This window comes from Primulina tabacum, chromosome 17 (assembly GCF_025594145.1).
Source record: "Primulina tabacum isolate GXHZ01 chromosome 17, ASM2559414v2, whole genome shotgun sequence".
In the NCBI taxonomy this organism is placed as follows: domain Eukaryota; kingdom Viridiplantae; phylum Streptophyta; class Magnoliopsida; order Lamiales; family Gesneriaceae; genus Primulina; species Primulina tabacum.
This window is the reverse complement of record NC_134566.1, coordinates 13,498,919-13,643,097: the sequence shown is the minus strand read 5'-3', so window position 1 is coordinate 13,643,097 and position 144,179 is coordinate 13,498,919. Positions and strand designations below refer to the sequence as shown.

At 36.3% G+C, this 144,179-nt stretch overlaps 10 protein-coding genes and 1 long non-coding RNA gene across 14 annotated transcripts; 7 read left to right on the top strand and 4 right to left on the bottom strand.

Annotated features, from left to right (window-relative positions):
- Window positions 1-9,885: 9,885 nt before the first annotated feature.
- LOC142531656 (uncharacterized) lies at window positions 9,886-11,363 on the top strand. The gene is made up of 2 exons (XM_075637874.1): window positions 9,886-10,272; window positions 10,339-11,363. Exons 1-2 carry the CDS (start codon window positions 10,267-10,269, stop codon window positions 10,840-10,842), a joined length of 510 nt encoding a protein of 169 aa, XP_075493989.1. The 5' UTR covers window positions 9,886-10,266; the 3' UTR covers window positions 10,843-11,363.
- Window positions 11,364-40,304: 28,941 nt separating this feature from the next.
- Window positions 40,305-42,695, top strand: LOC142530365 (F-box/kelch-repeat protein At1g51550-like). The gene is made up of 2 exons (XM_075636168.1): window positions 40,305-40,766; window positions 41,297-42,695. The coding sequence occupies exons 1-2, from the start codon at window positions 40,346-40,348 to the stop codon at window positions 42,253-42,255; spliced, it is 1,380 nt and encodes a 459-aa protein (XP_075492283.1). The 5' UTR covers window positions 40,305-40,345; the 3' UTR covers window positions 42,256-42,695.
- On the bottom strand, window positions 42,567-47,385 carry LOC142530366 (kelch repeat-containing protein At3g27220). Its single transcript, XM_075636169.1, has 7 exons — window positions 46,872-47,385; window positions 46,574-46,762; window positions 45,966-46,195; window positions 45,331-45,501; window positions 43,869-43,974; window positions 43,139-43,345; window positions 42,567-42,926 (listed from the first exon to the last, which is right to left on the bottom strand). The coding sequence occupies exons 1-7, from the start codon at window positions 47,076-47,078 to the stop codon at window positions 42,762-42,764; spliced, it is 1,275 nt and encodes a 424-aa protein (XP_075492284.1). The 5' UTR covers window positions 47,079-47,385; the 3' UTR covers window positions 42,567-42,761.
- Window positions 47,386-48,245: 860 nt separating this feature from the next.
- LOC142530846 (uncharacterized) lies at window positions 48,246-55,628 on the bottom strand. The gene is made up of 2 exons (XM_075636710.1): window positions 55,246-55,628; window positions 48,246-48,430 (listed from the first exon to the last, which is right to left on the bottom strand). The coding sequence occupies exon 1, from the start codon at window positions 55,524-55,526 to the stop codon at window positions 55,266-55,268; it is 261 nt and encodes an 86-aa protein (XP_075492825.1). The 5' UTR covers window positions 55,527-55,628; the 3' UTR covers window positions 48,246-48,430; window positions 55,246-55,265.
- Window positions 55,629-64,276: 8,648 nt separating this feature from the next.
- Window positions 64,277-65,133, bottom strand: LOC142530513 (uncharacterized). Its single transcript, XM_075636347.1, has 2 exons — window positions 64,579-65,133; window positions 64,277-64,507 (listed from the first exon to the last, which is right to left on the bottom strand). The coding sequence occupies exons 1-2, from the start codon at window positions 64,834-64,836 to the stop codon at window positions 64,277-64,279; spliced, it is 489 nt and encodes a 162-aa protein (XP_075492462.1). The 5' UTR covers window positions 64,837-65,133.
- Window positions 65,134-74,846: 9,713 nt separating this feature from the next.
- LOC142530854 (uncharacterized) lies at window positions 74,847-84,113 on the bottom strand. Its single transcript, XM_075636726.1, is given in 7 exon segments — window positions 74,847-75,035; window positions 75,381-75,407; window positions 75,409-75,494; window positions 76,621-76,723; window positions 77,510-77,656; window positions 83,144-83,229; window positions 83,426-84,113. Coding segments are annotated over 7 exon segments (768 nt in total). The 5' UTR covers window positions 83,652-84,113; the 3' UTR covers window positions 74,847-74,942.
- A 12,994-nt stretch (window positions 84,114-97,107) lies between these two features.
- LOC142530923 (mediator of RNA polymerase II transcription subunit 8) lies at window positions 97,108-103,358 on the top strand. 3 transcript variants are annotated; one of them, XM_075636852.1, is made up of 12 exons: window positions 97,108-97,441; window positions 97,530-97,654; window positions 97,978-98,102; window positions 98,184-98,364; window positions 99,298-99,405; window positions 99,507-99,577; window positions 100,012-100,326; window positions 100,609-100,665; window positions 100,957-101,160; window positions 102,390-102,443; window positions 102,850-102,904; window positions 102,979-103,358. In XM_075636852.1, the coding sequence occupies exons 1-12, from the start codon at window positions 97,242-97,244 to the stop codon at window positions 103,128-103,130; spliced, it is 1,647 nt and encodes a 548-aa protein (XP_075492967.1). In that variant the 5' UTR covers window positions 97,108-97,241; the 3' UTR covers window positions 103,131-103,358. The 3 variants fall into 3 exon arrangements, with proteins under 3 accessions (XP_075492967.1, XP_075492969.1, XP_075492968.1); XM_075636854.1 differs by lacking the exon at window positions 100,609-100,665; XM_075636853.1 differs by lacking the exon at window positions 102,390-102,443.
- A 6,545-nt stretch (window positions 103,359-109,903) lies between these two features.
- On the top strand, window positions 109,904-116,726 carry LOC142530512 (uncharacterized). The gene is made up of 6 exons (XM_075636346.1): window positions 109,904-110,207; window positions 110,804-110,852; window positions 112,217-114,180; window positions 115,102-115,427; window positions 115,602-116,090; window positions 116,202-116,726. Exons 3-6 carry the CDS (start codon window positions 112,356-112,358, stop codon window positions 116,724-116,726), a joined length of 3,165 nt encoding a protein of 1,054 aa, XP_075492461.1. The 5' UTR covers window positions 109,904-110,207; window positions 110,804-110,852; window positions 112,217-112,355.
- A 268-nt stretch (window positions 116,727-116,994) lies between these two features.
- On the top strand, window positions 116,995-118,958 carry LOC142531204 (uncharacterized). The gene is made up of 3 exons (XR_012816233.1): window positions 116,995-117,364; window positions 117,963-118,011; window positions 118,724-118,958. It is a non-coding gene; the product is annotated as an uncharacterized LOC142531204 (long non-coding RNA).
- A 7,257-nt stretch (window positions 118,959-126,215) lies between these two features.
- On the top strand, window positions 126,216-130,555 carry LOC142531433 (7-dehydrocholesterol reductase). Its single transcript, XM_075637547.1, has 13 exons — window positions 126,216-126,414; window positions 126,771-126,993; window positions 127,179-127,234; window positions 127,748-127,850; window positions 127,941-128,006; window positions 128,124-128,237; window positions 128,569-128,695; window positions 128,801-128,901; window positions 129,455-129,580; window positions 129,696-129,760; window positions 130,022-130,103; window positions 130,192-130,274; window positions 130,369-130,555. Exons 1-13 carry the CDS (start codon window positions 126,320-126,322, stop codon window positions 130,433-130,435), a joined length of 1,308 nt encoding a protein of 435 aa, XP_075493662.1. The 5' UTR covers window positions 126,216-126,319; the 3' UTR covers window positions 130,436-130,555.
- Window positions 130,556-139,642: 9,087 nt separating this feature from the next.
- Window positions 139,643-142,314, top strand: LOC142530904 (reticulon-like protein B22). Of its 2 annotated transcripts, XM_075636817.1 has the most exons (4): window positions 139,643-140,019; window positions 140,189-140,258; window positions 140,906-141,063; window positions 141,105-142,314. In XM_075636817.1, the coding sequence occupies exons 1-3, from the start codon at window positions 139,723-139,725 to the stop codon at window positions 141,019-141,021; spliced, it is 483 nt and encodes a 160-aa protein (XP_075492932.1). In that variant the 5' UTR covers window positions 139,643-139,722; the 3' UTR covers window positions 141,022-141,063; window positions 141,105-142,314. The 2 variants fall into 2 exon arrangements, with proteins under 2 accessions (XP_075492932.1, XP_075492931.1); XM_075636816.1 differs by having other exon boundaries at window positions 140,906-142,314.
- The last annotated feature ends 1,865 nt before the right edge of the window (window positions 142,315-144,179 follow it).

Here is a 144,179-nt window from a genome sequence, read left to right as displayed (position 1 = left end):
GTTAAGCTAAGGGTTTGGACAAACTTATTATGCAATAAGTGACCTTTGAGATAACCAATGAAGGAGCTAAAGGAAGAGCTAAGGGTTTGGACAAACTTAGTATGCAAGAAATGACCATTGAAAAAGCTAAGGGACTAGGACACATTTATGGTGCAGGAAATGACCCTTGGTGCTTGAGATGGCTTTGACCAACATTGATGGCCATTCTTGGCCACCAAGATTTCGGCCATGAGGACTTCAAGGGGCAAATATTCATCTATAAATATGGCATCATGGCTGATGGAAAAGCATACCAAAAAGAACACCAAAAATTCGGTTCTCTCCCACCACAAAAGTTCTCGGCCGATCCAAGAAGGAGGAAGTCTTGTTCGTGCAGTCAAGTGCTAAAACTCTGTGTCGAAGTGCTGCTCGATTGAAGATCGCTTTCGTTAAAGTCAAGTCGAAGTTCTGCCAAAATTTCAGAAGGAACCGTCGTGCCAAGATCTGCAACGTTCGAACCTATCATCAAAATACGGTAAGTGGGTTTTTGTTACGTAATCTTTTGTATTTTAAACTTTGATATACATAATATGACATGCTTATATGAATGTTCATATTTTCGAAAATTGCTATCTGTCGTGTTTAAAATTTCGATCGATTACGTGTTTCTTCTATGCTTCGAAATTCGTTGATTCCGCTGAATTCGTTTGAAACTCTGATATCTGAAAGTTCTGATACGTTCTGTCTGAAATACTCTGAATTCTGTGTTGCACTGTTACGATTCGAATTTGAAATGGGACGAGAATTGTAATTCTGTCTGACCCCCATTGGTGGGTATAAAACCATGTTCTGTCTGGCCCCCATCGGTGGGTATAAAACCGTGTTCTGGCCTCACCCCTTAGAGGACTAACATATTGGGGACAATTTGACCATGGAAATGAGATGAGTAACAGTCTTCTGTTTGTTCCGATTTGTTCTGTTCCGAATTGTTCTAATCTGTTTCTGAACTGCTCTGAATCGTCTGATAACCTCTGTCTCATATTTGTTTCGTTTCTGTTATGATGAGTTAAAAGTAATAAGATTTGAAAGTTTGTTAAAGAAATGTTTTAAAGATTAAGTTCTATATGTATCATTGGAAATCGATCGACCCCCACTTGCTGAATGTTTCCCAAAACACTCGCCCCTTACAAATTTCAGATAAAAACGAGGAGTAACTGAATGAGGAAGAGCAAGATGCTTTTTGGGGATGGTGAATCAAGGATCGAGATCAAGATTCAAGAATTTTATTTTCCTTTGTTTAGTTCCGCATTTGCAACTCTGATGTATTTTTATTTCTATTGTCAATGTAAAGACAATGTTTAATTTATGGAAAAGACTGGTTTTTGGTATTTCGATACGCGGCTTAATTGTTTTCAAGTAATTGTTAAACAATGCTGGATGTCACCGACGCTTCGGACACGGGGCGTGACACCCTTTGTTCCAAACCCGTAAAGCTTGTTGATTACCTTGTTAAAACATCTGAAAAAAATTGAAAAGTGGGTAGCGTAACTTCCTTCTACTGATAAAAATACGTTAGATGTATAATATTTTTGAATCAATATTTTCAACAAAGGTGTCATCATTGAAAAAAAAGGAATTTTCATCCAATAGCCGTAACAATTACTGTTCAAAATACATACTTTTACAAGAAAGCATGGAAGCCGGACAACCACAAACAACATTAAAGAGTTCTCGAAACATAGGTTGATTCTACATGTAGTTGTATACAAATTGTAGCTCTTGAAATCTCCACCAACGAGAGCATATTTCAGCAGGCCAGTCTTATTGTGGGTACCGTCTTTTGAGATACACGGCAAAATCTTGGGATTGAGCTTTTTTGATCTGGACTCTTCGTTTTCTTTTCTGTTAGACCCTCCTTTACTTCTTACTAACAAAAGAAAAGCACTAACATGAAATATGTTCTTTAAGTTTGATGATTAATCTGGAATTGTTGGAGCTTGGTCAATTTATTCAATAGGATACCATGGAGTGTGGAAACCCCCACGTCATTGCTAGTAAATGAAAGGCCTCAAGATACAATCCTTTTACACTTATTTATGATTTGTTACGGCTGAATTATGGAAGTTGAAACCCTTCATGTGGATGACAATTTGGCTTTTATGGTAGAGGATTAGTCATAGGGTTCAAGACTTGTGTCTTCCACTATATTGAAGTTTTGTCTCACCTTTTGTCGTAACTTCATACGCTTCGAATTCCTCTCATGAGGAGTAGTAGCTCTCTCTTATCTTTCTTATACCATTTATGATCTCATTACTCCTTTTCTTCACTTGATGATAATTTAGTTCCCCTTGCTGTTGGGAAGAACAAAAGTCTAGATTTTAATTTTTCAAATGCTCTAGTAACTCCATTAATTTGGAAAATAAAATGATTAATTCCCTACTTTAAGTTCTTCTTAACCTCTCACGAGACTGGGAATGGGAAAGATTCAATCCTTATACCAACATTGCTCCACCTTCAATTCGCCTCAATAGTTCACTTGTGAAGCAATACAGACTGTTTTTCTTATTACCTTCCAATAACAATATACAATCCAAATATATACAGTTGATGTGATCCCAAATATAAATTATCCGTAGTCCGCGGAGCCGTAGTTTCACCCGTGAGATGTCCATCTTTCCCTCTACCGCAAATATACATGAACACAGATTGTGACCATTGAAGATAATTCTGGCCATGGAGTTTGTGGTTTGTAACAATATTAGAGGAGAAGTCAGGGATGGAGGAGGTAGAGGAATTGACTTCGGAGGAAGTGACTTCCGAGGAAGATGTATTTGATGTCATGCCGTAGTTAGTGCCGTATTTAGTCATGCGTATGGCTGAACGACTAAGGACGAAGAAGGGATGAGGGTTGCCGTACTAATAAGAATGAAAAGAGGCGGCTATGGACGGCTTCTGCTGGACGAATAAGAAAGAAAAGAGGCAGCTAGGGTACCCAGATCGGCTCTGATACCACGAAGCAATACAGACTGTTTTTCTTATTACCTTCCAATAACAATATACAATCCAAATATATATAGTTGATGTGATCCCATCAACTAAGGAAACATAATAACAAACTAAAGAAACATAATAACCTAAATCTAATCAAATCCAAATAACTAAGGAAACATAATAACAAACTAAGGAAACAGAATAACCTAAATCTCATCAAATCTAAAAAATAAATAAAATTATTCTTCTACAACTTGAATACTTGTGGCTTATGATTATGATAATGACAGTGATACATTTGTTTTTTTTAGTAAAAATGAAGGCATTACGAGGAGAATGGAGTGAAAAAGACATGAACGAATACATAACGATAGTGAAATATTAACTAACTTTATTGGAAGCTTCAAATGAAAATATCTAAATGTAACTGCAGGCTCAACCTTCAACTTTAGTAATTTGAAAATGCTGAATAAGTAAGATTAAGTTCTAAAGAAATAGTGGGAGTAAATGATTGGGGGTGTATATCCCACTTTCCCGAAGCTCGGAACTGTTTGGAAGATAGATATCTAATTTTTCTCATGTTGGAGTTTGGAAGAATGCTTATTCTTGGCTCCTGCAGACAATTTAGTGTCATTGTACTTGATGAGTCACGATAGGATTAGTTAGTTGTTAATGTATGTAGCACGTATTTGGATATTTCAAATCTCTTTTTCAGCTTTATTGTGATGTCATCTCTCATATCCTGAAGGGAAATTCAGATCTTAGACAAAGTAACCAAAAGGATATGGATTCGGTTTTAAATTTGACGACAACACCTCTTGTGATCTCATGTGGAATCTCAACTGGTGGAGGGACAAGAGCTGGGCTTTTTAGAACGCCGATATCTGGTGGAGTGCAAAGTGCAACATCTGCTCATGGCGTACCTAGACTGGCCTTAGCATTTCGAAATTTAATGGAACACGTAAAACTTTTAATTTGCTGATATATTTTGTGCAGTCATGGTGATATACTTACGCTGGTCCAATCTATACAAAAACTGCCTCTAATGAGTTGTTCCTCTATTATACTGCTTCGTTCAAATAAGAGAAGGCTAGGTTTGCTCATCTGTGTACTGTTATGTCTCGGATGCACCACTGTCGGGAAGGCTATCCATTTGGTTCCCTTGTAGATTTTGCAGCAGACCCTATTGGGTGTGAGGATCATAAAGTTTTTATTCTTATGTCCACCTCCGGATCGCCTTGTTTGTTTTTTTGTCGTGTCATGTTTATCTTTAGTTTCAATGCATTTTGTATCCATTTTTATTTATTGCGATATTTCTTGGAATCTGGAAAGTTATTATTCGTTAACATGTGTAAATTGGCCTCAAAATGTTCTCTTTGACAAAGTAAACATTTAGACTTGTTATTTGAATGACAGTAGAGATGCATTTGGTTCATGAACTGAATGTAAGGATTCAGAAAAACACAATTGAGAGAGCAGAAAAACACAATTGATGTACCAGATGCACTTTTGGTACTAGTAATTTGGCATCTTTTTTTAGTGCAGAAGCCACTCCTGATTCTTCGTTTCAGGGGTCATTAAGATCTCCCTATCAAGCTCTTAAAAATAATAGCCTGATTGAGTAATTGAGAATGCCTCATTTCTTTAGTATGACATGCTATGAAGGCTGCCTTGAGGAAACAAAGACATGATTTTGCCAGGCATTGAATGATCTAAAGTCTGAAAACTACTTGTTATTTACCTCTTATTTACTGGACACCTTCTACCTGATAGGCTTAAAATAATACCAAGAATTCATTTTGAGATTGGAATGGTTGTTTGACTTAGCTTTCGCAGATCCAATCTTTTCATTTTCACCTTTGCCATCCATACGAGGAATTTGTTAGCTGATCCAAGGTGCACACTTGTGGTACATGTAACTGGTTCGTTTTGCGATTTTTTTAGCTGTCATCACCAAAAACATTGCCATGTAGTTTGTATGTGGGTTTGACAAAGATGAAAATTCACTAGATTCCTGGGTGGAGTGGCTTGTCAAATGCATGTGTAACAATCTTTGGTGATGTATACCCACTCCCGAAAGACCAGCAGGTGATTTTCTTCTTCATCTGATTTCATGACATTAGTAAATGTTTCACTTGATATAAATGACATGCTTTGGAATTCTCACGTGTTTTTCTAGTAATAAGAATAACGTGTGCCTGTGTCACTACTGTTTAGAGTTATTGGTCATCTTGCCACATATGGAAGAAAATCTCATCTGAATTTTAGGCCTTCTTTAATGATTGGTACAGTACTTGTTGGCGTTCATTTAGAAACTTTATATGTAAATATTAGTATTAATGCTGATTCCTGAGTGTTCCATACATATTAATCGAGTTACTGTATACAGCTTCATGTTTCTCAATTGACTGGCATTTTACCACCAATTGATTACAGTTTCATGCTTTATTTCTTGCTGGTGATAATATGTCTCATTGCATTACAGGAATGGGCTCATAAACAATATATGTCAAAACATCAACAAGAACCTTCTCAACAGTGGGGAAATTTCTTCTATTTTCGGATGCAGAACATAAGGTTTGTGAATTCTTTGACATAGTGTTCACGATGATTAGTTTTAGAAATGATTGGTTTATTTTTTATGTATATTTACGACATTGTATCTCAATATTAGTCGATTTTGATCACTTGTATGAGTTGTTGACACCGTATAGAACTGCATGGAATCTTCCTCTATCCTAGCATGACCTCCTGCATCTGTTTCTCTGTAGTGCACTGGTGCTAGTTTCATTGAATAATCTTCACTAGTCATCACTAAAAAAGAAAAATATGCTTCCATTTTCTTCCTATTTTTGAATGAACAATTGTTAAATGGTGATATATCTTCCAAATTAATTCATGGGTCGGATTAACCAAATCCTCTCTTTGGCTCTTTGCTACGTGAAGTGCTGCTTCAACCAAACAAGTGATTTGAATAATTGTGATAGTTGCATAACTCGGATTACTGCCTTTATATGTGTGTATCATGGGCATGACACTTGTTTGACTGTGTTGAGGTATTTTGGTGTATTGTTTGTATTTTGGCTCGGAATAGTGATGTTGGCTTGGTCACCTTCGATCACAATTCCTTGATCAGACTTTCTATCCACCTCTGTATTTTGGATTCAGTGGCCCTATTTGCTACATTTACTTGTAACATTCAAGCTCGATGCTCCTCTTTATGTATTTTTTTTATGTTTATTTGTGAACAAGCCGGAATCTTTTGGATTCAGGTTTCTTTTGGCCAACCATGAAAAAAGGTGCGCTAATGGTAGTGAGGTCCTGTATAATTTTCAGAAACATGCTAATCTACAATGGAAACTCGCCGAACTTATGAGGTCAGTCGTTTCCCCTTGCCCTTTTGATCAATGGGACATAGATATTGTGTGACCATTTCTCATAAGCACATGTCAAAGGAAATTCTTATTGGTAGCAGTAGACTATTTCTCTAAGTGGGTGAAAGCTGAATCGTTGGCCAAAATCATTGAAGGAGAGGTTTGAAATTTTTTATGGAAGAACCTGGTGTGTCGGTTTGGGATACCAAGGAGGCTTATATCTGACAATGGGAGACAGTTTTGCGGCTCTAAAATTTGAGAATGGTGTAAGGAGATGAAGATAGAACATATATTTACATCTGTCGCGCCGAGAGGTTAGCACGCCCAAGAGACTTGCACCACTTAGGGTTGAGGTCGTGGCATTGGATACAAAGGCATCCAACTCCAATTGATGATACCGAATTTTCCCTGGGTCCGGTTTGGTGAGCATAGTCTTCGGATCGGCAATGTTAGAACCGGAGCAGACAAAACGTTGTCACGCTGCACATATGACCAATAGTTGGAGGGTGCCAGGAATTTTTACGTCGTGACCCCTCCGACTTTCTGGTCGGATCTTAGTTTTTAGAGAAAAGGGAGGATGTAATATGTAGAGGGGTGCTCCCGAAAACTAATGTCTGAATGCCCCTGACAATGAAATATATTTGGGTATTTATAGTGGTTGAGAGGACTAATTACCCTACTATGCCGAAGTCTAACTTAGGTAAGTTTCCCTATAAAATTAAACTCTTCTCCAATCCCTGCAAATCCGGGCCGGGTTTTCTGGCACATATAATCATACGGCAAGATTCTATCGTATTTAAAGATCAATCACGCCTTTGACATTTAACAAGGTTCTTAAGATAGAACTCGGACACTCATGTCGGTATTGGATTTCAACTTGTACTATTGAGATTTATGTTATACTCCCTCATATCCAAAACCCGAGATAGTGGATCTTCGTACGCAAACATTAGACTACTCAGACCCCGTACCAAATACACAACCGGGTCCTGAATGAGCAGGGCTCGACCGAGCACCTTTGCTTGACAGAGCCCTGCTCCGGGCGTCGGTTGGGCTCGGAGCTCGGACAAGCTCCATGGCTTGGCCAAGCTCTGCCCAAGGGGCCGAGCTCAAGAGGCCCAGCCGAGCTCGTCTAGAGATGATACCAAATGCAAGGATTCGGACGAGACGTGCTCGACGGGTTGCGTCTAAGGTCCTCGAGACGAAGTAGGACTCATACACGGTTAAATATTGGGGGCATCAGTAGTACCCTCCTCTGTGGTCTAAAAGAAGTATTGAATTTTAGACTAGTGGGTCCGGTCTGATTGAGCCTTAAGTCCTCGGGTTCAACATTGGTTGCGAGAAGATCACCGATCAAGTTGTTGATAAGATTTTGGTCGGCTAAGCTCAAACGGTGGTACGGATCCCGAGGCATTTAACAGGCATGATCCCAGACATTCATTCTTGACTGCTCTGACAGTTCTCCTCTTCCAGGCCCTTCTATAAATATGGCATTCCATCCATTCTCAAACATCACAGTTCTCTCCATTTCTCTCCCAAGGTACGAAACGTCTCCCGCCCTTTCGACGTCCTCGGCTTGTTCAACCGTCCTGAGTTCGATAACCTCTCGTTCCCAACTTGGTCCTTCTTGATCGTGAGCAATATAGAGAGCACCAAGAGCAGGCTAAGTAGCCAGCAGCTGCACAACACGTTCGATTCTTCTTCTTCTTCAATCGAGATCTGTGAAGTAGTGAACTCTTGAAGGCCGAAGCAACACGGGCTCTTCTTCTCCAATCTAGACTTGTGTTGTTGTTGGTTGATTGAAAAGAGAAGGTGTGATGCAGGCACAACAAAGGCTCGAAGCAATGCCTTTTTTCTCTATCTTGATTTGTGTGGCTAATATTCTGAATCTTCAAAGTCATCTCAAAACCCTAAATAAATTAATTTATTATTTATTCACTTAATTTTAAGTTTTATTTTTAATTTTTAGGTTAGGGCATGTTTGGGGTACAATAGAATAAAAAAAAAACAAAGAATTCTCATATATTTCGATTTTTCGGTTATTTTGGATTTTTTTTAAAAAATCAAAAACCGAACTGGAAAACCGAAATTATGATAATACGAAATCGAAACCGATCAAATAATTGAAAAAGCCGAATCGAAAAAACCGAAATTTACGGTTCGATCGGTTTTTTCGATTTTATTTGAAATTTGAACACCCCTATGTCTAAGGTCCTCGAGAAGAAAAAGGACTCAGACACGTTAAATATTGGGGGCATCAGTAGTACCCCCCTCTGTGGTCTAAAAGAAATATTGAATTTTAGACTAATGAGTCGGTCTGATTGAGCCTTAAGCCCCCGGGTTCAACATTGGTTGCGAGAAAATCTAGACCGATCAAGTTGTTGATAAGATTTTGGTCGGCTAGGCTCAAACAGTGGTATGCATCCCGAGGTATTTAACAGGCATGATCCCAGTCGTCCATTCTTGACTGATCTGACGGTTTTCCTCTGCCAGGCCCTTCTATAAATATGGTCTTCCATCCATTCTCAAATCTCACAATTCTCTCCCAAGGTACGAAGCGTCTCCCGCCCTCTCGACGTCCTCGACTTAGCCAACCATCCTGAGTTCGGTAACCTCTCGTTCCCAACTCTGTCATTCTTGACCGTTTTGTCAAGTTCTTCTTCCTGTGCTAGTTGCAGTAATTTGGTTAAAGAATGGTTGAAGCTATAGGCACTTCTCCCCCCTCCCCTTCGAAGACTTCGGCGGGGATTCCATAGTATGAAGTTAAGGCTTCGGTCATAGGGTATGACGATGTCTCTAAGATTAGAGAGTTATTGGGATTGTCTTCGGAAATTGATATTCGGATCCCTGATAATACAGATAGGGCTCATCTCCCACCCGATGGATATTGCACCTTTTACTTGGACCAACTAGAGATGGGTCTTCAGTTTTCCATCCCCAAAATAGTTCAGTGCCTTTACGAGCACTATCTTATATGCCCTAGCCAGCTAGCTCCTAATCTCTTTAGCACGCTTCTGGCCTTAGGGGTCTTCCTCAGTTATTTCGATATACCCTTCTCAGTAGCCCTCTTAGATCGTTTTGTGCAAATCAAAAGAAAAGAAATAGGTTGATTTTACTTATCACATCGGCCTGAGTGTGACTTTCTGGGCGGGAACCCTTCCTCTCACAAGGGTTGGATGAACCGATATTTTTATGTAGAGTCCGAGCTGCTTCCTTGGCACTACGACATGACTTGGGCCGACCAGTTAACCCATAGAATTCCACCCGCACCTAGGCGTGTTATCGATCTGACCGCTTCTTTGCCAGTACCTTGGAAAAGTATTTTGACGTCAAGAGCTTGATCAGGATGATCTTCTCTGTAAATTTAGGTTCTACAAGAAAGATGTCGAAAAAGAGGGGGATATAAGTATATTTTTCCCCAGCCTTTCCACTTCCATACTGAAAATCAATATTATGCTGACTGTATGTTTCTTTTGCTTATTCTGTCTTCCCTTCCCTTATCTTTCTCTTTTTTTTCAAACGAAAGAATTATGAAGTCTGAGATGCTCCAGAACATGAAGAGCAGGAAAAGTGAGATCGGAGCCTCTTCGAAATCATCTACTGTCGAGGCCAAAGGGAAGCAGAAGAAAGTGCCCATGGAGTCTGATGGGTAGCCTATGAAGAAAACTCTTAAGGTTACTGCTTTGTTCCCGACCCCCTCAGGGCTTTGGGAAGGAGACTCATAGTTCTTCCACCGTTCCTGATGATCGCAATTTAGAATGGGTCGAGCCGGAGGTACCCCTCGACCATGGGACCTGTTTCATAGCCCATCCCTCCGGACCGGAAGCTCTAAATTTGCTCCGCACTTAGTATCCTCTGAGGATCTTGTCATCGTAAAGGCCGCCACCGACCTTCAGGCCATAGAGGCTATGTCCCTTAATTTATGCAGGTAACTAGTTTTGTCTTTTTTGCATCAACAGTTCTTCTTTATTGAACATATGCATTCGCTTCGCAGGCTCTTGTTTGGGGAGGAGAGGTCACTGATCGGATATGCGGAGCCCGAGAAATGGCTAGTTCTTCCCAAAAATCCATGAATGACATTCTCAGCCGACATGGGGAACTTATGAAGCGAATGGAGGATATCCATACTAAAAGTGAGGCAGAGAAGGTGGCTTTCCTAGCTGAACTCGAAGTCGCCCGAGCTCAAGCACAAGTCTTCGAGGACAAGGCCGCTTGGGCTGAGCAGAGGGCACTTCAGCTTGAGGAACAACTGGGTAAGAAGGACCATGAAGCCGAGGTCATGTGGCTTCAGAAGAAAGAGGAGTTCATCCACTCTTCGGAATTTGATTCGCTGTGCTCAGACAAAGCCACTTCTTACTTCGAGCATGTGTTTAATGGGTGTATTGTTCAAGTATGGGCCAATGAGTATTCCGAAGCCAAACACTTTTTTTCCTTCCTCGATGTGGTTAAGGCCCTAGAAGACATGCCGAAGGATGAAGAGATGGGTGACAGAGACTGAAGGCCCGGACACCCGGGAGAAAGTGAAGGGGCTAGCTGGGCAGGCTCCTCGCCTTTTATTTCTTAAGCGCTTTTTGCTCAATGCACTTGTACTCCTCATGTTTAACTTCTTGGTGTCCTTTTCGCCATGTTTCTCTTTCCTTTATCATTGGCTATTGTTTCGAAACTATGTCTTTAATTTTTATCTAAATTATTGAAATGTGACTATGCAAGTGCTTCGCTCGAAAGAGAGAATGTTTGACCTTTGAAAGGGGAAATAGAATTAGTGCTTTTTCCGAATTATAAACTCAGTTCCACTAGAAGGTTGATATAAAACATCATGTTCAGCGCGAATCTGATCCCTTATACTGGGAGATCAGACCTTTTATTCTTATTGGTTTCTTTTATATTTCATTGTCGAGTGCGATGCCGGATTTTTCTTTTGTTTTCGAGTACGGAGTCTGCCTTTAAATAATTCCGAGTGCGAGATCGGACTTTGCTTTTATTGTCGAGCGCGAGGTCCAACTTTGTTTTTTATTTCCGAGCGCGGGTCAGCTGAGGATGTCATTCATGGATTTTTGGGAAAAACTAGCCATTTCTCGGGCTCCGCATATCTGATCAGTGATCTCTCCTCCCCAAACAAGAGCCTGCGAAGCGAATGCATATGTTCATTAAACAAGAAATGTTGATGCAAAAAAAATAAAACTAGTTACCTGCATAAAATTAAGAGACATAGCCTCTATGGCCTGAAGGTCGGTGACGGCCTTCACGATGGCAAGATCCTCAGAGGATACCAAGTGCCGAACAAAATTTAGAGCTTTCGGTCCGGATGGATGGGCTATGAAAGAGGTCCCATAGTCGAGGGGTGCCTCCGGCTCAACCCCTTCGAAATTGCGTTGTCAGGAACGGTGGAAGAACTATGAGTCCCCTTCCCGGAGCCCTGGGGGTCGGGAACGAAGCAGTAACCTTAAGAGTTTTCTTCATAGGCTGCCCATCATACTCCATAAGCACTTTTTTCTGCTTCCATTTGGCCTCAGCAGTAGAGGATTTCGAAGAGGCTCCGATCTCACCTTTTCTCCTCTTCATGTTCTGAAGCATTTCAAACTTCATAATTCTTTCTTTTGAAAAAAGAGAGAGAGAGAGAGAAGGGAAGGGAAGACATAAGAAGCAAAAGAAACATACAGTCAGCATAATATTGATTTTCAGTATGGAAGTGGAAAGGTTAGGGAAAAATATACCTATGTCCCCCTCCACTTCGACCCCTTTCTTGCAGAACTTAAATTTACAGAGAAGATTATCTTGGATCAAGCTCTTGACGTCAAAACATTTTTCCGAGGTACTAGCGAAGAAGTGGGTCAGATCGATAACACGCCTAGGTGCGGGTGGATTTCTAAGGGTTAACTGGTCGGCCCAAGTCATGTCGCAGTGCAAGGAAACGGCTCGGACTCTACATAAAAATATCGGTTCATCCAACCTTTGTGAGAGGAAGGGTTTCCGTCCAGAAAGTCACACTCAGGCCGATGTGATAATTAAAATCGACCTATTTTTTTTTTTTTGATTTGCACAAAACGATCTAAGAGGGCTACTGAGAGGGGTATATCGAAATATCTGAGTAAGACCACCAAGGCCAGAAGCGTGCTAAAGGAATTAGGAGATAGTTGGCTGGGGCATATAAGATAGTGCTCGTAAAGGCACTGAACTATTTTGGGGATGGGAAACCGAAGACCCATCTCTAGTTGGTCCAAGTAAAAGCTACAATATCCATCGGGTGGGAGATGAGCCCTATCCGTAATCTCAGGGATCCGAATATCAATTTCCGAAGACAATCCCGATAACTCTCTAATCTTAGAGACATCGTCATACCCTATGACCGAAACCTTAACTTCATACTATGGAATCCCCGCCGAAGTCTTCGAAGGGGAGGGGGAAGAAGTGCCTATAGCTTCATCCATTCTTTAACCAAATTACTGCAACTAGCACAGGAAGAAGAACTTGCCAAAACGGTCAAGAAGGACAGAGTTGGGAACGAGAGGTTACCAAAATCAGGACGGTTGGCCGAGTTGAGGACGTCGAGAGGGCGGGAGACGCTTCGTACCTTGGGAGAGAACTTGAGAGAATTGTGAGATTTGAGAATGGATGGAAGACCATATTTATAGAAGGGTCTGTCAGAAGAGAACCGTCAGATCAGTCAAGAATGGACGACTAGGATCATGTCTGTTAAATATCTCGGGATGCGTACCACCGTTTGAGCCTAGCCAACCAAAATCTTATCAACAACTTGATCGGTCTAGATCTTCTCGCAACCAATGTTGAACCCGAGGGCTTAAGGCTCAATCAGACCGGCTCACTGGTCTAAAATTCAATACTACTTTTAGACTACAAAGGGGGGGGGGGGGGGTACTATTGATGCCCCCAATATTTAACCGTGTCTGAGTCCTACTTCTTCTCGAGGACCTTGGACGTAGAGGTGTTGAAATTTCAGATAAAACCGAAAAACCGATCGAATCGTAAAATTCAGTTTTTTCGGTTCGGTTTTTCAGTTATTTGACCGGTTTCGGTTTCGTGTTTATATAATTTCGATTTTCCAGTTCAGTTTTCGATTTTTTTAAAAAAATCCGAAAAATCGAAATATATGAGAGTTCTTTGTTTTTTTTATTATATTGTACCCCAAACATGTCTTAACATAAAAATTAAAAATAAAACTTAAAATTAAGTGAATAAATAATAAATTAATTTATTTTGGGTTTTGAGATGACTTTGAAGATTCAGAATATCAGTCGCACAAATCAAGATGGAGAAAAAAGACATTTGCTTCGAGCCTTTGTTGTGCCTGCTTCACACATTTTCTTTCAATCAACCAACAACAACACAAGTCTAGATTGGAGAAGAAGAGCTCGTGTTGCTTCGGCCTTCAAGAGTTCACTACTTCACAGATCTCGATTGAAGAAGAAGAATCGAACGTGTTGTGCAGTTGCTGGCTACTTAGTCTGCTCTTGGTGCTCACTATATTGCTCATGGTATTTGTTTATGATAAATTTGTTTTCTTAATTTCTTTTACCGTGGATTAAATGATTGAAAAATTAATTGATGATGGATTGATGATAACTTCTTGATTAAATATGTTTATATCAGTTTTATTTTTGTCATTGTTTGTTTATTTTATCTCATATTCTCATTATCATATTACATATATGGAATTCTATTTTTTATAGTTCATTGTATCTCTTTCAATATTCTAATAGATGACTTAAAATAATGTTGTAATTGATGAAAGTGGAGGTTCAAAATGAAATGGAAACGTGCCTATTGCTTCGTCTACAAATTCGATTCCAGTCAGTAAAAAAGAAAATCATGAAATCTAGATCTGTTGTTTGGGAACACTTTGAGAAATATACTGATTCTTGTGGGGCTTTTAGAGCAAAGTGTAATTATTGTGGTTTGAATTATGCAGCTGATTCAAAATCTAATGGTACATCGTCTTTGGATACTCATTTGAAAAAATGTAAGAAAAATCCCCACAACATGACTTAAGAATCTTTTCAAAGATATAAATCAAAGAGTTTGTCTTACGACCGATTCATGGACTTCAATACATAAAATTAATTATATTTGCATCACTGCTCACTTTATTGACCAAGAGGAACTTTCATAAGAAGATATTAAATTTTTGTCCTGTATTCAGTCATAAAGTTGATGATATGGCAGTTGCGATCACAAAATGTTTGCTTGATTGGGTTTGAATAAAGTTTTCACTGTCACGGTTGATAATACTAGTTCAAATGATGTTACTGTGAAAGAAATGTCAAAACAACTCAGTTAATGGGGATTTAATTTGATGAACGATCAACATCTTCACATGAGATGTGTGGCTCATATTATTAATCTCATTGTTCAAGATGGTTTGAAAGAAATTGGTGATTCTGTGAGACGTATTAGACAAGCTGTAAAATATATTAGGCAATCTTCTATGAGGATTCAAAATTTTAAGGATTGTTGTGAAATTGAAAATATAACAAGTAAAGAGAGTTTGTGTTTAGATGTTGTTACTCGATGGAATTCTACATATCTAATGTTGAAAGCGGCAAAAGAATTTGAGAATGCTTTTGTTACCTATGCTAACCATGACTCAGGATTGTTGGATTATCTTCTTGGTTATGTTTGTGAAGATGGAAAGGTTGCAGGGGCATTGACAAGTGATGATTGGGCAAATATCAGAAACATGGAGAAATTTCTTGAATCATTTTTCAACCTTACTTTGAGGGTATCAGGGTCATTGTATGTCACTTCAAATGTTCAATTTCATGAAATTGGTGAGCTTTTTCTTGTGTTTTGAAAATGTTAACAGAAAGTGATGATCTTAATTTGAGAATGATGGCAAAGAAGATGAAAGCTAAATTTGACAAGTATTGGGGTGCTCTAGAAAAGATGAATAAGATGATTTTTATTGCGTGTGTGTTTGATACTCGTTCAAATTTGATTATGTTGCTTTTTGTATTTTTGAAGATGTATGGGGAAGAAAAAGAAGAGAATGAGATCAAGTAAAGTCAGACATGATTACTTTATTTGATGAATATCGAAAGATATCTTCAAAAATATCTAAGCTAGCATCTAGTTCATCTACTTCATCTATTGACACATTGGAAGCATTGAGTAAAAATTCTGGAAGCACCCATAAAGGAACTCTAATACAACAAGAATACTTGATACATAAGGCCAAGATTGGGAGAATAGATGCCAAAACTGAGTTAGATAAGTATCTTGGTGAAGAAATTGAGGTTGCAAATGAAAGTCTTGATATTTTACTTTGGTGGAAAGTTAACTCACCCAGATTTCCTATTCTTGCTGAGATGGCTCGTGATATGTTAGCAATTCCTATTTCTACTATGGCATCAGAAAGTGTATTTAGTATAGGAGGACGTGTTCTTGATTAATTTAGAACTTCATTAACTCCTAAGTTAGTGCAAACTCTTGTTTGTCTTCAAGATTGGCTTAGAAAAGAATCTTCACCAGTTAAAATAGAGGAGGACCTGAATAATCTTGAGCGACTTGAATCTGGTAAGATTTGGAGTATATTTATTTTATTATAATTATTTTGTTCTCTATTGATTGATGATCAATATTTTACTTTATATAGATTTTCGGACTAACAGCGAAAAAGATTCTTGTGTAACCAATGTATAGGTTCAATTCCAATAGACGTGGTAACTGGTAAGTTAAACATATTTTAAATTGTCGTTTTCTTCTTCTTTTTCAATTTTGTTATTTTTCTAATAAAAGTTGTTTTCCAAGATTTGAAAGATCTGGTGAGTGACAAAGAAGCAAAGCTGCCAAAACATGACAACATATCTTTCATTTTCTTCTAGTTGTTTTATCAATTAAATCTGTTGCTTTTTATTTTCTAAAGCATAACTCTGTTGCCTTTTATTTTGTTACTGTTGATAGGAAATGATGAAACTTTTGGTGTTGATTTTAACATTTTGTTCTATTTTTGTCTTGAATTGCTAGTTTTATAAACGTGTTTTTTATCATTTAAATTGAGCGCTTCTTCAAAAATTATAAATTTTATTCTTATAAAATTAAATCCTTGAACCGAAAACACCGAACCGATTGCGGGAACACCGAACCGAATCGAAATAAAATAGTTCGGATATCGGATTAGGCATACGTAAAACCGAAAGCCGAAAAACATAGAAAACCCGAACAGAACCGACCCGACCGATGAACACTCCTACTTAGACGCAACCTGTCGAGCACATCTCATCTAAATCCCTGCATTCGGTATCATCTCTAGACGAGCTCGGCTGGGCCTCTTGAGCTCGGTGGGGAGCTCGGCCGTGCCCCTTGGGCAGAGCTTGTCCGAGCCCTGGAGCTTGTCCGAGCTCCGAGCCCAACCGATGCCCGGAGCAGGGCTCTGACAAGCAAAGGTGCTTGGTCGAGCCCTACTCATCGGGACCCGGTTGTGTATTTGGTACGGGGTCTGAGTAGTCTAATGTTTGCGTACGAAGATCCACTATCTCGGGTTTTATATATTAGAGAGTAATCTCGGTAGTACAAGTTGAAATCCAATCCCGACCTGAGTGTTCGGGTTCTATCTTAAGAACCTTGTTAAATGTCAAGGGCGTGAGTGATCTTTAAATACGATAGAATCTCGCCGTATGATTAGATGTGCCAGAAAATCTGGCTCGAATTTGCAGGGATTGGAGAAGAGTTTAATTTTATAGGAAAACTTACCTAAGTTAGACTTCAGCACAGTAGGGTAAGTGGTCATCTCAACCGTTATAAATACCCATGTATATTTCATTGTTAGGGACATTCAGACATTAGTTTTCGGGAGCACCCCTCTACATATTATATCTTGCCTTTTCTCTAAAAACTAAGATCCGACCAGAAAGTCGGAGGGGTCACGTCGGAAAAATTCCTGGAACCCTCCAACTATTGATCATTTGTGCAGAGAGGCAGCGTTCCGTCTGCTCCGGTCCAAATCGGACCCAGAGAAAATTCGGTATCATCAGAATTAATTACACCTTCTCATTTATTAATAATGTTAATTTTTATTCTATCAATGTCTATTATTATTGATTTAGTATGACTGGTTTTATAAAGCTATTTTGGTCACTGAATCTGGTTGGCCTAATATGTTTTTTCTAACATTATATTTTGTTATTTTCCTAAATAAATATTTATATTTCTTTTTTCCAAATACATCAAACTCTTACAAAATGAAGTTAATATGGATTTTTCTCCTATTGAACTTATATCATAAAAAATTATATAAAAACAAAATTTTAATATAGATAATTATTGATTATTTAAGGATGTCAATTTAGGTTTGTTAGGTTGGATTGAGCAATAGTACTATTTAAAAATTGCTCAACCCGAACCCGAACTTGAGCTGAAACGACCCTCACTTTTTACTTTTAAATTCCACTAAAACTATTTTTTTCTTTTTCTCCATTAATTCGAAAACCAACAATTAAAATAACTTAACGTTTTCCATAACTCAAAATAGTTTAACAATTTAAATCTCAAGTGCATAAAATCCCTAAACATCATCAATTAACAAAATTCAACTTCTGCCATGGACATGATCAAAACTAACTTCGAAATAAAGCATAAAATCTCTAATAAAATCTGTAGCAAAAATCCTTCAAAACTTTTAACTAACAAGCTAATACGGAAAATAAAGTACCTCGGGAGTGTACTGTCATACTCAATCCACTCAAGCGTCTGCGCCTCCCTCAATATCATCATCACATGAAGTATTCAAACCTAATTAGCACGTCCTAAACATGAGTAACAAGTAATACATATACATGCATTAAAATCATACTTTTATTTAAAATAATTTTAAGCATAAATAAATCATATATCGTAAAATCATGAAATCGTAAAGCTTTGCATCATTTATCATTTTGGATGAAGTTTGATCCTTGAAATTGACTAGCCTTTTATCCTCTGATCGACTGATCAGTCTTAGCTCACTATTGAGCATGGGGACGAGCACTAGGCACCGACGTAAAAATTGAAAATACAATCGTCGGGCTCCCTCTGGTGCCTTGTCCCGTAAACAGACTCCCTCTGGGGACTTTTCCCTCACGATATTCCAATAAAATTGTAAGTTCACCATTCCTTCTTAAAACGGATCTCCCACATATCCTCTATCTTCTTTGTCACGGTCAATTCACATGCTTCAAAAAAATTTCCCTTTTTCTTTTATTTCATAAAATATCATGACTTTCCAAAAATAGCATTTTTACTATCAAAATTTTACAGCTTTACAAAATATTACATTTTTATAAAAATCATCATAATATATCATTTAACATGCGTTACGACCCTTCGAAACGCTGTCAACCCTTTTTGTACTACCCAGTGTAAAGTGACCGTGTTGCTCTTAGACGCAAAATTTCATGATTTTCACTTTTTCTTACTTTTATTGACTCTAGACCTCCCCAAATAATTATTTAAGCTTAGATTTAATTTTTAATATTTTTATTTAGCGTAAATTCGAGAATTTCGATTTAATTTCCTTTTTATTAGTTTTAATCCCGAATTAATTCAAACTTGAATATTTTAATCCCTAACTACATAGACTTTTTATACCTAAAATACGCTCGTGAACCATGAACCGACTCCCGTGGATCATGGCTCGACCCTTTTTCTCTTTTCCCTAACCTAACTCGATCCTAAGCCACTTCCCTCGAGCCCTTTTGCGTTTTTCTCGAGCCATGCCCGAGCCACCTCGAACCATCACGTGACCAGCCCAACTAGGGACCCTACTGACCAACCCTGACCTATCTAACCAGTCCCTAAACTTCGCACGAGCCCTACCCGCAAGATCACGAGCCGCGCAAGTCTCTTAGTTTCTTTAGGACTTTACTTAGCCATCGATGAAACCTGACCCTATCTGAACCTGGACCAGTCTAAGCCCCAACCGAGCCAGCTCTGAGCCCCCTGGTCCACGCTGCAGCCTCCTGTACCAGCAACATCCGCGCGAGTCCCTCTCTTATGCGCCTAGGATCCCTTACTCGGCTAGGAATCTTCACTCGAGCCACCACCGAGCCCAAGCCCTCTGGACCATCCCTGGACCACCCTCAGACCCCTCCTGGACCATGCTTGGCCAGCCTCACTAGAGCCGCACGCCTCCACAAAGAACCGCCAGCCGCGCGCAGCACCCTTAGCCGAGAACCCTAGTGCCCTCACGTTTCCTTGTGCAGCCTAGAGTCTAGCCCTACTAGGACTCTTCCTAGCCACGTCTCTGATCTACGCACACCGCCCTGGTGCGTCCTCTTCATGGTCGAACCCCTACAAGCCACACATCCCATGAAAACCCTAGGATTCTACCCTCCAACATGCACAGCCCCTTCCAACTCATGTCCAGCCCTCATTTCACTCCTCACACGACACTTTCCTAGCCCTTTTGTAACGTCCCGAAAATCTGAAGGTCCATGTGAACCACATGCATGCAAGTTATTAAATTTATTTGGTATTTTATTAAATTGTTTTAAAACATTTAAATGCATATTTATTTTATTAATTAGGTGTTTAATTATTTTTATGCATAATTCATGCATGGTAGTAATTATTTCATGAAATTTTAAAAGTTCGTGCATTAGGATTTTTAGATTCATTTCACGCCCGAACGAGGAACGGAGACCGGAGAATTTTCAGTAGAATTATTTTAATACATGATTAATTTTTATAAGTTAATATATGGTGCTTTAAGTGGATTTTTCAAATAATGGGATTTTACTGGGTATTTTTACCCACAGGACTTTATTTTTAACGGTACGCAAATTTTATCGATTCGGGGGACTTTTTAAGGGTTCGGCTAATATTTTCAAGAACTTTTCAACATGAAATATTTTTCGGGAGTGTGTTTGGATTTAATGGGCCTACTTTTAATCTTATTGGGCTTAAAACATTTTAAAAACTTTTAAATTACAATTGTGGCCAATTAACTAAGTATTATCTATATATTTAAGCACCTATGTGTCATTTAACCTAAACCTAAACACCCTAATCAGCCGACACCCCCATTCTGAATTCAGTGCCCTCGGTTTCAGAGAAGAACACCAGCTGAAGGCACGGTCGTGGCTTGTTCTTGCAAAGAAACTCCCTCCGGCTTCCACCTCGAGTCCCTAGTGTTTGTGCATCGTTTCAGGCATGCTTTGTATTCCATTTGCTGCATCATTCACGTATATATATACCTGATGTGTGTAACTATTCGATCAATCCATGAGCAGGAAGGATTCTCTTCGGTTTTCATCTTTACCATGCATTTCTTTAAATTGCTACTCACGATTTCTGAGGTGTAATGCAAGGGGCTGTTGTGCTAGGTCGGCAAGGGTTTGTGCAGATCGATAGAGTGAGGTGTATGCGCAGGAGTGTGAAGTGATTGGGTTTTGGGTTGAAACCGTGAGGGCTTGCAGATCGGGCCATTGTGTAAGGGGTTCGGTCCTTGGCTTCTTGCACACCAGCCGGGCGAAGGACTTCTCCAGCCCTGGACCAGACCCTGGTGGGTCTGAGTCAGGGTCTGGAATGGCTCGAGCCATGCTGGAAACAAGAGAATGGGTGATCGAACGAGAGAAGGGAGAGTGGTCTCGGTAAGGAGTTTGATGCAGACTTGGGTTCTTAGCGGTTAGGGGCGTGCTTGGGGCGGGTGGTTTGATCCAGGGGTGTTCCTTGGTGGCTGGTCTAGGTCTACAGTAAGTGGGTTCATGGCTGGAACGACATGTATGGCTTGAGGCGTGGGTTTTGAGGAGAATGGGTGCATGAGGTGGTGGGTTATGAGAGGACCGAGAGTTTGTCATGTTTTAGAATTTTAGCCGTGGATTTGGGAAGCCTAATGACAGTGTTTTAGGACCTATTAAGTGTCTTTAAGATATGGTGAAAAGTTGAGAAAAATTCGGGTAAGTTTCGAGTCGATTCGGGGTAAAACCGGGACACCGGTCCAAGTTTTAAAACGAATAGGTTAAGACGTTTAAGAATGCTTTTAAATATGTTTTGGGATGTTTTAAGGAATTTGGTATGCTTTGGGTCAATTTTAGAGGTCCAGGGGTGAAATGATAATTTTTGGGTTTCCAGGGGCAAAATGGTCATTTTGCACCAGGGGTGAGATTTTGGTCCTGGCAGCGTCCTGAGCACAAATTATAATATTTTAAATGATTATGCATCATGTTTACGATTTTTATGCTATTATGATAATTATGATGCATGCTTGGTTTAAAGGAAAAATTATGTATATGCATGATTTTATTAAGTGATGAATATGATGACACATTTTGAAGGAAGTGATTTAGTTGTGACTGACACGATGACACGATGATATGATTGGAGATATCGTGAGGGAAAAGGCCCCAGAGAGAGCCCGTTTACGGGAGAAGGCCCCAGAGGGAGCCCGACGGTCGTATTTCCATTGACATGATAGGCTCGGGCTCAGTTGACGGGTGAGAGTTTCGCTGATGTCCCCCGCCGCCGGGTACCGCGGTTACACGTAGATGGATCCATCGACTGACATGATGACATGATGATACGAAAGTCACAGCTAATGAACGGAATTCAAATTAAGATTTTAACACGTATATGTTAATACGATGGTACATGCTATTACCATGTTTTGACAGATCACGGTTACGCATACGATATGATAACATGATGAGACATGTTTTGACAGGTTACGATTTTACACGACACGCTTATGTTCATGTTTTTAAGCTCATGAAACGTATTTTGATTATGCTATTTTTCACTGCTGTGTGCTACGTATATGTACTTGTTATTACTGGTACAGGTGTGTTGAGTCTTTAAACTCACTAGGCGTGTGTGATGCAGGTGAGCATTTTGATCAGGGGACCTGAGGTGCCGAAGACTGAGTAGGCAGGCGGGATGCGCGGTGACACGACCCGAGGACCATTATTTTTCCGCATATTGATTCACGTATTTTGAGAGGAGTTGCACATTTTTATATGTTGATGATATTACGATTTTTACACGTTACGCTTTCGTTTGATTTTGGAGTAGTTTAGAAATTTTAAAACTGCGTTATTTTTATTGTCAAATATTTAAGATCATTTTTAAATGTTATTTCGAGATTGCGAAGCTTTTATTCAATTAAAAAAAATGTCTAGTAGAATTTTGAAAATGAGCGAGACGTTTCACCTTTAACGTTCTAAATTGGCAGCACGTCCCTTAGAAATCGTAACGCTAAAAAACAAGTGTAAAATCGTCAAACGTTTGAAAATAATCATTGTTTCATTAAATCATCGAACATAAATATTTTTCATGCAAACATTATTAAAACATGCATATTATGGTTTGAATGATGCGTCAAAGGGTTTGGAAAACGTGCCTTTACATTTTAAAACCCTCGAACATACGATCGTCGGCGAAGGGCACCGTCGCCCTAGCTTTCTTCCCTATGCACTTTTGGAAATTAGTGTGTGTTGGTGCGTGTGTGGGGCAGCTTATGTGAGTCTCAAAACACCTAGGTTTGTATTTTTTATAAATTTAATTTAATTTGCATGATAATGAGCTTGTGTTTTGGTCTTTCAAGTATAGAAGCAATTGGGCCTACTAAAAATAGTTAAATTGAGCCCCATAACACATATTTAATTGAAAAATAAAAGTTTATAAAAATTAGTTCTCAAAAATAATGCATTTGATATTTAAAATGTCCCTCGTTTTCCCAAAATCGGCTTCCCGGATAAAATCAAGCTCGTCTCGTAAAATAATTTGAACTCTATCATTTTTTTAAAAAAATAATCATAATAATAAGCCTCAAAATATTTATTGAAAATTATTTATTTTGTCTTGGTCGTCTCCGGTCTCTTTTTCCCAATATATTATCGAATATTAGGATAAATCCTTCAATTTCATGAAATCATGCACTTTAAACATTTAAGCATGTAAAATATATCAATTAAGTATTTCAAATCAATTAAGTAAAATAAATATGCAATTTAAATCATTTGCATGCATGCGGTTTACGTGGGTTGACTTTTGGACGTTACAAATCCTCTCCCCCTTAAATAAAATTTCATTTTCGAAATTAAGATGTACTAATAATTGGGATATCGACTCCGCATCTCTGAATCCGTCTCCCAAGTGGCTTCTTCCTCCGAGCGATTTAGCCATTTGACTTTGACCATCTTTATCACCTTGTTGCATAACCTTCTTTCTTGTCTACCCAAGATTTGAGTAGGCTTTTCCTCGTATGACAAGTTTGGTGTCAGTTGTAGTGGTTCAAAGTTCAGTACATGTGAATGGTTTGACATGTACTTGCAGATCATTGATATGTGGAAGATATTGTGAACTCCTGCGAGATTAGGTGGTAACGCCACTCGATATGCTAATGCTCTAACTCTTTTCGAGTATCTCAAATGGTCCAATGAATATTGGACTAAGCTTTCCTTTCTTGTCAAATCTCATAACACCCTTCATAGGTGCTATCTTCACAAATACATGATCACCAACTGCAAACTCGAGATCTCGTCTTCTTTGGTCCGCATAGTTCTTTTGTCGACTCTGAGTAGTTTTCATTCTTTCTCGTATCTTGGCTATCATTTCTGCGGTGTGCTAAACTATCTCGGGTCCTAATGTAGCTCTCTCTCCTACCTTGTCCCAATGGATAGGCGATCTACATTTCCGTCCGTAGAGTGCCTTGTATGGAGCCATTCCTATAGATGACTGATAATTATTATTGTAATTGAACTCCACTAGAGGTAACTTTGGTTCCCAACTCCCTTGAAAATCGATCACGCATGCTTGGAGTAGATCCTCTAATATCTGTATGACTCTCTCGGACTGATCGTCGGTCTGAGGATGAAATGCGGTACTGAATAGTAGCTTAGTATCCAATGCTGCATGCAAACTCTTCCAAAATGAGTAAGTGAAACGCGTGTCTCGATCAGACACTATAAACATTGGAATACTATGCAGTCTAACTATCTCTCGAATGTATAGCTCTGCATACTGCGTCATGGAAAAAGTCATCTTCACTGGTAGGAAATGTGTTGATTTAGTAAGACGGTCCACTATCATCCAAATGGCATTGAGTCCTTTCACCGTCTTTGGCAATCCTACCACGAAATCCATAGTAATATTCTCTCACTTCCACTCGGAAATGGGGATGGTCGAAGCATTCCCGCTGGTCTTTGATGCTCTGCCTTCACTTGTTGACATTCAAGCATTCAGATACAAGGCGCATAATGTCTCGTTTCATTCCCGGCCACCAATATAAAAGTTGCAAATTCTTGTACATCTTGGTACTTCCGAAATAAACAAAATAAGGAGTACTGTGAGCTTCAGTCATAATGTCAACTCTAAGTGAATCTCCACTAGGAACCCATAGTCGATCTCGATACTTAACAATGCCATCCTCGACTAAATATAACATGCTGCCCTTCGATTCATCTCGCTGTCTCCATTTATGTAGTTGCTCACCACTAGACTGTCCGGCTCGAATTCTATCTCGTTGAGTGGAATGCACTGTGAATGTAGCGAGATTAGGGGCCTCTCCCCTAGCATAAAATTTAAGATCAAATTGCTGAATTTCCACTTGTAGAGGCCTTTGTACTGATAAATGTGCTAAGACTTTCCATTTTTTTACTCAAAGCATCCGTAACTACATTAGTTTCGCCAGGATGGTAGCTAATGTCACAGTCAAAGTCTTTTACAAGCTATAGCCACCATTTTTGTCTCTTATTCAAATCTTTTTGGGTGAAGAAATATCTAATGCTTTTATTGTCCGTAAATATCTTGCATTTCTCATCATACAAGTAGTGTCTCCAAATTTTCAATGCAAATACGACTGCTGCAAGCTCTAGATCATACGTCGGATAATTCTTTTCATGTACTTTCAATTTTCTAGATGCATATGCTATGAATCTATCATTATGCATGAGAACGAGGCCCAATCCAAGTTTCGAACCATCAGTAAATACTGCATATTCCCCTTGCTTTGTCGGCATAGTTAAAACTGGCGCTGTAGTGAGTGCTTGCTTTAATTGATCAAAACTCTTTTGACATTCTAGCCCACAAACAAATTTCACATTTTTATTCGTCAATGTCGTCAAGGGTACTGCAATGGATGAAAAACCCTTGATGAACTTGCGATAATAGCTAGCTAAACCCAAGAAACTACTTATTGCTGTCACACTTTTAGGCACTGGCCACTGCTTGACTAACTCGACCTTAGATGGGTCGACCTCTACTCCTTCTTTTGACACAATGTGGCCTAAGAATGCCACCCTTTCTAAACTTGTGAATTTTGCATACAATTTTCGTTCTTATAATATTTGCAAGGTCGTCCTCAAATGTTGTTCATGCTCCTCATGGCTCTTGGAATAGATCAAAGTGTCATCGATAAAAACAATAATGAACTGATCGAGATACAGCTGAAATACGCGATTTATGAGATCCATGGAAGATCGCTGGAGCATTAGTCAATCCGAAAGGCATCACTAAAAACTCATAATGCCCATAACGTGTTCTGAAAGTCGTCTTGTGTACATCCGATTCCTTTACCTTCAATTGGTGATATCTAGACCTAAGATCTATCTTTGAAAATACCGAAGCTCCTTGCAATTAATCAAATAAATCCTCAATTCGGGGCAATGGATATTTATCATTCACTGTCACTCTATTTAGCTCCCAATAGTCGATGCATAACCTCATAGTTCCATCTTTCTTTTTCACAAATAACACTGGCACGTCCCATGGAGAAAAACTAGGGCAAATAAATATTTTGTCTAACAGCTCTTGAATTTGGTCCTTTAGTTCCTTCATTTCAGCGGGTGCTAATCGTTATGGTGTCTTAGAGATCGGCACTGTACCAGACATCAATAGCGAATTCCACCTCTCTCTTGGGTGGGATACCAGAAACATCATTAGGGAACACGTCCGAAAAGTCCTTGACAACCTCCACATCCTCGATAGATCGACTGTCGGTGTCGGGTGCAGATACAATACTACCAAGGAAAATTTGGCAACCCTTTTGAATAAGCTTCTTTACATGCAGATATGAAATAATATACGACATTTGATTGTTTTGCGCCTCGTCAAAGACAAATGCTTTCCCTTTTGGTGGTCTAATAGATACTGTCCTCCGCCGAAAATCAATAGTGGCCCCATTCAGTGTAAGCCAATCCATGCCCAAAATAATATCGAACTCGGGCATAGGTAGTACTATAAGGTCCGCTCGTATAATATCTTTTGGAATTTAAGTTCCAAGTCCTTAACTACGCTACTAGAAACCATATGTTCGCTACAAGGTACTGTAACTCTTAATCCTGACTCCACATCTACTGGTAAGATTCTCAATTTCTTCATGAAGGATTCAGATATGAAAGAATGTGTAGCTCCGGAGTCTAATAAAGCGCTATAAATATTCATCATGTAATAAGCGTAGTATCTGGCTCTGCTTGCTAAGCATGCATCACATATGTCCTTCCAGTCGTGGGTTGCTTGAGCTTCGGGCATCCCCAGGCTTGTGTCTCATCTCTCCACACTTGAAGCACTTGTAGGTGCCCCACATGCACTTGCCATAATGGTGACGATTGCACTCTTTGCACTGTGGATTCTCCGCTGTCTTCGGGACATTTTCTTTAGGTAGTTGTCCTTGTGGTTTCGGTAGTCCCGGTCACTTAGGTGGTCCCGTATAAGGCTTCTTATTATGCTGGATAGCTTTTTTGGCAAGATTCCTCATGTGCTGCATCTCCCAATGAATGTCCTTCAGTGATTGCTCGGCTCAAAAGGCTTTAGCAACGGCAGTAGTATAATCAGTAGGATCAGTGTGCATCATATCGCGACGGATCGTGGGCCTTAATCCATCAAGGAAGTGTCGTAGCTTCTCTGCAGCATGATTAGCAATCAATGGCACAAAGAGACAGCCCCTATCAAATTTCTGCATAAACTCGGCAACAAATGAATCCCCCTGGCGGAGAGTCATGAACTCCCTCTTGAGCCTAGAACGAACGTCAGAAGTGAAATATTTATCCTAGAATACCCTCTTGAAGTCCTCCCAAGTCAAGGTCGCCAAATTCACCCCTCGCCTCACTCCCTCCCACCATAAGGAAGCGTCACCCTTCAACAGATAGATGGTGCAACGAACTCAGTCGGCGTCCGCCATATCCATGTAACGAAAAATATCCTCCAAAGATCGTATCCATCCCTCAGCAACGAATGGATCCGCAGTGCCATGAAAATCCTCGGGGTTCATCCTTCTAAATCACTCATAAACTGCCTCCGATCAAACCTTAGCAGCATTCCCAACATGTTGCTCTAGTAACTATGCCATGCCCGCTAATACACGAGCGCTAGCGTCCTGATTAGGAGGAGGCTGTGAAATCTCCTTCTCATGTCTACCCTCACTATTACTGCAAAGAACTCGTCTAGGAGGCATCTCTGTACAATTCGTCCATACCACGTAAGCAATATGCACTTAATTTTTAAAATATCATGCACCTAACCTCTATATCATGCATCATGAAAACATTAAAGAACTTTAGCATATAAAATGTAAAGTAGTAAAAACTCATACACTTGAGGCGTGACTTCTTGAACTTCTCGGAATGACAGTACACAACCCTTTGAGGAAAACCTTCGCTCTGATATCAACTGAAACGACCCTCACTTTTTACTTTAAAATTCCACTAAAATTATTTTTTTTTCTTTTTCTCCATTAATTCGAAAACCAACAATTAAAATAACTTAACATTTTTCATAACTCAAAATAGTTTAACAATTTAAATCTCAAGTGAATTAAATCCCTAAACATCGTCAATAACCAAAATTCAACTTCTACCTTGGACATGATCTAAATTAACTTCGAAATAAAGCATAAAATCTCTAATAAAATCCATAACAAAATTCCTTTAGAACTTTTAACTAACAAGCTAATGCGGAAAATAAAGTCCATCGGGAGTGTACTGCCGTACTCAATCCACTTAAACGTCAGCGCCTCCCTTAATATCATCATCACTTGCAGCATTCAAATCTAGTGAGTCTAATGACTCAGCACGTCCTAAAATGAGTAACAAGTAATACATATACATGCACATGCATTAAAATCATAATTTTATTTAAAATAATTCATAATTTTATTTAAAATAATTTTAAGCATAAATAAATCATATATCGTAAAATCATGAAATCTTAAAGTTTTGCATCATTTATCATTTAGGATGAAGTTTGATCCTTGAAAATGACTAGTCTTTTATCCTCTGGTCGATTGATCAGTCTTAGCTCACCATTGATCATGGGGACTTGCACTAGACGCCGACGTAAAAATATGAAAATACGATCGTCGGGCTCTCTCTGGGACATTGTCCCGTAAACGGGCTCTCTCTGGGTCTTTTTTCTCACGATATTCCCATAAAATTGTAAGTTCATCGTTCCTTCTTAAAACAGATCCCCCACATATCCTCCATCCTCTTTGTCACAGTCAATTCACATCCTTTAAAATATTTTTCCTTTTCCTTTTATTTCATAAAATATCATGACTTTCAAAAAATAGCATTTTTACTGTCAAAATTTAACAGCTTTACCCTAAATCATAAAATATCATATTTTCATCAAAATCATCATAATATATAATTTAACATGTGTTATGACCCTTCGGGACGCTGTCAACCCTTTTCGTACTACCCGGGTGTAAAATGACTATTTTGCCCCTAAGCATAAAATTTCTTGATTTTGATTTTTTCTTTCTTTTATTGACTCTAGACCTCCCCAAATAATTATTTAAGCTTATATTGAATTTTTAATATTTTTATTTAGCATAAGTTCGAGGATTTTGATTTAATTTCTTTTTTATTAATTCGTGAAGCGTTTTAATATCGAATTAATTAAAACTTGAAGGTTTTAATCCCACACTTTATACATAGACTTTTTATACCTAAAATACCCTCGTGAACCATGAACCGACTCCCGTGGACCATGGCTCGACCCTTTTTCTCTTCTCCCTAACTTGATCCTAAGCCACTTCCCTGGAGCCCTCTTGCGTTTTTCTCGAGCCATGCCCGAGCCACCTCGAACCATCACGTGACCAGCCCACCTAGAGACTCTACTGATCAACCCTGACCTATCTAACCAGTACCTTAACTTCGCACAAGCCCTACCCGCAAGATCACGAGCCGCGCAAGTCTCTTAGTTTCCCTAGGACTCCTTCTCGAACTAGGATCCTTATTACTACTTAGCCATCGATGACACTTGACCCTAGCTGACCCTGAACCAGTCTCAGCCCCAACCGAGTCCCTCCTTTATGCGCCTAGGATCCCTTACTTGGCTAGGACTCTTCACTCGAGCCACCACCGAGCCCAAGCCCTCTGGACCTGTTAGAGTAGATGCCCTGTAAGCCAACTGTTGGCCAGGAATTTTATTGACTCAATTGTAATAAACAATCTTTATTTTAATATAATTAATTATTTCATTGTTTGTTATTTCTTTATCTGTATATTCATGTTATCAAACATATATCAAGACCTTGATTATACTTTAATACAAATGAATCGTAATTCTATGTTGAAACTCATTTGTTACACTGTATGGTCTAAATTTGTTCCTAGTCGATTCAGCCGCCTAAAACATTTATAAAGGTCGCTTGACCTCGAGACTAGCATCTGTGATGTTGTGTACTGCGTTTCTTAGTAAGGGAATAGAGATGTCCAAACATGCAGATGGGTAGTCATATGATGATTATACCGAACAACCCTCTCTCGAACTTTCCAAGTGGTTATCATTCATCGAGATGATAAGTTTGTGGTTATGATTGTACACCATTAGTCCTTATGACTCGGGACAACACTGAGGCTCTATATGCTAGGGCTGTGCTTTGACTCGTTTACCGGCTCCACGAGAGTAATCAGATGACGAGATTGGGTACAATTGCGACACATGTAGGAGTCAGTGCATAGTAGTCGGGAATTCACTACACACTTACGGGTGTAGATATCCTATGTGATCTGATGAAAATAATAGTGCGTGGAATCTCTGACCAGAGTATGAGATGTACATTGGAGAAGGAGTTCTCTAATGGTACATACGATGCCACTATTTATATGTATCACATAGTTATCGAATTATTATGCAACCCTCGATGGACCAATGGTTGCAGATTCGATCGGGATATATGAGATGAAGGGACCGTACTGTACGCTAATCATAATCGACTGGTTCTTGCAGGCACTATCAGTGATACCTATGGAATCATGGGGCGATGCTACTAGACGCTCTTATCATGGTTCGATGGGTTTAATTAGAAATATGATTTCTGACATTCTCATGATCAATTGTTGATACATAGAATGAGGCAAATAAGGGTAAGCTCGAATAAAAGATTATGTCCTAAATTACAAGGAGTTGTGAACCCACGACTAGCTGTATCCCTGAACTATTGAGGGTCACACAAGCACTGGATCGTTTGTTTCCGTTGAGATAATAAATTCAAGGAGTTGAATTTATATTATGATATAGTAAATTCAAGGAGTTGAGTTTATGATAATTAAATTTTGAGAAAAATAAATTCAAGGAGTTGAATTTATGAGATAGTAAATTCAAGAAGTTGAATTTATGAATTTATAAAATTTGGGAGAATAAATTCAACGAGTTGAATTTATAAACTTCTGATAATTTAATTTATTAAACTCAAAAGTTGAGTTTATTAAATATTAAATTAAAATTAGTGAGAAGTATGTTTAATGGGCTTGTAGGAGTACAAGTCCAACATACTAAATAATTAAAGTTCTTAATGGACTTTGATTAATTAATTAAACTAGTTGGACTAGCTCAATTAATTAATCAAGCTCATTAATGTTAATTATGTGTATTAGGTCTTGGCTTAATTATAAATAGAAGTGAGCAAGACATAACCCTATCCTCCATGACCTTGGAATTTTCTAAATTCCTTTCTCCCATAACACTCAATATTTCGGCCACTTCTCTTTGGGGAAAAGTTTGAGCCGTCTCTTAAACTTTGATCTCCAACGTAAAATCTCTACTAATTTTTCTAGTGCAAATTAGAAGTGGAAAAAATCATCTAGTCGTGGACCTGATTAGAAAAATAAAGAAAGGAGTTTCTGAAGAACGTTTGTAGAGAATTCATCAAGAGATATATCCGCTAATCTGGAATAGTTGGAGCCAAGTGAATTAATTTATCAAAGGTATACATTCTAATGCTCTATGAATGTTTGATTAAAAAAACCATACGAGTGCCCAAAACAAATATATTTTGAATGTCAAAATAATATAAAAAATTTAAAAACTTCCGCTGCATTTGAGGACAAGAAAACCGAGATCCTACAGTGGTATCATAGCCAAGGTTTTTCTAAATCGTATGTTTTGATATTGTATAATTTTTTCTAACCACATAAGAAAATTTTTTCAGAAAATTGTAGCACCATAAAAATTATTTTTTTCAGAAATAAAAAAAATAAATTTCGGATATGCCCAGAACCGTTCCGGATAGACTGCGCGTAGCGCGGCGCAACGTTCAGAGCGTCTGCGCGGCGCACTGCGCAGTGTGGGGAGCGTCCGCACGCTGCACGCGGCGCCGCGCGCATTCAGGCAGCGGGCGGGCGGGCAGCGCGGGCGGGTGCCCCGGAGTGTCTCGGGAACCGTGCTGGATAATGGGCTTGAATTGTTTGGGCCTATGATGCAATTTTCTTATTTTTTTCAAATTTTTAGGCAAATTTGTTATTTTTGAAAATTGGTTCAATTTTTCTTTTGGAAAATTAATTTTTGTGAAATTAATAATTTTTTTGTAAAATAAATAATTAGAATATGATTTTAATTATTTATGGTAAAATGAGTTTTACAAGAAATCAATTATTATTGATATAATTGAAAATTAAATAAAGGTGTTTATTTAATTTATTAAATTCTTTAATAATTGTGGTGATTAGTAATAAAATTATTAGATATATGATTTATTGATTAATTAAATTTGTTTAATTAAACTGATGTTAATTTTTTGATATTAAATGCATGAAGGATGATCGAGAACCTTGACCAATGTGTTAGGTGTATGTTATGATATTTTACTGTTTTATTCATTTTGTTAATATTTGATATTATTAAAGTGGGCCTGATTATGGGTCGTTCTCATCCCATAAGATGTATTCCTTATGTGCCATGGCTATTTAAATCTAATAATTAAAATAGTGGAAGATCAAGATTGGAAGATGGTGGACCCGATGCACAAGATGAAGACATGTAAAATATTGGAAGCTCATGTAATAGTTGCATTTGCATCCATGCATTCACCTAGGTTTTGGACCTCGATCCATGTTTGGCTCACATGGATCTAAGAGTGTTGGCGATTGATCATCCTCATTTATTGTTGAATGTCATATTATGATATATGCGATGTATAGTAATATACATGTATGTGTATTATTAAATAATATGGTTGCATGAATCCGGCAAAAATATAAACACGTCACGCGATTTTTAAATTAAAATGATGAGACAATTTTAAAATTAAAATCCCTCATTTTGAATATGATTCAAAATTTATATCAAACCGGAAAAGTAAAAATTAAAACAGTTTAATTTTTCCTTTCCTTCCGTCATCCGTGGTTGCATGTTGATCGCTACCCGCGGACAATGTCTGGCTTATATTATTGGGGAGGCCTGGACGTCGGAAAGCTGTGAATTCCACCGGACATATGATGTGAATTGAGTGGAACTCCCATGACTTCAGATTATATTATTGGGGGAACTCATGGCAACCGTCCACTATAGTTCGATATTGATGGGTTGGTTTGACACGTGAAAACAAACGGCGTCATATTATTGGGTCTTTATTAAACGTGAGGCAAAACACGCGGATGTTGCAATCTACCTTTTAGAAATTATAATTGGCTGATATTATTCGGGATTATAATTGGCTAATTAGACTCTACGTGCCCACTAAGGAAATACGATTTCTCTCTTTCATCAGAGGGTGGTGGAAATGTCAAAATAGTGGGAGGGAAATTTATAAAATGAAATCTATATTTTTTATCTTAGAATTATTTTAAAATTATCAGTAACCATTATCTGTTTTCATTTTCAGTATATTTACGATGTCTACTCGTAACCCGCTTTCAATCATTCTCGATCAAAACAAATTGACTGGCCCTAACTATCATGACTGGTTTCGAAATTTAAAAATTGTTATAAACTCCGAAAGGATTGCGTGTGTGCTTGATAAGAAGCCACCAAAGGAGGCAGCTCCCGATATCAGTAGGACTGAGTTAGCTAAGCTTGAGAAATGGTGGGACCATGATCTTCAAGCTAAGAGCTACATGTTGGCTTCTATGTCGAATGAACTTTAGAGGAGATTTGAGGAGGCGGTGAATACTGCTAACATTCACCTTCATCTGAAAGAATTGTATTCCGTACAAACTCGTTCAGAGAGACATGCTACTGTGAAAGACCTCATGACTACACGCTTGCGAGATGGGACTTCGGTTCATGAGCATGGTGTTAGGATGATTGGGCTCATCGAGAAGTTGGTGGGACTCGACGTGGTTATTCCTAGTGAACTCTCGATTGATATTCTCTTGCTGTCTTTGCCTGCCTCGTTCGATGGATTGTGGTTAATTTTAATATGAACAAGCTTGAGGCCACCCTTGAAGAGTTGGTCAATATGCTTACTAATTATGAGACCACAATAAAAAAGAAAAAGTATGTTCTTCTAGTGGGTTCTTCGTCCGGTACGAAAATGAGAGCCCAAATAAAGGCAAGAAGCGTTCTGCCCCTCTGAAGAATAACAAGCCCAACAAAAAGCCATACAATAAACCAAATCCGGGGCCCACAAAGCCTGACAAGTCAGAACAAGTCTGTTTCCACTGCGACAAGCCTGGACATTGGAGGCATAATTGCGAGGAGTATCTTGCCCAGAAGCGTTCTGGCCATGGTATGTTTTATATTGAAGTTAATGTTTCTATTGATTCCTCTTCTTGGGTATTGGATACCGGATGTGGTTCTCATCTATGCAATGATTTGCAGGTGATGGGAAGAAGAAAGAGGCTTAGAGATGGTGGACGTTTCTAAGGCTAGGAAATGGAGCAAGAGTTGCTGCCACTGCCATTGGAGACGTTACTTTAATTTTGGACAATAATTTTAAGTTTTTTTAGAGACGTTTTATTTGTTCTTGAATTGGTTAAAAACATTATTTCTATTTCTATGCTTGATAAGGATGGTTATTTTTGTGTTTTTGCTAAAGGTGTTTGCAATTTATACAAGAATGAATGTTTGATTGGAACTGAAGAATTAACAAACGATCTCTATAACTTAAAATTAAATAATATTCCGTTAAACAATGTCCAAGCGCATATGAAAACAACAAAAAACAAAAGAAAAATAAAAAATCCAAATCCCGCACAAATATGGCACGCTAGGCTAGGTCATATTTCCCAAAGAAGGATTCACAAGTTAGTGGGAGAAGGCATGTTTGACTTGTTAGACATAAATTCTCTACCTACTTATGAGTCCTGTCTAAAAGGAAAGATAACTAAGACTCCATTCAATGGAAACGTGGAACGTGCACATGGTCTACTAGGTTTGATCAACACGGACGTTTGTGGCTCGCTAAGTGTTAGCACAAAATTTGGGCATTCCTACTTTATTACATTTAATGATGACCATTCGAGGTATGGGTACGTTTATTTGATGAAACACAAATCTGAAGCATTTGAAAAGTTCAAATAATTCAGATCTGAAGTAGAAAACCAGCTAGAAAGAAGTATTAAGACACTTCGATCTGATCGAGGTGGAGAATACTTAAGTGCTGAATTTTTGGGTTATCTAAAAGAGAATTAGATTCTCTCACAGTGGACTCCACCAGCAACACCACAATTGAATGGTGTTTCTGAACGTCAAAATCGAACCTTGATGGACATGGTTCGATCTATGATGGGATTCACTGAATTGCCTACGTCATTTTGAGGCTTTGCGCTTGAAACTGCGGCAATGTTGTTGAATAATGTCCATACTAAAGCAGTGGATAAAACATAATATGAGATATGGATGGGAAAAACTCTCAAATATTCTTACATGAGAATATGGGGATGTCCTGCTACGTGAAGCAGACAGTAGGAGACAAATTGGATAGTAGATCCACTTTGTGCTACTTTGTAGGATATCCAAAGAATTCTGTTGGATATTATTTATATCATCCTAATGAAGCAAAAGTGTTTGTTTCAAGAAATGCCACTTTTTTGAAAAAGAAATTTCTATTAGATAGAAAATGCAAGATGATATAACTTGAATAAATTCAAAATATTCCCTCAACTATGGAAGTTGAACCAATTTCCCAACAACCAGTAGTTGAAGTACAAGCTCCTAGAAGGTCTGAAAGGGTTACTAGACCACATGCAAGATATACGCTTCTTCATGAACAAAGTCGCGATGAGCATTGTGTTGGATGTGATCCAATGAATTTCGAAGAAGCAATATCTGATACTTATTCAACCAAATGGCTTGAAGCCATGCAGTCTGAAATGAACTCTATGTATTCAAACCAAGTCTGGACATTGGTGGATCTACCTGAGGGAATTGTTCCCATAGAAAGCAAATGGATTTATAAAAGAAAGCTTGGGGCGGATGGGATGGTAGTGACCTTCAAAGCAAGGCTGGTTGCAAAAGTTATACTCAAAGGCAAGTAATTGACTATGAGGAAACTTTTTCACCAGTTGCTATGTTTAAGTCCATTAGAATACTACTAGCCATAGCAGCATGGTATGATTATGAGATATGACAAATGGATGTAAAGACTGCATTCCTCAATGGAGACATCAAAGAAGAAATTTATATGTCTCAACCTGAGGGATACACGTCAGTAGGAAGTGAGCATAATGTATGCAAACTTCAGAGATCGATATATGGTCTCAAGCAGGCGTTAAGGAGTTGGAACCTCAGATTTTATAGCACTATCAAAGAGTTTGATTTTGCTAAGAATCCTGAGGAACCATGCGTGTACAAGAAAGTTAGTGGGAGTGCAGTGACATTCCTAGTACTTTATGTTGATGACATCCTACTCATTGGGAATGATGTAGGATTACTGCAATCAAATAAAGTATGGTTAGCAAGTAAATTTTCCATGAAAGACATGAGTGAAGCAACCTATGTATTGGGAATACAAATTTATAGAGATAGATAAAAAAGGATGCTAGGACTCACCCAAGTCACTTATATCGATACCATTTTGAAGCGATTCTCTATGGAAGAGTCCAAGAGAGGATACTTACCATGTCATGGTGTTACTCTATCTAAAACTATGTGTCCCAAAACTGATGATGACATGTATTCCATATGCGTCAGCCATTGGTAGTATCATGTATGGTATGATATCGACACGCCCCGATGTTGCTTACGCTCTGAGTGTTACAAGCGGATATCAGGCGAACCCTGGTCCAATGCATTGGAAGACCGTGAAGGATATTCTTAAGTACTTGAGAAGGACTAAGAACTTGTTCATAGTCTATAGGGGTGGAAAATTGAAATTGGAAGGCTACACTGATTCTAGCTTCCAATGTGACGTAGATGATTCGAAATCGATCTCTGTTTTTGTATTCATGCTTAATGGTGCGGCTGTCTCTTGTAAAAGTTCCAAGCAAGACACTGTTGCGGATTCCACCACTGAAGCTGAATACATTGCTGCATCTGCTGCAGCCAACGAGGCAGTTTGGATGAGGAATTTTGTCCAACCGAGGAAGTTCCACATCATCCGGGAGATTGTGGGAATATGAGATATATCAGTCGAAAGAGTCTCCTCTGCAGATAATGTTGCTGATCCACTTACAAAGCCCTTGCCAGGACCATTGTTTGAAAATCATAGCGAAGCAATGTGATTAAAGTTTATGGGTAGTTGGCTCTAGGGCAAGTGAGAGATTGTTAGAGTAGATGCCCTGCAAGCCAACTGTTGGCCAGAGATTTTATTGACTCAGTTGTAATAAACAATCTTTATTTTAATATAATTCATTATTTCATGGTTTGTTATTTTTTTATCTGTATACTCATGTTATCAAACATATATCAAGACCTTGATTATACTTTAATACAAATGAATCGTAATTCGATGTTGAAACTCATTTGTTAACATTATATGGTCTAAATTTGTTCCTAGTCGATTCAGCCGCCTAAAACATTGATAAAGGTCGCTTGACCTCGAGACTAGCATCTGTGATCTTGGTAAGGGCATAGAGATGTCTAAACATGCAGATAGGTAGTCATATGATGATTATACCGAACAACCCTCTCTCGAACTTTTCAAGTGGTTATCATTCATTGAGAGGATAAGTCAGTGGTTATGATTGTACACCATTAGTCCTTACGACCCGGGACAACACTGAGGCTCTATATGCTAGGGCTGTGCTTTGACTCGTTTACGGGCTCCAGGAGATTCATCAGGTGGCGAGATAGGGTACAGTTGCGTCACATGTAGGAGCCAGTGCATTGTAGTTGGGAATTCACCGCTCACCTACGGGTGTGGATATCTTATGTGATCTGATGAAAATAATAGTGTGTAGAATCTCTGGCCAGAGTATGAGATGTACATTGGAGAAGGAGTTATCCAATGGTACATCCGATGCCACTATTTATATGTATCACATAGTTATCGAATTATTATGCAACCCTCGATGAACCAATGGTTGCATATTCGATCGAGATATATGAGATCAAGGGACCGTACTGTACGCTAATCATAATCGACTGGTTCTTGCAGGCACTATCAGTGATACCTACGGAATCATGGTTATGTGTATTAGGTCTTGGCTTAATTATAAATAGAAGTGAGCAAACCACAACCCTAGCCTCCATGACCTTGGAATTTTCGAAATTCCCTTCTCCCATAGCACTCAATATTTCGGCCACTTCTCTTTGGGGAAAATTATTAGCCATCTCTCAAACTTTGATCTTCAACGTAAAATCTCTTCTAATTTTTCTAGTGCAAATTAGAAGTTGAACAAATCATCTAGTCGTGGACCTGATTAGAAGAATAAAGAAAGGAGTTTCTGAAGAACGTTCGTAGGGAATTCATCAAGAGATATATCCGCTAATCCCGGAATAGTTGGAGTCAAGTGAATTAATTAATCAAAGGTATAAGTTCTAACGCCCTATGAATGTTTGATTAAATAAACCATACGAGTTCCCAAAACAAATATATTTTGAATGTCAAAATAAAATAAAAATTTTCAAAACTTCCGCTGCATTTGGACACAAGAAAATCGAGATCCAACAGGACCACCCTCATACCCTTCCTGGACCATGCTTGGACAGCCTCACTAGAGCCGCACGCCTCCACGAAGAACCACCAGCCGCGCGCAGCCCCTTAAGCCGAGAACCCTAGTGCCCTCACGTTTTCTTGTGCAGCCTAGAGTCCAGCCCTACTAGGACTCTTCCTAGCCACGTCTCTGATCCGCGCACACCGCCCTGGTGCGTCCTTTTCATGGTTGAACCCCTACAAGCCACACATCCCATGAAAACCCTAGGATTCTACCCTCCAACATGCACAGCCCCTTCCAACTCATGTCCAGCCGTCGTTTCACTCCTAACACGACACTTTCCTAGCCCTTTAACGTTATAAATTGGCAGCACGTCCCTTAGAAATCGTAACGCTAATAAACAAGCGTAAAATCGTCAAACGTTTGAAAATAATCGTTGATTCGTTAAATCATCGAACAAAAATATTTTTCATGCAAACAAAATTAAAACATGCATAATATGGTTTGAATGATGCGTTAAAGGTTTAGAAAACGTGCATTTGCGTTTTAAAACGCTCGAATATACGATCGTCGGCGAGAGGCACCGTCGCCCTAGCTTTCTTCCCTATGCACTTCTCGAAATTTAGTGTGTGTTGGTATGTGTGGGGCGGCTGATGTGAGTCTCAAAAGACCTAGGTTTGTATTTTTTTAATTTGCATGATAATGGGCTTGTGTTTTGGGCTTTCAAGTAAAGAAGCAATTGGGCTTACTCAAAATAGTTAAATTGGGCCCCATAACAACTATTTAATTGAAAAATAAAAGTTTATAAAAATTAGTTTTCAAAAACAATGCATTTCGTATTTAAAAAGTCTCACGTTTGTTCAAAACCGGCTTCCCAGATAAAATCGAGCTAGAAAAATTTAATCATATTTAATCATATTAATAATCTTCGAAAATATTTATTGAAAAATATTTATTTTGTCTTGGTCATCCCCGGTCTCTTTTCCCCAGCCTATTATCGAATATTCGGATAAAATCTTTCAATTTCATGAAATCATGCACTTTAAATATTTAAGCATGTAAAATATATCAATTAAGTATTTAAAATCAATTAAGTAAAATAAATATGCAATTTAAATCATTTGCATGCATGTGATTTATGTAGGTTGAATTTTGGACGTTACACGAGCCAACCCGAAAACTGTCAACCCGAACCCGAATCAACTCGATTAACCCGATTTGAATTTTTTTTAAAATTTTTTAAAACTAAAATTAAATAAAATTCAAAATAATAATATTTTAATTTAAATACATAATAACAAAATCTCCCTCAAGTTTAATTGTTAAAAATAAAATATATTTACTAAATCAAATAAATAATTATTTAAAAAATAAAAAATATTCAAAATAAATATTAAATAATGAAAATTTATAATATAAATATATAATAAATAATTTTTCAAATATACAATATATAAAATGTAGGCAATATTTATTATTTATATATTTTTTAAAAAAATTAAAATTTTCGGGTCAATTCGGATCTCCCCGAACCTTACCCAACCCGATCATTTTTTTCGGGTAAGCTATCGGGTCCAACCCGATCTGACCCGAACCCAAAAATCTCAAACTCAAATCTGATTTTGTTCGGGTTAAACCATATCGAGTTGGTGAGTCGTGTCTGATTTTGACATCAATATGGTTATTAAATATTATCATGAGCTAAAGCATACACATACATTCCATGGCATATTAGTAAATTAGCACAATAAGATACGGAAAGAGTGAATAAATTAGGAACAGAATTTCACACCCTTTTCTTGTACGAACAGAAGAATGAAAAAGAAGCGAAAGGAAGAAGTATTATTAAATCATCATCAACAGATGGCGGATGCATTGGTATCTTCATCTTCAATAGCAAGATTATCCCAAGACCAACTGTTTTCGATCTTGCTCCTCTTACCCATACAATCAATTCTCTGCTTCGCCACCACATGCAAAAGGTTGAATCTTTTGGCATACTCAGATGCTCTGTGGGAGTCTGTATACAGGAGGGACTGGGGACATCCACCAGCGGATGCGTCCCAGCTTCCATGGAAGAATATGTACCGGCAGGTTTACCAGTTGGACACTGTGAATTGCCACAGTCTCTTGTTGGGCAACGATGATGAGTGGCCGTGCCCAAGACCCAGAGCTTCCCATTCTCTGAATTTGGTGTCCGGATGCTTGGTTCTGTTCGGTGGGGGATGTGAAGGAGGTTAAACCTGACCAAATCACTCTTTCTACTCGCTTTCTCCCTTGAGGGTTCTTGATCAATTTCTTCAATTAAGTCATCCTAGTAACGTGGTGTGCATATGTATTGGAGATTGAATTGATATTCCCCACCCTTAATACTTGTATATCATGGTCAGCAGAAAGAAAAAGCAACACTTTCATTCATCTTGATAACTTGAATTTGTTACTCTGCTGAGTGTGACATACCAAGAGGAGCTTCTAGTTTTGAAATGTATTATTGAGCTATCATTCAACATTTGACCCAAGAACAAATATCCCATAGTTGTAGAAAAACATCATCGTAATCTATACTAGCTGTATTTTCGTTTCTCAAGGCCTTTATCTTTATGAAATAAAGATAAAGATGGAGTCCATTGGATAATTTGATTCTATTAAGTATTATTGTTGCAGATGCTGGGAAACTGACCAAATACTTGTTATTTCAATCAATTTGATTACTGAATTTCTGTCATTTCTTGTTTGTCATTGCTGATCTCAGTTTTGATGGTTCAGGAAGGCACCTCGAAGACACATGGACGGCTTATGCAGGAGTCGATGAGTTGAAGAGGAGAAGAATAAAATGGCAAAAGACAAGTTCGGGCATTCCTAAGGGGAGGTTTGGTCACTCGTGTGTTGTAGTTGGCAATTATCTTGTCTTGTTTGGAGGGATCAATCAACATGGTGTCCGCCAAAATGACACATGGGTTGGCCAGGTCACAGTTGAAGAAAGACTTGGTGATGTTAAATTATCTTGGCGGCTTCTTGATGTGAGTTGTTCGGGTACATCGCCACCATCACCGAGGGGTGCTCATGCTGGTTGCTGTATTGATAATAAAACAATGCTTATCCATGGAGGCATCGGGCCATACGGTGTGAGATTATGTGACACATGGGTTCTGGATCTTGCGGAAGATGTCTGTTTTGGGACGTGGAGAGAAATTTTGACTCACCCATGTCCTCCATCTCGGTCGGGACACACATTAACTCATATTGATGAAGCAAAGAATATATTATTTGGAGGGAGGGGATCGGGTTATGAAGTGCTTAATGATGTATGGCTCTTTGATTCAGCCGACGGTAGATGGATTCAATTAGCATTTGATTTATGCAACAGCGTGCCTATGCCAATGCCCCGAGTGGGTCACTCTGCCAACCTTATAATAGGACATAGACTTCTTATTTACGGAGGTGAAGATTCAAATAGGCATAGGAAAGATGACTTTTGGGTTTTAGACATTGAGTCGATGACAACAAAGCAGCAGCATAGAAAAACATGGAGAAGGCTTGAATTCAAGGGGGGCCACAAACCCAAGTGTAGGTCATTTCATAGTGCTTGTGTTGATAATTCAGGGTGTTATTTGTATGTGCATGGTGGAATGGTTGATGGGTTAGTTGAGCCTGCTAGTTCATCAGGCTTAAGGTTCGATGGAGAATTTTTCTTGGTCGACCTTATATTACACTGGTCTCTGTGATTTCGCATGTATAGAAGAAATAGGCTGGTGAGGTAACGGTATTGCTTTCCATGTAAGGAATCAGCTGTTTAAAACGCAAAACTACTCAGAAGAAAACTAATCGACGGGGAATGTTATGTAAATATTGAGGTGCATGCATGTGCCAGTGTGTACTTGCGCAATTAAAGTTTTTGGAATTGCAAAATAGGAGTAATATGGTATGCCATTTAAACTTCTTTGTGATCGTATATGGAGATGCATTCATATGCCGAATTTAGTTGTCGGTCTTCTTTTATCCTTTTGAGAATGTTTGTAGAGACCCGGATGGAATATGGTACGAGCAAGATGTATAAAATTGTATGTAAAATAGCAAGCATTGATACTCTTGCCTCAAATCGTTATTCGACAGGGTCTGGACTTGTCCTTCCATTCCGTAGGACTTCTAAAACAATAAATAAAATTAGTACCTATCATTACTCATACAACTAATGATATTGTGGCACCCATTGCAACCACGGAAAAAAATCTCACAATATCAGCTTCGTTCTCCACATCTCACCTATTACCTTTCGTGGCGCTGGATCCTCAGGTCCTCTGTCTCGTTGCCCAGATGTGAAATACAGCATTCCATTCCAAAATCCTACTAGAGTGGTTTTGACTCGGAAAGGGAGCTTTCCAATCACCGACCATTTCTGTTATGATGATTCAAAATAAATGAACCTGATACAAATATATGAAAACTAGTTCCGAGTACAAGGCTAGAAACATTACTTGTTGCATCATGCTAGATATGCTCATCAATCAAGAATAATTTGCATCTATGCTAGATATACCCATCAATCAAGAATAAACAAGAACGAGGAATCAGTGATGACAAAGTGGTTAAAAGGTATGGAGAAGATACCAGCGTATCAAACTGAAACTGAAATATTTCGCCAACCAGCGTCATCTTTTTGGTGACAGGATGCTTTTCCGTGGTACCTCCAACAATAACAATCGAATTATTAACAATCGCCCAAGCAAATTCAATATGAGAATCAGGTTTCGGCATAGGAGGTAGCACTTTCCACTTCATATCATCATCTATCATGTAGACATCAGCATACACAACCTACATAAATAAAACCTACAGAGTCATAATGATTTACAGCACAAGAAAGGCAAAAGGCATTTTCATAATATTTCAGCGTTTCCCTTGCATTATAACATTTTCAATCCTGTTTTCTTCTCTTTTGTTTTTTTCCCTTGGGGAGTTCATAAATTCAGGTGGAACGGGTGGACTGGACTTTCTCACTGGGGACAACACATTATAAAGAATTTTTCACTACTAAATGAAACATAATGTCGTCAAAATATTTTGCTATTATTTCAACCAGTTGCCACATCTTTCAAATTATAATCCAAAAATGGCCATTTTGTGAAGAGTTTGCAAACCCTAGAGAAGAGACACCAAGAAGAAAACGAAGGACATTAAAATTCTAGCGCTTTTTAACACCATATGTTTTGAGAAATTGGCCTGCATCTAGTAGGGCAGATTTTTAAAAAAAATCATATATTGAAATAAGAAATTGTATCAGATCTATCCCCGTTCATGCAACCAGCTGCTTATTCATAAAAACATGAAGTTAGATTACCTCATTACGGCGGGAGCATTTAAAAATTGGAGATCCAGGTTTAGCCATGAAATCACCTTCTTGACCACCCATAACATACAGACGATCATTGAACACCACACATGTCCTACACAGATAGTCAAGTAATAGACCATGATCAAGATAATTAAACTGAGATGAGAAAATATTATCCAAACGGTGAATAGAATAAGAAAATTTCGTTATGCTGAAAATTATTGGGGAATGTAAATGACACCTTCAAACTAAATAATTCATATGTGTCGACAGCTTTTGAATAGAAAAAATTGGTGAAGAAACTCATTACAATAATGACGTTGACTAATTATAGGAAAATTGGTTAACATCACAATTAATCAAGGTTGTAGTTGCAGCTGATAAAATCAAAATCCTTAACTGCTACACCAACGCAACAAACATGTCAATACGCAAATTACAGATTTTGTCTTTATCAAGCGTAATTTGGTAGAAGTATCCCTTCTAATTTCCCACAATCAGAAAACCTTGCAAACGTTTAAAAATGCATACCACATGAGCAATTACTAAATCATTTTAATTTATAATCAATAATCAGATATCAATAAATTCTTACAAACACCACTAAATAATCTACAAACTTCTTCCATAACATCATCCCCATCACTGAACATGCCATAAAATGAAGCAAGAATATGAAATATCAGGTGTTTTAGTCACATTGAGGATTTGATGGAATGAGACATTCTTACGAAATTGCTAAAAAATTAGTCAAAAGATATAGTTTGCTTAAATGTCACCCAGTATCTAACGTCTTGATAACATAGAAACATCAACTGACTATGAAGCTAATGTCACAAATTGTTTTATCATGTTTCATGTGAGTCAAAATGATAAAGATCATGAAATAAATCTATTTGTGGCATTGCAACTATTAAATCCTTACACATCATAACATTACTGAGTAGAGAAATTGTTTGTTTAGAATGTTCACAAAGAGAATTCCAACAGAATACAGAAAATCTACAAGCTTTCGCCATAGTCCAAAATTGGCCCAGGAACTTCCTTCTATAGCTACCATGCGGCCAGTTTAAACATGTCAGAAACCTAAAACCATTTTCTGCGAATCGATCTAACTAATTCTTTGAGAACTTCTAGGATTTCATTAATTCTAGTAATACCAAACCCAAAGCATATACGCACAAGAATAAAAGTCGAGGCTCAAACAATTAGCTAAAAAATTGAAATCATAGCCAGGAAAACATGTAACCTGGTAGGCTGTGTTCATAAATAAGCAACATATATGCACATAATTACAACTATTAAGAAAATAGTAGAACCAAATCCCATATATGAAGTTTTCAATCTACCACGGTCAAAAAACAAACAGATGCCTATGGAGAAAAGAGCCAAAAATTTCATATTGAGGTAAGACGTAAAATCTGGAACTAGTAATATATTTAATTTCTATAAGGACAACCAGGAAAACCTGTGAGGTCCACCACGAGGGATAGGGATTTCAGTTCTCCATTCCTCTTCTAAGGCTTTGCCATCTTTTACAGCAATACTCCAATGTTCTACAGCAGGTGTATGTCGGTTCTCTTTGCTGCCCCCCATCACATGGAGTCGGCCCCTCCAAAGCTGTGTTGCAGGAGCATACCTGGAAGAACACTCAAGACACTGGTAACCATAATCCAAGAAAATTTTATTTATAATTTATCTTATAGGCATTGATTATACTATAGTTAGTCGAATTTTAATAAAAAGTTTGAACTAGTGAATAAGACTGGTTGTTATGAAATGTTTGCAGACAGACAATAACAATATCAACAAAAACATCACGAGACTAAAAAGGGAGGCACAGCTTGTCATCAAGTCCTTAAGGCAATCCAGGACCGTATGTACAACAAGGGTTTGTAAAAAAGTGGGTGACACATTACACGGTTGTCCAGAATTTTTGAAAAATAATGGAAATGAGTGCAGATAACAGGCAAAAGAAAAAATCATGCCACAAAAACTGGCAAGATGTCCAGCATGGCCTCAAAGAATAAAAAAAGAATTCTTCCATGAAAGTTGAAACTGCAAAAGGGTAACATCACTTACAACCACATTACTAGGGCATACCTGGGTACGGGTAATGGTGGCATGCTACGCCATTGCTTTGTCTCTGTGTCCAGTACAAATGTTTGTGCTGTAGGTCCCCGACATTGAGGACCATATTGTCCAGTAACTACATAAATGTACCTTCCATCTGTTACCATGCCTAAATGTGAATGCGCCATTTCTTTTGGCATATCAAACCTTCCTCCCCAAGTGTTATCAGTGAAATTGTAAATGTCGACGTGAGAATGCACCTGAGGAAAAAGAAAAAGAAACCATCAAATCCCATAGTTTTATGTTTCCACATAAGCACTGAGAAAAACACAAGGAAGGAACTGCAAGATATATGCGAACATAGAATTCGTTTTAGAATAGTACGCTGGTTCACTTTTCTAACTCTGCCATGGCTGGTTCAAGCCAGGGTAAAGGAGGAGGGTTGCATTAGGTTGCTAACCAGCAAAAAATATAGGCAAAAGTTTTAATGCATGGATCCATCAGACTATTGTGCTAATGCTAGACTACTTCACTTTTCTTGATATTACATCATTATATAAACCCTTAAACTGATGCAACAGAAGTTTACATATGCATCAAATAGTATCATGGTGTGAGAAAGCAGATCAGATCCTCACGTAATCAATGGTTCCATATCCAGCAAATACAAAAAGAAGATTCTTGATTTGTATTGCCGCACCATCAAGACGAGGCACTGGCGCTGTTGCCATCTTATCCCATTTTAACTCGGGAGCTGGTAAATCGGCAAACGTTGCTGACAAGACCCTTCCAGGTACAACTTCCTTGTTATTCTGGTCAGGCGCTTCCTGCCGGATAGAGAATTGATACATTCAATACTCATGTAAGTAAGCAAAAAGCAATCACCCGTACATATTAAAATGTGATCAATCAATCAATACACACACACACACAAACCTTAATTGGAGAGGTACGATTAGTTTGAATGAGATGTGGAAGGAGAAAAGTAGCGGAATCTCGTAGAGGCAAATTGACGGAAGTAGAAGACGATGAGGATGCCCAAAGTAGATCTGCAAGAAGAAATGCTCCCAACAGTCCTACCAATAACAACGCGTATTTGGTTGTAGTTCTATGCTTAGCCGCAGCTAACTTCTTCATCACCATGACTCCAGATGAAACCAAAAAGATTCAAAATTCATTCCACCTCCTACTCAGATTGAACCCCAATCCGCAATTCATTCCGCCTTATTGAACCCCAATCCGCAATTTCAATCTAGATGGAAGAAGATCACATCAAATCAAGCGTCGCATCTCAATACAATTCTACACAATCTCAGGATGGTTGCTCGATTCGTCTACGAGAATGATTTGAAGACCAATTGGAAATCACCGGTTGTAAATCAACTGCGGCGTGGGAGGTTGGTTATATTGAATCTAAAGATTAATTGTGTTGTATCTCAATATTGTTGTTCAAGACATTACGTACGTATTGTATTTTGTTCGTACATGTTCAATTTTTTCACAACAAAGTTTATTACCTATGAATTGTAAAAACCTTGTAAAAACCTAATCAAAGAAGAGTAGATATTTTGTTACATGGTATTACGAATTTTATCTGTGAAATGATCAATCCTATCGTTATTCACAATAAAAAGTAATATTTTTAGAATAAAAAATAATATTTTTTCATGGATGACCCAAATAAAATATGGAGATTTGTCTCACAAAATACGATCGTGAGACCGTCTTACACAAATTTTTGTCATTATCAAATATGAAAGCCTTCATCTCTCGGAAAAACAGACAAAGAACTGTAACATGAACTTATAAATTCTTGATTATTTTTGTGAAATATCCATTTTTATTAGAATTATATTATATTATAAATACTTAAAAGAAAAGAAAAATACCAAAATAATGACTCTTTTTTATTTGATATAGAAGTATCTTTATATTAATACCAAAGTAACGACTCTCCATTGGTTGAGTCTCGATTAACTTTACAAACATTTAATCAAATACTTCAACCATAATTACCATCAAATGATTATTAATTATGATTTTTTTTGTTTTAATTAATAGTAATCCTATTTAGATGCCATCCTTTGAAAATAATTTAAGACCATTATGCATATGCATGGAGGTGACAGAGGCTGCGGAGCTTGGACAGAAGCAAAGGTGGATTTAGCTACTCCTTGAAGAAGTTGAGGAGAATCTTCGTTGCAAGGGAAAGGTACAAACATGTCTGAAATTTTATTTTCCTCCCAGAAAATGACAAACTCAAAGGCAAAAATCAAAATACATAGAGTTTCAACAAAATAACAAATGCCGGAATCCAAGGTCTGAAGATCACTTACAAAACAAATATCACAATAGTTTTACATAGATTTAGTAGCATCAATTTGCAAATGTATTTGCATCATCTGCTTTTTTATTCTCTTCGATGCATAAAAACAAAAAAACTATCGATGCTCCCCACATTGGCATCAATGGTCGCCCAGGAATTTTGGCTGAAGCTGCAAATAAAATGTATTAAACATGTTATGGAATTCAGTGGGGGCATAATAGAGCATTGCCTGAAATAAGCAGCAGTGCAAACTGACCACACAATCAATTCCTTCCATTCTGTCCTACGAAACAATGATATATACGTCTACTCATTCGCAAAGCATTTGACATAGAATCTATGCAGCATACATCATCGGATGTGTAAAAGGACAACGTGATTGTTTCTGAGAGCAATGATCTAGTCTATCAACAGTCTCATGCAAAATAATGATAAAGAGGAAATCCAAATAACATGTTGAAAATGCATCATGTTAAGCATTTCAAAGTATCATTATCGGCATTCCAAGCAATACACCAGAAATCCTAAATGACAAGATGAAAGTTGAGAACACCAGCAATTAGCGCAAAATGTAAGGTATGCCTGAGTACAACTTTGCATGACAGTGTCAAGGATTAGGGACTCTTCCAACAGAAATTATTTGCAGGATCGGTACCGAGCTCATTTTTTTTCACAGGAAACAAAGTTCAGTAATAAATTTAAAAGTACAGCAAAAAGATAACATCCTTCCAAAAGCAATTTTATGTGTAATTTTTTGGATTTTTTAACCATTCCAAGCAAATAATAGGTTACCCATTAGTCATAACCATGTCACATTTTTCCGGCCATACCCATTAAAAATTGAGTTCCTTTAAGATCTTATACAAAATAGATGCAGCGAAAGTACAGGATAAGAAAGAGTGGAATGCCAAGCTAAAACAAAAGCAAAGATTGCAATGATGGTTGTGGGATTGTCCAATTTCAAAATGATAGCAGGGGAAGATAATCAACAATCATTAGGGGTGATCCGAGAGAACAGGTATAATCATTTCGATTTCGTTATCGGTAAGGGTAGCGTATATAATGGCATTAACTCCTCTCTAGATGATAAACTTGGTTTTGCCATCATCCTTACTAGCACAGCTTGTGTTTTACCTTGGCCATGAATTCACTGTTACACCAACTAATAGCCCACAAGATCGCTTGCCGAAGACGGTGTTGTGTGAATTGCCACCATACTGCATTTATGATGGTTTGTGGTGGCATCATGATTTGTAAAAAATGACAGGCTGCACATTCAATTGTTTATGAGAATTTGCATCTATAAAGAGATGTGTCCTCCGACCATTTCAGATCATCCCTACAAAGCTTTTCAGCATTGTAAAATAGAGAGCAAAGAAAAAATAGTGTTTTTTTGAGTGTAGAGGTTTTTTTGTGTGAGAAAATATATTTTCAGTTATCCTCTTGGTTGAAATTGTGAGATATTGAGTTTTTTGTACACTTGTAATATTTCTTCCAATAAAGATTTGCATAGCTCCGTGGACGTAATCTATATTGGATGAACCACGTAAATCTTTGCACGTTTTAATTCCACATTTTTTGGGTACTATATTATCATCATGATCGCTATCGTTTCGTCGTACTCCCCAACAACTGGTATTAGAGCTTTGTTGTAAAATTTCTTACAATTTTGAGTATGATCTATGATTGTAGATTTATCCGATCTTCCCCATCAAAACAGATTTTTTAGATTTTTTGCTAAGGCTAGATAAACGATGGCCGGAGATGATGATCAAAAAGTTTGACAGTACATATTTCACGTCCTGGTGGTTACAGATAGGAGATTATTGTATAGCAAGAAGTTGTATCAAACTCTATCCGGAAAAAAACCGGAAAAGATGGATGATGATGACTGGGAACTCCTTGACCAACAGGTGTTAGGTATAACACGATTGATCCTAACGAAAGACGTGACACATAACGTGGCGGGGGCACAAACCACATAATAGATGATGTTCATTTTATCAAACATGTACGATAAGAGATCAGCAAACAATAAAGTAAATCTCATGAAAAAATTATTCAACTTGGAAATGAGAGAAAGTGCTTCGGTAGCTAAACACATCAATGAGTTCAACACAATTGTTTATCAGCTAACATCGGTTGAAATTAATTTTGATGATGAGATTCGTGCATTTATTCTTTTGGAGTCTTTACCAAACGTTTGGAAATCAAAGCGACAACGGTTAGCAACTCTGTTGGAAAAAGAAAACTACAATTCAATGATGCCAGAGATCAAATTCTTGATGAAGAAGTTCGCATTAAGGATTCGCCTGAAGGAACATCATCAAGATCTGCTATAAATCTCGAAAACAGACGAAGTGACGAAAAAGTTCTAACCGAGATCCAAGTCAAGAAATGGAAAAGAAAAAAGCAACTTTGAAAAGAATTTGAAGTGCTGGAGCTCTGGTGAGATTGGTCACTTAAAAAAAACTGAAAATCAACAAAAAATAATGCAAATGTTGTTACTAAGGAGGTACATGATACTCTATTATTATCCATGGAAAGCTCGATTGATTCTTGGGTTATTGACTCGGGAGCTTCGTTTCATACAAATGGTAATCGCGATATATTCGATAAATACATCACTGACGATTACGGAAAAGCTTTCCTGGCAGATGGAAAAGCTTTGAAAATAGTTGGCATGAGTGAAGTTTGGTAAATATGTCAAATGGATCTGACTGGAAAATTAACGAAGTTAGCATGTACCGAAATCGACACGCGAAGTAGGACAGTTCAACGACGAAGGCCATAATGTGACCTTTGCTGATGGTTCCTGAAAAGTGAACAAAAGAACCATGATTGTTACTCGAGGAAAGAAAAGTGAAACACTTTATATGACTTCAAGTTACAGAGATACATTAGCAGCCGTGAATGCTGGAGCTAATTCAAGTCTATGGCATTATAGGTCTGGGCATATGAGTGAGAAGGGAACGAAGATGCTTGCATCAAACGGGAAACTACTGAAATTAAATACCATTGAACACGAGCTATGTAAAAGCTATATCTTTGGAAAGCAGAAAATTGTGAGCTTTTCAAAAGGCGGTAGAGAACCGAAAGAAGTAAAGTTGAAGCTGGTTCATACTGATGTATTGGGACCATGTGACATCCCTTGGAGGCTCAAGATATTATGTCAAACTTATCGACGATTCAAGCATGAAAGTCTGGGTTTATTTTCAGAAAAATAAATCTGGTGTTTACGAGACCTTTAAAAGATAGAAAGTCGTGGTTGGGAATGAGACCAACTTGAAGGTGAAGTGCTCTATCGGTGGTGAATACGAAGATGATGAGTTCAAGAAATATTGTGCATAGAACGGGATCAAGATGGAGAAAACCATTCCTGGTACACCTCAACAAAATGATGTAGCTGAAAGGATGAACAGAACCCTGAATGAACGTACTAAGAGCATGAGATTACACTCTCGATTAACAAAATCATTCTTGGCTGATGCTGTCAATACTCCAGCATATATGATCAACAAAGAACATTCAATACCGCTTGACTGCAGAATACCCGAAAAGGTATGGAATGACAAAGAAGAAAATCTTTCTTTCATATTGATTCAGCTAGCAGAACAAAACTTGATCCGAAATCAAAGAGTGTTTCCATATTGGTTATGGAGATAATGAGTTTGGTTATCGTTTTTGGAATAACCAAAATCAAAAGAATATTTTGAGCAGAGATGTAATCTTCAATGAGCAAGTATTGGACAAGGACAACTCAACCATTGGAGTTGGAGATGAATATTCTGAAGTCAAGAAGACTGATGAGTGCCCTTGATAGATATTCCTGTTAATGAATCGAAAAGCAGTAAACAAGAAGATGAAGAAGGAACTACGCAAGATGATGACCCACAAACTCCGGTGATTGAACTCATGAGATCTTTGAGAACAATTAGACCACCTAATAGATATTCCCCTGCACTTCACTATATTTTGATGACAGACAAGGGTGAACCGAAGACCTTTGAAGAAACAATAAAAAATGATGATTCAAATAGTTCATCCTACCACAGTACATCAGAAAAATGTATGTTATTATCGAGTAACATACATAGATACCCATAAAATTAGATATTTGATGAACGTGATTTATGTGACATTTATTGTCTCTGTGAATTATTTGTGGCATTGCATAAACATCGATGGGTGAAAATAAAAGATATTTTATACACACATTTTTTGTCTGCATATAATATCAATGCATGACACGAAATTGCACTACATTTTGAGCCTCAATCCTATTGAATAACATTTTGATATTGTTTGTAAGATCGAGTTGATTGTCGGGATGGTACGAAACTAAGTGACAGATAGCCGGGGAAGATGAGATGATCATAGTTGTCAAGGGCGCAAGACACACCGAGGCACACAAGGGTTCTGGAGCCTGAGGCGCAAGGCGAGGCGCGCGCCTTACCGAAGCAAGACGCACATTTTTTATGTTTTTAAAAAATATATTTATCTTAGAATAATATATTAAAATATGAAATAATTAAGTCACAATGTCACACAGAACAACAAATAATTAATAAGTTCATAATAATAAATAACACGCTGTCACGTTTTTGGCTTCTGTAATTATGTTGCAGTCTGCACAGCTCTTGTCACTTTCTGTTATTTAATTTGTTAACTCGCCTTTGTAAATTGTTGCGCCTGGGATTGCCCCAGGCGCAACGCCCGCGCCTGGTGGCGCCTCTCTGGGCTCACCTTTGTAAATTGTTGCGCCTGGGGCTGGTCGCCTTTGACAACTATGGAGATGATTCACTTTCATCCAATCAAACATGGGAGTTGAGTAGTTGACGGAACTTCCGCAAGGCAAAAAGGAATTACATAACAAGTGGGTGTACCGGTTAAAAGAAGAACATGATGGTAAAGCGCTACAAGGTAAAACTTGTCATAAAAGGTTTTCAACAAAAGAAAGACATTGATTACACTGAGATTTTCTCTCAAGTAGTTAAGTTGACCACTATCAAGATTTTACTCGAACTAGAAGCAAAAGAAAATTTACATCTAGAACAGTTAGATGTAAAGACGGCGTTTCTTCATGGTGACCTAGACGAAGAAATTTATATAAATCAGTCACATGGATTTGAAGTATGAGCAAAATAGAAAATGGTGTGCAAACTTCAGAAGAGCTTGTACGGTCTCAAACAAGCTCCAAGACAGTGGTACAATAAGTTTGATATATTCATGAGTAAAAATGATTTCCAGAGGTGTCAGGCTGATCACTGTTGTTATGTGAAGAAGCTTGACTACTATATGTAGATATGTTGATAACATGAGTTTTAAATAAAGAAAGATTTATCACAAGAATTTACTATGAAGGATTTGACCGTTGCAAAGCAAATCCTTAGAATGACGATCTTAAGAGATCGGGTGAGTACTCATTTGGCTAGTCATTTTAAACTAACCAAAGCACAATTTCCATCAACGGAGCAAGAGCAGGAGCAGACTTATATGAACAAGGTTCCTCATGCTTCTGCAGTCGGAAGCCTCATGTATGCAATGGTATTCAGTAGATCAGACATAGCACGTGCAGTAGGGAGTTGTGAACAGGTTTATGAGCAATCCAGGAAAACAACATTCGGAAGAAGTTAAATGGATTATGAATTACTTGAAAGGTACTGCTAGTTTATCGTTGTGCTTCAAAAAGTCAAATTTGGGATTACAAGGTTTTGTTGATGCTGACATAGGTAAGTACCACTTGGATATGTGTTCACATTAGGTGGTACGACAGTAAGTTGGGTATCTAAATTGAAAAAAATAGTTGCATTTTCGATTACTGAAGCTGAGTACGTTGCACTTACAGAAGCTAGCAAGAAGATGGTATGGTTGAGATCCTTTCTGGAGGAAATGGGTCAGAAGCTTGAGGGGAGCACATTACACTGTGATAGTCAAGTGCTATTCATTTAGCAAAAAATCCTGTTTATCAAGCTAAGACAAAGCATATACAAGTTCAGTATCATTTCACCAAATCAGTTCTGGAATATGAAGTCTTGATGCTTGAAAAGATTCCTGGAAGTAAAAATCTAGCCGACATGCTCACAAAAGTTGCTGACCATTGACAAACTGAAGTTCCTTTCAACTTCAGTTGAACTCCACACATAAATGAGTAGATATGAGTTGTTGCATTAATGGTGTGAAATCATTATTGGAATCAAGTCTTCAAGTAGGAGAAATGTTAGGTTAGCTGCCACCATCTTGTATTTATGAATGTTGGTAGTGGCAGCATGATTTGTCAAAAATAACAGGTTGTGCATTCAATTGTTTCTAAGAATTTGCATTTATAGATGTGTCCTTCGACCATTTCAGATCATCCAATAAAGCTTTTCAGCATTGTAAATAGAGAGCAAAGAAAAAAGAGTGTTTTTTCTTGTGTGTAGAGGTTCTCTTGTGTGAGATAGAGAAAATATATTATTGGGATTGTGAGATATTGAGCGATTTGTATACATTTGTATTGTTTCTTCCAATAAAAATTTGTAGTAGCTCTGTAGACGTAATCTATATTAGGTGAACCACGTGTATTTTTGTATTCTTGTTGATTGTTTTAATTCTGCATTTTTTTGTACTATATTATCATTATGATTGTCATCACTTCGGCGTAATCCCCAACAGACAAGATTTATAGTCAATTCAAAGGTGACGGCTTAACTCAAATGGTTGATTAAAATCTAAAGCTATTGGAACCTTCTCAGTAGACAATTGTTTTACAAGTAGTGACAAAGTGAAATAAGCATGAGTCCATAGGCCAGGACGTCCGTCCGAGTAAGGCCACTAAATGAGAATTCAGATTTCAAAAAAGCTACGTTCTGAAATTAAGCACTGGAGCAATTCCCTTGTATAAATATTTTCCCAATTTAAAAGTGAATGACCAGCAATACAGCATCGCATTCCATGACAATTATATGGCTAACGAGAACATTAATAAAAAGTGGATGATCGGACCTGAGCGGCGGGCCGTCAAATCAATGGCCACCGTGTTGCTTGTGCTCGAGGTGACGGCGCTCCTCTGGCAGGGCAAGGAGGTAGGACAAGGCCATTCCTCCGAAACACACGTGATAGAGAGGATCGATGGAACTGGTCTCGATATACTTGGCGTGGTAATTGTCGAGTCCACGCTTCACAGAGTTACTGACAAAACTGAAGGTGAAAATGGGCTTCAAACGAGCAGGCAACTCCTTCACCTTCAGCCCCTTGATCTCGTTGTAGAAACTCCTCAACGCCATTTTCGTTCGCCGAGTACCTGAATTGATGAGGAACGAACCCTAATTGCGTTCGTAAGGAGATCCTTTGAAATATTTTGCCTTGGAATCGATTGTTTAAAAATAAAAATAAACAATTGAAAGATAAATGGTATAAAAATATCTATTTTAGCATAAAATTTATTTTCGTAATCATAAAATCATATCATAACATCGCTCTTTATATAATTATTTACATAACAACTATTTTGTTGAATCTTTCATTTAGCAAGATGGTTGCTTGAAAACTTCGTAAAGAGTCAGGTGCTGCCTCATTAAAACCTTGATAATAAAACTCAGTGAGAAAATTTTGAACGAAAGAAAAAGAGTACAACAATATATATTTCTCTTTGTATGTTATCTTGACGATCAACGCATCTCGTTAAAATCTTACTATGAAAAACCCAATGGGACAAAAACTCAGTGAAAGAAAAAGAATATGAAATATCTTGCTTCTGTCTAACCGCCTCATTAAAATCTTGTTATGAAAATTCGCTTGAGAAAATTCATAAATAATTCATAAATGTATAGTCTGAATTACTCCTCATGTTGCAAGCATCGCTCGAAATTTGATATCGGTAATGCTCTTATTAAAATATCAGTCACATTGTCTTCAATTGATGTTTATATATGATACTTCTGTACTAAAGATCTTTTGAGCATTAATAATGTAAGGACCTCGCATCGTATTATCGTAAATCGTATTTTGATTCTCGATAATTCATAAAATTGTCATATTATTAAGTGTGTGAAGTACATAATTGACAATGAAAGTGAGAATATATGCTGTGATAATGAAATATTGTATTAGTAATTGATTTGTATTTGGAAAGTATGTTGAACCGCAATAGAGAAGTGACACATCTTATGGTTTCTAGCATAATTTTCTGATTATTATTTCAAATGAGATGAAACCAAGTTCATTAAAGGCTAATACATAACACTAAATCTTTTATGTTTTGATCTTTGTCCAAATCCATTTGGAAATAGGGGCAAAATCACCTCAAATGTGTCATGTGCATTGAAGTTCCTGCACTGACACATTTTAGAAGAATGCGCATAATTTTCATGTCCCATTCCACATTTAGTGAGGACATTGGCAAATGAAGTTAAGACATAGATCTACAATTTTCATGTTGACAACTTTTGCTAATTCGAAACCTAAAATAGTGTTTCGGATAGAACAAAGCGTGCACCCGTGCAGGAAGTGGCGCACCGCGCACGAGGCAATCTCAAACCAATTTTGGACAGAACTAGGTGCGCATCCGCGTGAGATCTCACGCACCTGCACGCACCGCCTCAGCTGCACACAATTTAAAGTTTATAAGAATGATTTTTTCTCTGAATTCTTCCTATTTCCGCTGAAGCTTCGAGAGATAAACATCGGAATCAAGTTCTATCGTGCGAATCTACCTCGAAATGTTGTCGAAATTCAAAACAAATTATATATTCGGAATCTTCGTGTTGAGAGCGTTCTTTGAGGTAATTTTCTTCTCGATTCAGAACTTCTACTTATTGAATTGATGGAGTAGCATGTATTTGAATTCGAAATCAATATATGCGATAGAATAGTCGACGAAAAACTAACTTTCAAAGTCGGAATTGAATTATGTTATTATTTCAATTTTATATGAATATTTTCAAAGTTTCAAAACAATTTTGAAACTTGAAATTTTGATTGTAAATAATTAGATGTATAATAATGATTATATAACAATGAGTTATTAGGATTTATGATGCGATATAATTATCCTAATAATGTAAATGTTAAACTGAATATTGTAGAATGAATTGATACATTTAAATACGTAATTAGTGTTGCATTTGAATAAATTTATTAATTGAAATAAATATTTTGATTATATAGATAGATTTTCTGTACTGAAATCCTAAAGCTACACTGAATTGGAAACGAAGAATTGAGGTATAGTTGTGACCGAGTAACATACGACAGGTATCCGTGTCATATGATATATTATTGATTGATTTGATTAAAAAAATGTGTCTATATGCCTTATTTGTTGAGTTGATGTGGCATAAAATACATTCATGATTGGTAGATCGATATATAAAATAAATATGTTGTTAACACACATCATTTTATTCATACATCGATACATGACATGTATGTTGAGCTATGATCCTTAACTTTATATCATTGGATTTTGATCCTGGGATTTTGAGCACGATACTATGTTTGGCAGTTATGTGGTCCATAAAAACAAAGTCATTTGTGGCCCCTATGATTGATTGGTTGAGATTTGGGATTTGATGGCGCTTTGCTGACGCTATCATACAGATCATCCCTTATACTTGACTGAGGCCGGTGCGCCAGCTCGAGCATTGATTTGATAGCAATTCGATTGATCCGATACATGCTCAGTGGATGAGCATTTGACCTGATATCTCCACGACGTGCATGCATTGCATATCATATATCTTTGTGTAGATAAATGTTGTATATATTATGGTTGTTCCATACGGAGCGTTTGCTCACCCTCAAGGGGGCTGTTGTTGTCTTTGTGTGTGGACAATGACATGTACTCAAGGTTATTAGGAGACCGGATATGGTACTTCTGGAGAGAGTCACATTTGAGTTGGGGTTGAGTGATCTATCCCAGTGTATATATGTATCTATATACTGCATGTCCCGGAGATATAGGTTTTTTGTATGTAGTTGATTTCGGTCATGTATGGGCTTATTTTATGATATGTTGTGTTTAGACGAGATTTTATTATATACTATTTTTAGTATTATAATTATAGTTGACACATTTTGGGCTCGTTGTAAAAATTTGTTTTACTCGTTTTCTGCTGTAATTAATTAACTCTAATCAAATTGCATTGTAATAACGATTAAAAGTTAAGGGCCACACAAATTAACAACCATTAATGGATGTAACATATCCATATAAATTTTTTTTCTGTATTGTGACCAAATAACATATATTCCTTTTGGGAAATATCGAATGCATAACTCGAAAAAAAATTCATATTTTCCAAGTTTTTCGTCTTACTTTTTTAATTCCTTGATAGTTTTATTAAACTCTTCATGAATATCTACTAATGTGAATTAATCACATGTGTCCGGATCGGATTATCTTAATCCTCGTAATGACTTTTGTCATTTTATTGAAAAGATAATATTGGAGGTATAAACCAATTCTATTTGATACTTCAAATTATTCATGATTTTTTTGTGTATATCATTGTTTAATCAACACATTTAAGACAAATAAAAATATTTTCTCATAATTGACTTAGGGTCTTTTTGAGAAGTTTTTGGTTAAAGTTAGCTCATATTGTCATATGTCAATATCCAATCACTTCGTTAACAATATCTACAAACTATAGTTTTATATACTCATTATTTTTCATATTGACAAAAGATACATCGAGATCAAAATAATTAACAATAATCATATATTACTTTGATCTCATAATTTCAAATAATTTGTTGAAATCTTATTTCTTACATATGTTTGTTATTATCCAGGAATAACATTATTTTGATTTATCAATCCTTTTTATTGTATCGTCTAAAATAACTTCTTCTAGATTTCTTATCTTTCAATGTACAAAACCTTTTGAATTTATTGGTCTACCACGCTTCTGACGTATAAATGCAGGTAAGTAAGATATGGTTCTGCAGGACATCGATTTACTTCATAATTTTCAAATATTTGAGCTTCTTATGTGGTTTTACTATTATTTATATCACCATATCTTCAAGACGATCAGCCTATTTAATTTTGATATCTTAGATATTATATAATTTAGTTTGAATGGAATATTGGTTTTATATTTAAAACCAATTAGATTATAGCGATTCAGACGAGAAAATATAAATTATTCAACTGAAACAATTATAAGAGATAATAATATATCTCATCTATGAACATATTATATCGTAGAATGTATTTGAAAATTAAACTTTGAACTTCGGGTTCAATTCATATCATAGGGATTGATAAAAAAGACAATAAATTCTCATTGATATATATTTAGCTTCCACGTTCCGTCCCTGTTGGAAAATATTGTTTTAATAAAATAAAAATTGAGAAATTATGTCATAAAAATCTCACTTTTATTTATTCAAGATACTTTATCATAATTTCCAACATATTTTCAATCTCTTCTAGAGATTCAATATAGTGCATTTTTCACACAATCACACTTATAATAATAAAATTTGGCTCAAGCAAAAAATCAACAATAATTAGTTGACATAATATCTATAATATTTGATGCAAACAACATATCACATCCCAAAAATATGACACATTATTTTCAGAATAAATGGTTTAGTAGTTGATTGGAGGCATTTGATAATAAATGAAACAATCCATTTTAACTGATTGTATATTCTGGAAATTATTATCAATAAATAATTTCGTTTAATCAGAATTAAAAACACATCAATAATGTCAAACTATAAAAGTATTTGTATCAGTGATCTATTATTGGTATATAAACTTCTAGATTGCAATACAAAAAATTTAAGTTTATAACATCAATAAATTTTTATTCATAATATCAATAAACTTCAGGTTTACAATATTAGTAAACTTCTGAGATCAAACCATTATAATGTGAGCCTTCCCAAAAGGAAGAAGGAGTCACGTTGGAATAATTGTTGGAGACTCAAATGATGGATACCCTTTTCCGTTATAACTGGGAAAGAAAAGGAGCTTGAGTTCTCCAAACATCCAGAAACAAACTTGTATACATTTTACTTTCAGTTTACTATTCGGTTTACATTGCATGACCATTATTTAAACTGTTCTAATATGTCAGTTTGGTTTCTTTAAGCACATATTTTGTTAGCCAACTGACATTGACAGTCGAGAATATTAAGTTTAGTTTCTAATGAATTATTATTGAAGAAAGAAATTTTAGGAAATGTTTATTCAACCCCTTCTAAACACTTGAACTGATCATATCATAACACTCTTGTATGAGCTTTAAATTGAGTGATTGTCGCTTTGCTCATAAAGAAACGAATCAAAAATTATAAACAAGAAACATGGCTACTGAAATACTGAGTGTTGAAATTGTCAGTGCTGAAAAGCAATAGACCTCGAAATACAACAGAGCTCAAACTAGTAGAGATGAATATTAAAACCAGATGCCGCTGTAACCAGTAGCTCTGCAATCAGTAGAGCCCAAAATCAACAAACTGAATTCAGCAGCAGTCAAATTCAGCAAATAGCCAGCAACGCGAATATGACCATTTCAATATCAGAAACAATATATAAAATTTCTCAATGGTCATATTCTTGTTTTAAACATTCATATCATCGTTGGAGGCTATAAATATTTGAGATATGCACACTGTAAATTATTTACAATGAGAAATTATCTAGAATGAGAGCAAGTCCAAGTGTGAGGATATATTTGAGATATGCATACACTGTAAATTATTTAATTGGTATACAAACTATTCATAAATTGAGCATTGATACATGAACTATTGTAAATAGCATAATTGATACACGAACTATTGATAAATTGACAAATTAGTATATGCATTACTGTAAATGACTTAAATGATACATGATTCAACTAAAAAGTGAATTTTACTCATAAATAAAATTGCTTTCAAGTCCAATTATTGTTATTAAATTCAACTAAATACACATTTTATTTCTAAATGTTATATTATTGATTAAAATTTTAAAAATAAATTTATATTATTTAAAAATTATATTATAAAAAAAGAATCATATTCTTATATTAAAATATTATAATTATATATTACTAAAATTATAAATCATTAAACAGATTATATAGACATCTAAAATATATTTTAATATATTGATAAAAATATAATAAAATAAAATATTTTATTTATATTTAGTTTAAAGTACAAATCTAACTCACGAAATGTATCATAAATGTCTGAATCAAGTGCGTAAACTTTCGATAATTAGTTTAAAGTACAAATCCTCCACGCCCTATCAGTTTTTTTTCCAAAAGATATCTTTTTATGTTCTATAACTTTCGTGTTTGTTAGGATCGATGGAAGTACATTAGAAGGGGTGAATAAAGTGATTTGTTATTTTCTTCTTTTTGATAAGCAGATGACTTCCAATCTTCCACTGGTGTAAGTGGTATAAATATGATCTTGACCTTCAAAGATCAGTAATCAATTGATATGCAATACAGAATGAGTCTATCGAACTTTGTGAACAACAATAGAAATAATGATCAGACATAATGATTTTTTTTGAAAGTTCAAAAATAAAATTTCCAAAACATATTTACTAAAATATTTTGATATTTATAGCTTCGGTAAACACCCACTTCAAAACGATTTAACACTGCCTCCTGCGATAAGTTTCCATAATTAGCATACCGAACATTCCCAGAGTATCTGATTTGCTGAATCAATGCTTCAATTACTAAATCCAATGCTCATAAACGACCTTCGACAATATCAGTAGCCTCACAAATAATTACTGAAAAATTTGATAGGTCTTTATTGTACCCAATGCTGAATTTTAATAATCTTGAGTTAATCTCTTACGAGGAGCACATCTCCAAATCTTAAATGTTTCAAAATTTCTTCCTTTATGGTGATGCCAAAATTCAACAACAAAATGATTAAAAACTTTAATTTATTAATCAGAATCAATCGTATACAAAGCATATTAAAAAATAATTCATCGATTCTAGATTCATATGAATATCTTTGGTAGTATTTGAACTTTCCGGCCTTTCTTCCTTTTTTTCATATGCATCCTTTATTTATATATACAAAGATTCATAAATTTGGGAGGTAACAAATTCTTGCATACGGTCAATTTTATCAGATTGTTCTTTATGGCTTTGTTGTTGATTTGCCACAAGCTCCTGATGGCTTAGATTCTGAGTTTCCACGAGGACATTCTATTTTCTCCTTACAGATGAGTATTATTGAATCTCAGGGGAGAGGGAGAGAGAGAGAAGAGAGAGAGAAGATCATTTTGAATAATCTCCACATGTCGCATTATCCTGGTTTTGCAAAGTTCCAAACAATTTTTTTGTAAAAATAGCACCGTACTGAGTATCTTTAACTAAATATTCAAGTGATATGCTCATGGCAGAAAGGTTTTCTAGTTTGAATTCAATGGGAGTAATACCATCAGATTCTGATGAAAGAGCTTCAAGATGTTTATATCTTTCGAACCTTTCTCGGGTCTCCCAAATACAAGCTGCTTTTGCTTCTGCTGTGTCTTTGGGATGAACGAAATTATTAGTATCAACTGAGGGGTCAGTGGCCGCAAGCACTTCCAATGCAGAAGAGGGGTTATGTTCTAAATCAATAGAGGATAGAGGAACACCGGCAAAAAAAAAATCAATGTTTGAATAGTGTTTTGGGTATCCTCAGCCACAAAAGTTTCGACAGATGGTGCTGCTGCAAATTGCAATATGCTGAAGAGAGGTCTCAGGAGAAATGTTTTCAGCCGTAATATCTTCAACTTGCTCTTGGTTGGGAGAAACTACTGGAATGACAGGCACATCAGTAGTCTCTGAAGCCTCTACTGTAATTTGTTCTAGAGAAGGAGGTGGAGGTGGTGCAGATACTAGCTCAACAAAAACTTGATCTTGTGGTGGAGCAGTAGCCATATCTACAGCAGAAATTGCCAGTTGGATTTACAGTGACCAAGTAAATCCAAGATCCTTCCAAGTAGGATACCTTGTGATGAGAAAGCTGATGTCTTGTGCCCCGTCGGAAAACTTGACACAAAGTGGGAAGGCCCTTATAAAGTAGTAGAGATAGTCAAGATGGAAACTTATCGCCTCCAACACCCAAATGGTAAAGTACTACCTCGGCCATGGAATGTATCAAATTTGAAGAAGTTTTATGTATAGAGGAATGTAGTTGAAAAAGAAAATAATAGTTTATGTTTTGTTGTTTCATTGTGTCATCATTTTGCTTATGTATCTCCACCATTACAGTATTCAATAAGATTATCAGTTATTCTCCAGTGTTAGCAAGGATTTTTTTCATGAGAGATACTCTGAATAAGTATTCTTATATCATCGTCTACCCATGTAGTCGTCGAAGGCTCCCAAAAAAAAAGAGGTTTGGCCAACCCCGTGGGATTGCCAATTCGACGGCTCTGGAGAAGGTCAACGATAAAACAAGTCCCGGGATACCTCACCACCCTTAATGGGGGATTAGGACTTCCCCTTGAGACAAAATCTTGGGAGATTGATCACCTCCGTAGTACACATGAAAGCAAGCAATACGTAACCACAAACAAAGCTACCAAATGTCGCACAATATGAAAGAAGTCATATATGAAGTTAGCAAATATGAAAGTACCGTGGCCTTGGGCTCAAATGAAATGATAATCCAACACATGCGAAAGCACAATAAAAGATATTACGATGAATAACAAATGAAAATAAACAACTCTAAGGAGTACTAAAAAATGAAACTTAAAGCTATGTTTTCTCCTCAGCAGGGTGGAGCTCCAAGGCTTCAATCATCTCAGCATTGTCCAAAGGGACATCAAATGCGGAGCCTCTGCCCACCTCCAAGACTCTAGGTCGATCATCATCACTATCTCTTCAGGCACAAGTTTCTTCCTCAGTTGGTTTCAAAAGTCTAGCACTACCTCATCATGTATGATCATGGCACGATCAAGTACCTCCTCTCGAAATGCAGAGGATGCTTTGAAATTCTAAGCGCCTTTCTCCTCAGTACTTTTCAAAAGATTATTGCCCGCCTCGGAGCCAAGATATTAACCACCAGTCTTCACCTCAGTAGAATACTTCTCTTCAAGGATCGTAAATTCTTTTATCTTGTCCGCAAGCTTTCGCTGCACTTGAATCAGCTCCAAGTTGGCCTTTTCTTTCTCCTGTGCAAGACGAATCTTCTCTTCTTTCAGCCGAACAACCTCTTCTCGTACCTTTTCCTGATAATTGCGCAATTTTTCCTCCCGAACTCGCACAGCACTAGCTAACGACAAACTCTGCAAATATAAGGCCAAACGATCAAAAAACAGACAAAACCTGCAAGATTCTAACATAATAGGGACAATACCTGACATGGATTCCAGGCAAGGGAATGAGCAAATAAATCCGTAGACAACGACACTAGACGGACCATGTCAAAGTCTCCCACAATGCTCCGTCCTTTCTTCCATCCTATCTCCGGATCATCCAAATCCCAGAAAGAGTCAGTCTTCTTGTTATGGTTCACCCCGTCAACATATATATGCTTAACACGCGGAGTCTTGGAAGCTGTTCCTTGGTCATCCGCACGGGTCCTCTTAGGATTTTTTTTTGCTTCCTCATCCATTTTCTTTTCCACTCCTTCATATCATCGTTTTTTCGCCACTCCACTACCCCCACTCAGTGGCCTAATCTCCAAAGATTTGTTTGATGGCAAAGAGTTACTTTTATTTTGCGCGTTAGAGGCCGACCCACGGACATGCTCAGAGCGTGCCGGTGGGAATCCCCTACGCATAGTGTCACGAAAATCATGAACAACACGATCCCCAGGCGCTCTACTATTCCTAGCATGCGGGGATTGCCTCCCCAAAGTGGTCTTGCGAGCCCGGATCGTGGCCAAGTCAAATCTATCACTTGCAAATGAAGAGTCACCAAAAAATTCATATAAACAAGAGATAAACAACAAATTATAATGCAAAATTAAAATAGAGCAAAAACAAATTACAAACACTAGAGTACAAAAAATACCTGCAGTAATTAAATTCCTAGGGTTACAAAGTTCTTCAAAAAGACCTAAATCACGACATTGAAGTTGAAGTGCATGGTGAGTCCCTCTCATCGCAATCACTCGAAGTCCCGAACTCCAGACCACAGGTATGCCCCACCCGTAGTCCTTAACATAGAAAAAGTGAGATTTCCAAGAACTTCTAGGAGACGGAATTCGGGACAAAAATTTACATTTGGTCTGAGGTTGGAAGTAAACGTGCGAATCCGGTTTGCTTCTACGCGCCGAGAAAAGTGAGTGGAACAATTCTACAGACAAAGGCATGTGAATTTCCTTCATCTTATGACAAAAGGCCGAATAAACTATAACGGCATTTGGAGTCAATTGACTAAAGCTCATACCGAGGCTTTTAACCAACTCCACTAATAGAGATTGTGGAAGAAACATAAGTCCAGCAGTAAAGTATTCAAGGAAAAGGGTGAAGTAACCCGATGGCGGGTTATGACAATCATCTCGAGGTCCCGGAACCTTATTGTCACACTCGGGTGGTATTCCAAGCACTTCGCGCAAACTCCCGACATCTTGGCCAGACAAAGCATCCTTATCGTCACCGTCTAAAGGTTCGCTCCATTCAAGATCATCACCCAACAAGGGATTTTCTAATGGCGTAGATCCCTTAGGGAATCCACGATAAGCTACAGATCGAGTCTTGGAGCCACTAAAAAAACCCGAACCACCCGAAAAATCGGCGGCATCAGATTTTGAAGAGTCGCTATCAGAATCATCACTCTTGCTAGAGCTACTTATTAAAGTTTGGCTATTCCGGCGGTTGGCCATTAGCAAGGAATACTCCTTCCCTCGAGGAACACAACTTGCACATATTTTTCAATTTTTTTTAACAAAAATATTACCTACAAGCAATACCAGTCGAGCAAATCCAAAATTATATCGAAAAATTTAAAGTCATCAAGAAGACATGTTCCTTGATAGTGGGGATGGTGATGTTCCTTGGAACCAATACATTCATGATACCGCCAGTAGTTTCAAGACCAACGGAGAGAGGAGTGACATCCAGAAGCAAAAGGCCATGCACTTTCTTGTTACGTTCCGTAAATTTTTGAACAAATCCATGCTGAGTTCTGCGAATTAGTCACATGTAATGGTGGAGTAGAAATCAATACCCTCATGGACTGAGTCAATCTCAATAGTAGTTTGGGCAATAGATGAAATGATTCTCTTTCCTCTCCCACAAGCAGTCCCCAATCTCCTCAAAGATCTAGGGTCGGCACTGATGTCTTTCTTGTTCTTCTCCTTAAACGCATGAACAAAGTGATTCACCATTTTGTTGTCAAAGCCTTCACTTCCAAGGGGAGCATCACTAGAAATAGCAGCAGCTATAGGATCCTTGATGATACGAAACTTTGCCATGGTTCACACCCATCCACGTTTAAATGTACTGCGTGCAGAGGCCACCGGAATTTCCACCTCCGTGTTCTAGAGAAGCCGCCGGAATTTCCACCTCCGTGTTCTAGAGAAGCCGCCTAATTCAAGGTATGCTCTCATTTTTATAAAAGTTTTCTTGTTCTCTGAGTTTTCTTGGAACTACTTACTGACTTGAGCGTCGGAGTGTCTACATCGAGAACCCTCCCGACGCCCACTTGACGAGTGTTCGTGACGCAGGTGACGCCCAACAAATTAACTGTGTATTGTCTACGTGGATCCGTTTACCAGCCAGGTGAGCTCATTTACGAGCCAAGTGGACCAGTTTACCAACTAGTCGGATCTCGCGTGCGCAGTCTATGCGACTCATTTATTTTAGTTGCATCAATCTACATAGGATAAAATCAGGTCTCCGGCTAAGAACAAAGAATAAGATTGTTGAGGGTGGACAATCACTGGTGTAGGTACATGAGTACTAGATGCAGTATATCTGGTAAGAGACTGAGCACGTTCCTCAACTGTCTTAACATTAGTATTCTCTGTAATAGGAGTCTGAACGGTGTACGAGGCTGAGAACTTTGTTTCTGTAATAGTGACCTCCATAACAAGAGTCGATAAGTCATTGATGAGCTATTGGATGAGACAATATCATGGAAAGCATTAGGACTCTGATAGTCATAATTGACTTTGAGAGAAGTTAGAGTCTCACTTATCTTTGTAACCTTCAGCTTTTCCAGTAGATAGTTTCTTCTTGTCAATGCCTGACAACAATGTTGGTTTTGGTTCAAGAGAAGACCAAGGCTTCAAGCTTGACATTCTTACTCTATTGGATCTCGGTTTTCTCGTGCCCAAACGCATCGGAAGTTTTAAAATTTTTTAGATCTTGACATTCAAGATATATTTGTTTGAGCACTCATATGGTTCTAATAATTAAACATACATAGGATGTTCAAAACTTTTACCTTTGGTGAAAGATTCACTAGGCTCCAACTATTCCGAGATTAGCAGAAATATCTCTTGATGTATTTCCTACGAACTTTCTTCGAGAACTCATTCCTTTAATCTTCGAATCAGGTCCACGACTAGAAGATTTGTTCATCTTCCAAATAGCACTAGAATATTTGGAAGAAGTTTCAACGTTGGAGATTAAAATCAAGAGGCGGCTCAAACCAAAAACTCTTTGATATGGCCGAAAATTTTGAGAGGAAAGTTAGAGGAATTTTCGAAATTCACAATGAGAGTGGAGGCTTGCTTGGTGGCTAGGGTTATGGCTTATTTACTATCTTTTATAATCAAGCCATGACTTAATTTTCATAATTAACATTAATGGACTTGATTAATTGATTGGACTAATCCAACTAGTTTAATTAATTAATCAAAGTCCATTAAAAACTTTAATTATTTAGTATGTTAGACTTGTACTCCTACAAACCTATTAAACATACTTCCCACTATATTTAATTTAATATTTAATAAACTCAACTTTTGAATTTAATAAATTAAATTCTAAAATTTTATAAATTCAACTCCTTGAATTTATTCTTTCCAAATTTTATAAATTCATAAATTCAATTTCTTGAACTTACTATCTCATAAATTCAACTCATTGAATTTATTTTCTCAAAATTTAATTATCATAAATTCAACTCATTGAATTTACTATATCATAATATAAATTCAACTTCTTGAATTTATTCTCTCCATGGGAACAAATTAACCAGTGCTTGTGTGACTCTCAATGATTCAGGGATTCAGCTAGTTATGGGTTCACAACTCTTTGTGATTCAGGACATAATCCTTTATTCGGGCTTACACTAATTTGTTTCATTCTATGTATCAACAATTGATCATGAGAATGTCAGAAATCATATTTATGATTAAACCCATCGAATCATAGTAAGAGCGTATAGTAGCATCGCCCCATGATTCCCTAGGTATCACTGATAGTGCTTGCAAGAACCAGTCGATTATGATTAACGTACAGTACGATCCCTCATCTCATATATCCCGATCGAATCTTCAACCATTGGTTCATCGAGGGTTGCATAATAATTCGGTAACTATGTGGCACATTTTTGAGAATAAATAGTGGCATCACATGTACAATTGGAGAACTCCTTCTCTAACGTACATCTCATACTCTGGCCAGAGATTCCATGCACTATTATTTCAGCAGATCACATAGGATATCCACACCCGTAGGTGAGCGGTGAATTCCCGACTACAATGCACTGGCTCCTACATGTGTCGCAACTGTACCCAATCTCGCCACCTTATGGCCCTCATGGAGTCGGTAAACAAGTCAAAGTACAACCCTAGCTTATAGAGCCTCAGTGTTGTCCCGGATCGTAAGGACTAATGGTGTACAATCATAACCACAGACTTATCCTCTTGATGAATGATAACCACTTGGAAAGTCCGAGGGAGGATAGTTCGGTATAATCATTATATAACTACCCATCTGCATGTTTGGACATCTATATACCCTTACCAAGAAACGCGATACACAACATTACAGATGCTAGTCTCGAGCTCAAGCGACCTTTATCCACGTTTTAAGCGGCTGAATCGACTAAAAACAAATTTAGATCATACAGTGTTTACAAATGAGTTTCAACATCGAGTTATGATTCATTTCTATTAAAATATAATCAAGGTCTTTATCTATGTTGTTCACAAGGGTATACAGATAAAGAAATAACAAATCATAAAATAATGAATTATATTAAAATAAAGATTATTTATTACAACTGATTCAATAAATTCTCTAGCCAACAAGTTGGTTTACAGGGCATCTACTCTAACATACTCAACTATAGCCTAGGCGTAGAAGTCCAATATAGTGTCTTCATAGATAACTATTGGAAGGCTGAGAAATAGAAAAAGTCCAGTATTCTATGGGGTTTTGAACATCTCTACCATAGCATCATCTTCTACGTTTATCTCATGTGTCTTTGGATATGTCATAATAATATAAGTCGGAAAAAAATTCTTGATATGTCTGTCAGAATAATTTACATAATAAGAGTATTGAACATTCTTGAGTATCTAATTTGTTGAATCGATGTTTCAATTAATAAATCAACTGCTCATAAATGACTATTGACAATATAAAAAATAATATTAGTGGAGAAATCGGTAGGTCTTTATTGTGGTGCTGAATTTTAATAATCCTGAGTTAATTTTTTGCGGCGATCACATCATCAAAACTTAAATGTTTCAACAATGTATTATATTTTCTCGAATTTCAACGGATCAATACCATATTTTGAAAAAAATAGTTATCATTTTTGCTTTGTTAGCTCAAAAACAATACCTGTAAAACTTTTGTGACTAATTATTATTTATTATATTTTTATATGATAAAAAATTTAGTTTTATATTTGAGTTCATAATATATTTTTTAATAAATATATTTTTTTCTTAGAAAAATCAATAAAATATGTTAAAAATCTAGAAAATAAAAGTGTACCTGGTTGAATTTATTAGTGATAACTAGACTTAAAAATAATTTAGATTAAGAGTAAAATTGAGTTTTTAGCTTGATCATGTATCAGTGAAGTAATTTACAATAGTTAATGACTTAATGTACCAATTTACCAAATTATAAATAGCTCATTTACCAATTAAGTCATTTACAACAGTTCATGTATCAACCGTTTGTGTATTAAAATAAATTTTACTCTTTAATTTTTATATATATGCTATCTTTTTATTACTATACGCTTCTTCTTCTTCTTTTTTAATTACAATTACAATTTAATGAGGGCTGGATGTTTAGCGGGAAAATTGCAACATTATCTTCAATTCAATAGTTATTATATAATAAATACAACACACTTATTTAATAATTATATAATAAATAAATATCATACTCTTTATATTGTAATGTAAATTTCAATCAGTTTTCTAAAATATGTCGCTTAAGACCGTCTAGGATTAGGCGGCCGTCTATCATCCTAATTTTTAGAAAGGCGGAGCCTCTGAGCACTGTTAAAAAAAAAAATCAACCACATAGGCGATCACCTAATTTAATATATAAAATTTTATTTTTTTAAAAAAAATTGTTCGACATATTTTTCAATAAATTTGTATCAGATAAAGATGAAAAATATTTCATTAATTTTGAGTTTGAATCCAATATAGATGAATTATTGGAACATTATGAAGATAAACAAGAAGAATTAATTATTTAGGTAAAAAAATTACTTAGACATTAGGCAGTGAGTGTGTAAGGTCCAAAATACGATAACGTAATTCAACTGCATGCAAATCTAAGAATACTGAAAAATGACTAATTAAATTATTTTAATTGCATTTATTAAATGTGGTAGGCATGTGTACATGTTTGAAATATGGTTTTTCTACTAGAATGCATAAAACTATGTTTTAAAGGTTATTCAAGACGCGATCGATGAACGGAGACCGGAGATCATAAAGGAAAAATATTTTTATTAAATGATTATTTTTAATTATTTAATATATGATATATTTTAAATGGTATTTTTGAAAATGATGCTTTTGAGGTGTTTTTACGCACAGAGTCGTATTTTTAATCGGTAGTCGATTTTTGACAAAATAAGGATTTTTTGGGAAATCGGCTAATATTTTCGAAAATTTTTCTAAAAAAAATATTGTAACTATATTATAGTGGGCCTATTATACCAATGTTATTGGGCCAAGCTTATTACACAATTATTTATATCAAAATATAGAGTTTCTTGAACCCTAAACACCTCAAACCGCACGCCACCAAACTTCAAGAGACTCCTAGTTTTCTCTACACCATCACACGGCCAAACACCTCACTTTTTCTAAAGGCAATTCACGTGAGGTTGAAGGAAAAACGCAGCAAGCTTCCTCCCCGTCTCTAAGCCAACGTCCCTCGCGTCAAGGATTGTTTTTCATGCGTGAAACACGCAAAGGCACGTTTTAATCTCTCTTCACTCATCGTTCATACCATATTATATGTATTTAACATGATTACATGAAAAATATGATACACTTTCTTATATTTTTGTTTTTATGGCAATACATGATCAAAACTTGATTTTTTTCATGCTTTTAAATCCATATTTATGTTGCACAAAGGAGCTGCCATGATAGAGCTATGGGAAGTGACAGTTTTTCAGTATGATTAAGGGTCTATAGAGGCTTGGCTAAGGGCTGGACAAGATAGGAAACATGCTGAACAAAATTTGGATTTGTAGGAGAACTAGGGTTTCGTTTTTTGGTCCTTGAAGGGTGTGGCTGCTGGCTGCTGTTGGGCACGTCTAGGGGTCCTAAGTGTGTCTAGCAATGGTCCTAGATGGGTTAAGGGATGGCTGGAGTGAGTAGTAGGGCTGGTGCACTAGGTTTGGTTGCGTAAAACTTGTGGAGGTCGCGTTTGGTGGCTGCTCGTGCACGGCCTTTAGGGCGTGGTCCAGCAGCTAGTCTAGGCTTCGATCTAGGTCCTAGGATGGTTGGTTAGGGTTTGGACATGATGGTTAAGGTCTAGTCTTGAAGGAACTCATGGTTTGTTCAAGTTAGGGTTTTCGAAAAAGGTGCAGGTTCAAAACGGCTTGATTTGGGTTGAAAAAGAGTTAGCTAGGTGTTAATAAACTATGGTTCAAGTTTAGTTAACTTTCGAGTCGACATGGGATAAAACCGAGACGTAGGTTCAAGTTTTAAAATGAATTGGGAATTAGTCGATGAGCTTAAATTTACGTATAAGAAATAGTTGTTATGTTAAGTTTGGATGGATTTAGGTCCTCGTTTTAAGGTCTAAGCCCTAAGGGTAAATTGGAAAAGTGATGGTTTTAGGAGCAAAACGGTCATTTTACATCTGAAAAAGACGTCTTGGCAATGTCCTGAATGATGAAATGAATGTTAAAAAATATTTATTTCGAAAGGTTATGGAATTTTATGATGAAAAACGATAAATGCTAAAAGACGTGTTGCATGTTTGGTTTAAAATAAAATAATATTATTGCATGTATTTTATTAAAGTGATGGAAACAACGAAAAATGTTTGGAAGGAAGTGATTTAAATTGTGACGGTAAGGAAATGGAGATTCATGAGGGACGAAGCCCCAGTGGAATCCATTTATGGGACAAAGCCCCGTGGGAACACAACGATCGAATTTCCATCGAAAGGATATGATGATATGTAAGGTCAAGGCTCAGTTGACCGGTGAGAGTGTCGCTGATGTTCCCCGCCGACTATAGGCCAATGCACATAACGAAAAAGTGGTTAATGTTGCTTCACCGCCTAGTACCATGGTTACAGCTGAAATTGATCAATTGACCGAAGGATGAAAGGATTGTCACAATTAATGAATGAAATTAATCTTAAAGAGAATGTATATGTATATATTTATGATGGACGACTTGATTGTTGAACTGGCTGGACTGATAGTGCACATAACCCAAGAACCTTTACTAGTTTTTCCACATTAGTATGATTTTAAAGATTTTGATGACTTTTATAACTTTTGATGCTTATAAGGGGTTTTGAGATGATTTAAGATGCTTATGATTTATTATGAAAAATACTAGTTTAAGGTTTCGGTTATCTTACGATTTTATGTTTTGCACTGCGTTCTTTTGGATTTTTGAATAATAAGGTTGGTTGGTTTATTTTAATGGGTGCAAAGATATATATACGTATGTGTGTATATTTCGGTCGAAGGTTATAAAGAAAAAAAATTCTAATATATTTTAAAGAAAAACGAGTAGTGAACGTTTCAGAGTGACTGTACACCTACCAGTTTTTAGAACTCTTATATAAAATTAGAAGTCAATAAATAAATCATATTTGCAGTTAAATATATTTTAATATTGGTCATCAAGAATTGAAAAAAATATTCAGCATTAAGAACTGACAATGCCATGGTGGCATATAAATCTCATTCATTGTCCCAATTTATATGATTCTAAGGACCGAAAATGTCTGCAATTGATTTGTTGAGCATTTCTGGCAAGGTTCGTGGTTTTCGACTTTTATTTTATTTAAATAAAATATATATTATTTTATTATATTTTTTATCAATATATGGAGATTTATTTTAGATGTGAATATTATTTATTTATTAATTTGTAATTTTATTAAAATATTTTAAAATATATTAAAATTGAATATATATTATAAGTTTGCTCTAGTTTTTGTTTTTATTTTACGTTGAAACGGTTTTTCCTTGCTTGAAGAAAATCTTTTTTTCGGACTAAGAAGCGGATGAGGCATCAGCTTGCTCCTGTTACTGTTACAGCTAGTGCGAGTTTTTCGTAGTCCCTTACAAAGGGCTTCAATCTATACTTCTAGTAAATGTCTTATTTTTCAATAACCAAAACTGTCCTCTATGGTTCCCGTGAAACTAAGATAACCTCCGCAAATGGATTTTTCTCTTTGAAGAGCAGGTGATCACTAAATAATGTTATCATTTGCTTTCATTATTTCATTTATAATAATTCTAATATTTTTATACAAAGAGTACGACACTTATTTATTACAATACAATTTTAATTAATTTTTACAATTTCAACTAATAATATAATTTTGAAAAATAAAATATATATCTAGTTGAATTTAAATTAAGGATAAATATTATAATTGAAGCGGCAAAATACCTTTTACTCCTAAACCACATGACGACTTTCGTTACTTGAGCAAACTTATCACATATTTGGAACCCAATATGATCGATATACCAAAATACAAGATAGCTGTAATAGATATTTAAAATTATTGAATAGTTATTGCGACATTGACATAAGATAATAAAATAAATTATTTGTTCTTAACAATATTATAATTGATTTTTTTTTCAGTTATACAACCTATAAAAATAATTACAAAAAATAAAAATTATTTCATAGAGCTTAGACTTCAATATTACAAACTTATTGTTTATTTAAATACTTTACTATTTTATTTATGGTTTTAATATATATATATAATCACATCGTAAGATATATATTCACCCTATTTAAGCAGCAGTAAATGAATAACAAGAAAATAAAATATCAAAGTAAATGGAAAAGGTATACTCTGGATTTCTTCTACTATGGGAAAAACTTGCAAATTGCATTTCTAAACCAAATAATTTCAAGTTGGATCACAGAATTGATTGGATTGCTCTCCATCAAAACAGTTCCACACAAATAACCCAAAGAGATGGAAAAACAGAAGGAAAAAAGAATATTGAAAAATCAAATAACTAAATTAATCATAATAATTATTATAAAGTAAAATGAAAATAAAAAGCATTTATTATCACTCTTCCTTCCATTACAATCCACACTGAGGCAGCTTAATAGAGGCCCAACATCCTTAGCTCAGTCACATGGCTAGGATCGAGTCTGGGTACGTCTTTATTGGATTCTCGGTCTTCTACCACGTATTCCTGGGGACAAAGAAAATGTATGTGAATAAGAAAGAAAAGAAATGACTATCTTCAACATACACAAGGTTCGACTTTCTTTATGTCACTCTGAAAATGTTTAGACCTTGCGAGATAAGATGGCGATGCGAAACAAGCTCTTCGATTAAGAATCAAACCTTTGAAGACTGAACATTTTCTACATCAGTTCTCCCGAATAGACAAGAAACGCGAACCTAAACTAAGAGGCAAATGCAGGGTTTCTGAGTTTTTATTTTATTTTATATGATTTATTTCTTCTGTGCTGTTTGTCACAAGTATACTGAAAGGATCTGTCAAACCATCACTCAACTCGAAAATTCACTAAACCTTTGTCAATTCCTGTTTGGCAAGCACAGTGGTAGTGGCGCTCATTGATCTTCTGTCCACAAATTATTGCGATGAAGAATCCATAAAGCAATCCTACGAGCACAATCGCCAGAACTGCAAGGCCTCAAGATGGAAAGATGAGAACATCTCAAAATAGAAAATTTAGTATAGAAAAAAAGGTCGAACTTGAGTCAATCTCGCATATTTCATAAGCACGAGTATTGATGAAAAAATGAGCTCTAGCTTGATCTTATATAAAGAAGCTCGAACTTGAGCTCGTTAGCTGGCTGACAAGCTCAAAAAAATGAGGTAAACTCAGCTCAAAGTTTGTTTCCTCACCAAAGCATGCTTGTGAGTTCAGGTTCACGAGTGCTGTATATTAAATTTAATTAAAACATTTTTACATCTTTAAAAATATTGTGTGTATGTATATATATAGATACTTTAACATAATAACAATAACTTACACAAACAAAATATTTTTAAAATATAATTATGAACTCATGAGCTAGCTCATAAGATTTTAAACAATTAAATTTGAGCTCAAGCCCAAGTCAAGCGGGCATGGCAAGGTTGTAAGCTGGCTCAACTAAACTGATATCCCAATATCAATTATAAATTGCATGTTACAGATGATAGAGGCTATGGCCACAAGAAAATTCTGGTAGGTAATGTACTCAAAACTTACAAGTCTTCCAAAAATAACATGATCAAGAAATCAACAGTGCGGAATGATGTCAGAGCTCCAGAAAAGTGCACCAATAATTTATAAGCTAGACATATCAACTTCACTAGAAACCAAGCCTGGTTCATATGCCTATTCACATTCGCAAATTTTATGATATTGAATAGCAACCTCCCTTTCCAAGGTGAATGAATAGAAAACGACAACAAAATTAACTCTCCTATGAATAACTTCAGAATGTTTCTCCATTTCTCTCTGATCCTATTCTTCTCTATCTCTAATTTCTTTCTCGTAACTTCTCTTTCATTTTACATTTTTGGATCTCCCTCCATCATCAAGTTTTCTCAAATTGGTGTCACAAGGGATTTACAAGAGCCTACAACATCAAATAATTCAAAGAGTAAGGTTGCTCTAATTTCAACTTTCAAGTCAACATATGAAGATCAAGCCATCTCTCCTAATGTTACACATCAACTGCAACAAACGGATAACAATTTTCAGGTAAGCAATCATTCAAAAGTTGAAATAGTATGTGTTGCAAGACAGAGCATTCACCTGCCATAATATAAAATCCATATGGGTGTTCTTCATAACCAAACATCTCCCGGAGTTCTTCTCCATAAAATTTGTATACCAGTACACCTAAGAATGCAACAATCTACAGAAAGTGTTTACATAAACATTACTGATAAGCCAAAGTAACCATGGTCAGGCCCAGAAAAAGGGCTAGATGAAAGGCGCAAAACAATTATTTTTCGTGCTTTCTCAAGTTCTTGCACATGTGTGGTTTCTGTGAATGTGTTAATGCTTAAGGTCTACTCGATTTGTAAAGGGTTCATTTTAGCTTCCAAACTCACATGAAGAGTCTTTTGGAAACCTTAATATCATATGATTCTTAATTAAAAGGTCAAACCCACTCGAAATTGATCTGGAGAAGACAAAGTATGTTGTATCAAGCTACCATGGTTGGACAACCAACAGACCTTGGAAGATGGCATGTTAGTTCACCACTGTTTAATACAAACCACATAGAAGAAAATAATTTCAATATTTGGGATTAGCAATTCCATGAACAAGATAACATAAGATAGTGGAATTGTTTTTTGCCAGCAGAGGCAATAATTGGAAAATACACGAGTAAAACCCTTTAAGCAGATGGTTGAAACTGTACAAATAGATACCTCGCCATTAACATGTATTAGGAAATGTCAATCACCGAGTATATGCAAACAAAGAAAAAAAAGAGTGAAAAAAATCAAACCAGAAGATAACCACTGCACAAAAGGGGAAAAAAAATCCATGCGACAATTGTTCTTCTATGACATCATTGTTCATAGAGACACAAATGACTAAATTTTACAACTGTTGAGTTATGATCAAACCTTCGGGCACACAAACACATGTATATATTTAGGAAGCAGCTGTGTTGAAGGGCAATCCTTACCAGCTGAACAATAACAAAAATGACCAAATGATCCCTTGCAACAAGAAACTGAAACTTTAACCTCAACCACCACCGATCGGGAGGGACATTTGCACGCAATATAAACTTTGCCCTGCATTCTGTACAGTGAGCAAAAGCAAAGCCCTCCTGCAGTGTTGAAGGAAGAGGAACGTATACAATGAATTAAATACTTGACATATAAACAACCACCAAGTTCACAAAGAGATAATGTAACAATCCAAATACTAACCAAGTAATTTTGAAGATATATTTTTGTGTTGAATGATATTTATTTTATTCTGAATGTTATAGTTCCTATAAAAAAAATTATTCTGGATGGATACATTAAAAATAAAATAGAATAGATGCATGATAATATTGTGACATTAACTAATTAATAATGCTAGTATTTAAATTAAATATCAATAGTATTTATCTTAATAAAATTTTGATTGTTCTTGGACTTAAACCTATTTACATCTTTAAAGTAGATTCTCATCCATCATTTCTATAATAGAGAAAAGAAACACTCAACCTTGTATCCTCTGCGTCGTTAAAAAAGTAAATAAAGAGAAGAAAACCTAAGTTCCGTGAGGAAAGTCAAGCAAGGAAGGAAATCCACAGTCCCTTGAACCGTCCACACTCGTCGTCTTAATCTCACGTCTCTTCTAATCTCGCGAATTAAGTTTGGATATATAAGATGATTTTATTATAGGAAGTTTAGTTAATCATATTTTTATATATCTAAATTCAGTTTGCAATTTCAAAATAGTTTTCAAGGTTATGTTTGATTTTTTTGATAGATTTAGAATTTAAGTTTGAGATTTTGTTGTGAATATGAGTTCGACTCAGTTTAAGAATTAAATATGATTTTAAATTAAAACGGACAAATCTTCGCTTTATTTGTAAGTGTTAGTATCAAGCGCTTACCACTAGACCAAAAGTTATAACTGTTAGCCAAGACGCAACATTATTTCCTTATAATTGTAGCAGCGCAGAGTTCACCTACTTGGGTGCTAATGGGTTGAGTTGTTAGGTCCATGGGTCCGGGAAGGTACATGTCTATATGCTGGTCCAATGCTCCTTTCCTGGGTTAGCCATGAATCTACTTGCTAGACTGATTGCATAGGCTAAATCAGGCCTAGTGCAGATCATGGCATACATTAAACTGCCCACCACGCTAGCATACGGTATGTTTTGCATGTATTTTTTGTCTTCTTCAGTGCAAGGGCTTTGATCAGCCGAGAGTTTGAAGTGATTTGCCAATGGACCTTGTACAGGCTTAGCATTATACATATTAAACTTGTGCAAAACCTTTTGAACATATCCAGTTTGAGTGAGGAAGAGTTGTTTTTCAGACCTTTTCCTTATTATTTCCATGCCTAGTATCTTCCTTGCTGATCCAAGATATTTCATTTCAAACTTTGAGCTAAGTTCTGCCTTCAAGCTTGAGATTGCACCTCTATCTTCACTGGCCAACAACATATCATCAACATATAAGAGTAGGTAAAGGTTCTCACCTCTTAACAGCATTTTATGATATACACAGCAATCATATTCACTCCTTCTGAAGTCATTACTCATCATGAAATCATCAAATTTTTTATACCATTGCCTAGGAGCTTGTTTCAAACCATATATCGATTTCTTGAGTTCACATACCATTGGAATATCAGCCTTTACTTCAAACATTTCAGGTTGTTGCATGTAGATTACTTCATCCCAAGTCACCATGAAGGAAGGCCGTTTTAACATCCAACTGATCCAATTCTAAATCTTTCTTAGCGACTATGGATATGATACTTCTTATTGATTTGTGTTTAACAACTGGTGAGAAGATCTCGTGAAAATCCACACCTTCAGTCTGAGCATAGCCTTTAGCAACTAGTCTGGCTTTGTATCTAGGATTTTCCACTCCTAAGATACATTCTTTTTTCTTGAATATCCATTTGGAGCCTATGACCTTGTGCTTCGTTGGAGTGGGGATCAGTTTCTAGGTGTTGTTCTTTTCGATAAATTCTACTTCTTCCTTCATAGCACTCATCCAATGTTTGTTATCCACAGAGTTCATGGCTTCACTTAATGAGGCTGGTTCATTATCTTCAATGAATGCGGCTGCTGTCAGCGCAAAAGAGACTATATCTGCATACCCATATCTCTGAGGTGGTTTGATAATTCTCTTTTGTCTGTCCCTGACTAGTTGATACTCATGAAAGTTGGGTGTTCTTGGTTCTCTACTACTTTATGATCAACTTCAGAAGGGAATGACGGCAGCTCCACCTCAACTGGTGTGACAGTGAATTCAGGAACTGTATTAACTTTGAGGTAGTTAATTCATGTTTCATTCTCAAAGGAAATTCTTCTTCCTTAAATGTAACATCCCTGCAAACAAAGGTCCTTCCTTTTCCAGCTTCTATGCACCTTAGTTTGTATCTTTTAACGCCTTCTGGATAGCCAAGGAACATGCACTTAATGGCTCTTGGTTCCAATTTTCCTTGCTTAACATGGGCAAACGCTGTGCATCCAAAAGGTCTAAGGTAATCTAGTGATGGTGGTTTTCCAGTCCACTTTTCCATTGGTGTAAGAAATCCTAGTGGAACTGATGGGGATCTGTTGATCAGATAGCTTGCAGTAACTACAGCCTCGGCCCAAAAGACATTTGGTAACCCTGAAGTTAACAGCATGCATCTCACACGTTCCAGGAGTGTTCTATTCATTCTCTCAACCAAGCCATTCTGCTGTGGTGTACCAGGGACTGTTAAATGTCTGACAATCCCTTTGTTTTGACAGAACTCATTGAACTCCGTGGAACAATACTCCAAACCATTATCAGTTCTTAAAAGCTTCAACTTCTTTCCGGTTTGGTTTTCTTGAAGTATCGTCCATTGTTTGAATCTGTCAAGTGCATCACTTTTGTGCTTTAATGGGTACACCCAAACTCTCCTGGAATAATCATCAACTAGAGACATGAAGTAATTTGCCCCACCTAGAGAAGACTCCTTGGATGGTCCCCACAAATCTGAATGCACATACTCAAGGGGTGCATTAGTTTGATGAATTGCTTTGGTAAACTTGACTCTTGTTGCCTTGCCCTTTATGCACACATCACAGAATTCAGGTGCAGAGACACATGACTTAGTTATAAGTCCTTGTCTGCTTAATTCTTGCAAACCACGATCACTAATGTGGCCTAGCCTCAAGTGCCACAGATTGGTGCTTTCTGTAGATTTAGTAACAAGAGCAGTAGGTTTGATGGTCGTATTTCCAGAAAGTACATACAACCCATTAATTAAGTTTCCCTTCATGACCACAAGTGATCCTTTAGTGACTGTAAGTCTTCCATTTTCATATTTGAAAGTGCATCCTTTTTTGTCTAGTGCTCCAAGAGAGATCAAGTTCCTCTTTAATTCTAGCACATGTCTTACATCGCTTACAACCATTTCAGTGCCATTATGGAGTTTGAGTCTTATAGTACTGATCCCTTCAACCTTACAGGTCTTGTTGTTTCCAAGAATTACTTGTCCTCCATCTGATTCCAGGTATGATTCAAAGCTAATCTTGCTGAGACACATATGGAAGGAACAACCACTGTCCATTACCCAGCCTTCAACAGTTTTCTGATTTGAAATGCAAAGTACCTCTGCACTTTCATAGCCATCTTGTACAACTTCTAATTCACCATGGATTTTGAAGTTTTCTTGGCTCTTTTTCCTTTCTGAACAATCTCTCCTGTAATGACCCTCTTTGTGGCAGTGGAAGCACTTGCCCTTGATTGTCCTATTCTTTGATTTACTCCTAGATCTGCTCCGAGGTTTCTTTTTGTCAATTCTATACTCAGGCCTTCCACGCACCATGAGACTATCTGCAGTTGGTGGGAATCGATTTTCAGTGAGTGCATCAGCATCTTTGGATCTCAAGGCCTTTTGTACATCATTTAAGGAAAGAGAATCTCTAGCATATTTTAGAGTTTCAACAAAAGTTGTACAGGATTTTGGAAGAGAGTTCAGTAGAATGATTGCTTTGTCCTCATCCTCGATCTTGATACCAATATTTTCAAGATCAAGTAGCAGCTTGTTGAAATCATCAACATTGTCTGTTGTTGATTTTGTTTCACTCATCTTGAATCCAAATAATTTGCTCTTCAAGTAAATACGATCTTGTAGGGATTTGGTGAGGTATAAATCTTCCAATCTTTTCCACAGACCGGCTGCTGTTGTTTCTGACGAGACTTCTCTGAGCACTTTATCATCAAGATGCAGGGTTAGAGTGCTGAACGCTAGTTCCATTTGTTCACTCTTCTGATCTTCTGAAAGAGATTCAGGCAGGTTTTTGAAACCGCCCAATGCCTTTGCCACCTTCTGTTGAACAAGAATGGCATGTATTCTTCGTCGCCAAATCCCAAAATCTCCTCTGCCATCGAACCGCTCCACATCAACTCTTGTAGCCATCGTTCTTTATTCACGATCGATCAAGAAACCTGGTGCTCTGATACCAATTGTAGTGAATATAACAGAATAATGCATGCAAGATATATGAATGTATCGGCACACACAGCTATGGAGTTTCTCTTGTAGATTACTGAACAATATCAGCACAGCACATAATGATTTTCAGAACACACACACCAAGACACAAGAATTACGTGGTTCGATCAAATCTGATCTACATCCACGGGAAGGAACACAACTTTATTCAATTGAGATTCAATTACAAGGCTTTCACATACAACTCAATGATCGCTTATTGATCACCCCTGATTCACTCTTGTATAATGCCTTCTTAGCTTACAAGCATACACACTCTTGAATCAGAACTAAGCTTTCTGAAAAAGGCTCTTCCCTTTTATATGCGATCAATCAAAAATTGTTGTTCAGGTGTGTAACTATTCTTTTAACTGCCACAACCGAATCTCCTTGATCTGTTGCTACACTTTCTTGACTCTTGCCAACTGACTTCCGTTAAGTGTACACCAGCGTCCATCTCACTGAGATTCATGACTCGCACTAAGTCATATATTGGCATCAAGAATTGATCAACACATCTGAATTACAATATACATATAAATATATAATCAAAATTGCTTGGCTAGTTTGGGGTGTTACAGGTAATATCCACTTTTATAGGAAAATCAGTATACCATGTAGAGGAAAAGTGGACATTGTATGGAAATGCACCAATTTACAAGTAGGAAATCATTTATGTATGGATAGTCAGCAAATAACATCTTATATTGAACACGCTCAGTTGAAAGTATAGAAAAATTGAATCAGGCCATTTACTGTGACAAATACTCTGGCTCTTTAGTACCACTCATGGTTTCCAAATAAATTATTTTCACAACATTTCCAATGAACTATTAACAACGTTACACACACTAGTACAAAATCAATAAGCAGCAGCACAGAGTAGGTCAATATATTATACCATGGCTGGTATATCCAACCAGTCAGAAATACATCAAACTTAATAGTGTACTGATAAACCACGTGATATTGGATATTGCAGCTTGCCAAATCAATAGGTAACATCAATGGTAAACAGAGAGTCTACTGTGGTCCAAAACACCGGCAAGCTACTGGGTTTATAACAGTATTAGAATAAAAAATGTAATAAAAGAAAATTACGAAGAATCACCTTTGTTGACCTCCAATTATCAAGGCATGATCGGTGGACGTATTTTTGGGTGCCTTTACAATGACATGGTGCAATTAATTCCTCTCCTGTAGACAAATATGAAATGATTGTAATCAAGAGATGAACTACTGCCTCAGTAAAGCTGAGAATTATTAGTTAGTCAACACATCAAAAAAATAACAGCAAAGGAGACGCATGATTCTTTCCATGACTGTCTTGTAGGAAATCATAACATATAACTCCGAAGGTCAAATCAAAAAAAAATAAATAATAAAAAAACACCTTCGATATCAAGGCATATGCGACATTGTGGTTGGTCAGGACGCACTAGAGAAATATCCTCATCAAGACCAGATGTATCCTCAGCTGCTACAGAAGAATCCACGGCCAGACTTATCGCAATCGACGATGTCGATTCCTCCAATCTTTCCAGGCCGCCGGCCTGTAGTAAAATGGGCTCTGTTTCCGAGCTATCCTCCGTCCGAATTTCATGCGGTACTAAATGCATTGCCGATGAATTCTAATGCAGATTAAATCAAAACGATCACGAAAGAAATAGCTACGGTCACAGATCATGTCAACAAAGAACTTCCTGGACAAATTATACAGCAAAAAATCAGCCAAGACTTCGTGGGAGATAAAACTGTTAATTTGCAGCTCAATTTCTAACCACAGGTGAGACCCCAAAATTCACGTATAATAATCACAGCTCGCAGAGCAATGAATTCAGCACAATCCATCATGACATCGAACAACGAACAAATCAAGGAATGAAGCAAAGATAATGATGGTAAGCATTCCAAATTGCTGACAAGCAATCAAATTTTAGTTACCGGGAACAGAAAAGAAAGAAAGAAGATTGCAGGTTAGGGTTTTGAAGTGAAACGGCAGATTTAGAGTGCGATGCGTTTACTAGGACTTAATCACAAAGAAAGAAGGGCCATTAGCATTTGATAAGTTTTACTGTCGTTATTTGAATCATTGGCTTGGAAGAAAATAGTCTTGATAAATATTAGTAATATTTGGTGTATTTCTTTTGGCAAAAACTCCTGTGAGATAGTTTCACGGGTCGTATTTGTGAGACAGTTTTCTTATTTGGGCAAAAAGTATTACTTTTGGCAAAAACTTGTGTGAGACGGTCATACGAGTCGTATTTTGTGAGACGGATCTCTTATTTGAGTCATTCAGTAAAAAATATTACGTTTTATGCTAAGAGTATTAATTTTACTGTGAATATCAGTAAGGTTGACCTGTCTCACAGATAAAGATTCGTGAGACCGTCTCACAAGAGACCTACTCTTACTTTTTATTGTGAATATAAGTAGGTTGACCCGTCTCACAAATAAAGATTCGTGAGATCGTCTCACAAAAGACCTATTTTTTTTATATTTAAATAAAAATTATATCATAATTATCATATTATTTTGGAAATTAATGAGTGATTAAAATATAATTTTGAAATAAAGATATCTATTTTTTGTTATTTGAGGTTTTATGTTCTTTTCGATTTTGACATGGGTGGTGAAGGATATTTTCCCTCAGATAGGACAACTGATGTATATTAACTTATAATAAAATAGAAGGTGCGGATAATTAAGATGACAAGATGAAATATGTATTTGTTTGGTGTGAGTTTAATTTTGATGATAAATTTCGTCCGGTAAACAAAAGTACACGAAGAATCAGGGGACACCACCGCTACACTGACGTATAAATTGAATGTTGCCGCTGGAAGTTATGGCCTCGGACAACGATAGAAATGTCATCGAGACTGTAGCGTTTATTGTTATTCGTCCTGATCTGTGAACCGGGAACAAGGTAGCAACAACAATACCGTAAAGTCGAGGTAAAGATTGATCTTTATCCACAAGACGAAATTGCTTGTATAAGTGTGCTTTACGGTGATGACAGACGTTTTAAGATACAATGACTTCGAATGTTAATATGAAGATGCTTTCAAGTATATAAATGTAAAGGGGGCTGTTGATCATAAATGCACATGAAATTAATATATTGTGTGTATCAGAAGTTAGTGTTTTGTTATGGTGCTGTCAACACGAGCGCACAACATGTATCGGAAATTAATTATTGACACACAAGTATAACTTAAATAAATACAGACCAGATTTAAATTATGCACAAGTATTCTTGTGCAACGCCTCATGTAAAAAATTACTAGAAAATTATGTAAATTGTTTACACCAAAACAATACTAGTGAGTATAATAAAACCAAATTTTTTTACACTCCAAAGAATTAAAATACATCAAAAATCAATGTAAATACTAGATGCATAAACCGAATTTGCTTAAAAACAATAGAAGAACACCCTTCGATCAACACTCTGCATCAGTATTGTTCTGCACGTGTCTTCAACACTAATCAGCAACACGGCAATTTTGTGAATCAATCACATAAAGTCTTCACACGAAAATCTCCAATATTGAATTTGTGTAATTTCAGAAAAACTCCAGCAGCTGCGCAAAGTGATCAACCGATCACACAAAAACTTCTCATCAAAATAAGCTCGGCTTCGTATTTTTCTTCTATGAAAGAACTCATCTACCAACCTTCCCGAAGACACACACATGGCTGTAAGACACTACATATTTATACACAATGCTTGACCTAAAAATAATTTCATAAAAGAGTCCTAGAAAAATATCGAACCAATATTTTTATTAAGGATAAAACTATTTTAAACAAGGATAAAATATCTTAGAAATAAAAATCATATTAAAAAAATCCTATAATATCTAGAGATAAATCAAGTAAGATATTATAATCTAGAAAGGAAAAATCTTAAATTGATAATATCAATTTATCAAAAAATAATAAAGGAATAAAATATTTCTTTCAATATTCAAATTTTTGTATTTTCGGACAAAACATCCAAAAATGATAATCTTGATTATTTCAGCATTAAGTTAAGCTCCCCCTGCGTTATAGTTAAGCTCCCCTTGAGTTAAAGTTCATCTCCCCCTGAATTAAACATGTTAGAGCATTGGTGTTGTTGACAATGTTGTCAACACCATCGTTAGAACATTGAAAGCATGTGAAGACATACGAAGGAAAAAGAAGTTCATTCAACAGCAAACAGATAAAAAGAGCAAACCGATATGAAAGCAAAAACAATCTCAGATCCTGCAGATGCAAGCATCTGCATCACCACCCATTCTCTTTGTAATTTTTGGTTCTTCTGCTCCCCTTTTTGGCCAGAATGTAGGCCAACTTCCAACAGTAATCTATACTCAGCTACTTTTTCTTCATAGTATGCAACGAGATCTTTGGCCTTTTGGATCTGTTGCAAACCAAAGTCAATTGTGCCTATAGATGAGATGTAGAGAGCATGACGTAGCCTTCAAGAATGGAATTGGATGTGGACGTCGTGTTGCCAACACCAGTGGCAACACTAGTCGTTGACCAAGGTAGGTCCAGTTTCCAGTTATCCTTGAAAAATGCAGGAACGATTTTAGGGTTTCACACACACCAGAAATGGTCTCATCATCTTCTTTGATGAACTTTTGTGACTCCAGTATCTCATAGATCAGGGATGGAAAAGCCAGTCATGTGGACTTCAATCCACCTTCAACAAATTGAATAACCGTTTTGAACACAAAGTTGCCAAAAGTGAAAGGTCTTCCCGTCCTAATAGCAAATAACACAATTGCATGTGGCCTGGTAACCACAGTCGTGTTGGTGGAGGGAGTCTAGTTGCGTATTGTTGTCTTGTGCAGGACTGAGTAGAAAGAATTTAGACTTGCTGCAGACAGACGCATCGAGCAACTGAGGAATTCAGTGATTAGCCTCCCAGTGAGTACATCAGTGATAGCATTGATGTCTGCCGTGATTTTATATTTTTCATCCGCAGAGGTATTGTATAATTCATTGATGACAGTAGAGGGGAACTCAAAAATCTGATCCCATAGAATTTTTTTCCCAAACTTAAATGATCACTCGTCTCCAACACTTGAGATGAGGTCACAGTAAAACTCCAACACTTGTCTTCTGGAATAAGGGACAGTTGTGCCGACCGTAGCAAGCAGTCCTTGATCTTTGAAGAATGCCGTCAAATTTTGTTGGCCATACGCCTCCATGTCAATGTTCCTCTCTTCAATAAATTCTTTATTCACATAGACAGGCCATAGGGCTAAGGCAGCTTCAGTGTAGAACTTGGTGGAGAAAAAATGGTTCACATCATAATCAGAAGAGTCAATGTTATCAGCAATATTGACAACATTGGGCTCAACATCAGCAATATCTTCAGCCACCTGTAAAATGTGAGAGAGAATTACGAAGAAAATCAAGAATTACGTAAAAAAAAATGCAAAAAAAAATCACAAGAGCAAGGAATGATTGTGAGAGTAAATGAGAACAAGCAAGAGTAATTATCAGGGATTTAACGGCAACAAAACATATATACTCTTACTCTAACGAAAAAATGCACTGATTCAATCCTTCAGCTCCGAAAAATCTGAACAGTAAAGGTAATAAATTGCAGACTTGATTTCTAGTTTACACGTCGCACCCTCATTCAACAGTAAAATTGATTCAACCTCGTATTAAGACTATTTCAGAAGATTATCCAATGAAAACCCACGTCGATTATAACCCATTGACACAAGTAGTCACATAAATTCAAAATTTAAATAATTAAGGTTTTCAACCGTCATAGGTCAACAGTGATATGCCACTGCACATGATAAATTCACGAAACAAATATCAATATGCATGTCCTAAATATGCCTCCATTATGTTGAATTATCGAAATTTCAGGCAGTGTATAAATTGTGTTGCGTCTGAATTTGGTGTTGGCAACATCATCGGGCAACACCTCTGAGTTTTAGTCAAACTTCCATAAAAAAAGGTTTTTATTCAGAAATGATAGCTCTCACACTAGAAAAACGGTCTTCAATGGACTCCCTTAGGTAGCTTTTTCCATTAGTATTTTTACTTAGAAGTGGTAGCTATCACACTAGAAGAACGGTCTTCAATAAACTCCTCTAGGTAGCTTTTCCATTTTCTACTAGGCACCTTTTTATTTACCTCATTTCTGTTTTACTCCTTATGCTTGCATTTTCTAAGTCAATTTTTTCACGTTGGACAAGATAATGATTTTCATAAGCATTCTCAACTACTCGATGTCTTAGTTTGAGCATAATCCACTCTTCAATATTTTGATTGGAAGTATGAATACTCAGATAGTACATTTCAGAAATTTCCTTCACTGTTCAGACTTTATACAGAAACATGGTGAATGTGAATATGAAATGTGCCTAACATCCTAAAAATAGACATGCATGAAAGATGTTGTCACTGGTGTTGGAAACACCAATGATAACATGTGTGTGTGATCATTGTATGCACATGCTGAGAGACTTCTGAAGATTGGAAAATTTCTCAAAGTCCAAAGGTTTCGTGAATATATCAGCCAGCTGGTTATCAGTCATAACAAATTTCAGTTGAATTATGCATTTTTCAACCAAATCTCGAATAAAGCGATTTCTTATGTCTATGTGTTTTGTTCCAGAGTGTTGAACATGATTCTTAGAAATGTCTATAGCACTGTAGTTGTCACAATATACAATCATGATGTCACTATGAAAACCATATTGCTCAATCATTTGATTCATCCAAACAAGTTGTGAGCAACAACTAACAGCTTCTACATACTCAAACTCGGCAGTGAATAAGGACACACAATTTTGCTTCTTTTGGTACCAAGTCACAAGTTTATTCCTTAGGTAGAAACACCCACCCGATGTGCTCTTTCTGTCATCTAGGTCTCTAGCCCAGTCAGTATAAAAAAACCTACCAAATTTGTGTTTGTCTCTTGTTTGTACCACAATCCTAACTCTATTGTACCTACAATGTATCTAAGTATACGTTTCACAACTTTTAAGTGTAATAGTTTTGGATTTTCTTGGTACCTAGCACATAAACAGAAACTGAACATAATATCGGGGCATGTAGCAGTTAGGTACAAAAGACTACAGATGATGCTGCGATACATGGTGTTGTCAACATCATCCTCAACATCATCTCTAGACAGTTTTTCACTTGACCCATGGGCTTAGAATTATCATTTGAGAACTTTTTAACCAGATTTTTAGCATATTTGGATTGACACAGAAATATACCATCATGCAATTGTTTAATTTGTAATCTAAGGAAAAATTCAACTCTCCTACCATGCTCATTTCAAATTGTGAATACATGCACTCGAAAAATTTATCAACAAGTTTTTGTGATGAAGCACCGAAGATAATGTCATCTACATAGACTTGGCAAATCAAAATATCTTGCTTCAATTTTTAAATAAAAAAAGTTTTATCAACATCACCTTATTTAAAGCCGAAGTCGATCAAATAATCATCCAACCTACCATACCATACTCATGGAGCCTGTTTCAGTTCATATAGATCCTTCTTCAGCTTATAGACATGGTCCATGTGACGTGGATTTTCAAATCTTTTTGGTTGACTTAAATATGCTTTTTCATTTAAAATCCATTTAAAAAAGCAATCTTTACATTCATTGGTACAATTTCATGCGCATATGGCATGCTATGGCAAGTAACAGTCGGATTGAGTCAATTCGAGCTACATGAGCGAAGGTTTCATCAAAATCCACCCCCTCAACCTGCGTATACACTTGAGCTACCAACCAAAATTTATTTCGAATAATGTTACCGGATTCATCTATTTTATTTTTGAAATCCATTTCGTTCCAATAACATTGGTATTCGATGGTATATGAACCAAATCACATACATCATTGCTCACAAATTGTTCAAGCTCTTCATGCATTGTATTGACCCAAAATTTGTCTTTTAGTGCATCATTAATGTTCTCAGGTTCAATGTTAAACATGAAACATGAGTGACTTACCTGTGAAAATGTGGAGCTCATGCAGACTAGTCCAATCATTTTGCGGTAGTCCACTTTTTCTTTCTTCCTTGTCTGAACTTCATCATGCACCTCACCAATGATCTGGGATGATAGATGGTTATTTTGAATCTTATTTGGAATATCATTTCCTTAATTATTAACCCCATCATCATTGTCCTCATGCTCTAATGTTTTTGTTTGGTTGATAGGCGGAGTTATACTTGGTGTTGCCTCACTGGACTCAACACCATACTCAACAACATGTCTGGTCAGTGCCTCGCTTTCATCCAGTAGTCCTTCAGTATCATTCTACCAGGTTTTTCCTGTCAGATCTGAACTCAAATTTGGCATACCTCTCACTGCATCAAACTTACACATATTCTTCAAAGTTGTGAAGCTCACAGGTCTCAGTTTTCTATGCAAGAGGTCTAGATCACTCACCTTGGCATTACGGTAATCATCACCTTCTCTCAATTGATTGCAATTGTCAGCAGATCGAGCACCTGACGTTACACAAAGATTGACATCATTAAAACTTCAAAATTATTTGTATTCAACCTAACATGTAAATTATCATCACAGAGTTTACTTATACTTATTAAATTCGAATTAAGTCCTTCAAAATTTAGAACATTATGAAGTTCAGGAAGCCCATCAACATTCAAGGTTCATTTGCCTACAATTCTTTCTTTGGCACCATCACCATAGGTTGAATGCCCACTTTTTATTTCAACATAATACGTGAGGTGTTCTTTAGATCCGGTCATGTGGTGTGAGCATCCACTGTCAAAGTACCGTGCACCTGCAATGTTAGTTTTAAAGAAGTATAAATGACATTGCATCGAATAACATTTTTGGGTACCCATATTTTCCTTGTGGAAGAAGTTTTGATTTTGGTGTTGTGCAACACCCGATTTGATTGCCAATTCAAGTAGTCATTTTTTAGTTTGTAACATAAGGATTTGATGTGACCAGGCTTATGGCAGTAGTGGTAGATAAAACTTGAGTTGAATTTAGCAAGATTGTTTGAGGCCTTCTCAAGATCATCCATGACTTTACACAATTCAAGATCCTTTCTACTCAGTAGGATTTCAAGTCGAGACAAGCTGCTTTTTAGCTAAGTATTTTATTTTGAAAGCATCGAGTTTGTCTATTTCTTTTGAGCCAGTCATCATATAGCTCTTCATACATCATCTAGATAGTATCTGCAGTAAGCTCTTCTTGATCAGATTCTTGGATTCTGTCAAAGTCGGAGAGATTTAGCATTGAGACATAGTGACTTTGAGATGGTGTTGCAACACCAGTGGCAACACCAAGTGGATTGACTTGCAGTTGGCGTGAACTCTTCAAAATGGCAGACAGAGAGGTGAAATAATCTCCTTTACTGGATTCAAATTCTTCATCAGAATTTTCATCACTCAAGGAAACTACCATGCTTTTATTTCTACGAAGTCGATTGGCACACTCATATGCATAATATTCATATCCAGAACACTCTCTACATTATACATAATTCAATCTTTTAGTTTCTGGTCGAGCCATCACTTCATTTCTCGATCTCAAATTCCCTTGAGTAGGTGTAGACATTTTATTTCTCTAAAAAGGGACAAAAGAAGGTTTGTTGACATTGTTTTTCTTCTTGTCACTCATTCTCTTCAAGTAATCACCGAACTTCTTAGTAATCATGGAGATTGACTCCTCATCAAGATCAGATTCATTTGCTTCTTGGATTAGATTGTTGACAGAGTCATCAGTAGCTTCAAATGCAATGGCTTTCCCTTTATCTCTTTTTTGTATATTTAAATTCATCTCAAAAGTCCTAAGAGAGCTTATCAGGTTTTCCAAATTCATAATAGAGGTGTCCTTTGATTCATCAATTGCACAAATCTTGATGTTAAATTGTTCAGGAAGATATCTTAATATCTTAGTGACGAGCCTTTCATTTGACATAGGATCACCGAGACTAAAGACTTCATTGGCAATATCTCGAAGTCTTCGATCATATTCAACAATTGTCTCATTGTCTTCCATTCTTAGCCTCTCAAATTTGGAGGTCAGCATCCTCAGTTTGGTTCTGCGAACACTTTCAGATCCTTCGCAGTGCTTTTGGAGAATGTCACGTGCTTCTTTAGCAGATATGAAATTTGTAATAAGGCTGAACATGTTGACATTGACCGAGGTAAAGATGGCATTGAGTGCCTTAGAATTAAAATTTGAGGTCTGAACCTCATCATTAGTACATGTATTCTCAGGCTTTACTCGGCTGTCACCCTCTGCATCGACAATTCTAGATAGTGACCAACCATCTAGAACCTGTTGCCAAGCTCTTTCCTCGATGGATTTTATGTACATCCTCATCTTGACTTTCCAAAACGCATAATTCGATCCATTCAAGACCGGTGGTCTAAAGGCAGCACTTGAAGCCAATGCGTCCATTGAGCTATTGTTATATTTCCTGTAAAAACAACAGTAAAATAGGATCAATCACTTAGTGTATCAAGCGTTGGCTCTGATACCACTTGTAAAGGGGCTGTTGATCATAAAAGTACATGAAATTAATATATTATGTATACCAGAAGTTAGTGTTGTGCTCTGGTGTTGTCAACACGAGTGCACAACATGCAGCAAAAATTAATTATTGACAATGAAAGGGAAAGATTATTCCATCGAAGCATATTTTATCGATAAAAAGCCCGGGAGACATGAGGCCCAGACATCTTATACTTAAGTTCGGGAGACATGAGGCCCCATCACCTTCTTGAAAGCCCAGGAGATATGAGGCCCCGACATCTTATACTTAAACCCGGGAAGCATGAGGCCCCGGTATTCTATTTAAGCCCGGGAGACATGAGTCCCCGGCACCTCATCCCATCTTTGGGAAACATGAAGCTCCCGATTCTTTTATAGCCAAAATTAATTATCTTTCCAGTGGAGTCCAAGCATGACTAATCGGGACAGCGAGTATGACTCTAGCCCGAATATTTAAGGAGGGAATGATGATACCCTGGAAAGGGATCGGGTCATTCTTGGATTCGGATGGAAAGAGAAATTACACGAGCCAAATTCCAATTTGATGCAAAGAGTAGAGCGTGGGTAAAATTTAGACATGGTACTTTCTCCCGACCAGGATGACCAGGGTACTCCAGCTCGACCAGGGTGACCAGGGTACTTTCGCCCGACCTGGGTGACCAGGATAATTTCACCCGACTAGGGTAATTTTTCCCTACCAAGGTACTCCAGCCTGACAATGGTACTTTCGCCAGGGTTCAGGTCACCCGACCAGTATGGGTCACCATACATCATTAGCATGATAATCAGTGCCCATTACAAGACCCGAACAGTATGGGTCACCATGCCTATTAACAGATGACATGGCATGGCCAGTTGTCAGACGACAGAGCATGGGCAGTTGTCAGAGTACAGGGCGTGGGCAGTTGTCAGAGTACAGGGTATGGGCAGTTGTCAGACGACATGGCATGGGCAGCTGTCTAATCTGGAATAGTGTACATGAACTATAATCGAAGTCATATTCTCTCCCAGGTTGCTCATTTAACAAACATTGCAATCTACTGCATTCAATAAAATCTCTCTCTACTTGGTGAACCATGTACTGATTTGGATGTCGGAGTGGCTACGCTGAAAACCCTTCCAGCGCCCCACTGACATTATCTTGTTGAGTGTGTGCAGATTGTCTGACCTCGGGTCATCCTACCAAAACAGAGCACCCGGGTAGACCAGGCCAGAGCACCTAGGCAGTCCAGGCCAGAGCACTCGGACAGACCAGGCCAGAGCACCCGGGCAGTCAAAGACAGAGCACCCGGGCAGACCAGGCCATATCACCCGGACAGTCCAGGCCAGAGCACCCGGACAGATCAGTCCAGAGCACCCGGGCAGTCAAAGACAGAGCACCCGGTCAGACCAGGCCAGATCACCCGGGCAGACCAGTCTAGAGCACCTGGGTAGTCCAAGACAGAGCACCGGGGCAGACTAGGCCAGAGCACCCGGGCAGACCAGGCCAGAGCACCCGGGCAGACCAGGCCAGAGTACCCGGGCAGACCAAGACAGAGCACCAGGGAGACCAGACCAGACCACCCGAGATCATCCCATCAGGCCAGGTCATGCTCATGATATCATATTAAAATTTTTACAGGGAAAATACACTTCTCTACTCGGGTAGATTGCCCACCCCAGCTCACCCAATCTACCCGAACATCATCATTGGTCATTCCATATTTTTTTCTATCCGGTTTTCAGGTGGGTTCATTGCATTTCCGACGAGTTTTTCGGCAAGTCCTCGCTACTACACTACGGCGAGACCAACACTGTTCGTTCAAGCTTCAAATTTAGGTGCATTGAGCTAGATTTTCAGGTTATATTTGAAATTATAGGATGCTGAAATATATAATTTTATCCACGTCATTTTAAATTTGTGTCGCCGATTGTAATACGTGATATTGACGTATATATTGGATTTATATTGTAGGTTCAAGCATTGAATGAGTTTGAGGTTTTATTATTGACAAAAACTTGTGTGAGACGGTCTCACGGGTCGTATTTTGTGAGACGGCTCTCTTATTTGGGTTATCCATGAAAAAATATTACTTTTTATGCTAAGAATATTACTTTTTATTGTGGATATCCGTAGGGTTGACCCGTCTCACAGATAAAGATTCGTGAGACTGTCTCACAAGAGACCTACTCTTTATTATTTGACCCGAGATTTGTATATCGAACTAGTTTGTTCGTATATTGAGAATTATCGTTTATGCGTTGTCATTGGGATTTTTAAGCTTACGTTGGAGCAATAATTAGTTAAATATATCGTTTGGTTTGAAAAGTTTAAAAATAAATGATTCAAAAAATTATTCGATGTTTATAGTAAAATATTGGATTTAATTGTGGAATGGATAATTATTTGAAATAATTTGTGATTTGGGGAAATATTGAGATTAAGTTTTGATAAATAAATAGTTGTGTTGAATTTTTATCAAATAAATACAATTTTAGTAATTTTTGAAAATAAGCTGGATCATTTTAGCTTTGTTGGCGAATTATGGAATTATTCGGCATGTTATCTTATTTGTTAGGTCGAAGAGATAAAGTTGATCTTGTTGTGGTTCAAATTCGGTTTATGTATGTTACGGTTCGGTAACGTATAAATTGTATTTTAAACATATTTATTTGTTATTATGGTTGTTAATGTGGTTATGTGGATTATAGTACTATTTAATGCCTTGTGAATTATATGTTTCATTTAATTGACATATTATGACATCTAGTTTAGAGGATGATATTATGACATATATATTGATCTCTATCGTCTTAACTGTTGTCATGTTGTATTGTATTCCAGGAAAACATTGTTGTTATTTCGGAATCAGCGGGTGGCTTTCGAGCCTAATTATCCATGAGACCAAAGATATGATGGTATATTTCATGATGCATTTTATATGTGATGTGCTCTTGAAATCTTGACATTATACATTGTTCGTTATTGTGTCTTCCTATTGTATCGTTATCATTTGTATGGAGTCCGAATTGAGGTGTTTAATTGGACACACAACGTCATACCTCGCATACTTAGCAAGGCAGTTTAGCTGCATGAAGATGTAGGTTTCCTGTGTGTTGTGCTCGAACATTATTCTTATTGTTATCGTACTGTTTATTGTCCCATATTCTCCAGTGTTATTGAGCTCTATTCATGTATTGCATATTTCATTTTATTATATGTGTATGCATGATTTATGATTATCGTTATAGTTGTTTAAGTGTTTCATATCAGAATCCTAATCTCAATATTTTATACTGGGGGTTACTGTGGTTGATGTTGGGCACCATGGTAGGTCACCCGAATAGTTTTGCAGCACCAATCAGAGATTCTGCCCGTGGAGCTCAGGAATGATATATGATTTCTCTGTTGTCAAAATTGAAGTCTTCCAATTAGTCTATTTTTATTATATTGGAGTTTGATTAGTTTTATATCAGAGTCATTTTACCAGGGAGATGCTCTATGTATTTGTATAGTTATTTGAAGTTGTTACGGTGAGTTTGGATTTGCTTTTCTTGTTGTGAACTTTGGTGGATATATTTTGAACTGTTTCTTGTGAATTGTTGATTTGTGTCTGGTAGACACTCATGTGTGATTGTTTATGAGTACACAGCAGTGTCGTCCTAGAGTCATTTTTTTTACATGTATTTTAACTTTTTGGTATGTCCTATTTACGTAAGAGTCATGCCGATCCACAATCCACCATCCGCCATTTGGGCGAGTTGGGATATTACCAACCCAGCCAACTTATTTGGCGGGACGAGACGGGCCAGCCCGTTAATTTTTTTGATATATTTGGCCTAATATGTCTATTTGGCGGGGCAGAGCGGACCAACTCGACGAGCCTTATCTATTTTGAATTGAATTACACTCTCAGTCTCATTAATATGGATCGATCCATTCTGTATCTTACAAGATTGGTCCAATTTCATCATCATCCATAATCCATGATGGAAAATCAAGAGATATTTATCCACGTGCACAAAAATTTTTGGTTGATTACGGCCTTCAATAATCCTAAATGACCCATCTTTGCTAGAACACAACACAATATCCTACACCCCAATGTAATTTATTATTATAAACAAATGTTACTTGCACGAATTTAAGGGGAAAGAAAGGTACATGGATTATGTGTATCTTAGGTTGCGGGACTGTAAATGAACCGAGTTAACTTTTCGAAGCAATTCAAAAAATATTTGATTTGTATTTGAGCTTATCAAATTTTATCGAATTCGAGCAAAACTCGAACATGTTCGAATTTTTTTAGAGTCGAACTCAAGCCCAAATTATTTTGTTTGATAATTCAAGAGTTTCTTGTGAGTTTTAATATTTTATTAATATAATATAATTATCTATTAAATAAATAAATTCCGAACTCTGAATATTTATTTTTTAATAATAATTTCAATAATTTAAAAACATGTTGAATCTTGCAAGTTAAATTTAAATTCGAGGTTTAATTCGAACCAAATTGAATGAGTATAATATAATTAGTTCTAACCTTTTTACAACCTTCAAATTTTCTCATTAGACTCGTTCATTTGGATTCGTTTACACCTTCATATCAAGGGACTCCAGAGTAAACTGTGAAAAGACGATCTGTTCCACCGAGGCCAGGTTAAAATCCCAAATCCTGGTATAAAATTGGAGTGGCAACCATGGAAGGAGGACCGGTTAGGGCAGGAATGCAAGACCAACAACAACCGCATGCGAAGGTTGTGGAACGCCTGAATTCGGCAGTACAGCAGCAGCTCAATCTCGACTCCGTGAAAACCCGTGCAATCAGCCTCTTCAAAGCCATCTCTCGCATCCTAGAAGACTTCGACTCCATCGCTCGCACAAATGCCGATCCCAGATGGTATGCGCATTTTATTCATGAAGCGAAAGACAATGTGAACGATTTTGTATGTCCTTCAGCAATTTCAGGGTTTTATTTATGCGTGCAGGCAAGATACGTTAAGTCAGTTCTCGATGGTCAATCTGGAGCTTTTTAATATCGTTGAAGAAATTAAGAATGTTTCTAAGGCTTTTGTTGTGCATCCTAAGAATGTTAATGCTGAGAATGCTACGGGTATGTTTCCTGTATGCAGCTATATCGTATGAGTATCCCTCTTCAGTTTGTTATACCGTTGAAGTTGTACCCTTGATCATTAGATGTTTCGGTATAGTATTTTATGATGACTAAAATGTCACGGAAATCTCTATCTTTTGGCATCACATATGCAAAAGTAAATTTAATGAGAAAATCAAACCAAGGGAAAAAATGAATTCTAGAATTCGGCTACAGGTGATCTGTGTTGTCATCTTCGTATGAAAATAGGTTTCTTCTGGAGAATAGTACAATCTTATAATTTGGGAAATCTTTCTAGCATTAACGAAATTGATTACTTTCAGTTCTGCCTGTTATGTTGTCATCCAAGCTTTTGCCCGAAATGGAGGCGGATGACAATGCCAAGAGAGAACAGCTATTACAAAGCATGCGGGGTCTACCTGTGGCTGCACAAATTGAAAAGCTAAAAGTGAGTAGGCATACTATCTACTACAGTTTCTCTTTACACAATATGGACTTGAACTCAATCTGATTACTATAAAAAATAAAGACTAGAATTGATATGATCGGGGCTGCCTGTGAAAGTGCTGAGAAAATCATAGCTGATGCTCGGAAAGCCTACTTCAGCACTCGTCAAGGACCAACGGTTCTCCCCACAATCGATAAGGTTCAAGCTGCAAAAATACAAGAGCAAGAGAATTTACTCCGAAGTGCTGTCAATCACGGCGAAGGTGTAAATTTTTACCTGCAATGTCATCATATGATGTGTAGATCGAGCTTTTTCTTCTAGTTTGCCTTTGATTGAGTTTTAATTTGAGCTGAAGTCATACCACAAAAGGTTCTGCCATTTTATTTTTGTTTATCTGAGATAAATTGCATGATATGTAGAATTCCTTTATGCATGTGAAACTGTACAGTTGGACTTGTGATATGATTGATATAAATTTTGGTTTCTGTGTGGGATCTAACTTCTTCAAATGAGCAGCAAAATGTTGCATAAACGATCCAGTCAAGGAGAATGATGCCTTCTTGGCTGGGGGTTCACACATATATATTTTTAAATCAATTTGTCACATTGTTTGCACGCTTCTGCTTTTCATCACTGTTTAATGCTAGCATAGTTTAATTATTTGCTTAGACAACATTTGAACATGTGGGTTAAAAAATAAACTTTTGACCTTGTGCAAAGGCAGAACATACTCTTACATTTTCCTACGTTGCTTTATTGAAGATCAATCATGTTATCCAATCCCTATTCAATGAGGTTATAGCAAGATGAAGTATGGTTGTTTCCATGTTTCTGCATTTTACTTCAAGTTAAGGCCACAAGGTGACCTTGAAATATATTGAAGCTAATATCTCTCTCTTTCTCTCTCTCTATAAATCATCTGATCTTGAAGCTTCATATGCACTTTAATAGGCTTATTTTTCTTTAGTTTGATTTGTCAACTAATGATTATGCAAAGTTAAGGGATTGACCAACTTAGTTCCTGTCAGCGTACCATCCAGTAATCAAGAAAAATCTGCTGAGGCATGATTCATCATTAGCCCCTATGTTGAGCTTCATTATGCGTGGCGTACTTAGTAGCATATTCAATATATCTTGTTTTAGTTTAGATCTATCCACTCCCATCATAAAATTTTGTTTAATGATTGGTGTGCAGGACTGAGAATACTTGGAGACCAAAGGCAAGTAACATCTTCACTTCCGGTGCATTTGGTAGATGTACTCACTGCCAATGATGGTTCTCAGTCCTTCTCAGATTCATCTGGTATGTGCATAATCTTCACCATTTTTCTTTTGATTTTTTCGTTATCCATAATGATACCTTAAGTTTCAGTATTTGACGACAATGTTTTTTTGAACTTTTAGGAATGTACCAGAAGAACACACCTCCCCTTTTGTCTACCACCAATAATAACAGCCAAGGTTCTTTGTTGCAGGTTGACCTTTCATTTTTAAATCTCATTCCTTCATTCATATTGCGTTCAAGTAGTCAAAATTCCCATTTATGTATTTAATATTTTTTTTTGAGTCTTCATTCTTTTTGTACATGTTTTACCCACCTTTGTTATTAGTTATTTTTGGTTTGCAAGCCTTTCTCGAAACTGCTGCCTCTATAATTTTTTATTTCCTTCTTACCAAGGAGAAATGAAGCAGATTGCGTCTTAGTCTGATGCTTATTTATTTCTGATGCCTATTTAGTGTTATTTTTCATCTGATCAGGGAGTTTGTGTCTGTTAATTTACTTATTACTTTTACCATTCTCGATGATCTATTTTCCAACTATGTTTTCCAAAACTTCTCCGATTAGAAAATTATATATTTTCTTATGGTGCATCCTTTTTCATGCTTTGATCAATGGAATTAAGAGTAGGCTACTGGACCACAACTTATTGGAAGAGCTGCAGCTTCGCCTTCTGGTGCTGCTGGGAGTACCACCTTTGACAATACATCTGCTTCTCCTCTGCAATATGCTAATTCACCAAGATCTGGTCCAAACGTCATGAACACACCGTCTCCACAGCAACAGTCACATTCACAGCAACAGCAACAGCAACAGCAACTACAACAACAGCAACTACAACAACAACACCAGCAGAGGCAGAAAATAATGCAGTTACTTCCGCATCAGCAGCAACTGCTAGCCCAACAGCAGTTAAGACAATCCTCCATGCCTGGCCTGGGACAGGTATGCTTTTTGACTCAGTTACAGAGGTTTGCAGTTGTTTTACCTTCAGTAATGTTTCACACCAAAACATTTTGGTATGATATTATTTAATTCTAACTTTGATTAGAATCTCATTTTTTTAATGTTTAGAGGTACTTGTTTTTCTGAATGGTTAATTCATCTACATATTTTGTCTAACTCATAATCAGCCACATTTCTAAATAATTTTCCTTATTTGCTCTGTTTCCAGCAATTTTCATTATAAGATGCAATTGTTATGAGTACTACTTCGTTCTTTGACAGAACCATGTATCTCAGCTGCATGATATACAGGGCCAGACACAGCCGAAGTTTCAGTCGGTAATCAGATATTTGACTCTTGTCCATGACTCCATGTAGTATTACTTGGCAGCTTTGGTATGCTCTGGTGAAACAAAGCAACATTTAGTCTGTGGCTTGACATTGTCACGAGTTAAAGATGTGCATCTTCATGGAATAAACAACCTGTGCATAAGAATATTCCTGAGAGCATATACCTTGGATTTGCACAAGAATTCTTAACTTATTTCAGGCTGATGCATCCATGTCTACGCTTTTCATTGCCGATGTCAGCGTTCTGTTTAAATAATATAATTATCTGATCCATGACAGATGCATGGGCAGCATCATGTGCAATTTTCTCAGCCACTGGCGGCTCAGCAGCTTCAGGGTAGGCAGCTTACATCTTCTGCTATGCATATGGGCCAAAACCAACTAAACCAAGGAATTCACCTTAATCGTCAACTGAACCAGTTTTCTAGCCCAGCAAACAGTGCATTGTTCAATGCTGCCCAGACGACACCAACCTCTCAGATGGTTAGATACATTCAGCCTTTCAATTTGGCTGTTTATTTTTTCTCTTCCTTCTCAAATTTTTTTCCATTTATTAGAACTCAGATTTTCATTTCTGTGGATTGCCATGGCCTGCTCCCTTTTAATTTTTTTAATGCCCTTTTTTTTTTGTTCTCACGATTTCCCTCGCCTAGGGCTGTTACATTATATCCTACCATGTGATGTGCAAAAGCACTTTCTGAAGAATTTAAATTAGAAGATTTGTTTATACACAAAATAATTACTTCAGGGCGGTCATTCCATTAGTCTATTCAAATTGGTATTCTTCTAATTCTCTTTATGGTGCCAATCCAGACTAGTCGTACTTTTGCTTCATCTCACGGTCTCTTCATCCTTTGAAGACGTCTTGTAGATAACTCCCCATAGTTGTTATATTAATGTGCATCTTTAGCATATTTAACATGATTTCAATTTGATTCATTAATGAATGGTTGTTTTCCTAATGCCGACAGCTATTTTGTAAATTAAATTTCATGCATGAAGCTTCTTTCCTAGGACCTTACATTTACTTCCTTTAAGAGAGAGGTGAGAAGGGGACTAATTATGTTTTCAACTCATGCTCTGTAGTTAGAGGAAGGTTATTGGCCACTTGTCATGAAGGTTTGTTCTTTGTGATGCATGATAGTTTCCATTTGCTGGTTTGTCCAGGCAAGGCAATATATGATTGTTTCATTTGGTACTGTTGGGTGGGTACAGTTATATACAGAATTATGTTTGGATGGGTATAATTATATCCACACTTCTAGCCGCTTAGAAGTGGTGATAATTAGTTTCCCTTTTTTTCCCTGTTTGTGGTTCGTTATATTGTTGCTGCACCAGTTCCTTCGCTCACATTTGACCGGTGTAATTTTTAAGTACAAGAATTGGATCATCAGTATTTTCATATAATTTCTTCATGAATACCAAGGATGCCCTTCTATTACAGCTGCTTCCAGATCCAGAATTTATGCATTTAATCTTTGCATCCGTTTTTTTGCAGGATCATTTACAAATGCATGCTACCTTTTTGTACTGCACATGCCCTTATCCCTCTTGTTATCATCTCTTAATGTCTATTTTACTTGTTAAACTGATACTCTGTATGCATCTTTGTGGTTTACTTCAGACTTATATGACCATTCTTCTCGTCTCTCACTGAATTAAGACTGTGCATCCTGCTGCTGTCTCATCCCTTTTAACCTTCACAATTTCAGATCCCAAACATATCTGCTATGATGCCTTCACAATCAATTCTTCCAAGAATACAAGTGAGCCTCCAATTCCTTTAGCAGTTGTGATTCATGGTTATTTGTCATATGTTGCCTAAAAGCACGAGCATCCAATATAAAGTTGTTTGATGGACGATAACCATTGTACTTCGACCTAAGAGTCCTGTCTTTTTTTTTTTCATTTTCTGAAAATTAAGCTCTACTGGATTAAATTTTAATGACGGGAGCTTCATATGACCGGTACTTTTCTTGTCCTATTTCTGGATGCAAGCCATCTATCACCTGATTTCTGAAGTTGCTCCGTAACGCACAAACTCACCTTTGGTGAAGGCCTCACCTTTTTCTGTTGTATTTTGTAACTGTGTAATGTTGTTCTGACATTCAACTATTTGACATCGGCAAAACATTTCTGCTCACTCTTATACTGATGCCCATGCTCTTCCAGTTTGGAATGTCTGCTGGCAATCGGACACTGCCTCCCCCAAATCTGAGTGATCAGAGTATGTATTACTTTTTTCTTCGCTTATTTTGAATCTGTTCGTTGTTGTTTTACTTATTAGAGAACTGTTTTCAGTGTTCAACTCGGGAGCAAGCAATGCTAGCGGTATGATGTCTATCCAGCAGCAACATGGTACACAGGGTGCATTTGGGAACACACCGCAAAGTAATCAGACTCTTCAACAATCTGGCGTGCAGCAGCAGCAGCGACCACAAAACCAGCAGTAACACGTCAAAACAGTTCCTATTGAAGGGAAATATGTTTGAAGATGACAAATATGGCCTAAAAAACATTTTTGAGAAAGCACATGAGTATCTTTATCGGGTTTACGACACAACCTTCTCCGCAATCTACCAAGTCAGGTTTTGTATGGTATAATGGTTTTATGTATATGATAAGAACACTTTAAATGCTTTAATCTAATCTCAACTTCAAAGATGATACTAATATTTTCATTCCACCCTTTTCAGCAGTTACTTTTATCAACTTAAATTGCAATGTCCGTGTTTGCCCTATTTAAACAAAAAGGAAATGAATGGATGACATTTGAACTGAAATAAAATAACAATATCTGGATAATTTTTCGGGATTAAACATGATTAATTGCGAAATTTGAAGATTTTTTTTTGTTTCAATCTATGCTTGACCTTATTAAGCATGGAAAAAGCACTATCACGCATAACTTTTAAGATAAAATTTAAGTCATTTTTTTTTTACTTTTAAGGTAATTTTTATTAGATCTTTTTTAAAAGTTTACTTTAAAATTTTAAAATATTAAATATGTCATAAAAAAATAACGGTAAATTTCCCAAAAATACATCTGTCAATGTTTTCATTAAAATTCAGTACCTAGCCATAATTTTTTAGAAATCAGTACCTGACAATTCTATACATTTAGTTTTAACTACCCATTAAGAAAACTTTACATTTTTATCCTTTATTATTTAAATAAATATATTATTTTATCCATCAAAATTATACCATTAAATATTGTTTCTCAATTATCATGGAATAAAAGTAAATACTTATTTTGACATGCAAAGTATCTATTATGGGGTTTCAGATACTTGATTTCGCTATTTGAATACTCCAAATATATAAGAAAATAGCATTCACCGTAAATTCAGTCATTGTTGGTATTTTCATGAAAAATGCATTAGGATGACTTATTCATGTCATTTTATTTTTTTAAAAAAACATAGGTCATCACTCATCATGAAATAAGATTAAGTATTTATTTTGACCAACAAAATATCTATTTTGGAGTTCCAAATGCTTGATTTTACTCTTTGAATACTCCAAATGTGTAAGAAAATATTGGATCTTCGAGCTATCACAATAAATTCAATAAAGTTGGTATTTTCATTGAAAATGCATTAAGATGACTTATTCATGTCATCTAATTTTTGAAAAAACACAGTTTCTCACTCATTGTTGAATTAGAAAAATTACTTATTTTGATCAATAAAATACCTATTTCCGGGTTCCAAATATTTGATTTTGGCTATTTGAATACTTCAAATGTGTAAGAAAATACTTAAGTTTCAAGTAATATTAAGTGACTTTTGATTGTGTCATTTGTGAAGTTAAAATGTGATACTTAAATTGGTACAAAGAGTATCTAATTAGAGTATATAAATACATTATTTTACCCCGTAAATACTCATATCCAATTATTTGAGGATGCCAAAATATAATTTGAAGTTAATATTAAGTGACACTGATGATGATATTCGTAAAACAAAAATGTGATACCTAAATTAATACAAATAATACATAATTCGAGTTCACAAACACTTGATTTTACCTTTTAAATACTCAAATTCGATTGAGTATGTCAAAATATATAATTTGAAGATAATATTGAATATTTTTTTATGATGAGATTTGTGAATAAAAAACGTGCTACCTAAAATTGGTACAAATAATACCTATTTTGATTTCACATATAATTGATTTTATCATTTTAAGACTCAATTTTGATTATTTCGGGATATAAAAAAATATAGTTAGTAATATTGAGTGACTTTTGATGTGTCATTTGTGAAGTTAAAATGTGATATCTAAATTAGTACAAAAAATATCTAATTCAAGTCTACCAATACTTTATATTACTTCCTAAATGAGAAGTATTTTAATTTGAGTTTGCAAATACTTGATTTCGTAAATGAGATACTCACAATATGTATTAAAATACTGGATATTCGAATAAGCAACGTAAGTTCATCAAGTGTTGATATTTTTATGAAAGATATATTTGGATGACATATTCATCTCATTTAATAATTAAAAAAAAAAACAAATTCACAACTAAGCATGAAAATTTTAAAGTACTTAGTTTTACTTGAGAAGTACCTAATTTGAGTTTGCAAATACTTGATTTCGTAAATGAGATACTCACAATATGTTTTAAAATACTATATATTCGAATAGGCAACGTAAGTTCACCAAGTATTGATATTTCCATGGAATAAGCATTTGGATGACATATTCATATCATTTAATATTTTTTCTGTAAAAGAAAAAACAAATTCCCAACTAAGCATAAAAATTTTAAAGTATTTGTTTTTATTTGAGAAGTACCTAATTTGAGATTGCAAATATTTAATTTGGTACATGAGATACTCATAATATGTAATAGAATACTGGATATTCGAATATGCAACGTAAGCTCACCAAGTATTTATCTTTCCTTGGAATATGCATTTGGATGACATATTCATCTCATTTAAAAAAAAAATACTAATAAATATAATGAATAATTACCAATAAGTATTATGTCAAATAAGTATAATTGTCAAATAAGTCATTCAATGAATATCAAAACGTATTGTCAATTAATATTTATGAGTATTTTATAAATCATTGATCCAAGAATCGATAGATATGCTTAAAGTGCAAACTTCAAGCTCATTTACGAACTATGTTCATAATGCATCTCTCAATTAGTCCATGATGAATAATGAACTATGTTTATTTATTTAAATGGTATGAATAAGTATACTAATGAATTTTCCATGGAAAGATTGCATATTTGAATATCCAGTATTTTAATGCATATTGTGAGTATCTCATTTACGAAATCAAGTATTTACAAACTCAAATTAGGTACTTCTTAAGTAAAACTAAGTACTTTTAAATTTTCATGCTTATTTGAGAATTTTTTTACCAAAAAAATATTAAATAAGATGAATATGTAATCCATGATTAGTGATCGAGCAAAACTTTCATTGTAAAATTCTTAGTAAAAATTAATAATATTCAAGCTCAAAATAATCGCAAGTGCACGATGTCAAGTAATAATATAGTCATTGACTTTCAATAATCGCAAGTGCACGATGTCAAGTAATAATATAGTCATTGACTTTCAATAATCGCAAGTGCATGATGTCAAAATGTTCCATGCTTAGTGATTGAGCAAAACTTTCATTGTCTAAGGACTGTATTTCTCAATTATTATTCTCAGTTATTCAATTTTTAGCAGCGATACTTCAGATGATTGTTTACTACTACGATTATTAAATAAAAACTCAATTAAATGGTTCAAGGATTAAATGATGAAATAAATAAGCTAGAATGATTGATTAAAGTTCAATGAGAAATGAATTTGTTGTGAATCTCGGTTCACCTACCCTCGCTAATCTACTTAATTCGTTCGACAATGATCTATGCTTTCGACGAGATTTCATATCCAACTGAACACGCCCTCTCAAGCTATGCCAAACTAATTCAACTCAGTGAAGTAATTAAATCTCTTTAATTATTTATAAATGGTGAATTGCATGCCGTTTTATTAAATCTCATAGCTTTCGACCTACTGAACTATGACTATCAACGTGTATCCGACTTCATATTTCTCTGTAAATTGTAAATCCACGGATTATGCTACTCGTTCCTATCACGGACTATTCTCTCGAAGAACATTGTCCGGAAATCTTCAAATCTTCGCTCTAAGCCTTTTTTTCTCCTTCAAAGCTTTGTGGCTGCTGAAATGTCCTTGAACATTTCATCCAAATACATCTTACGCGAGCACTTGATGAACTTACGTTACATATTCGAATATCCAGTATTTTAATACTCATTTTGAGTATCTCATTTACCAAATCAAATATTTTAAAACTGAAATTAGATATTTCGCAAATAAAACTAAGTACTTGAAAAAGTTCAATACTTAGTTGCGAATTTGTTTTTTTTTAACAATTAAAAAAACTATTAAATGAAATGAACATGTCATCCAAATGTATCTTGGATGGAAATGTGAGCACTTGGTGAACTTACATTGCATATTCGAATATCCAGCATTTTAAGACTCATTCTGAGTATCTCATTTACCCAATCAAGTATATTAAAATTGAAATTAGGTATTTCGCAAGTAAACTAAGTATTTGAAAAAGTTCAATGCTTAGTTACGAATTTGTTTTTTTAACAATAAAAAAATAATTAAATGAAATGAACATGTCATCCAAATGCATCTTGGATGGAAATGTGAGCACTTGGTGAACTTACGTTGCATATTCGAATATCCAGTATTTTAATACCCATTCTATCTCATTTACCAAATCAAATATTTTAAAATTGAAATTAGGTATTTCGCAAGTAAAACTAAGTACTTGAAAAAGTTCAATGATTAGTTACAAATTTGTTTTTTTAAACAATAAAAAAATAATTAAATGAAATGAACATGTCATCCAATTGCATCTTGGATGGAAATGTGAGCATTTGGTGAACTTACGATGCATATTCTAATATCCAGTATTTTAATACTCATTCTGAGTATTTCATTTACCAAATCAAGTATTTTAAAATTGAAATTAGGTATTTCGCAAGTAAAACTAAGTACTTCAAAAAGTTCGATGCTTAGTTGCGAATTTGTTTTTTTTTTAACAATAAAAAAATAATTAAATGAAATGAACATGTCATCCAAATATATCTTGGATGAAAATGCGTGCACTTGTGAACTTACGTTGCAAATTCGAATATCCAGTATTTTAATACTCATTCTGAGTATCTCATTTACCAAATCAAGTATTTTAAAATTGAAATTAGGTATTTCGCAAGTAAAACTAAGTATTTGAAAAAGTTAAATGCTTAGTTGCAAATTTGTTTTTCTTTTAAAAATAAAAAAATATTTAAATGAAATGTACATGTCATCTAAATGCATCTTGGATAGAAATGCGAGCACTTGGTGAACTTACATTGCCGACTAGAATATCCAGTATTTTATTAATTTTTATGAGTATCTCAATTATCAAATGAAGTATTTAAAATTGAAATTAGGTATTTCGTAAATAAAAGTAAGTACTTCAAAATGTTCAATGCTTAGTTGCGAATTTTTTTTAAAAAATAATTAAATGAAATGAACATGTCATCCAAATGCATATTGGATGGAATGCGAGCATTTGGTGAACTTACGTTGCATATTCAAATATCCAGTATTTTAATACTCATTTTGAGTATCTCATTTACCAAATCAAGTATTTTAAAATTGAAATTAGGTATTTCGCAAGTAAAACTAAATACTTGAAAAAGTTCAATGCTTAGTTGCGAATTTATTTTTTTAACAATAAAAAAATAATTAAATGAAATGAAAATGTCATCCAAATGGATCTTGGATGGAAATGCGAGCATTTGGTGAACTTGCGTTGCATATTTGAATATTCAGTATTTTAATACACATTCTGAGTATTTTATTTACTAAATCAAGTATTTTAAAATTGAAATTAAGTATTTCGCAAGTAAAACTAAGTATTTCAAAAAGTTCAATTAGTTGCGAATTTGTTTTTTTTTAAATTTAAATTCAATTTACATGTCATCCAAATACATTGGGAATGGTGAGTGGAAAGAGAAGATAACCAATAGAAATAGGTATTTATATCATTTTTTATTAATCAAAAGGGTAAAAAAGTAAAAATGCATAAAACATGTATTAAAAACTAAATTGATCTTTTGTCAGGTATTAAAATACAAAAAAAAAACTCCTGAGTACTGAATCTTAAATAAATCATAGACAGATGTATTTTTCTCCAAATTGCCCATAAAATAAAGGCACATAAATATTTTTAATGGCTATTCTTGATGGTAATTTTTTAAGATTTACAAATTTAAACTTAAATTTTATATGTTTATTTATATTTTATTCTACTGGGAAAAAACACATGGGAACACTCCTCTGTTGTTGATAAATGTTGTTAAAGAAATGAGTCGAGAAGAGATTATAAGTTTGCAATTAGTAAATGATTTTAATGCTATTTTATTTATTAAATTTATGTTATTTGTTCAAAAATTGTTTTGTATTTCAAATCTAATTGAATTTATAATTGTTGCAAAATATATTAGTAATCAATCTTAAAATATAACACATAATGATGTCATAAAAAAATTATTAAATAAATATGAGATAAAGAAAAAAATATATAATCCATAGTGTTGACCACATTATTTTACTATTGTTGATTTAAGAAAATAAAAATATAATGTAAATAATGTATTTTAAACCTTGAATCAAATAATTTTGTCAATCCTTTTTTCCTCTATATTTTGGACTTTTATCTCTTTCACGATATTTTCCTTTATCATTCGTCTTTTCTTCTTTGTGAAAGAAGCAATATCATCATCATCTTCAATAACAATTCTTGTGATGTTGTCGCCATCAATAATTTGAATTTTCATATCTTTATTCTTTGATGATTTTTTTTATCTCTTTTTTTTATATGCTGAATTCCTTGCAAGAGTAACAACAATTTCATCATCCTTTGTAAGGCCCTGTAATTAATTATCCGGTAATTTGGCATAATTAGAATAATTATTGAGTTGTAAATTAAAATAATTATTTATGCCAAATAAATTCTAGAAGTGTGTTAAAAAAATGTATTTTAGAATATCGGAGTTAAAACAATATAAAAAAAAAATAATACATAGAGAGTTTAAATAACACACGAGAGCAAAATAAATTCAGACCGGGATAAATGGGCTTGAGTTACTATTTGAGTAACCAAATATACAATATATATATATATATATACATATACATACACACAACTTACCTTTAAAAGAAGGAAAAAGGAAAGAGAGAAGAAGAAAACCCATTTCCCTCAACCCAATTTTCGCAACACATGTAGCAGCTGCGGGAAAGTTGCGATATCTCCTCCGCCCGGTGTCCAAATCTCAATCAGTCTGAAGGGGTGTCTTCCTAACATCCTAGGCTTCGATTCAAGTCAGAAATCGCGAAGTTTGAGCAAGGATTCGAGTAGATCAAAGCTGCTATTCCGGTGCTCTGTTTCTGCGCGAATTCTTCCGATTTTGGGGTGAGAGTTTTGGTGTTGCTGCGATTTTTACAATTTGAATTTGTAGAAATGACTTAAAAAGAACTTGTAGCTCTGTTTGTTAGCTTTCTATAGCCGCTGGAATCATCAAATTTGGATAAGAAACGGAATTGATATGATTTTTGTACCAAAATGTGTCAAATCGAATCTGAAATGGTGTTGTGCAGGACACCTACGGTAATTCGAGTTTTTGTCAATTAAACGCTCGGATTCTGGACTTGTGATTCAAAAGAAAGTTGTAGAGCTATGTGGTATCTTCGTAATGATATAAGATTCGTTAAATTCCATTAAGAATTGAGGAAGTTATGCTCATTTTTCCGAAACTGCTCAGTAGGAGAAATATGTCCGAAAATCTGTTGAGTGGCAGTGTGTTCTTGAAAATTCTGGGATTAATCTACTGAGATTTGGAAGATGGTTTCTTCTAGAAAAAGTTAGATATTCGAGTATCTTTCATTTCCAATTGGCGGATATTGATTTGAGTTAATATTGAGTGAGATACGAATTTTATGCTCTTTTATGCCAAATTGGACATTGGTATGGAATGTAGTTCATGATCGGTTTATTGTTGCTTTGTTTAGGCCAAGGGTCTTGAAGTGAAGTTGTTATTGGATTGTCAAGTTGGTATATGTATGTTACAGCTCGGTAACATACGACAGTAAAACATAAATTATGTTTAATTGCCATTCTGTGTTACATTGATCGGGTGTATGACTTGTTGGCTGTTGGAAATTGTTAAATGCCTTCGTTGTGATCTATGTTTATTATTGTGACATATTATTGGCATTTAGCATCGGGCATACTGTTATGACATTCATGTTGAGCCCTATCGTTCTTGTTAGCCCATTGTTGATATCCGTTGTTATCTGGCACTGTTGTTTATCTCGGGATCATTGTGTGGCTGATAGGCCTATACACATGAGACCGTAGATGTGATTGAACAATCTCGTGGTTAGTGCAGTCTTTTGAGGTGAGCGCTGGGATTGTGTCATCTAGTTCGTTTTGTTGTGCCATCCTGTTATATCGTATCAGCTGTATGGAGGCCGAGTCATGGGTGTTATTCAGCACAAATTGGCATACCTCGCATACTTGGCAGGGCGGTTTAGCTGCATGACGATGTAGTTCTCCTGTGTTGTTGCTCGAGCATTATTCCAGTTGTTATCGTACCGTTTGTTGGCTCCTGTTATCCCGATTATTCGATGAGCCTTTCATGCATTGCATATTACATTTCATTATATGATTATGCATGATTTATGTTATTGTTGTTATTGTTGAACTGTTTCATACCAGAATCCTAACCTCAGTTGTTTACTGGGGGGGCTGCTGTGGTTGCTTTTTGGGCACCATGGTAGATCTCCCGAGTCGTTTTGCAGCATCAGGCCGAGGTTCCGCCAGTGGAGCTCGGGATTGAGGTTGGATTGCTTGGTTCTGTTCAGTGGAGTCTCCCAGATAGTCTATATGTATGTCTTGAGTTTGTTTCAGACTTGTATTGTACTTTATTTGTCGGGGAGATGCCCCGTGTATCTGTAGTAGTATTTGATTGCTTTGTGATGTTCTGAGTCGACTCTGTGATATTTATGATCTGGTGAGTATTTGATAAGTTTTAATTTCTGTTTAGTCCTGGCCAGTGCGGCTATAGGTTGTTGTATATTTTGATATAAATTGCTGCTTGAGTTTTTCGGGATGTCCTATTTACGGGGAGGTCATGCCGAAATTTTTCTAGGCCCTGAGGTCCGTTTTAAAGTATTTTAAACCTTTTTCCGCTGCAGTTTTAAGTCAAACCATTATTGTTTGATCATTAATTGTCATTAGAATAAATGAGCCTCACATCTTGGTATCAGAGCGTAAACTGGGATACGCTCGAACTAGAGTCTAGGACACTTCAGTCTTGGCACTATGGTTGTTGCGCCTGTGTATGCTACTTGACAACATGCTTATGTGATTATATGATTTGTTTACTTCCATTCTAATTGTTTTGGTGTTTTATCGTATAGAATAGAAGGAGGTGGAGAAATTCCTATTGATGAGATTCCTTTAGCTCGAGGTCGAGGTCGTGGACGTGGTAGACCTCGTGTCCATGTTGTTGATGATACTTTTGTTGAGCAAGCTGCTGATCATCTAGAGCAGCTTAGGATGGATGAGTTAGTTGCGCGTTTCCATTCTATGCATCCTCCTCGATTCAGTGGTTCAGAGGGAGCTGAGAAAGCTGAGTTATGGATTTCTGAGATTGAGGAATTGTTTGATTTGATTGAGTATCCTCCAGAGTGTCGATTGAGATTAGCTGTGCATCAGTTGAAAGATCGTGCTAAAATGTGGTGGTCTACTACATTGATGACCTTAGATGCTCAGAGGATCATTCCATCGTGGGATATATTCAAGTTGAAGTTTAAGGAGTGTTACTGTCCTCCATCATTCTACAGTTCTAAAGCTTCAGAGTTTCATCACCTGAAACAAGGCGATATGTCAGTGGCGGATTATGCAGATACTTTTTATGCTATGCTGAGATATGCTTCTCATGTGGCTGCAAGTCAGGTTGCGGTTGTTGAAAGTTTCATTGAAGGATTGAACGATCATCTGCACCCTTTTGTTTCTACCGGTAAGCCACTAAATTATCTTGAAGCAGTGGAAATAGCAAAAAGGGCTGAAGCTAGTCTTAAGAGGAGTGGCAATCGAGTTCCTACCCAACATCATCAGTCGGGGAGGCAACAATTCAGTTCATCTGGTTCTGCATCTCTTCGTCCACGTGGAAAACAATTTAAGAAGCCTGGTTTTAGTTCTTCGAGTTTAGGGAACCGTGGTGGATATCGTTACAGTGGACCTTATTGTGATCACTGTGGGGGCAAGCATTCCAGTAATCAGTGTGTTGGAGTTCAAGGGGTTTGTAATAATTGTGGTCGACCGGGTCATTTTTCTAGAGTTTGTCCTAGTAAGACGGGGAAATCAGCCCAGGCAGGTAGTGGAGCTCAAGGTAATAGAATTCCAGCTGCGTCCCAGTCTTCCCATCAGCCTAGTCGCCCTTCGCATCAGAGCAGAGGGCAAGGTGGTCAACAGAATCAGTCATCTGCTCATGTATTTGCCTTGACTGAGGATGAGGCTCAGGCAGCTCCAGGTACTGTAATTACTGGTAATTGTACTCTATGTGGTTTTATAGCACGAGTGTTATTTGATACTGGAGCATCTCATTCCTTTGTTTCTCATGCATTCGTTGTTTCGCATGATCTTCGCACCACTAGTATGAATTCCAATCTATCTGTTGTTACTCCGATGGGCAAAATGATTATCACTGATAATTTGGTGTTCAATGCGGTTTTGTTTCACGATGAAAATGTTTTATATCTGAATCTCATACTTCTACCTATGCATGACTTTGATTGCATCGTTGGTATGGATGTTTTGACTGCAAATCGTGCCACTGTTGACTTTTATCGAGGAATAGTTCGTTTCAGACCTAGCTTTGCTCCTAAATGGAATTTCTATGGTCGTGGTTCTCAAGCCAAGATTCCTCTAGTTTCTGCCATTGAAATGAATCGATTGTTAGATTCTGGTCATGAAGGTTTTCTGGTTTATGCTGTGGATCTATCGCAAGATGAGCGACGGATTTCTGATATTCCTGTAGTCCGTGAGTTTCCTGATGTGTTTCCAGAAGAGATTCATGGCTTTCCACCAGAACGAGAAGTTGAGTTCAGTATCGAATTAATGCCAGGAACTGAACCCATATCTCGAGCACCATATCGTTTAGCCCCTGTTGAGCTAAAAGAATTGAAAGAACAATTACATGATTTGTTGAGTAAAGGTTATATTCGTCCGAGTTCTTCACCGTGGGGTGCACCGATTCTATTTGTCAAGAAGAAAGATGGAACGATGCGGATGTGTATTGATTATCGGCAACTGAATAAGTTTACTGTCAAGAATAAAAATCCACTCCCTAGAATTGATGACTTATTTGATCAATTGCAAGGTACTTCGGTGTAATCTAAGATTGATCTCCGTTCTGGATACCATCAAGTGCGAGTTAGACAAGAAGATGTGCCGAAAACAGCATTTCGCACGAGATACGGACACTTTGAATTTTTGGTTATGCCTTTTGGTTTGACCAATGCTCCTGTTGTGTTTATGGACTTGATGAATCGAGTATTTCGTAAATATGTCGATTGTTTTGTGATTGTATTCATCGATGATATTCTTGTTTATTCCAAGTCCGAGGAAGAGCATGCCAAACATTTGAGATTAGTTCTTCGAATTCTTCAAAAGAAGCCGTTGTATGCCAAGCTATCCAAGTGTGAATTTTGGTTAGATAGAGTTGTGTTTCTCGGCCATGTCATATCTCAACATGGTATTTCTGTCGATCCAAGTAAAGTGGAAGTAGTTCTGAACTGGGCACGACCGACCAATGTGCCAGAGATTCGTAGTTTCATGGGTTTAGCTGGTTATTACCGGAGATTTATCGAAAATTTCTCAAAGATTGCTAGACCTATCACTCAACTGACTCAGAAAAATCAGAGATTCATTTGGTCTGATGAATGTGAGTCAAGTTTTGTCGAGTTGAAGAAGAGATTGACTTCTGCACCCGTTCTTACCATCCCAAGTGGTTCTGGAGGATTCGTTGTTTGTACCGATGCATCTAATCGAGGTCTAGGTTGTGTTCTGATGCAGCATGGCAGAGTTGTGGCATATGGTTCTCGTCAGTTGAAACCGCATGAGTCTAAGTATCATGTTCATGACTTGGAGTTAGCTGCTATCGTTTTTGCTCTCAAGATTTGGAGACATTATTTGTTTGGGAAGCAATTTGTAATCTATTCTGATCACAAAAGCTTGAAGTATCTGTTCTCTCAGTCAGATCTGAATATGAGACAAAGACGTTGGATGGATCTTTTGAAAGATTATGATTGTGAGATCCAGTATCAACCGGGAAAAGTGAATGTCATTGCCGATGCTTTGAGTCGTAAGGTTGTTGATATTAGTTTATCCTCAATTCATGTTTCTAAGTTACGAGAGGATATTTGCACTTCTGGGTTGGATTTTCAAATCCAAGGTAATGCTGCTTGTGTATCTCAGATTTTTGTTGAGCCAGAGTTGATTCAGATTGTAAAGTCAGCTCAGAAAACTGATGATCAAGTCCTGAAATCTTATGAGTTAGTATCTCAAGGACACCAATCTGGTTTCTCAATTCACTCAGATGATTCTCTTCGATTGAATCGTATATTGGTTGTCCCAGATATTCCTGAATTGCGTACAACCATCCTTAAAGAAGCTCATTGTACTCGATATAGTATCCACTCAGGAGGAAGGAAAATGTATCATATTCTACGGCCTCAGTTTTGGTGGAAGAATATGAAAAAGGATGTGGCTGAGTTTGTGTCTCGTTGTATGATCTGTCAGCAAGTCAAAGCAGAACGAATGAGACCTGGAGGATTACTGCATAGTCTTGAGGTTCCTCAGTGGAACTGGGAGCACGTGGCTATGGATTTTGTCACGCATTTGCCACGTACTTCTCGTCATTTCGATGCCATTTGGGTGATTGTCGATAGGTTATCTAAATCGGCACACTTTATTCCGTATGAGAGGACGTATTCGTACAAGAAAATGGCTCGTCTGTATATTGAAAATGTTTTGAGACTTCATGGAGTTCCAGTTGCAATAGTCTCAGATCGTGACCCTAGATTTACATCAAAGTTTTGGACTAGTTTCCAAAAAGAAATGAGTACACAACTTGCGATGAGTACTGCGTACCATCCTCAGACAGATGGTCAGACAGAGCGTACAATCCAGACACTCGAGGATCTGCTTCGAGCTGTAGTCATGAATTTTAAAGACAGTTGGCAGGAAGCTTTACCACTAGTAGAATTTTCATATAACAACAGTTTCCAGGTGACTATTGGTATGGCTCCTTTTGAAGCTTTGTACGGCAGACGATGTCGATCACCTCTTTGTTGGGATGAATTTGGTGAGAAGCAGTTGACTGGACCTGACATTATTCAGGAAATGCATGATAAAGTCCATTTGATTCGTCAGAGAATGAAAGCTGCCCAATATCGGCAAGCTAGTTATGCTAACAGACGTCGTCGACCTCTAGAATTTCAAGTTGGAGATTTTGTGTTTCTGAGAATCTCTCCGTTTAGAGGTGTTGTTCGTTTTGGCATGAGAGGTAAGTTGTCACCTCGTTTCGTTGGCCCCTACAAGATTGTTGAGCGTATTGGGACTTGCGCTTATCGTTTGAATTTGCCTCAGTCTTTGTCTGGCATCCACGATGTTTTCCATGTTTCTATGTTGCGTAAGTATGAGCCCGATCCGTCTCATGTGATTCAGCCTGATGAGGTTGAACTTGATCCGTCTTTATCGTATACTGAGTATCCTGTTTGTATCTTGGATCATAAAGATAAAGTTTTACGCAATAAAGTTATACCACTTGTACGTGTTCAGTGGTCGAGACATGGGGTAGAAGAATCAACATGGGAAACAAAACAGAAGATGAGAGCATCTTATCCATATCTGTTTGATTCTTAGTAATGTATTGTTGGTTTCGTATCGTGTGTAAGATGTATGTGTATAAACAGAAATTTCGAGGACGAAATTTGTTTTAAGGGGTGGAGAAATGTAAGGCCCTGTAATTAATTATCCGGTAATTTGGCATAATTAGAATAATTATTGAGTTGTAAATTAAAATAACTATTTATGCCAAATAAATTCTAGAAGTGTGTTAAAAAAATATATTTTAGAATATCGGAGTTAAAACGATATAAAAAAATAATAATACATATAGAGTTTAAATAACACACGAGAGCAAAATAAATTCAGACCGGGATAAATGGGCTTGAGTTACTATTTGAGTAACCAAATATACAATATATATATATATATACATATACATACACACAACTTACCTTTAAAAGAAGGAAAAAGGAAAGAGAGAAGAAGAAAACCCATTTCCCTCAACCCAATTTTCGTAACACATGTAGCAGCTGCGGGAAAGTTGCGATATCTCCTCCGTCCGGTGTCCAAATCTCAATCGATCTGAAGGGGTGTCTTCCTAACATCCTAGGCTTCGATTCAATTCAGAAATCGCGAAGTTTGAGCAAGGATTCGAGTAGATCAAAGCTGCTCTTCCGGTGCTCTGTTTCTGCGCGAATTCTTCCGATTTTGGGGTGAGAGTTTTGGTGTTGCTGCGATTTTTACAATTTGAATTTTTAGAAATGACTTAAAAAGAACTTGTAGCTCTGTTTGTTAGCTTTCTATAGCCGCTAGAATCATCAAATTTGGATAAGAAACGTAATTGATATGATTTTTCTACCAAAATGTGTCAAATCGAATTCTGAAATGGTGCTGTGCAGGTCACCTACTGTAATTCGAGTTTTTGTCAATTAAACGCTCGGATTCTGGACTTGTGATTCAAAATAAAGTTGTAGAGCTATGTGTTATCTTCCTAATGATATAAGAATCGTTAAATTCCATTAAGAATTGAGCAAGTTATGCTCATTTTTTTGAAACTGCTTAGTAGGAGAATTCTGTCCGAAAATCTGTTGAGTGGCAGTGTGTTCTTGAAAATTCTGGGATTAATCTACTGAGATTTGGAAGATGGTTTCTCCTAGAAAAAGTTAGATATTCAAGTTATCTTTCATTTTCAATTGGCGGATATTGATTTGAGTTAATATTGAGCGAGATACGAATTTTATGCTCTTTTGTGCCAAATTGGACATTGGTATGGAATGTAGTTCATGATCGGTTTATTGTTGCTTTGTTTAGGCCAAGGGTCTTGAAGTGAAGTTGTTATTGGATTGTCAAGTTGGTATATGTATGTTACAGCTCGGTAACATACGACAGTAAAACATAAATTATGTTTAATTGTCATCATGTGTTACATTGATCGGGTGTATGACTTGTTGGCTGTTGGAAATTGTTAAATGCCTTCGTTGTGATCTATGTTTATTATTGTGACATATTATTTGCATTTAGCATCGGTCATACTGTTATGACATTCATGTTGAGCCCTATCGTTCTTGTTAGCCCATTGTTGATATCCGTTGTTATCTGGTACTGTTGTTTATCTCGGGATCATTGTGTGGCTGATAGGCCTATACACATGAGACCGTAGATGTGATTGAACAATCTCATGGTTAGTGCAGTCTTTTGAGGTGAGCGCCGGGATTGTGTCATCTAGTTCGTTTTGTTGTGCCATCCTGTTATATCGTATCGGCTGTATGGAGGCCGAGTCAGGGGTGTTATTCAGCACAGCTTGGCATACCTCGCATACTTGGCAGGGCGGTTTAGCTGCATGACGATGTAGCTCCCCTGTGTTGTTGCTCGAGCATTATTCCAGTTGTTATCGTACCGTTTGTTAGCTCCTGTTATCCCGATTATTCGTTGAGCCTTTCATGCATTGCATATTACATTTCATTATATGATTATGCATGATTTATGTTATTGTTGAACTGTTTCATACCAGAATCCTAACCTCAGTTGTTTACTGGGGGGCTGCTGTGGTTGCTTTTTGGGCACCATGGTAGATCTCCCGAGTCGTTTTGCAGCATCAGGCCGAGGTTCCGCCAGTGGAGCTCGGGATTGAGGTTGGATTGCTTGGTTCTGTTCAGTGGAGTCTCCCAGATAGTCTATATGTATGTCTTGAGTTTGTTTCAGACTTGTATTGTACTTTATTTGTCGGGGAGATGCCCCGTGTATCTGTAGTAGTATTTGATTGCTTTGTGATGTTCTGAGTCGACTCTTTGATATTTATGATATGGTGAGTATTTGGTAAGTTTTAATTTCTGTTTAGTCCTGGCCAGTGCGGCTATAGGTTGTTGTATATTTTGATATAAATTGCTGCTTGAGTTTTTCGGGATGTCCTATTTACGGGGAGATCATGCCGAAATTTTTCTAGACCCTGAGGTCCGTTTTAAAGTATTTTAAACCTTTTTCCGCTGCAGTTTTAAGCCAAACCATTATTGTTTGATCATTAATTGTCATTAGAGTAAATGGGCCTCACATCCTTAATCTTCTTTCTTGTATTGTCGTCAGAGGAGTTAGAGAGTGGTCGCGTTGAATTTTATTTTCCTGCTAAGGCATCGCCTAGCAGAGGAGTTAGAGGATGGAGGTGTTGATTTTATTTTCCTGCTAAGGTATCACCTAGCAGAGGAGTTAGATGGAGGAGTTGAATTTTATTTTTCTGCTAGTGCCCGGCCTAGCAGAGGAGTTAGAGGGTGAAGGTGTTGAATTTAAATTTTCCTGCTAAGGTATCACCTAGCAGAGGAGTTAGATGGAGTAGTTGAATTTTATTTTCCTGCTAAGACCCGGCTTAGCAGAGGAGCTAGAGGGTGGGGGTGGTGAATTTTTATTTTCCTGCTAAGGCATCACCTAGCAGAGGAGCAGAGTTTGGGAGGAGAAAAATGTTATTTTCCTGCTAAGGCATCGCCTAGCAGAGGAGAAGAGTGGATGAGGAGAATTTAATTTATTTTTTCTGCTAAGGTGTCACCTAGCAGAGGAGTTAGAGGGTGGAGATGTTGAGTTTTTATTTTCCTGCTAAGGCATCGTCTAGCAGAGGAGCAGAGTTTGGGAAGAGAAAAATTTATTTGGTTAGTCGATAACAAAAGATGTTTACGGGGAGCAGAGTTTACGGGGATCGATCTGCTCGGTCAGGTCGTGGGGGTGTGGGGGCAACGCCCCCATAATTTTTTTCAGAAATCACACAATCATTCGCAAGGGAATATATCAAATTTCTCAACGTATTGGACGAGGCGAAGGCGTGGCCGAGGGCTTGAGGGCGAGCCTGTGGCGCGAGGGCAAGCGAGTGGCGGGCAGGCAGGCTCTCGGTGAGCTGGCGTGGTGAGGGCGAGCTGGCGTGGCGTGGCGGGGGCGAGCAGGCGCTCGGGCGAGCCGGAGTGGCGGGCGAGCTGCGGGGCGCGGGCGAGCTGGCGTGTGGCGCTCGGGCGCGCGGCGAGCAGACGCTCGGCGGGCGAGGGCGAGAGCGGCAGACGAGGGGCTAGGGGCGAGCTGGAGTGGCGGGCGAGCTGCGGGGTGCGGGCGAGCTGGCGTGGCGCTTGCGAGCAGGCGCTAGGGCGAAGGCATGGCCGAGGGCTTGAGGGCGAGTCTGTGGCACGCGGGCGAGCCGGCGCCTGGGCGAGCAGGCGAGCGTGGTGCGCGAGGGGGCGAGTGCTTCGGCAGGGCACCGGACGAGCTCGGTGAGGGCGTGGCGGCGGGAGCTGTGCGGCCGCGCGGGGCGAGGGCGCCGGGCGAGCGCGCGAGGGGGTGAGGCGCGCAAGGGAGGACGCACGCTGTTGGGGCTGGCGTGCAGGCGGCGAGGTGATGATGAAGCGGTGCTAGGATTGATATTTGATTTGTTTCCAACTTTTTGGAGACTGACGGAGGGCTGGAAAAAAATGCACAACTCACATGTTGTAAACCGAGAACAACGCAATCAATCAAACTTTGAACCTACGATTCAGTTCGACTCGGGAGGGGGAGACTGGTGATAACCAGGGATGAACCCATCAAGATCCGGCCCAAATTCCCGGCCCATCATTAAGGCCCACAGGTGAATGGCCCATGACAAGCCCAGGTATTCTCCTATAAATACCAGGTTGGAGCGTATGATTATTGGATTCAATATATTGTTTTCAGCAGCACCCTTAGCTGCTCCCCCCATATATCCTCAGTCACTGACTTGAGCGTCGGAGGGGCTACGCCAGGACACCCTCCTGGCCCCCTCCTAACGATCTTATTTGTGATTTCAGGCTCAGGGTAATTTCAGAACCTGCGTCTGGACTAGTGACACTTGCCGGAATCGGACCCTAAATTTCCCGTGAGTATCACAGCTCTTACTGATCGCAAGTTCAAGTCCTGGATCACCGAGAACAACATGATTATTTTCTGGCTTATCAATTCGATAGTCCCAGATTGTAGAGAACTTCTTGTTGTAACCATATTCCAAATAGATATGGAATGGAGTCCAAAATACATATTCTGACCAAGACTAAACCTTGGAACTATTCGGAATGGAAGGATTGCTTCACAACGTCCGCCAGGGTGAGTACACTGTCACACCGTACTTCAATGACCTCACCGAACTCTGGCAGCAACTAGATTCACTCGAATCCCATGAGTGGAAGTGTTAGGCTGATGAATCACAATTCAAGGAAATTGTGGAAACCAAACGTGTGTTTAAATTCCTTCTCAGTCTCAATCCATATCTTGATGAAGTTAGTGGTCGCATCTTGTACATGAAACCATTGCCAGGACTCCGTGCAACCTTTTTCGAGATCCTACATGAGGAGAGCTGCCAGAAGTTGATGATGGGCTCCTCTAGTTCCCATACGATCGATGATTCTAACATTGCTTCCACTCAGAATTCGTTCTTCTCTAGTCCTGACGGTGGTGCACGCCCATTGCTAGATTCTGCTACCAATTTTGATTTGCTAATGCGGAATGGCCGACTCTAGCGTGAGAAGTGTAAAAAACCCAACCACATGTTGGAAACTTGCTAAGTATTCATAGAAAATTGGCTGACTGGAAATCAAGCATGGAATGATGTGCCAATTCGACTGCTACCGATAATGATCCTCATGTCTCACAACAAACTTCTGCCCAAAAGCAACTTGATGTCCTTTAGCAGCTGTTCACCCAGAATTCTATGAAGAATTCTGCCGAACCTACATCACTTCTCAGTACTGGTAATGCAACCCATCAAGGTGCATTTCCCCTTGAATTTTTCATGAAACAAGATTTGTATTCTACATGGATTTTTTACTCGGGCACCTCAGATCATATGACATGCAATATTTCCCTCTTTAGTTCATACAAGCCTTGTTGGGACTCTCGATATGTGTGAATGTCAAATGATTCTAGTTCAAAAATATTTGATATTGGTTCTATACAACATTGAGATTTTTTTATAGCATTATAAATTAGGTCATCCGAACTTTCTGTACTTCACCAAACTGCTCCCATTTCGCTTCTATAATAAAACACCATGTTTACTTCAGTGAGATATTTTCCAAGTTTCTAAACACACACATACCAATTTCAAAACACAACATACAAACCATCGACATCTTTCTCACTCACCCAGAGTGATATCCGGGGGCCATCAAAAATAAAAACATAATGGGTACTTGCTGGTTCCTTTTATTTGTGGATGATCATATTCAAGTACCGTGGGTATTCATCATCAAAGATAAGTCCGAAACAATTTCCATGTTCCAACATTTCCATTTCATGATCCAGACTCACTTTTCTACCAACATACAAGCCCGATCTCGTGATTATTTTAATTATGTGTTGGGTACTTTTCTGGCCAACCATGACATTATACACCAAATTCTCGTGTCGATACCCCTCAACAAAATGGGGGTATCTCAACACAAAAATTTTCACTTCTTTGAGGTTACCCGATCTCTTTTCTTAACGTACAAAGTCCCTAACCATTTTTGGGGTGATGCAGTATATAATGCCCTCATTAATTGAATGACTTTTCGTGTCCTCAACTACAAAACTCCTATCAAAGCCTACTTGAATACTTTTCCAAAACACATCAACTTAACTCCATTCCTCTCAAAATCTTTGGGTTCTCTACCTTCATCTATATTTATTATCAACACGTGGAAACTCAATCTCTGGGCCATCAAATGCATTTTTCTAGGGTACTTTCATAACCAGAAAGGCTACAAATGCTATGCACCAATCACCAAAAATTCTATTATTCTCTTAATGTCACCTTCTTCGAACATGAACTTTTCTACCCCAATTTATCTATTCACGGGGAGAGTAACACCGAAGAATCTCAAAATTAGGATCCCAGGTCATTTGTTGACTCAATCCATGTCACTCCAGATCCAAGCTATGTATTCGGACCTAACTAGTTATCACCTTCCACAAATACACCACTTAAAGTTTAGTCAAGAAGAAAGGTCATCCTAATGGAGAGACAACAAGAACCGGTACATAGTCAACCAGTCCAAGACGCTTCTACAAGCCCAATTCCCAATGAAAAGACTAAGACTACTGAACTTGACAATAATTCTTGCATACTAGATCATAGAAACGTTTATTATAAACTTATTTCTTTAAGAAAGGGAACTAGGACATGTACACAAGTCCCGATATGTAACATTGTCTCATTTGAATTTTTATCACCTGTATATCTTTCTTTTGTGTCCATTTTAGGTCAAATACAAGTTCCAGGTACTATCCTGGATTCCCTCATGGATCCAAAGTGGAAAGTCGTTGCCTTTGATGAAATCAAAGAAATAGAAAATAACAACACATGGTAGATTACAGATCTCCCTCGAAAACAAACAGTTTGGTGCAAAATAGATTTTTACAGTGAAATACAAGGTTGATGGGAACATTGAACGTTACAGAGCATGACTAGTTGCAATGATGTGCACTCAATCATATGGAATTGAATACCAAAGGACGTCTGCTCTGGTAGCAAGACCCGACACCATTATGGTTCTCCTTTCAATTGCTTCCAATATTGATTGGCCACTATTCCAACTAGATGTTGAAATGTGTTCCTCAATGGGAAGCTGGAGGAAGAAGTATGCATATATATTACCTCAGTATTTGTGACAAAAGCCGTGAAACACAAAGTGTATAGGTTGAAAAAATCTCTATATGGTCTTAAATAGTCGCCTCGGACCTGAGCCTTGTTTCATCAATTTACAAATGTGTTGATAAAGAAAGACACTACGATGTCAGTCAGATCACACATTATTTGTCAAGAAAATAAATGACCGATGCTCTCATTGTTTACATTGATGACATCGTTCTCAGAGGAAATAATGAAACATAAATTAATCTAATAAAAAAATGTGCTTTTGAGGAGTTTGAAATGAAAGATATAATAAATCTTAAATATTTCTGGGTATGAAAATGGCCTGATCATCTCATGGGATTTCAATTTCACAAAGAAAATTTGTTCTAGATCTGCTGAGAAATACTGCAAACCAATTTATAATGGATTCAAATGTGAGAATAAGGAAGAATCAAGAGAGCACTTGTTGACAAAGGAAGATACCAGCGATTGGTTCGTAAATTGATCTATCTATCACACACTCAACCTGGCATTGGATACATCGTGAGTGTTGTCGGTTAATACATTTCTAAACCTACTGAAGAACAAATGGAAGCTATATATCGAGTGTTTAGAAGCTTCCAGAGAACACCTAAGAAAAGGATTGCTTTTTAGAAAGACTATAATAAAAAAATGTTAAGAGTCTATGGCCTTTTTATATGTGCTATATATTTAGATATTGTTTATTTATATGGGGTAATATAATGACATGGAAAAGTAAGAAACAATCATTTGTAGCTAGAAGAAGTGCAAAATTTAAATTTGTGCTTTGTCTAATGGAATTTGTCAAGGCATGTAGCCTAAAATGATGCTCAATGAATTGAATCTGAGAGATAATCATCCAATTGAGATGATGTGTGACAACCAAGTGGCCTTAAAGACTGCTCCATGTTTTTAGAAAGAATATAATAAAAAATAATATTTTTTTGCATAAAAAGTAATATTTTTTCATGGATGATCCAAAAAGAATATTTATTTCATAAAATTGACATGTGAGACCGTTTCACAAAAGTTTTTGTGTTTATTATGATACCATTTTTGAGTTTATAACCTAAGATTGGTAAAAAGCGAGAAGAGAAAAATATTAAAGAGGAGAGTGTCGTCACACTTAATATTGCTATTGAGGATTTATTGCTCATTTTTCCTAAATTTAATATGTATCTACAACATAATCCTTTTTGCAAATAATCATTTTCATCCGTTTTTGCTACTTATTTAATGTGAATGAATATATACAAATCGTTTCAAAATATATATATATATTCAGATATGTATATATAATTTTGAATATTTCTATATTCAAGATATAAACTACTGAAGTTATGTTTTGCGGTTTTTCATAGAATAAAATTCATCAATTATTGAATCAGTGTCGATATTTGCAGTAAACTCTATTTCAATGTAGATAATCATAGAATCTGCCAATAACTCTTCTTCCATCTTATTTCGGAGAGAAGTTTTAATATCTGAGAATGATCATTCTGTTGTAGCATTAAAAACAATAAGGGTTAAAAGAAAACAAATCAATCTGTCAATTAAATGAAAATATTTTGTCTTTTCAATCTCTACAAATCGTTGACATAATTCAGAAATGATAGATATTCTGAAATATTTTATGATGAATTATATCAAACTTATAATGCTCCAACTGATTTATCAAATAATGTAGTTATTGTCCATTGAAATCACTTGGATATAATTTCTCTACAAGATTGTAAATATCATTGACATTAAACAACTTAAAATTGTCTCGATGTTCCAAAGCAGAGCAAAGTCTAAAAAGTTTTAAAATCAGTCGACGGTGTGGGGAGATCTTATGAGCAGTCCACAAGGTAATGACTCCAAGTCGATTGAAAACGAAGAAACAGAATTTAGAAATGAAACATAATTGAGAAGGCTGAAGCCTGTGATTCTGTATACAGTCAAAACAATCAATATTGGGCCTACTAATGGGCTGGACCAAATTTTGACCGACCTACATAAAAAATTTAACCCAATCCATAATTAAAACTAGTTATTCTGCACACGCTATGCGTGTATACAATTTTTTTTATCATTATCGATGGACTAAAGTGAAATTTGACAAATTATGGAGGGACTAAATTGATATTTGAATTGTTGAAATAAAAAAAATACAAATGAAAGTGTGTTGAAATTGGAAAAAAAAATTAAAACAAAAGTGTAATATTATTATCATAATAAAATTGGAAGATTGTGTGTTGAAATTGAAAAAAAATAAAAAACAAAAGTTTAATATTAGTATAAGGGAAAAATCGGAAGGAAAAGATGATTCCTCACACTTAATAATATAGTATAGAAGTATAGATATATACTAATCGTATTATTATTATTTTTTATCCTGGGCCGGGCTGGGCTGGGCTCTGCACACACATATATATATATATGTATATGTATATAATTTGGTGGAAATTGGTTGTTTTTGCTCGAACAGTCAGTCTCCGGGCATTTAGCAGTCGAACAAGCTTGACTACACTTAGTCCACCGAGCAGGGAGGAAGACGAAGGAAGGGGGGAAAATGGGGTCGGAGTCGAATATGGTGCACTCACCAATAGTGACATACGCTTCCATGTTATCACTTCTTTCTCTCTGCCCTCCTTTTGTCATTCTACTGTAAGTTCAAACCTCTCTTTCTAGATCTGCTTTTCCTTTGGTATCCAATTTATTCATTTTCCAACACTTTTGCCCACCTTCATGATTAAGTGGTTATTGTCGTTTTTTTTACGGTTTCGAATGTGCCAATCAATTCTGGCTATTGAGATCTCTCGGGGCTTTGCATTTCCTGGATTTGGCCAATTTCATGGTTAAGCTTATGCCTGCCATAAAAAGATTAAATCTTGATTTAAACCAATCATTTCCATTTACCTGTAATGCCTATTAGTTTCTGTAGGATTTCTGGCCCCAGATTTATGATGTGGTGCTACTATTAAGTGATGGAACTCATTCGTGAATAATTCATCTGTGCGCAGATGGTATACCATGGTACATGCCGATGGGTCTGTGGTGCAAACATGGAATAACCTCAGGGAGCAAGACCTGCAGGGGTTCGTTAATATCTGGCCAAAACCCACTGCAACTGCATGGAAGATCATTGCTTGCTATGCAGCATTTGAGGCTGCTCTTCAGCTTTTCTTACCTGGGAAACGGGTTGAGGGCCCTATCTCGCCCACTGGAAATAGACCCGTGTACAAGGTTGTAAGCCCACATGATTATGATTTTAAATTCAAAGGTTGATGATTGTTTATTGATAAAAAAAATACTTTCTAATAGTATAATGATTGACTGGGGCATAGATACAAGCATTCAGCCAATAATCAAGTGTTGATTTGCTGTTTAAGTTTTTGTCTAATAAATTATTCTTCATTTGCTAATTGCAGGCTAATGGCGTTTTAGCTTATGCTGTAACTTTAGTTACTTACATTGGCCTCTGGTGGTAAGATTTTCTTCAAGTATTTGTTTGCAACCGGCACTTTAGTTTCTTAAGAACTTTCTTTGTGAATATTGTTTCTGTTTTGATTACTCCAGAGACTAGGAGGCTTTAACTTTTAAATTGCTTAAACCATCATTGGCATGAAGTTGTAGAACTTGTTTTGCATCTGATCATATATAAGTAATATTCTTTTATCATTTCTAATTCATATATAGACATGATTATCAAATCAGTTTTCATAAGTAGGTGATCGAAGCTAATCATGACAGCTAATTTATTTTCTCCATTATATCTGATTATTGTTTTTCTTTCCAAGATTTTGTGAGGCCTATGTTAGTTGCTAATTTATTCTCCCCTTATACAGGCTAATAAAACTTTATGTAATTGTGCAAGTTGTTTCAGATTATCACCTGCTTAAGGAGTTGTTGAGAAGTTTTGCCTCCATTTATATTTTCACTCCTCATTTTGATCTCCCAGCTTGTTGATTGAGTTTGTTAATTATCGAACTGTTCTCAGGTTTAAAATTTTTGAACCCTCATTAGTGTATGATCATTTGGGCGAGATTTTTTCAGCACTCATTTTCGGAAGCTTTGTCTTCTGTATTTTCTTATACATCAAAGTAAGTGCTCATGGCAGTACTCTCGCAAACTTGAAGTCCTTGGTCTCAAACATGTAACTTATATTCTGAATAATGTTGCATCTCTTCAAGGGTCAAATTGCACCATCTTCAAGTGATTCTGGGTCATCAGGAAATATTGTTATCGATTTCTATTGGGTGAGCACTGCAGCAGCTTCTGTTTTAATGAGATGTTTCCTTCTAACTAATTTAAATGTGGTCTAGAAACTTAATTTGCTAAAGTTATGCATCAATGAGTGACCCACAAATTTGCAGGGAATGGAGCTGTATCCTCGCATTGGAAAGAACTTCGATATTAAAGTTTTTACAAATTGTAGATTTGGGATGATGTCCTGGGCTGTTCTTGCTGTGACCTACTGCATAAAGCAGGTAATATCATAATACGCTATGATACTACAGCGTAAATAGCCTATCTTATTACACTCTTTCACTATCTTACTAAATATTCCACATGAACTAAGTCCAAATGCTCAATCACCATTTATTCAGGCTCAAGTTAGCTAAAATCCTGTAAATTTCTCCTGTTATAATAAGCCAATTGACGTCATAATGATAATTAGTCTTCCTAGGTATATTAAACTCTTTATTTCCTTTTTGTCTGAGTGTTTCCATTTATAGCTGGCTCTTATTATGATTCATTTCACTTTAATTTTACAAAAATGTCAAATTCACTTATCACAGCTATTTTCTTTCCCTTCAGTACGAAACATATGGGAGGCTGGTTGATTCCATGCTGGTAAATACCATATTAATGTTGGTGTATGTAACAAAATTCTTTTGGTGGGAAGCTGGATATTGGAACACAATGGATATTGCTCATGACAGAGGTCTCTTTTGCATAAGACTCTATGTCTTCTCATTATTGCTTGCATGTTTCCCCTAATTTGTTATGGTGGTTATCTTCTGTTGAATTTTTCTCTGTTCATTTGTAGCTGGCTTTTACATATGTTGGGGATGCTTGGTCTGGGTCCCATCCGTGTATACATCTCCTGGCATGTACCTTGTCAATCATCCTGTAGATCTGGGATTTCAGGTAGCTTAAACACATCTCATGTTAAAGAATCTACAATGGCCAGTAAAAAAAGTACTTTACTTCTGTGCTAGAGATTTATTTCGACAATTTTTTTTTAGTCAGAGTTTGACGTCAACTGCATTCAATTGTCAGAATGCTTAAACAGTTTCAGGCTTTCAGCTTCACGTTCCTTGAAACTAGTCAAAAGAGTTCATCTTCACTGAAACATTTTGGCTTCTTTCTCTTTCTCGCAATTTCGTTTTATCTAGGTATGATTTGGTAGTTTCACATAGAACAGTACAACAAGATTAAACAACGGTGTATCAGAAATAAAAATGTTGTCCATGCCTGGAAGGCCAGAAAAACTGAGCAGCACATTCAAAACCAATTGAGTGAGAATAGTTTCTTTGGTTCCTATAGCTGTCATTATCAACAATTTTGATTGATTTAGTTGGAATATTTTTTGCTTATGATGATCGAACAAGCATGAAATATGGTACATGCTGATACTTTGTCTCTGCACACGGACTATGTTTTGTGTTTCTAACATATCCTTAATTATCTTTTTATGCAGTTTGCTCTATGTATCCTTGTAGCAGGCATTCTTTGCATATATATAAATTATGATTGTGACAGGCAAAGGCAAGAATTCCGTAGGACAAACGGAAAATGCTTGGTTTGGGGAAAAGCGCCGTCCAAGGTATAAGTGACTGCATGGGTATTCTATGAAGTTTATACCCCTCAACTGGAACTTCATTAATTTTTTTTAAAATATTTTCCGTTCAATAAATAATGTGATATAATTTACGATACAGATTGTGGCCTCTTATACAACTACTTCTGATGAGACAAAGACCAGCCTTTTACTGACTTCAGGATGGTGAGTTATTTTCTATTTTTGTGGTCGGTGACGATCCAAAGTCAGTTCCAAATATAATTTCTCCACCCGCATTTTATCTTTATAATCATACACCTTCTGGGCAAAGACAAATTTGCGAAATGAATTTCTAGTTTCAGATTAATGGATCTCCTGGCCTGTTGATTACCTTGGGAAGTAAAACTTTCTGAAAAACTTATCGGCTAATACTTCTAGATTTGATCGGATTCTTAGATGATATTGCGTGTTTTTTGGGTTACGCAGGTGGGGTTTGGCTCGTCACTTCCATTATGTGCCGGAAATATTGGGGGCCTTCTTCTGGACTTTACCAGCTCTGTTTGGGCACGTAAGTGATGACAAAACGGGGTGGCTTGTTCTCTCTCTCTCTCTCTCTTCCCACAATGATCTTTCTAAAATTTAATCTTTGCTTGCAGTTTCTTCCTTACTTTTACGTGGTGTTCCTCACCATTCTTCTTGTTGATCGAGCGAAAAGGGATGATGATCGATGCAGATCAAAGTAAGCAAACCACAAGTTTCTCCGTTTCTAATATTGTTATTGTGGTGCCTATAAATGATTGATTGAGTTGAAAATGGTGGGGGGGACTTGACAGGTATGGCAAGTATTGGAAGTTATACTGTGAGAAGGTTCCCTACAAGATTGTGCCTGGAATTTACTGATGCTCTTCCAACACATGAATTGGTGTAATGCTATTTTCGCTGGTTGTGTGCATTAGTTTTCACTCTCACCATGACTGTTCTTGACTTGGTTTCTTCCTCATTTGGACTTATTTGGCGCCACTCCATTTTCCTATTATTTTGTTTTTGACATCTAGAAAAATACAGTTTTATAAAAAAATTTTGTTTTTGACATCTAGAAAAATACAGTTTTATAAAAAAAATTAAAAACTTGGAAGACTGAGTAAACATTTACAATGACTAATTTCTTAAATTTTTATTATTATATACATAAATAAAAATATATAACAACTTTTATACGAAGTCAAACGTGTGCAATGATTTAAATTTAATTGAATATGTTCAAATAAGTAAAACAATTATTTAAATTTAGAGTAAGGTTACATGAATAACTAAATTTGTAACAATTTTTAATAATTCATTATAAAATTTTATTTATTAAAACCTCGTGATAAATTTAAGAGATAGATAGAAAAATCTCGCAATATAATAATAAAATCTCATAATATATTTGTATATTTAGAATTACTATCAGATTTATGATTTAAAAATGTGTAATGTTTGGTATCATCATATTCATCTTTATAAAAAATTAAAAAACATTGAATATGAACTATCATCTTCTTCTATACACACAGATCGTAATGATGGGATAAATTTTATCAAAATTTTCAAACTCAATAAAATTAAGAAAATCCTTGTCACAACTGATTATTTTAAAATCAAGCAATCAAGTTTATTTTAAAAATGTTCGTGCTTTTAAATCCGCCTTTTATTATTAAGTGCTTTATAATAATAATTTATTATTATTTTTAAATAACATATTAAACACTTTTGAAAGTACTGTGTGTATAATTTCATATAATATTATTAAATTTTATATAAAAATTGCTACATATTTTTTTTATCAGAATTATAACGAGGAGAAATTGAAGATAAATTCTCAAACACAAACTCATTTTTATGTTTAGCTCCTAAATAAAATTAATTTATTCTCCACTCTCCCCTCCCCTTCTTTAGTTTTTACTCCCTAATATTATTAAAAGACTTAAATATCATTTTTAATTATCATTTTCTCTTATTTATTATATTTTTCAAATCTTAGTATGTGAAATTTGTTACACGTAACGAGCCAGCCAAAAGCATAAAGCCATGCAAGTTTTCCAGTATATATATCATTTATAAGAAATTTTTTACTCCTGCGTAAAATAAATTAAATCTTTTATCTCTTTGATCAGAATATCGTCAGATACTTTATACCGAGATTTACAGACCTCTCTTTTTAGCCTAACTACACAGTCGCAACGAATGGTTTCTGCCATAAATTCCTTCAATAACACTTAACACAAGCTTGTATCGTTTCTTAGCTCAGGAAGTATAGTAAATAGATTCAATTTGAAAATAATATATGAGAGGGGCAAAATGCGTTAATAATTTTGTTCAAACATATAGTTACCTTATATAGAAAAAGGAAACTTGTGTAGATACTTATCGTAACTGTAATTAAAACATATATAAACTAAAAATATTACATGTTTTATTTTGAAAGAAAATAAAGTGGTTGAATGATGCTTCATCTTCCTTCTGCCTTGACATATATATATATATATATATATATATATATATATATGATTGGATCACATGTTTTCATTACATTTGTTGGGGAAACTTTTGCTTTTGTATGTTTCTCGAAGAAAACGTGACTTGTGTGCATTCACCATTTGGGCTGATACTTGCTGTGTGTTTTCGGTCAGATCTTGGCCGAAATCTTTCTCGAATTTCGACTCTTTCTGGTTCGAGCATTCTCGACATATTCCTTCAGACCATCTTCCCAGTAGAGCTATAGTGCAAAATTTTATTGTGAATTTCTTTACTTCTCTTATAGCTTGTTGTTCCACAAAAGATTTGTCAAATATGTTTTATGCGAAACTTTTAGTTTTTTCAGTCATAGTATTTGACAGAAAATATCTATTTATAGAATTTTGATAAAACTTAAATGAAAAATTGACATTGTATATCTCTGTAAGACATAACCATAATCATCATGCTTGTCTGATGGATATGTCTCTTCGGTGAGTGATGAAATAAGAGATGTTTTATTTTCTGAGAATCCTTGTTGAAATTATGAATGTTCTTGTCTGGTCTCATTACATTGATTAAATGAAATGCCTCGTGTGAGACCATTCCTGGTGGTTCTGGTGATGCACTAAAAAAAATGACTCCAGAATATCTCTCATGTTAAAATAATAATTGTTTGCTCATGTTTCATGGAAAACTTCACGATTTCACTTAGGTAGTGCTGAAATTTATGGGAAGTTGGCTGACATAGTATAAAACGTGGTAAGAGCCCCAAATTCATACTATGTCTCGACCTCTTTAGGATAAGAATTTGGTTTCATCTATATCCTAGAATACTTTCCTACTATATCAACCCGGATTGTGGTTGAGCTGATACATACTTTTGTTTTTAATTCCTCTCAGATATGTTGATGTATCTGAAATAGAAAAACTACAAGCTCGTTTGTACCAACTTTAGATTTTCCTTTTTCGGTTCGAGATCTAAGGTTGATTTCTCTCTCTTCAATCTTCGAAGTGAAGGGTTGACTTGAAAGCTTGAGATAAGGATCAAAAGCTTCAATTTTTTACTTGGGCAGACTCATCTAAAGATGATCTCGGCTTATCACTTGTGGTAGGGGTTACTTGAATCCCTTGCTCCAGGTGTAAAGCCTTGTACTCGAAAATTCTCCTTTTGAGAAGCCACTAGTTTCTCAATATCCAGGAGGATAAACTTTTGCAATACATATCATAATTTAGTATAAGCATGTAAATAACCTGTAATTTAGTCAGAGACAATGCTATTATCAACTTGTTTTAGCCTACCTGCAACGTATGCTTTTAGGGGAAGCTTGTTGAACTCGTTTTTGCTTGTATATTATCAAATTTTAATGTAAATTTTTTTACCAGTAAAAATAATGGACATTTTTCAAAAGTATTTTTTACTACATAAAATTCTTTTTCCTTGATATGTCATCGTACGCTTCTTCATCTGAAAATAGATCAGTGCAATACCTACATAGTTGTTTTTCAACTGATGTGATCTTTGTGAGAACCAATGTTCATTGGCACATGTATCTAATACAAGATCATCTTCATCTTAAGTAATAACCATTTTTGGAATATATTTGCATAACTCTTTTAGTTAGGGATGTAAATGAACCAAACCGTTTGTGAGCTATTCGAAACTCGATTCGATAAAAGCTCGTTTGAGTTTGTTTAATGAGGATCGTTAAGATAAACGAACCAAGTTCAAGCTCTACAATATTCGGCTCGTTAGCTCGTGAACATGTTCGTTAGTAAATTCATAAGTAATATATTAGATGAAAATAATAATTTTGATATTTAATTTATTGATTTAACACATTAATTATGAAGTATATAGAAAAATCTATTATATTTATTTATTATAATAAATTGACAAATTTAATAAGAATATTATATTTTTTCTAAATGTATAATTTATCTTTTAATGAATTTAATGAATATTTAAATGTACAATTCATATTTATTGAGCTCGTTTAGATTCGATAAAAGCTTGAATAAGCTTGTGAGACATGAATATATTTGTTAAATAAAGCTCGAGCTCGGCTCGATTATAAACAAGCCAAGCTCAAACATTCAAGAGTTCGGCTCGGCTCGACTCGATTACATCCCTACTTTTAGTTTGCTAAGTCCTTTAGTATGTTATTATGTCCATATGCCTTAGTATGTTATTTTGTCCATATGAATCTTCCATCTTTATTTAATGATGAACTAAGCACTTTCCGGTATTTTGTTTGGTTTTTAATAAACATTGCAGCAAAGTTAACAACTCCTAAGAAAATTTGAAGTTGTTTTTTCCTTTTAGTTTATCTTGAAATTCTGTACCTTTTTCACCATTGTTTATGTATAATTATTTCTGACTCATTTATTTATACTCCAATGAATTCAATTTTCTTTATAGCTATGAATGCTTTATTTTCATATAAGATTAGTCCTTTTTATATACATATTTTAAAGAAAATCTTTAAGTGTAATTTTGTTCATCTATATTTTTAGATCCTACTAAAATATCATCTATATAGACAAACATAAAATTGTAATAAAGTTTAAATAAATTATCCATTTTTTAAATATCTGGAGTGCATCAGCCAATTCCATTGGTAATGTTTCTCAAATATAATTAATGACCTTGTTGTATAGAGAAATATGTGAATTTCTTATTTTCATTCTTCATCCGAATTTGATGAAATCTGAACTTACGATCAAATTTTGAGAATATTTTTGTTTTTACGTATATAACTAATTAAATAATATTTATTAGGTATAAAATACTCATCAAACTCCAGAATTTTATTAATCTGATAATTAATTACTAACATGGGTTTATTCCTTTTGATTTCATCATGGTTTCTTATCAGAAAATCAGGACTATTGTATGATGATATTTCTGTTTTGATCAAACCAAGATCCAAATGTTCTTTGATAATAATTTGCATATCTTTTTGATTAATTATGTTCATCAAGATAGACTAGCATCTGATGAACTCATATTTCTTGACTTCCTTAATTTTAATAAATTAAGTGTGACTCAAAGTTGGTTCATTTCCACCATGCCAAGGGATTTCCATTGTAGTTTTCTCTGATCCTTCTTCTTGACATCTTCTAGGGAGACTTTAAATCAAACTCTACATTCTTCTTACGTAAATCTACAATGAGGAATCCTATTTCATCTGATTGGATGTTTTTTCCTGCTCTTACTTGGAAATTTGTTTCTTAGAACAATCTAGAATCATTCATTTTTTAGTGTAGAAATTTTCCTTCATCACCATGCTTGCTGCGAAACTGAATTGATATTTATTTGTAAAATGTCTCTCCTAGTCTCTAGACTATGATCTTGTGATCACATGATGTTATGAACACTAATCTTCTAGTCTTATTTTCTTGTGTATACGACTTAAACATTTGTATGATATTTTTTCCTAACAATGTGTTTGCTCATGTGTCATAAAAATAATTCGGTGGTGTTTTGACTTTGTACAAAGGTGTTTTTTTTGCACCTCCGATTAGGATTTCTGCTTTCTTAATCCTTTTACATGATATTAAAATCCGCTCTGAGAAATCTCAACCAACTATTTGAGGTCATTCTTCATCCAATTCTTTTTGAAAAAACCCATTTTTTCGTTTTACATATTCAATATCTTGAATCAATATAAGTAGGAAAATATTAAACGTTTATAAGGTTTGTGTTCCTCGAGAAACTCCAATCCAAGAACCAATTGATCCGGTTCTTTTTCTTGAATTAATTTAATATGAACCTCCAAATCTCTGATATTTATCATTTCATGGTATGTTCCTATCAAGAGTTGTTCCAAATAATTCATGCTATCACAAGAAAATTGATTTCTTTGTTTTGTAATATCAAATACTCTTTCGACTTACCTCCATCTTTCCGAATATCTAAGTTTTCCTATTGTTGTAAAGATTTTTGGTACCGATTGAGCTTCTTGTACATGTGTTTTCCCCCACCTATGACTTGTGATCCTATATCCTTGAAAAGATAATTTCTTTGGTTGATGTTTAAGACTTTGATATCTTTGTAGAATTGATTTGTCTTGTATCTAAATGTCTGTTTCATGTATTAAAGAAAAATCAATTTTTTTCGGGATAAATTGCTTGAGCATCTTTTTCGAATGTTTTTGGAGTTCCCTGAGACCCAATATATCATTTTGAAGATTATCCATTTGTTTATCGCATATAGCAATATAAATAAGTAAATATATTTCCTCTTTAAAAGTATCTTTTATCATGATTTGGACCACTCTAATATGAATCTAGGACATAGTTCTTGCTACTTATGTTTCGAGCTTTTGTAATGTTTTTTCCCAAAAGGAATTAACTACATCTCCGTCTGGTTTCATCTAAGTTCCATTGGATTGCCATTTCACTTCTACAAACGTTATAGATTAGATGATTATTTTTGTTTTTTATGCCAAAACTTCCTAAGAGCTTTTTTATCTGTTCTGCAGAGAATCCTTGATATATCTGTAGGCTAGGGTTTTCTTTCATGATATGTTGGACTATGTTACGAGATATAGTTGTCTGGCTAAAAAATCCAGACAATTGTTCATGTGTTTCATTACGAAACACTTCGTTTTCAGTCGTATTCTGATTCTGACTCTCCCTCAAAACGTTCTTGACTCAAGACTTTATCTTCTTCATATTTACTCTCGTCTGAGGGAATATTCTCAAAATGGCATAATTGAACTACATCTTGGTAATAGAACGATTCTTCAATATCTTGAGTTGATTTGAAGCGTCTTATTCTATTTTTATCATTTTCTGGATAGTTTATCGAAATATGACATTTTGCTCCACATGTCCAGAAATTACAATCTTTAGAACTTTCATTAGGTTTAGTGTGAACTCTACTTAAAGTTTTTTTTCGTTGGTGTCTGTCCCACACTTCAAGATTAGTTCGATGCTTGGGATAACATCATACTCCTTGATAGTCCACTTCTTTGTCCAAATTTATAAGATCTAGTTTTCTGTCTAGACCATACTATTATTATTTTCCAAGTGCTTCCTCCACTTCTTTCACTTCTGGCATATAGATGAGATTTCAAGTTCTTTTTTTGGTGACTTCTAAAGATTGTTGGAAGATCATTTTCCTTATAACATAAAAGAGTACATTTATTAATACCTCTTAATCGTTTGTAATTTTTTTAAGAAAATAGGCTCGTCTAGTCAGAGTATCTGGATTAGGGACTTGATATTTTAGCGAAGAAAAATTGTATTGCTATATATTTTCCACCCCGAATTTAATCAATATTTAGTGAATAACATAATATATTCATCAACTAAACAGATGTAATTCAAGACTATACAGAGTTTGAGATTTTTTTTTAAATTTTCTGTATTGTCGTTAAAATAGTCAACTCTTATAAATTGTGCTTTAAATAGGATATTCATTCTTCCTAATATCTCGCTAAGAGATTCTCCAGATAAGACTGACTCTTTGGTGTCTGCCGAAGTCATGTCCCATGCGATTTGACTGATTCTTTCAGACCCATTTCTAAAAGTTTAACGGCCCTTCTTTGTTAAGATCAAGTGTTCTTGTTGCGACTCTCATAGCCAATATCCAATAATCTATGATATCTTTGTTTTTGAAGTCCATTATATCAAGGTTAAGTATAACCTCGTAAGGATGCATTGGTGCTAAAACATTCTTTCTATAGTGTGACTGGTACAAGGGGATTTGATTATTCTTTGACTATGTTTCCACTAGGTGCGATTCTCCACTAGTTTGAAAATCTATTTGTGATCCTCTCATATTTGTACCATGGGATCCTATAATTTCCCTTGATGGTTCTTGTAAAGGTGTTATATTAATAATGTAATTTTCACTCCACATCGTGTTCATCTTTAGATTTATCACCTTGAGGTTTGCAAAAGACTCTATAAGATTTTGTAGATCATCAAGACCAATCATCTCTATCGTTGTCATCAGATTGTTTTATTTTCTGAGACAACTTTGATAATATTGATAATTTTTCATTGTCAGTTAAAATTTTTTCCATTACTTTGATATTCTCTCTTTGATGTAATAAAGGTTCGATATTAAAGAATGATGATAACTTTCCTTCTGAGTTCATTTTATGGACTAGGTGGTTGTTCTAGAGTTTGTATTCTTGTTTGAATATATTTTAAAGTTCCAAGAATTTCTTCAATTTTACTTGGTGCATAGTCTAACTTGGTGCACATGTCTGACATAATTTTATACCGTCTTTTGGATTTTCTAAGATTTTCGAAGAGTTTAGAGGAATCTGGATCCATTCCTCACAATATAATATTTTGAATTATACGTGAGTTTTTTGATTCATTCCTAGTTCCTCTTGATATCTAACATGTGTTAGATCATCTTGTTTTAAACATTCTAAAATATTGGAATAAAATCTAAAAATAATAAATTCCAAATATTTGTTCGGATCCATAATTTGAGAAAAATCCATTCCTTAAATATTAGTCACACAGTAATAAATATTGTATGTTTGAACTATATTACCTCGACTTTGATACTATTTTCATTGTTTTGTATAATTTGGGATTTTTTTATGAATAATGGAGGTTATTTTAGTAATTTTAACAAGATTAGGGAGTCTAAACAAATAATTCAAGTTTTTGGTGGAGTTAGAACATACCAGTTTTGCCTTAAGGACTGATCTTAAATTTGTATTTGGATTTAGTTATTTTAGGATAATTAACCTTATAACATGGTAAATAGATACAGGGAATACCGAATTTATATCTATAAATAATTATTTGATCCTTAAAAATTTACTCGAAAGTTAATCTTTTCGTTAATTTTGATTATAAAGTTGATACTAAAGAATAATAACATAATTATTTTTGAAATTTTAAGAAATTGTGGCATTGATATTTTTATTAGGAGCTAACAAGGAGTATTTTCAAAACCAGACCGAATCGGCTGGTTCGACAGGTAATCGGTCACTAATCCAGTTTAGAACACCCTCAAAAATGGTTTTAGCGGTGAAATCGATCAAAATTGGTCGCATTGGCTATGAACTGGTCGAAGCGAATATGAAACGAAAAATTGGTTCAACCGACTAAATAATTTTTATTTTTATTATTTTATTTGAATTAAATCTTAAATTTAGTATTTTTATGTATATAGATTATTTGAAATTTGGACTTCTTAAAAAAAAATTTATTTTAGTAATCCTAGAGTTTATTTAACTATAATTGATTATTTAATTTTTTAAAATATGATAAATATATTTTATTTGTCTATCCATATAAATTTTTTAGGTTATAAAATTTATTTTATTTATTATTGTCATACTAATTTAAATTAAAGATTTATGAGAAATATGTTAATTTTGTTTAACCAAATTTTCAATAAAACCAAATTATCAAATTGAGCCAAACGGAATTTTCTAAGAAATTCTGTTTGGTCGGTTTAATCGAATAGTTGTACAATAATTAAACAAATTTTAATATCACATTAATTTATTTTAATATTTCATCAATAAAAATAATAATAAAAATATTGTTTCTATTTTAAAAAATCAAATTAAATGTTTTTTTTTTAAAAAAATCAAATTTAATGAATTAAAAGATTCAAAACCACCGTTGAACCAAAAGAGTTATTTTTTCTGCAAACAAGAAGTCGTGTTACATCCCGTAAATCCGATCAAATCCACGGTGTGTCGATGGTGGTGGTTGGGGCGGTGCTGAGTGGGACGTTGGTCTACTACCACTGCGCGTACCGGAATTCCAGCATCGTCTCCCTATTTGCTGATGTCTTCATCGTACTCCTCTGTTCTCTGGCCATTCTCGGCCTCCTCTTTCGCCATATGAACGTCGCCGTCCCGGTGGATCCACTCCACTGGCAGATCTCTCAGGACTCCGCCACCTCCTTCTTCGCCTGTCTCGCCAACACACTTGGCGCAGCCGAGTCCGTACTCCGTGTCGCCGCCACCGGCCACGACAAGCGCCTCTTTTTCAAGGTGTCCCGTCCCCTATTTTTGGCGTTGCAGTTTCATTTTCACCTCAACCGCTTGAAACTTAGATGCTGTTTGTTTTCTGATCGAGAATTAGAAGTGTCTATGAATGAGGTTTTGATTATTATATAACTGAGTGGTGGTTTGGAGAATCTGACATTTATTTTGGGCACAGGTGGTATGCTGCCTGTATGTGCTATCAGTGATCGGCCGAGCTGTCTCAGGTGTCACGGTTGCATATATAGGTAAGCATCTTGTTACATCTTCTTGCTTCATACAAAATTCCTCTGTTTGTTGTCCGACTACATAAAATATTTGGGAGTTATATATATAATGTTGGACAATCTTTTTTCTTTGAGCTAGTTTTTGTGATTAATTTAGATATAAATTCCAATCTTAACATAGTATAGTCTTTCGTATCTTCTTTTCCCTCTTTAGTTTCAAGAATCGGTTGATGAGATTTTAATGAATTTGAAAGAAATTGTATTGAGAAGTAATCTAAATGGTACATGTGAAGTGTCTGTTTGTGTCAGAGGTCCTGGATATGCGATATCATCTTTATCGCCTTATGTAGAAATCGTCGATAATACACAACATATAGCTAGTTTCAGAGCATAGGTCCAGATATTCATTATTGGGAGTTGGGTTGTGTTAGTTGTCCATCGATTGGATAAAATTTTTGGGAGTTGCATATATAAAGTTGGACAATATTTCTGTCTTGAGCTAATTTTTGGATTCAGGTTCAAGTCTCAATCTTAATATATGCCACTTGTTTTATTTGCCCACTCAGTTTAACTTTTTGGAGTATGAACCGTCCCCCCAACCCCCAAAAAAATTCTTGGCAGATTTTAGCTTTAATCCCCGGTATACTTTAAAATTTTCTGTCGTGCAGGATTGTGCTTATTTTGTCTGTACAAGGTTGTTGAGAATTCACAAACCAGCAACATAGGTCTGCCAATATTTTCTGGGAGAAGAGATGTCAGAAATTCTTTGCAGGATAACAACTGATGATAGACAGACTGGCCAGTTCTGTAAAATTGGTATATTCTTCTTTTTAATTAGTTTCCTAGGCAGACGATCAAAGTCATCATGCAGCTTCTTGATTGACGTTTAATTAGAGAAAACCCTCATTTTCCACTATTAGCTGATACTCTGGTCTTCCAAAGAAGTGAAGTACTGATGATGTCTGAACAATTACTTGTAAATTTGAACTTTCATTTCTCATACTCTCACACAACCTAATATAGATAATTGCATTTCTATAATGGTGTTTATGTGCATGTTTTGGTCCTTGGATTGCTTTTAATATCTTGTTCCAAAATACAACCAATTTTATCTAATGAGTATGTGAACGAATGCATATAAAAAAGGAGCACAATACGAGAAAACCTACATTCATCTATCTTTCTATCTATTATGTTAAGCCAGCGCCTTGTTGAAATGCTTGAAAATCAAAATCAATTGTGTCCCAATGTGTCAAACGACTACTTTACCCCCGAGCATTGCAAAATTTACAATTATACCCTTCACGAAGTAAAATTCCTACTCCACATGCATGATAGATACTATCATTTTACTTTTCGAAGAATGAAAAATTTGAAACAGAGAACTGTAAACGCACACAACACATGCATGATCGAAGAACTGTGAAAACACGCAACACGTGCACAAAGATGCTATACATATATACAAGTACATATACCAAGCTAATTAGCTGGATTTGGAGTCGATTTTACAGGATACACGACACTTCTCTAGTAATTGCTCAAAATCATGTTCATCACAAGGAATCCTTAATCCCCCTTCCTGCTCGTATCCAAATTCTTCGGCTGACATTTCCATCAACATCCTGAAATCGGGCACAGACAGGAATCTCATCGGGACAAGGAATCTGCGTTGCTCCGAACCCACGTATACCGACACCAATCCTTTAGGAATCTTATTTTTGTGCTTTCCACCTCTACCATTGTTCGAGAGTAGTTGATCATCACCAATTAAGGAGTGCTTCTCCTGGTGCTGCATCAAAGAAGTTATAGTTTTGTCGCGCTTGGGCCCATTTTCAATCAGATGGCACACCAAGTTCTTTATTATCCTTGAATTCATGACAAAACCAGAACCAGATTGATCCAAACCCATCAATTTGTTCATCATCATGAAACAACTAAAAAATCCTGAAGGGTAAGAAAATACATTTGCAGCTATCTATCTCATATAGCACGTATAAGAATTACATAGATTTGTATATCCAAAAAAGGAAAAGAACCCGAAGTTTTTGTACACCAATTCATGTAGCAGGAAAAAGAGCCTCTCTTCCTGCGAATTAAATTGGCAGCCTATAATTTCTTTTTCCTTTTGTTTGGTCAATGCTTTAAAAATGTGTGTATGCTAATTGAAGGTGGAAAACAAGTGGTTCCCCAAATTCTTCTTTTTCAAACTACTAATAATAGTCAAACTGATGGTAGCCAAACAAGCACAATTTGTCGACTCTATCGATTGCTGCCACTGATTGTCAATTTTCTATTCGAAGTTGTTTTTATATTTCGTATCTCATAGCAAATGGCTGTCATCGTCGTGCATATTTGTCTACCAGAACCTTTGCTTGCATGACTTTTGAACATTGATTTCTGTAAGGAATAATGTTAAAACAGAATGGGAGCACAGGTGATGCAGAAAGGATGTTCATACAGGTGACCACAAAAAATGTCCCATTCTGTTTTAACAATATTCCCTACAGAAATCAAGATTCAAAAGTCATGCAAGCCTGTTGCTTTAAAAATAACTTTATTTTGTTGCACAAATCAACCTTGGCTAAGTAACCCCTGAAATCATCATGGTGTTTAGCAATGAGTTGATCATAAACAGACACCGCATCACTGATGTGACCCCAATCTTCCTAGGCTTTCCCGAGAAGCAAGTCCACCTGAGAATTTAGAAATACAGAACACTTGACTTGATTCATCACACCTATATGCTAAATCTAATACTTTATCTGAACATAAATCACATTAACATCTTTTCCAAATTGGTAAGTTGCCACCTCAAAGGAATAAAGTACGCATTGCGACATTTTTTATGAAGTGTACCAGCTGTATATGACAAATGAACCACATACACTGGAGATAAATGATAAGCAATCGCATTGCTATATTAACCCAAAAGGTTCAATATTCGAAACCGGGCTGTACATTACTTTGCTTGAGTTGTATATATGAAATTTGAAATATCTAAGATTAAATTTCAGCATTCATGCTGATGAACCACCCTCCATCGAGAGATAAAGCATGGTATTTTTGAACAACCTGATCAGGTTTTTTGGCCGCAAGCAATGCATTTGTAAGACCGCGAAGGACTTCAAAATCAGCACTCTTTGATGTCTGCAGGAAAGTAAAGGACGGGTATTCAGCAAAGGAGTCATATCACCTTAACTACCAGTTCTCCTGAACCCTCAGGAAAACATGCGAAGGACTAATTTTTTTGCTTGTTTTTGCATGAGATAAGTGGTGACAAGGATATAGACACATGAAGGTCAACCTCATGCAGCAATTGCTTAAAAGTTACAAAACAATTGTCTATTTTATTAGGCTGATTTTAACTTGCGAGGCAAATCAAGCATTGGAAACACTTGTGCCCCTTTTTAACATATATTGAATTACGAGTCCAAGTTACACCAGGGACAGTGTTTTCAAGTGAAATAAATAGTATCCTTAAGAACAGGATTGAGTAACTAAATATTAATATATCTAACCATGTAGGCACTTCTGTATGCATTAGCGCTTCCTTCATAGTCTTGGATCGCATATTTGACTTCACCAAGCAAACGGAAAACATCAGGATCATTTTGTTTTTTCTGCATATCAAAGTAGGTCAATTAACAGAAGGCCCAGCATCCGATATTTATAACCTGCAGATGTTTGTAATGGTATCAAAATTGACAGCAATATATAGCAAACCTCACTCAATTTTTCAAGCAATGTTGCAGCTCTTTTATATTCTCTCATTTCCGCCAAGGTCAGTGCAGCTCCCTGTAAGTGCGCTTGAATCAATTTGAAAGGGTTTAACATGGTCAACATCAAACTTCTGGCTGATGTGGTGGCCAAGCCAATTTTAGCAAAGGCAGGCTCATTTGATTCATACACCACAGAAACATTTCTAGTATCTCTACTACG

What these genes read in the sequence shown, in the direction of transcription:
- LOC142530923 (XM_075636852.1), top strand. Translation starts at nt 97,242, where the DNA reads ATGGAAGGAGGACCGGTTAGGGCAGGAATGCAAGACCAACAACAACCG. An exon ending in TAATGCTGAGAATGCTACGG is followed by an intron (nt 97,655 to 97,977) that starts GTATGTTTCCTG and finishes GATTACTTTCAG; the next exon opens with TTCTGCCTGTTATGTTGTCA. An exon ending in GCCAAGGTTCTTTGTTGCAG is followed by an intron (nt 99,578 to 100,011) that starts GTTGACCTTTCA and finishes AATTAAGAGTAG; the next exon opens with GCTACTGGACCACAACTTAT.
- LOC142530513 (XM_075636347.1), bottom strand. Translation starts at nt 64,836, where the DNA reads ATGGATGAGGAAGCAAAAAAAAATCCTAAGAGGACCCGTGCGGATGAC. An exon ending in TTGCCTGGAATCCATGTCAG is followed by an intron (nt 64,508 to 64,578) that starts GTATTGTCCCTA and finishes TTATATTTGCAG; the next exon opens with AGTTTGTCGTTAGCTAGTGC.
- LOC142531433 (XM_075637547.1), top strand. Translation starts at nt 126,320, where the DNA reads ATGGGGTCGGAGTCGAATATGGTGCACTCACCAATAGTGACATACGCT. An exon ending in GGGGAAAAGCGCCGTCCAAG is followed by an intron (nt 129,581 to 129,695) that starts GTATAAGTGACT and finishes TTTACGATACAG; the next exon opens with ATTGTGGCCTCTTATACAAC. An exon ending in GATGATCGATGCAGATCAAA is followed by an intron (nt 130,275 to 130,368) that starts GTAAGCAAACCA and finishes GGGACTTGACAG; the next exon opens with GTATGGCAAGTATTGGAAGT.
- LOC142530846 (XM_075636710.1), bottom strand. Translation starts at nt 55,526, where the DNA reads ATGGCGTTGAGGAGTTTCTACAACGAGATCAAGGGGCTGAAGGTGAAG.
- LOC142530365 (XM_075636168.1), top strand. Translation starts at nt 40,346, where the DNA reads ATGAAAAAGAAGCGAAAGGAAGAAGTATTATTAAATCATCATCAACAG. An exon ending in CGGTGGGGGATGTGAAGGAG is followed by an intron (nt 40,767 to 41,296) that starts GTTAAACCTGAC and finishes TTGATGGTTCAG; the next exon opens with GAAGGCACCTCGAAGACACA.
- LOC142530904 (XM_075636817.1), top strand. Translation starts at nt 139,723, where the DNA reads ATGGTGGTGGTTGGGGCGGTGCTGAGTGGGACGTTGGTCTACTACCAC. An exon ending in ACAAGCGCCTCTTTTTCAAG is followed by an intron (nt 140,020 to 140,188) that starts GTGTCCCGTCCC and finishes TTTTGGGCACAG; the next exon opens with GTGGTATGCTGCCTGTATGT. An exon ending in TGTCACGGTTGCATATATAG is followed by an intron (nt 140,259 to 140,905) that starts GTAAGCATCTTG and finishes TCTGTCGTGCAG; the next exon opens with GATTGTGCTTATTTTGTCTG.
- LOC142530512 (XM_075636346.1), top strand. Translation starts at nt 112,356, where the DNA reads ATGGATGAGTTAGTTGCGCGTTTCCATTCTATGCATCCTCCTCGATTC. An exon ending in CTTATTTGATCAATTGCAAG is followed by an intron (nt 114,181 to 115,101) that starts GTACTTCGGTGT and finishes ATCTTTTGAAAG; the next exon opens with ATTATGATTGTGAGATCCAG. An exon ending in TTCGATTGAATCGTATATTG is followed by an intron (nt 115,428 to 115,601) that starts GTTGTCCCAGAT and finishes ATGATCTGTCAG; the next exon opens with CAAGTCAAAGCAGAACGAAT.
- LOC142530366 (XM_075636169.1), bottom strand. Translation starts at nt 47,078, where the DNA reads ATGGTGATGAAGAAGTTAGCTGCGGCTAAGCATAGAACTACAACCAAA. An exon ending in ATCGTACCTCTCCAATTAAG is followed by an intron (nt 46,763 to 46,871) that starts GTTTGTGTGTGT and finishes TCTATCCGGCAG; the next exon opens with GAAGCGCCTGACCAGAATAA. An exon ending in AGTTTCAGTTTGATACGCTG is followed by an intron (nt 42,927 to 43,138) that starts GTATCTTCTCCA and finishes TCATCATAACAG; the next exon opens with AAATGGTCGGTGATTGGAAA.